The following is a 144,179-nucleotide window of genomic DNA, read 5'->3' on the forward strand; positions in this document are numbered from 1 at the left end:
TACCTCCTTGAATGTTGCAGTCATTTTGGTGCAGGCACACTCTCAATAATGTTGCGGAATGAAAGGCAGGATTTTCATCAAGTGCCACCCGTGGGAAAGAGACATATTTTCACAATCCGAATGGCTATTGTCTTTATGTGTATTTTACAGGGGGTGGTGTTCCATGTATCTTGCTGTTGCTATTCCAGATGGTCATGGCTTAGACAGTGCTGTCGAAGGAACATTGGTAAATTTCTGCAATGTATCTTGGAGCTAGGACACACTGCTTCTATTGAGATTTGATTGTGGATGCAGTGAATGTTTTCGATATGGTGGCGGTCAAGCTGGACTGCAAGTGTATAATTTCTTATGCGTGGTCATCATAGCTTTTCGAGCTATTTTTATTCATTTATTTTTGGCAATACGACTTCTTTTTTTTACAATAAGTGACTCAATGTAATTTAAGTTGACAATTATCTGTTGAACTGCGTTTGGAATTGGCTGCATAGTTGCTTTGTCATTGCAACACGGAATACAAGATTGCAGGAAGTAGGCGAGATATTTGAGTACCTTGCACCTGTTTCACAATTTAATGTGGTTGTGGCCGAGTTAATGACAAAGTCCGTATATTCATACATCTGATTCAGATCTGTGTAATTGTGCACATTTAGTCTGCCAAAACTTCCAATTCATCTTCACATTCTCCAAGCTATTCAAGCATCAGAATGTCACTCTCCCTTAATCCAGTAACTGCTTCACTCCACTTGACAACCCTGCTTCTGCTACCCCCTTAATCAGGATGCCTTCTCCTGCTTTAAACCTTCCCTCTCCACTTGGTCACCCTCTGGCGGCCTTGTACCCACCCTAGGCCTCTTCATTGCTGACTGCCAACATGACATCGGCCACCTCAATTTCCCGACAGCCGCACCCACTCGAAATTCATCCCCTCCAAACGTGCAGCACTCCACTTGCTCTGCACTAAACTCTCATTCAACATCAAACCCGCTTGCAAAGCCAGAGAAGTGTTAGTCTGGATTTTGGATCTCTGTATCGCACAGTTCAAGCACCAAATTGCTGAGACCGCATCCTACCTCCAGCCTTGCACACCATATCACTGTAACCCACCAGGTCAAAATCACCCGCTCGCTCCATTCCCTCAATGTCTCTGGTGATCTCCCCTCAACTGCCTCTCAACTTATATTCCGCCAGTCCCACACTTCCCGGTTCTACTTGCTTTACAAGATCCACAAGCCCAACTGTCCTGGCCGACCCATCGTCTCAACATGCATCTGTCTCACCAAACATATCTCATTCTACCTCGACTCCATCGTCTCCGCCTTCATTCAGGCACTTCCCACCTACATCCGCAACACCAACCATACCCTCCATTCTTTCGAAACTTCTAATTCCCTAGCTCCCAGCGTGCAGTCCTTTGATACATTCATAATTCGCAAGGATAGCCTCCAGACCCTCCACTTCATCCTCCCAACAGACAGAGACAATCTCCGTCCAGCTGTACCCTACTCCAAATTACACCCCGCTTTCAAATTCGGACATCTCCATCTCCTTTCCTAACGTTACCATTTTCATCTCTGGCAACAGTCGCCAGACGGACGTTTACTACAAACCCACAGACTCCCATATCAAACTGGATTACACCTCCTCCCACCGTGTATCATACAGGAATTTAATTCCATTCTAACAATTCATCCTCCTCCGCCACATCTGCGCAGATGATGACACATTTCACTTGCGAGCATCACCGACGTTCACTCATTTCGAACAATGAGCTTTTCACCCTCCGCCATCCAGGCAGCCCTCTGCTGCACCACCTCCATTCTCCATTCTACTGCTCTAAAAAACCCTCCCAATGCAATAAAGTTAGAGTCGCCCCTGGTCCTCACCTACCACACTCACAGTGTCCTCGTCCAATACATTGTTCTTAAACAGTTGCACCAAGTCCAACTAGACACCACCACGAGAATATTTTCCCCTCCACACTCGTCCCTGCCTTACACGAGAACTGTTCTCTTCAACCGTCCTTGGTTTGCACCACTTACCCCACCGACACCCCCAAAATCCCTTGAAACGAGAAGAAATACAAAATGTGCCAGCAAACAACACCTCCCTTACCAACATCCAGGACCAGAAAAAATCGTTCCATGTGAGGCAGATGTTCACCCACCTCTCCTCCAATCAAGTTTACTGATTATGTGCTTCTGATGTACTTTCCACACTGGGTGCCTGAACTTTGAACGTAAACTGAGGGAGCAGTTTGGCGAGCAATTGGGGCCAACTGAACCTCCCAGTGCCCACCCATCTTAATCCCCTTCCCACCCCCTTTCTGAAATGACTATCCTTGGCCTCCTCCATCGCCATAGTGAACTAAAACCGCAAATTGGATGAACAGCAACTCATCTTCTGCCTGGGCAGCCTACAACCCGGAGGACTCAACCTTGAATTCACCAATTTCAAATGACTTCCATTCCCATGGCTCAATTCCCTTCCCAGCATCTTTCACACTTCTCCCTCCTCCTTGCCACCAACTAGATTTATTCCTCTCATTGACCAACAAACTTATACCCTCTACTTGTCTTCACCTGTCCCTACTTCACCAACCTGACGCCGTCACCCCCATTAACAGCAGATCGTAGTGCATCCACTCCCAGTCCTGAAGAAGGGTTACACTGGAAACGTTAACTTCTCCACCTCCTGATGGTGCCTGTCTTGCTGTGTTCTTCCAGCCTCGTGCCCCTCTATTATCTCCAACGCGAAGACCGATATGAAGTGCCTGTTAATGCATTCTCTGGTTCCGTGCACAGTTTGCCTCTGTGTTCCCTAATAGTCTCCAATCTTTCCTTTGATATCCTCTTCCCCTTGATATACTGATAGATTATCTTGGGATTCTTACGAATCTTTGAGGAGAAAGTGAGGTCTGCAGATGCTGGAGATCAGAGCTGAAAATGTGTTGCTGGAAAAGCGCAGCAGGTCAGGCAGCATCCAGGGAACAGGAGAATCGACGTTTCGGGCAAATTCCCTTCTTCCTGAAGAAGGGCTTATACCCGAAACGTCGATTCTCCTGTTCCCTGGATGCTGCCTGACCTGCTGCGCTTTTCCAGCAACACATTTTCAGCTTCTTACGAATCTTACCTGCTAATGCTTTATCATGTCCCCTTTTTTACTCTTCTGCTGACTTTCTTAAATTTAGCCCTCCTTATGGCAGTAGTTAATTCTATAATTACTAAAACAACATCCCCTCCTCCTTATAGATCTTATACCTGAGTTGCCAATCCTTCATAAACGTTACCTTACTTTTCTTATGGCAGTCCTCGAAGAAAGAGATGCTCCAATTTCTGGGACTGAGCGAACTCTACTGGAAGATTCTTCCAAAGTTCAGCAACGTGGTGGTACCCTTAATAGATTTACAAAAGAAGAGCGCAAAATTTAGATCGACAAAACAATGCCAGGTTGGGTTTGAGAATTTAAGACTGTATTAACCACTGCACCACTTTTAGCCACTTTTTAAAAAACACTTTAAAGTTACAATCAATGCTCGTGTTATGAGGGTGAGAACCTTATTGATGCAGGAAGATGACAATGGAATTCAATGGCTAATTAGCTCCTTTCGAAGAATATCAATTTGTACCAGAAAAGACATTTTCCATCAAAATAGAATTCTAATGTTTGGTACTGGTCTTACAAAATTTTAGACTATATGTGTCAAACTATTTTTCTGAGACAGTTGTGTAACAGAAACACAACACTATAATATTTGTGCAAATATTTAAAACGAAAGTATGAGACTCTTTGATTGGAGTCTTATTTGCAGACCTTTAATTTACAAATTACACATATTGTGGGTGGTAGAAATGTGACAGCAGATGCGTTATTGCGGAATTATAATGAATAGTGCAGATGTAATTGGCCAATATCGAGTACAATATGACATATCATTGCAGGATTCACTGGGAAGGTGTAACGTATATTCATGACATATGTATTTCATAGAAATGGCTTTACGAATTAGAGAATAAAAACTATATTTTCATTATGATATTTCTTCTTTTTGTTTTGGGAGGCGTTGTTATGAGTTGAAAGCATGTATGTTCATTTATAACGAGAGCGTTTTGTTCCTGAAGGTTGAAGGCTCAGCTGCTCGAAAGTCAATCTGGGAGATGAGTCTATCCGAAATACATACAATGAACACTTGGGTGTTAAATGGATACTTGAATTTTGTTTGCTGATTTGAAAACAACTCGAATTTTAGAAATTAGTTTAAATCATGCATAGCATACTAAAACTCAATCGACTTTGAATTTATTGTTCTGACAACGTTGGATCAATGACAGGGAACGATGTTGGTGGAACAAACAATGCGGACGTTTTGAAAATTGGTTATAGCAACTGCCATAGTGCCGGTGTGCTAACTGCCCATGTAAAATCTTGCCCTCAAACAAATACTCTTTGTGAAGGGTACCTTTTCCTTTACAATAGCCTGTGTCCATATGGCAAGGATTCTATGATTCAATAATTTCGTCAGTGCCAGGGTCAAAGATGTCTCCGACATGCTCAGGGCTTTCTAAATTGGAAGGATGAACAGCCAGCAGTCGTGGTACACTCTGTTACCAATGACGTAGGTAGGAATTGTGACAAAATCCTGCAAGGAAAGTTCAGGGAGCTCTGCCTGAGTTTAAAAGCAGGATCTCGGGGATTGGAATCTTGGGTTTAGTCCCTATGCCAGGTGAAAGTGTGACAAAGAAGATGAAGATAGTGCAAATTAATTTGTGACTAAAGATGTGGTTCAGAAGGTGGTTTTTATATTTTGGATGATTGGGATCTCTTCCAGGACAGGTGGGATCTACACAAAAAAGGAATTGATAGTGCAACTCGGGTAGCTGTAAATTAGTAATACTTGAGGCTCAGAACGAAATCAGTAGGTCAAACAGAGAGCAAAAGCAGATGTTAAAGTAATAAACAGGCAGAGCCAGCCTAATGACCATGATGAGGGAAAGAATTGTAAAAGAAAACTAAAATATGTGAGTTTGTTTAAATTTGGAGTAATTTTTAGGCTCAGTGTTATCGATGATTAATACATAAGGATGCAGAGAGGGCAAATATAGGGCAAAAATATTAAAAGACAAAGACAAATACTGTAGAACGTATGTAAATACCTTGCACTCAATGCATGTAGTATTTCGAATAAAACTAATTGGAGATGCTGGTGTTGTACTGAGGTGGACAAAGTTGAAAAATCACACAAAACCAGGACATCGTGCACCACATTTATTTGGAAACACTAGCTTTCGCTGTGCAGGTTCTTCATCAGGTGGTTGTCTGAATAATGACTATCATTGTACATTTTACTCCCCAGTGCTGACATCTCTGTAACCACGTTTCAGTAATACACACCAGTCCACACCTATTTATCTCTGTTTGTTTTATCAGCTCATTCGTTTTATTACAAGGTACAAAAATCACAGAACAACAATGTATACTCCAACAGGTTTATTTGGATGTGCTAGCTTTCAGAGCGCCGCTCCTTCACCGGGTGTAGGGACAAACACCTGATGAAGGAGCGTCACTGTGGAAGCTAGCGATTTCAAATAAACCTGCCGGACTATAACTTGCTGTTGTATGACTTTTTACATTGAAATAAAATGACTGAGCTCACAGCACAAACAGAGATAAATATGTACGGCCTGGTGGTCCTTACTGAAGCGTCGTTACAGAAAGGTCAGGACTGGAGATTAAAATGTCCAATGATAATCAGTATTCAGACGAAAATATACAGCAGCTTGAGATGCTGTGTTGTTTCAGGATGATATCAGTGCTGTTCTAAGAAATGAAACAAGTCGAGAGACCAAAATGATCAATCAGTCTGGGTCAATATAAAATCCATGGAAAAATATCCATTGATAGGAGTAATTTCCAATCTACAAGTCCCTTTCTCCAAGTGTACTTTCAAAGTAGGGAAAAAACATAAACCACGGAATAACGATGCCCTGTGAAAAAAACACAAGATTAATTACAGGAATGTGAACATGCATGCTGATTGGATTAATCAGTTTGTCGAGTGCAGCCTGAAGGAACAATTCAGAATTTGTGTAAGGAATTGTTTCTGAGGGCAACATGTCAGAGAACCAACCAGAGAAGTGAAATTTTAGATTTGGTATCCTGTAATGAGGAAAGAGTGATAAATCAACTTATAGTACAAGATGGTCTTGGAGAGTGACCACATCATGCTGGAGTTTCACATGCAGGTTGCAAGCGTAAAGACAGAGTCAAATTCAAGAGTTTTACTGTTGGGAAAATATAATTAAGCAGGCCTGAGAAAGGAATTGACGTGAGTGGGCTTGGGAAAAAAGGTAGTAAAGAGCAAAATGGTTGAAGAAGAGAGGAACATACTTGGGGAGAAAGTTAAAATCCCGCAATTAAAGTACAGTCCAAGGCGGAAATGTAAAACGTTAAACGTCGTCCCTCTCTTAACAAGGAAGACTATGACAATTTTCAGTTTTCCAAGTATATAAAAAGGAAAAGAATGGTGAAAGTAAATGTCGGCCTTTACGAGGACAAAATTGGCGAAGTAATAATGGGTAACTCAGAAATGGCGAAGCAAAACGAACACTTCCCGTTTTCAGTGGAAGATAATTTCTTCACAAACTTACAGCAACTGCAAAGCATATTGTTGGAAGTACCATGCCAAAGAAGAAGGTATTGTGTAAATTGATGGAATTAAAGACAGGTAAGGCACTGGAGCCTAATGGCCTGCTCAGTACGGTATTAAAGGAGGTGACAGCAGAGACAGTGATGTATTAATTACGACATTCAAAAAAAACTTGGATTCTGGAACGGTGACGAATTGTTTGAAATGTGACACTCTCATTCAAAACAGGAGAGAGGCAAAAGGTTGGAAGGAATACACTACTGAGCATGACCTCTGCCTTGGGGAAGTTGCTTCAGTCAATCGTAACATCGGAAATAACTGAACACTTGGAGAAACAAAGATCAATTCACCAGTGTCAGCACGGTTTCATGAAAGGCAGGTTGTGTTTGACAAACCTGCTGGAGATCTTTGAGAATGTAATCAGCAAGGTTGATGTGGAGATCGAGCAGATGTGGTACATTTAAACTTCCAGAAGGCATTTGGAAAGATGTATAAAGGACTTATAAACAAGGTTATATCCCTGGCTGGCGGGCATGGGGGTGTTCGGGATAAGGGTAGAGTATTGAATTAGAGGAAGAATTGGCAGACAGACAGACAGCAGAACATTAGAATAAACGGTCGTTCTCTAGCCAGCTGAGCCTCGTGAAGTGCTGCAGGGTTCAGGTCTAAGACTTCAACTGTTTGCAATCTGCACAAATGACGTGCAAGGAGTGACAGAGTGTTGCAACAAAATTCGCAGCTGCTACTAATATAGGTGGTAATACAGGTTGCGAAGAGAAGATGAAGAGTTTACAGATGAATATTGATAGGCTTGGGACAGCACTGGCAGAAGAAGGTAAATGCCGCTAATTGCGATGTTGTCTGTTTTAGCGGGAAAAATTAAAGCGAAATGATTACTTAAATAGGAAACAGACATTAAAAGTGTGTCAACAATGAAGGATTGAGGCGTCTTTGTGCATGGCTCATGTAAAGTAATTATGCTGGTGCAACGTACATAAAGAAAGGAAATTTAAAGCCTGGCATTTATTGCAAAAAATATGGATTACAACAGAAGTGTTGTCGCAGTTCTTGATGTCTTGAGGCCTTGGTATCACATCTCATGTACTGCGACTAGTTTTGTTCTCCTTAATTGAGGAAGGATTTGGTGGCATTGGAGGCAGTTCTGAAGAGGTTCACCAAGTTTATTCCAGGAATGCAATGGCTGTGGTACGAGGGGCCTGTCCTCGTTGGCGTTCAGAAGACTGAGAGAATTTGATTGACATAAAGAAAACCTAAAAGGGATTGCGAATACGTCCCCTTTTTAGACAGTCTCGAACAAAAGAAAAGCATAGATATAGAGTGAAAGGAGGTGGACCTAAAACTGAACAAAGGAGAAAATACTTTTTGTAAATCGGTGGAACTCATTGATCCAGAGTGTAGAATAAATGGACAGTATCAAGAAATAAATAGATACGTTCCTGATGAAACTATGGATTAGGACTCTGGGCAAAGGCAGGAAACTACAACGATAGCTGACAACGGTATTAGATTGACCATGATTAAATTAAATGACGCCGTGAATCGAAGGGCTGAATTTCCCACTCTCACTCCTAATTCATTCATTCATATGTTGTTCAATTTGCAGTTCTTTTGGATCTTATTCACCTTTGGTTTTTGGGTTGACAGGAGACAGAAGGTTATTTTTCACGGAGAAGCAGGTTGCTCTGTGTGTAGGGAAGAAGACAGTAACGTGAAGAAAATACCACAATCAGGTTTTGTTGATTGCTGGAGCAGGCCTGCCAACCAGATGGGATTTCCCTATTTTTTACTTTCTGATGGTTAATTTCAGAGACTAAATCAAATCCAAATGCTACAGTCAAACAGACAGTCCATAATTGACATAACCATTTCATAGAGGTAAAAACAATGACTGTAGATGCTGGAAACCAGATTCTGGATCAGTGGTGCTGGAAGAGCACAGCAATTCAGGCAGCATCCGAGGACAGGCAAAATCGAAGGGCTTTTGCCCGAAACGTCGATTTTGCCTGTCCTCGGATGCTGCCTGAATTGCTGTGCTCTTCCAGCACCACTGATCCATAACCATTACATAACCGGTGCATATGGTGAACTAGTTAGGAAGTAAAGAGTTGGCCATTCTTTTGAGGTTTATTGATTATTTGCTGCAACTGCAACTGCAGGCTGGGAACTCAGTGATGGGAATGCAACACACTTTAGCATTGACACAACTTGTTAGTTTAGACTTCGAGTTTAAAAAAAAATCATTATTAATTCAATTGTAATGTGACCATAACCTGAAGCATCTGAAAAAATAGTTGGAAAAAATAATGGACGAAATAACATATAAAATGTCAGAAATGGTGGATATGAAGAGGACATGAGTCAACAAAGAGAGGGTCAATGGAACGGCAAATATTGGTCTTCGGATGACAGTTGGGAAACACATGCCTGAGTTTGCACAAGTTAACGAGTTGAATGGAAAAGCAATGTATTACTTTAATGGGCAGATTGCGAAGCTGAGGAATGTGGAATAGGGCACCTAGATTACAATAAACAAAACCTCTGCTTCAACATATTTTTTTGGGAGGCAATATAACAGTTTAAAAAATTAAAACCGTATATATACAGAAATAGGTGTTTATCTACAGTTTTACAGCTTAATAGTGAGACCACTTTCACTTTAAAAGTGTGTCTACTTGTTATTGATCCTCCGAGTAAAGGTAACAGCTGTTCTCTATTCAGCCTGTCAATACACATGGTGTTATACTCCTCGATAAGGAGCCCCATCTCAACCTTCGCTGCTTTGAAATAAAATCAAGTAAATCGAGCCTTCCGACAGAGTTGTGTGCTGTCCGGTCTTGTCACGTGTACCAGATAACTTTCATCAACTGTTGATGTGGCTACCTGAACAGCCCGTTCATGTCATCCTCTAAACTTACACTTTCCTACTCACTGTGAACCACCAAGCCAATCAATCTGTTATTCCCAGCATTAGAAAATAGAATATAGAAAATAGAACAATACAGCGCAGAATAGGCCTGTCGGGCCTTGATGTTGCGCCGAACTGTAAAGTATTCTAAACTCATCCCGCTACGCTAACCCATCATCATCGATGTGCCTACTAAAGACTGTTTAAATCTCCCTAATGTGGCTGAACTAACTGCATTGGCATTACACGCCCATTCCACTCTCTGAGGGAAGAACCTGCCTCTGACACCTGTCTTAAATCTATTACCACTCAATTTGTAGTTATGCCCCCAGTACAAGTTGACGTCATCATCCGAGGGATAAGACTTTCACTGTCTACCCTATCTAATCCTTTGATTATATTGTATGTCTTTATCAAATCCCCTCTTCGCCTTCTTCTTTCCCATGAGAATAGACCCAAGTCTCTCAGCGTTTCCTCATAAGAGCTTCCCTCCAGTCCAGGCAACATCTTAGTAAATCTCCTCTGCACCTATTCCAACGCTTCCACATCCTTCCGGTAATTCGGCGACCAGAACTGTACATAATATTCCAAGTGCGGCCGTGCTAGCATTTTCTATACTTGCAGCATGACATTGCGGCTCTGGAACTCAATCCCTCTACCAATAAAACCTAACACACACTGTATGCCTTCTTAACAGCACTAACAACACCCAGTTGCCCTGGGTGGCAACTTTCACGGATATATGTACATGGACTCAAAGATCCCTCTGCATCCACATTACCAATAAAGATTCCATCTTTCTCTGCCTTACTGTAATTTTTACCAAAGTGAATCACCTCACATTTAGATTGTTGGACTCCATTTACTGAAGGCCATGTTCATGACGTCAACTGCCCTACCCTCATCTACACGCTTGGTCACCTTCTCAAAAATCTCAGTGTGTTATGTGAGACATGACCTGCCCTTGCCGAAACCATGTTGATGATCTGAAATCAAATTGTTGCTTGTTGAATGATTATAAATGCTATCTCTTATAATCCTTTCCAAAACGTTTCCCACAACAGATGTAAGACTTACTGGTCTATAATTACCTGGGAAATCTCTCCTACAGTTTATGAACATGGGCAGAACATTTGCAATCCTCCAGTCCTGCGGTACTAAACCTGTAGAAAATGACGATTCTAATATCAAAGCCAAAGGCTCCACTATCTCCTCCCTAGCTTCCCAGAAAATCCTCTGATAAATCCCATTCTGCACAGGGGACTTGTCTACTTTCATTCCTTCTGGAATTGATAGCACCTCCTCGCAACTAACCTCGATCCTTTTGCGTCTAATATTTTGTATCTCATTCTTCTCCTCTGCAATATTCTCTTTTTTTTTCTAATTGAAAACCGATGAGTAATTTTCAGTTAGCACCTCTCCGATCTGAACAGGGTCCACACTCAACTTCCCACTTCTGCCTTCGACTGGCCCTATTCCTAACCTATTCATCATTTTATTTTTCACATACCTATTGCAAGCTATAGGGTTCTCTTTTATTCTACCTGCTAAAAAACTGTTCATGTCCTCTCTTTCTTCTTCTTAACTCTCTGTTTAAATCTTTCTGAGCTAATCTGTAGCTACCAATCGCGTCATCTGCACCACCTTTTCTCATCAACACTTAAGCTTCCTTCTGCTTAATAAGAGTTCAGTTCCCTTACGCGGTCTTGGAGGAGCGATGGTTGGGTGCACCTCCTGCAGATGCACTTACATGGGATACGACAGGCGTCCCTCATCTCAAACATAATGCAGGAGGAACATTTCGATCCCTGCACTTCCATCCCTGCTCGTCCCCTTATCAGAAAGTAAGAAAGAAGAGAAGCTTATTCGATGTGTACCTGCTGTTTCAGGTTAGAGGAGGTGTTTGGTTGGGAGGGCCCAGAAAGATAGGGTCTCGAGTGTAGGAAACACTCACTTATATAGCTGGACGAAATAAGCAAAGTCCCTACTTTCCCAGAAATCTCTGTTCTCCGATATCAAGTATAAAAGCTCAAATCACAGCTCCAGACAGGTCCAAGCTCCCGCTTCGATCTGCTGCTGATGCTGTTGAAAACCAGAACGTTATTTATTATTCAGCCCAAATACCATTCTTCAGAAATTGTTCACAGAGGAAAATAAAGGGGAATTCCAGTCTTTTGTTTTTCCTAATTTGGTCAATTTACAGCGTGATGCAGTTCAGGATTTTTTTTATGATGGAGCCACATATCATGTTTGTACATGGAGCAGATTTCTCCTTTTATACTGCGGCCCTCTGTATGTTTTATTCTTGGGGCTTGTACGTAAAACACATTGGGCCTGGTTTAGTTGCCTTTCAGTTTAACACTTGTATTTTATGTGGACGTGAATAATGTTCTTTGTAACATACCCTGCCATAGGCAGAGTTGAAGGAAAATCTCGTTTGCATGGCGGGAACAGACATATAATTATATTTGAAAGCGTGAGAGTAAGTGATCAATTAAATTCTGCATTCAGACACATATTACGAGATCCAATCTTATCATTTAGTCGACCTCGAATTGGAAGTAGATTAATAGTACATAAGCACACTGTTCTTCATATTGAAAAAAGAGTTTTCAAACATGTTCGTAGATCAGCATCGATATTGCAGCTCCTCCTGGATGGCAGGCACAGTTAAATATTCAAGGTAGTCTTTTTTCCAGTCAATATAATCATTATAGTTTATTAATGTAAGATTATTTTTCTTTTTCTGTTCTTAACATTACAAAACAAACCGAAAATAAACAAACAAAACAAACGTAAGTATTTTTAAATGAACCTTAAAAGGATTCTGTGTAATCCAAGATGGAGGACGGGAAAAATTCTGGCGATAACTGCTGCTTCCCTTCTGAGCTCCATTAGGGGCTGGAGGTGACTTCCTGGAATTCCAGGAACAGCAATTACTATTTCATATGCTGTTGCATTGTTTTGGAACTTTGGGGAAAAAAAAGTCAAAACAACTGTTCTTTTAAAAGGGAGAAGAACAGACAAAGGAAGCGCATGGTGAGGTAATTGTAGGAGACAGAGAGATAGAAAGAGAGAGAACCTACACAGTTACTGCCTTTGCTGTTTGAATTCATGCATCGTTGGGCATCGGAGTGCATCTGGGAAAATTAGCTAACAGTAAAATTCTCAACTGATCTTGGAGGAACTGTTGGGCGAAGTTCACAGCACAGAATCAGATAAGTAAATCGTTGTTTTAAGTGTGTCCTGCAGAGAATCTGTAGTAGTGTGTAGTGTGAGCTCTTTCTTGATTATATGTTTTTGGAGTTATGTCGGTTGATTAAATTTAAAATATCAGCAATAACTATTAATTTAACCTGGAGCAGTGTTTGAAGAGGAATGAGTCGTTGTTAATGTCTGGGTATGTAGATTGTGAAGTAGCAAAAATTGCCTTTAATAGAGTGATATGTCCTTCTTTTCAAATGTCGGAATTTTAAGAGAGTTTAAGGGCTACTGCGGATTATATCTGCTATAAATGCTGTTGGCTACGAATCTTATCAGATCGAATGGATCGGTTGGAGAGAAAGTTAGAAGCAATGAAAAATTGGCAACAGCCGCAGTATGTAATTGATGGTAGTTATAGGAAGGAGGGAAGTCTCAGATACAGTTACATAAATGGATTAACTCCATGAAAGGTAAGAAAGGTAGAAACTCGTGCAGGATTCTTTTGTGGATATACCTACTTGAAACAGGCGCGATGTTTTGAAAAATGTAGGTGGTGATAGATTCTCAGGCGAATGTAGCACGAACAGTCAAGCTTCTGGTATTGAGATTGGCTCTCGTGCAACGAGGGGTATGTCGGGTTTCAAGAGATCAGTTGTGTTAGTCACGAGATTCTCTCGTCAGTGGCACTGACAGACGTTTCTGTTGCCAGCAGCAAAAAAGCAGAATGGTGTGTTGCTTCCCTGGTGCCAGGATCAAGGATGTTTCAGAAAGAGTACAGAATGTTCTCACGGGGGAGAGAGGCCAGCAAGAGGTCATTGTCCACATTAGAACCAATGGCATTGGAAGGGAAAAGGTTGAGATTCTGAAGGGAGGTTACAGGGACTTAGGCAGAAATTTAATAAGGAGGTCCACGAGAGTAGTAAACTCTGGATTACTCCCTGTGCTACGAAATAGTGAGGGCAGGAATAGGAGGATAGAGCAGATGAATGCATGGCTGATGAGCAGGTGTATGGGAGAAGGATTCGCATTTTGGATCATTGGAATCTCTTTTGGGGTCGAAGTGACCTGTAACAACAAGGACGGATTGCACCTAAATTGGTAGTGGACTAATATACTGGCAGGGAGATTTGCTAGAGCTGCTCGGGAGGATTTATACTTGTATGGTTGGAGGAGGGCGGGGGGAGGTGGGACCCGGGGAGATAGTGAAGAAAGAGATCAATCTGAGACGGGTACAGTTGAGAACATAAGCGAATCAAACAGTCAGGTCAGGCACGGACAAGGTAGAACTGATTAATTAAACTATATTTATTTATTTCAATGCAAAGGTGCTACAGAGAAGACAGATGAACTTAGGGCATGGTTAGGAACATGGGAATGGAATATCATAGCAATTACAGAAACGTGGCTCAGGGATAGGCAAAACTGGCAGCTTAATGTTCCAGGATACAAATGCTACAGGAAGAATTGAAAGGAGGCAACAGAGGAGAGGTAGTAGCATTTTTGATAAGGGATAGCATTGCAGCTGTGCTGAGGGAGGATATTTTTGGAAATACATCCAGGGAAGTTATTTGGGTGGAACAGAGAAATAAGAACGGGATGATCACCTTATTGGGATTGTATTATAGTCCACATAATAGTCAGTGGGAAAATGACAAACAAACTTGTAAGGAGATCTTAGCTGACTTTACGAATAATAGGGTGGTTATGTTAGGGGATTTCAACTTTCCCACACATAGACTGAGACTGCCATAGTATCATGGGGTCAGATGGAGAGGAATTTGTTAAGTTTGTACAAGACAAGTTTTGTGGATACTCCTAGTAGACAAGGAGCAAAACTTGACCTACTCTTGGGAACTAAGGCAGGGCAGGTGACTGAGGTGTCAGTTGGGGAGCACTTTGGGGCCAGCGACCATAATTCTATTTTATTTAAAATAATGATGGAAAAGGATAAACCAGATCTAAAAGTTGAAACTCTAAATTAAAGAAAGGCCACTTTTGGCGCTATTAGGCAAGAACTTTCGAAAGCTGATTGGAGGTAGATGTTCGCAGATAAAGGAACGGCAGGAAAATTGGAAGCCTTCCGAAATGAGATTACGAGAATCTAGAGAAAGTATACTCCTGTTAGTAGAAAGGAAGGGATGGTAGGTACAACGAATGCTGGATGACTACAGAAATTGGTTGTTTGATTAGGAAAAAGAAAGAAGCATATATAAGTTATAGACAGGACAGATCGTGTGAATCCTTAGAAGTGTATAAAGGTGGTAAGAATATATTTAAGAGGGAAATCGGGAGGGCAAAAAGTGGACATGAGATAGCTTTGGCAAATAGAATTAAGGAGAATCCAAAGATTTTTTCCAAAGACATTATGGACAAAAGGGCAACTGGGGAGCCAATAGGGCTCCACAAAGATCAGCAAAGTGGCCTTTGTGTGTAGCAGCAGAAAATGGAGGAGATATTAAATGAGTATTTTGCATCAGGATTTACTGTGGAAACGGATATGGGAGATACAGACTGTCGGGAAATAGATGACGACATCATGCAGAATATACTTATTACAGTGGAGGAAGTGCTGGAAGTCTTGAAATGGGTAAACGTGGATAAATCCCCAGCACCTGATCTAGTGTACCCTAGAGCAGTGTGGGAAGCCGGAGAAGTGATTGCTGGGCTTCTTGCTGAAATATTTCTCACAGCAATAGTCATAGGTGAGCTGCCGGAAGACTGGAGCTTGGCTAACGTGGTGCCACTGTTTAAGAAGGGTGGTAAGGACAAGCCAGGGAACTATACGCCAGTGAGTGTGACGTCGGTGGTGGGCAATAATTTGTTGGATGGAATCCTGAGGGACAAGATTTACATGCATTTGGAAAGGCAAGGACTGATTACGGATAGTCAACATGGCTTTGTGCGTGGGAAATCATGTCTCACAAACTTGATTGAGGTTTCTGAAGAAGTAATAAATTGGATTGATGAGGGCAGAGCGGTAGATGTGATCTGTATGGACCTCTGTAATGTGTTCGACAAGGTTCCTCATGGGAGACTGATTAGCAAGGTTAGATCTCACGGAATACAGGGGGAACCAGCAATTTGGATACAGAGCTGGCTGAAAGATAGAGGACAGAGCATGGAGGTAGAGGTTTTTTTCAGACTGGCGGCCTGTGACCAGTTGAATGCCACAAGGATCGGTACTGGGTCGTCTCCTTTTTTGTCATTTACTTAAATGATTTGAATGCTAGCATAAGAGGTACAGTTAGTAAGTTTGCAGATGACACCAAAATTGGAGGTATACTGAAGACCGAAAAGAGTTACCTCAGATTACAATAGGATCGCGACCAGATGGGCCAAGGACTGAGAAGTGGCAGATGGAGTTTAATTCAGATAAATGTGGGGTGCTGCATTTTGGGAAAGCAAATCTTAGCAGGACTTATACACTTCATGTTACGTTCCGAGGGAGTGTTGCTGAACAAAGAGACCTTGGAAGTGCAGGGTCAGAGCTCCTTGAAAGTGGAGTTGCAGGTAGATTGTATAGTGAAGAAGGCGTTTGGTATGCTTTCCTTTATTGGTCAGAGTATTGAATACAGCTGTTGGGACGCCATGTTGCGGTTGTACAGGACATTTGTTCGGCCACTTTTGGAGTATTGCGTGCAATTCTAGTCTCGTTCATATCGGAATGATGTTGTGAAACTTGAAAGGGTTCAGAAGAAATTTGCAAGGATGTTGCCCGGGTTGGAGGATTTGAGCTATATGGAGAATCTGAACAAGCTGGGGCTGTTTTCCCTGCGGCGTCGGAGGCTGCGGTGTGACATTATAGACGTTTAAACAAAATGAGGGGCATGGATAGTGTAAATAAGCAAAGTGTTTTCCCTGGGGTCGGAGAGTCCAGAACTAGAGGGCATAAACTTCAGGTGCGAGGAGAAAGATATAATAGATACCTAGGGGGCAACATTTTCACACAGAGGATGGCACATGCATGGAATGAGCTGCCAGAGGAAGTGGTGGAAGGCAGGTACAATTGGAAAATTTAGGAGGTATTTGGATGGGTATATGAATAGGAAGGTTTTGGAGGGTAATGGGCCAAGTGCTGGCAGATGGGACTAGATTGGGTTGGGATACCTGTTTGGCATTCACGGGTTGGCCCAAAGGGTCTGTTTCCATGCTGTACAACTCTATGACGATGATTCTAACTTCTTTTTAAACAAATCTTTTAAGGGTGGTGTACGATTAAATATAAAAATGACTGCACAGGTTTTAAAAGGCTTTTTTTACACTTCAAAAAATTTTTGTCTTAAAAAATTGGTTTTAAATTTACAGAAAAGCTGTGCTGTCACTCTGGAGTGTCTGACATACGTTCAGCTCCCGAGAAGACATACACACACACAAACAGTTATGAAACATTCTGTCCTTAGACAAAATATTATTCAAGCCATATGTACGTTACAAAGAGAAATTACTAGACGATTTAAAAAAAGTCATGACCCAACACCATCAGTGAAATCTTGTGTCACTGTCAGGAAAGGTGAGAAGGTAGCTCAAAAGTCTCCACTGACCTCTTTCAAATGGACAATCAATTTATGGAACTGTTGGAGTGGATGGTCTCTCTGAGCAAAATAGTAGAGCCGTCAGTTATTGGACACTTGGAACGATTCTTATATTAGGCAACGTTTGGCAAGCGTTCGTAGAGTTATTACGACCGGATCTTTTATATCAGTGACGCAAACAGAAGATTCGGTGGCAGTGCATCAAAATTTTGGATGATGTGCTGCTATCACGGAGCGAGAATTAAGAACATCTCTAAACGTTTCAAGCATATTGGTATGTGTGAAATTCAGAGACCAGAAAATATGGTAAATATTGACAGGAATTACATTTTTAGTGGAAAGGTTAAAGCAGTAAAGAGTGAATTTAAGAGTTGACTAGGAAATTAAAAAATAAAATCTGAAATGCATTAATTTCTGCTTTATTCCCAATGCCAAACACTATCGGCGGAAGGAAAACAAAAGGTTAAAGTATAAAATTCAAAGACTCAAGAGCTGGTATGTTTTTCTGGGATTCAGTTTTTTTGGAACTTGGAATGCCTTTCGGAATAGCAAAGACCTGTTCAAAAACGATTAATCTAATCTAAACTGTGAAGCGACCAATATCTAAGCAGGGAGAATTGTTCACTCTAAAAAGGGATACTTAATATTGATTGAGAAGGCAATGAGGGTATTCTAAGTTGCAATGTAAATGGTAGAATGGATGGAGAAGGCTCCAAATGTGAGGACAACGCATTCATCAGAAAAGAAACACGAGTGAGTCAGACTATATTGTAATTCTTTAGAAATAAATTACATTTACTTCAATGCTTACAGGAAAAGCGGTTAACGTATCTCGTGGTTAGCACCATGGGATTGGGACAGCATAGCTATTACAGAAACTTGCCTGAATGATGTTCTCGAGTGGCAATTCAATGTCTTATGTTTTAAGTGCTAAAGAAAGAATTTAAAAAGAGACATGTGGTGGGGGCTGGCGTCCTTGGTTAAGGAACAAATTATTGCTGCAACTAGGAGATCTATTTCTGAAACGTTGTCCAGTGAAAATAGGACATAGAACATTACAGAATAGCACCGGCCCTTCAGCTTTCGTCTTGCGTCAATTTGTGAATTAAATCTGAAGCCCATCTAATCTATACTATTCCATTTCCGTCCATGTGTCTATCCAATGACCATTACATGCTCTCAAAGTTGGCGAGTGTACTACTTTGGCAGGCAGTGTGCTCCATGCACCTACTACTCTCTGTGTAAAGAAATTTCTTTTGACATTCCTCCGATATCACCCTCACCATCGAAGGAAATTGGCTTACTCACCACCCTATCCAACCCTCTGATTATCTTTTATGTCTCATTTAAGTCATTTCTGATCCTTCTTCTTAACAAGAAAAACAGCCTGACGTCCCGCAGCCTTTCCTTTCAAGGACTGCCCATTTAAAATATATGTGTAGAAATAAAATATAAAAACTGAAATAACAATAAAGATATTTTATGATATGCTCATTTCTGAAAAAAAGCATCGTCAGTGAAAATGTACATGTTGAAATTAAAAGTGAGAAAGGACATATCGCTTTGATAGGATTGTACAATATGCTCCTCAACAGTAAGAAAGAAGTTAATAAACAAATATGTAGCGAGATCTCTCAGACATATGTAAGCACAAGCTTGTAAAAAAGGGGCGTTATAATTTTGCAAACATTTACTGGGTCTATCAAAGTGTTAAAGTTTTGGATGGTGAAGAATTTGTCAAATATGTTCAAGAATTTTTTTATTTATCAATATATGAACACTCCTACTAGAGAAGGAACAAAACTAGATTTTCTGATGTGCAATAAGACAGAGGAGGCTACTGAAATAAAAGTGGGCGAATATTTTGAGTCGAGCGGTCATAACTCTATTACATTTAACATGGTAATGGAAAAGAACAAGCCTTCCTTAATAAAAAAACAAAAGTAATATTTTTAAATGGTGTACCAGAAATTTTAATGGTATGAGATGACGACTTTCAAATGTTGATTGGAGTAGACTGTTCGCAGGTAAAGGGCCGTTTGAGAAGTGAGGGACGTTCAGCACTGTGACGATGAGCTTTCAGAGACAACACGTTCCTGTCAGAGTGAAGTGTAAGTTTAATACTATTAATGAACAATGATTGAATACAGTTATTGAGATGCTAGTTGGGAATAAAATAGAGTCTTAGTTTCGACATAGAAAACTTTATTGAATTGCATCTGTTAATCAATATAAAGAGCGTGCGATATTCTTTAGAGAGAAATCAGGAAGGCAAAAATGGAATGTGAGATAGCGTTAGCAGATAAGGTTAAGGATAATGCAAAGATTCTACAAGTAAGTTTAGCGCAAAAAGGTAACTGGGGGCGGGTAAGGAATTTTAAAGAGCATGGAGGACATCTTTCTGTTGTCACGCTGGAGATGGGGAACAAAGTCATCCCATTCAAGCTGCATCAAACAGCGACAAACCCACACTGTTTTCTGTCCATTGCATTTATCAAAATTGTACTCTAAAAGTCATTTCTTAGCCCATTGACCAATTTGATCAAGATCCATTTGTGACCTTAGGAAAATTACTTCACTGCCCACTGTGCCACCAATTTTAATGTATCTGCAAACCTGCTAATCATTCCTTCTATGTTCTCAGGCAAATCAATTATATGAATGAGAACTAATGTTAACCCAGAACCAAGTTCTATGGAACAATGCTGTTCATAAGCATCCAGTCCGAAAAACAATCCTCCACCATTACTCTCTTTCTCCTTCCATTAAACCAATTGAAATTCTGCAGTTCTGGCAGCATCAGTTAAGAAAGTAACTGAATCAACTTTTTTGAGTTCAATACGACTTTTTGTCCAGAACAGGTTCATATCAGGCTCGATATGTTATCTGCGTAAATTTCGCATTTCTACTAGAAATCATGTCTACTGTTTTTGAACTTGTACTTCAGATTTCCATTATATGTAATGCTTTGATTTTCTTGATGGACATAGATCTTCAACTTGGTTGCATTTGGATAATATGTTCCATTCCTGTTTCCATTGTATTAGCCTGAAGTCTGTTTGTTCTTTAATTCCGAAAATAAACGTTTTGCCAATATTCTCTGCAATGTGTAACTCTCAGCAAATTGATTTTGCTTTAAAATACATTTTAGAGATAGCTGCGCTTTATGAAACAACAGGAATAGGTAATTGATGCTGACGTTGTCAGTGTACTTAAGGGATAAATTTGTCTCCTCAGGCTCCGAAACCTTTTAATACATTTCTTCGAGTAATTAGAGCAAAGTTGATGGTCATGCTGCCCATCATCTCTGTACCAGCTCGGAATGAGCAATGTTCGTACTATCCCATTTACTACCGTAATCTCCAGGTGACCCTACACATTGCGTCATCTGTGTCTGATTTTAATTCAGATCATCTTGTGGAGAAAGAAACAATCTTATAAACCTGCATAACCTGTGATTATGCAATACATGCATAAAATGCAATTCCCTACATCACATTTAAATTTGTCCTGATCTATTCACATTGTCGTTTGGCAGCCATCTATCAAATGTCATCTGAACCCTTGTTCTGTATTAGATTTAATTTCATCTGTCAGAAAGAGTGATCGTTGAATAATCGTGACTGAGAAATATTTCTGTACTCCCATAAAGTCTATACAGTCACCGACCCGATTCTTTTCTGTCTCCCAGCTAATATCACATTCATTCTGTCCTTGACGCATTAATCCATGGGTTTTAAAGAACAAAGTCATCGTACATTAAGCATTTGTCTTTCGGCTGAATTCAATAAACGTAAATTTTAATGCTTTAAACTGTATTGACGTATGTGTGAAATTTTATAGATATATTTATATAAAGCTGAAGATACAAAATTGCCTGATTAGATCAACAGGATGCATGTGCAGACAGATTTCCTGCATATTTTCAGGGCAAATATGCCCACTCAGAATCTGTTGGTTGGCGGCTATTCTCGTGGAGGAGAGATCAGTACAGTAACAACATCTTAATTGTGTTTTTGGTGAGGTGGTGGGGATTCTGGTGGTTACAGCATTGTGCATGGACAACACAGAAAAATCAGCTAGCCTGCAGTAAGCAAAAAAATCACCATCGACCCCCACAACAGAATTTGCTGGAGGAATTGGTGATGGCAGATGAGAACAAAAGACTGAGATGTCAACATTCAATCCAGTCCAGTTATTATTGTGAAATGAAGTTGCCAGACTGAAAAGGGTTAAATCGAACTGTTTGTTCAGTTGCTGTGACTGATTTCATTCTCCATGGATCTTCAAGGTTTCCCTGAAGGGTTTTTCTCTTCTTTTAGTAAGGGCTTCTTTCAATACTTTATCCAATTGTCGCAGCAGTTGCGTCACCTCCGACACAAACAGGTGCAGAGAGGAGGGAGGAGAGATCATCATCCGAGAATGGATTTGAATGTTAGAACGTCAGATCAGAATCTGAGAACATTTGACTGTAATGCCACAACAGCGTACAGGACATTGTCCGAGGGTCTTTTTTGGCTTTCCGCTACGTGGTCATCATTACCAGATCAGATATTTGGGGTACTGCTGATTATTCAGGTGGGTTATTATCCCATCCTCGCTATTGTTGGTGTTCCTGGTAAGTCTCTCTCTGTCTATGCGTATATTAATTTTATAAACCATGTTAAACTTCATTGCTATTTCTGTTATGTATATTTGGCAAAGATAGAAACTATTATTTTCAGTTTACATTGAGAACTCCATTCTGTACCAAAAAATATTAGATCGGTCACCACAACCCCACACCACCCCCATCCCCGCATACACACACACACACACACACACACACCACATCTGACAATAAAATTGTTCACAATCCCAAAGACCCGTTTTGCCCTGAATTCATTTATGTCTCGGTGTTCTCTCCTTCACCAAACCAATCCACGATCAGCTCCATCCACAGTTCCCATCTCGACGTCGGTGCTGTTACGAAATAAAATATTACCTATCACTTGTTAAAATGCACACTTTTACGATTCCAGCTCTGTTCTGAGCAATCTTCCAGTTCCAAATATTTCGTTCACAAATTTGTTCTTGCCTCTAACGTAATTTCACGATGGGAACTCGTCATTGGAGTAGTAACATCGCTGGAGATGTAATTCAGAGGCACAGGTTTTTACATTAAAAAACCTGGTTTAAACCCTACCACAGATGATCTGAAGGCTTAAATTCAAATTACAGGAATTGGAAATAAAAGTGAATTTCACAAATGCCAACTCGAACACCAACAGCATTTTGTCTATACGATTATCTATTTCACTGATGAACTTTGGTAAAGAAATGCAACATTATTACCTGGTATGGATTAAAAGTGACTTCAGACCCACAACAATGTGCTTGGCTCTAAACTGCCTTATGGAATGGTCTCACAGTAAAGAGCATTTAGTGAGGTCAACAAATGCTGCCTTTACCAGCAATGCAGATATCCCATTTAATAACAACGTTCACGGTTAAATAAAACGAAAAAAATGATACTGGAGATGGGAAATAAAAAAAATAACAAGAACGTGCCAGAGAAACTAAGCCGAGTTGGCATTTCGATTCGACTGATAAACCAACAGAACTGAACGCAGCTTGGAAATAATGTGCTTGATGTTGGAAATCATCAGAAATATAAACATAAACAAAGAAGAAACCATGGTCTCATTCGACGTAACGGCACTGTTCACCTCTATTGACAAAACCCTAGCCAGAGAAACAATAGCCAACCTACTGAACAGACATAACAGACAACAGGACGTTGAACCCATCAACAAAGACGGCATACTTAAACTACTAGACTTGTGCCTCACAACACACTTCACATTCAACAACCAGATATATGAACAAATCAACGGAACACCCATGGGCTCACCGATCTCGGGACTCATAGCAGAAGCAGTAATGCAAAGGTTAGAACAAACAGTCCTGCCACAAATTCGACCCAAACTCTGGGTCAGATACGAGGATGACACCTTTGTAATCATTACAACACGGAAATGGAGAAAACACAACGGATCATCAACTCCACACTCACAGGAATCCGATTCACGAGAGAAGAAGAAAAGGACAACCAACTCCCATTCCTAGACGTGATGGTACAGAGAACACCAAAAGGAGAATTCCCAACAAAGGTACACAGGAAAGCCACACACACAGACCAAGTCCTGAACTATGAAAGCAACCACCCCAACACACACAAACGAAGTTGCATCAAGACACTATTCAAAAGGGCCACAACACACTGCAGCACACCAGAACTGCAAAAAGAGGAAGAGGAACACCTATACAAGGTATTCGCCAAAAACGGATATCCTCGCAATTTCATCAACAGATGCCTAAGCGATAGATCACGGAACGAGGACCTGCCACAACCCAAAGGACTAGCCACACTACCATACATCAAGAACATCTCTGAATTGACAGCCAGACTACTGCGACCACAAGGACTCATAACAGCACACAAACCAACAGCCACAGTCAGACAACAACACACCAGATCGAAGGACCCGATACCCAACATGAGCAAAACTAATGTAGTGTACAAAATCCCATGCAAGGACTGCACAAAACACTATATAGGACAAACAGGAAGACAGCTAACGATTCGCATCCACGAACATCAACTAGCCAGGAAACGACACGACCAGCTATCCCTAGTAGCCACACACGCAGACGACAAGCAACATGAATTCGAATGGGACAACACTACCATTATAGGGCAAGCGAAACAAAGAACAGCCAGGGAATTCCTAGAAGCATGGCACTCATCCACAAACTCCATCAACAAACACATCGACCTGGACCCAATATACCGGCCACTACAGCGGAGAGCTGAAACTGACAACCGGAAGCGGCAGGGACAGGCCAATATAAATGCCGGAGGAAACATCACAGAAGCGCTTCACAGGCGGATCCCAAGCTCTGAGGATGTCATCTAGACAGGGGACGAAACGTTTTCAACAAAAACCTCCAGCTCGGCGAACAGAACCACAACAACGAGCACCCGAGCTACAAATCTTCACACAAACTTTGATCAGCTGAAATGGCAAAAAGTTACGAGATGAATCTTATTTATTTGTCTCCTCTTCCGATATTCCTGAACATCATGCTCATGTACAGTATGATATAGGGTACTGCTCCACATGAATAATACACATGAATAATCAGTGGTACATGAAATATGTTGGGAATGCATCAAAGTCCCTGTTTAAAATGAGTTATGTCCCTTTGCCTCTCTTCCCTGAGTGTGATTATACTGTTTAATCATTAATGGGATTCAGGGCCAGCATTTAATTTCATTTTACCGTTATCCTTGATAAGATTTTGATGAGTTGCCTTCCTGAATCACTGCAGTCAGTCATTTTTAAGTAGGCTGCGCGTGGCCAGTGTGGTTTCATTTCTTTGAAAGTTTAGAGTGATTGATATGACTGAGTGGCTGATTTGGCAATTTCAAAGGATACTTGAGAGTCAAGCACATTGCTGTGTGTCTGAAGACACATGTCAGCCCGGCCAGGTGAAGATGGTAGATTTCCTTCCCTGAAGGACATTAGAGTGCCAGGTCGGCCTTTTCTGACAATCAACAATGGTTTCGTCTGTTTATTTGAATTTTAATCCGTGATATTTTATTGAATTCAAATGCCACCGATTGTCATGGTGGGATTCGTGTCCAGGCTCTGGATCACTACGTGGCGCCTTGGATAATTGCCTGGAGATAATACTGTGAGGTAATCACCTCACCAGAATTTCCAAGCATCTCCAATGGCAATAGTTGTGTTGCTGTTGGTGTGAGTGCAAATGCGCGCAAGGCAAAATGACTGGGCAATAACATACCATCCTTCATACTTATTAGGTGAGAGGATGGGAAGTGCTCTTGGCTAGAAGAAGCTTTGTATCTTTGGTTATGAGCCACTAAGAGAATTCATGAAAAACAGCATGTAATTAGAACAGTAAATTTTATGCTCTCGCTGTTGCAAAATTGTTCAAGTATAATTGTGAAGAAACCTTTCTGTAGTTTAGAGTGATGTTGAGACAGCACTTTGGTCACTGTGTACAGATGTTATCTCCAGTACAAGGAATGATCGCCTTGCCACAGCGAGGCAGTAGGAAGACGTTTCACCACACTATTCCCAGGAATGATGGTACCATGATGAGTATGAAAGAAATGAGTATTTAATTTGCAACACTACAAAAGAATAAAAATGTTGATTGCATTAAAACTTGAGGGTTACGGACAAGCAATCATTATTTCAACAACAATACATTGATAGCTAGAAACTACATATTATCTCGCAATACGTTTTTTCACAGTTCAACAAATACCTGGATAGGAAATGTTTAGAAGGACATGGGCCAAATGCAGGGAAATGGGTTTAGATTTGATGGAATTTTTGGTCAGCATGGGCCAGGTTGTGCTGAAGTCCCACCCTCCGTGCTGGGAGACTCTAAGACTCTGTGGTAATTTACATACCTCCATGGAGTCCCTGTGTTGATTGAGAGAAAGTTCGAGGTTCTGAATGAACTCTCAATACCTCAGTATGCAGTTGGTGTGTGACTCTGCGCTGAAAGTCATCCTGTTCAGAAATCTATCAGCAGCTACAATGCCTTACTTTCGAAAGAGTTAGCCACTCCCAAAAAACTTTTGACTTCGACAGAGAATGCTAGCCTGTCTTCTCAGAATTGGAAGATGTCTACTTGTGACTTAGTGCAAACTATCCATTGCCCCTCCCCGCCATTAGCAAACCAAGTTCACATAACACAGATGTACTATTTGCAATTAAGCCAGGAGTAAAAACATGGATCAGTCTGTCTGTGCAGTCTCTGCTTCATTGGTTTCTCGTGTTGGAGCATCAATGACATCGTCCTATTTCTGTGCAAAATGTCTGGAGGGACCGAGTCATTTCCTCTGCTCATTTGTTCTGTCTCAAAAGGCTGAATGTCCTCCTACTGGTTCCAGCGAAGAGGGTGACATGTGGTTCCTGCTTACCTTGGTGATGTGCTGACTAGAATAATTGCCTTCCTGTGTAATATTAGACAAGCAGGGGGCTGGATGAACACAGCAAGACAGGCGGCTTCAGAAGGTGTAGAAGCCAACCTTTCAGGTATAACCATTCCTCACAAGTGAGATTGGGGGTCATGGAGTTGCAGATAAAGCGTGAAGGCTAGTGTAATTAAGATGGTGACTGGTCTATAAAAGTGGTGAGTCCAACCTGTTTGGTCGATGTGAGGGATGACTGTGGTTTGTAGATGGAAGGAATGCTCATTATCTGGAATGGAAGGGAGATATTATTTCAAATTGGAGATCTCAATGTGGAGTCCTCTGAGACGTTGGTTGCTCAGGCGGAAGATGAGGTGTTTTTCCTGATCTTTGCTGTCTGACTCACTGTGGCAATGAGGGGGGCCCAAGGATGTCCATGTCACCAATTCCTTTGATTATGCCATTCTCCCTAGCTACCGATCAAATCCAATTCATCCTTCCCCAACCCGGTTCTTCTTCAGCAACTGGGAAAATGCAATACCTATCAGTGCACCACTACTTCACCTCCATTAATATCGCCCAACAGTCGTTCAAGGTGAGACAGAGGTCCACCTGCGTCTCTTGCAACCGAGTTTAGTCTATCCCGTGCTCTCGATTTGGTCTTTTATACATCTGAGAGATCAAACTGAGGGTACATTTCACCGACTAGACCTTCCTGTCACGGTCCATTTTAATTCCTCTTCCCACCCCTGTTGCGATATGTCCATCCTTGGCTTCCTCCATTGTCACAACTAACCAAATCGCAAATTGGCGGAACAACACCATTTCTTTCGCCTGGGCAGTCTACAGCCCGAAGGACTCAACATTGAGTTCTCTAATTTCCAGTATCCACTATTCGAATAACGTGACTACCTCTCCAGTCCCCCTCCCTTACTTCCACTCATTTGATCAAGCCTTCTCTCAGCTCCCCATTGGAATCATTCCTCATATCAGCCAAACCTGTCGTACTCTCCAACTATTTCCCCCATTCCCAATTCACCACGCTGCTCCCAACTCCCACACATCCACTTCATCTGCATCACCCCCTACACACAGTCGGAGTCCTGAAGAAATGTTACATACAAAATGTTGACCTTCCCACCACCTGATGCTGTCCAGATTGCTGTGCTGTTCCAATCTCCTGCTTTTCTACTCTGGATTCCTACATTTAGCTTTCTTCTTTTAAATCGCTTCCTATGCAGTCGGCAGGAGAGTGGGATTAGATTGTTCCTCTTCTTACCCAATAGATTTGATGGGCCTAATGGCTTTCTCATATGTGAAACCAGCTTGAAATGCTTAATGAGCTCTTTCTTTGTTCATGTGGAACTGTGCAACTTTTTGCAGTGCTGTTACAGGAATGTTACCTGCACGTTAAACGCACAAGCTTGAATATTGTCCAGGTGTTGAAGCTTTAGCACCTGAGGGGATGACAAATTGATCTGAAAATTAAGTGATGTTCACTGAACATCCCCTCTTTTGACCATATGATGCAGGGAAAGACATTGATGATGCAGCTGATCATGCTTGTTCTGAGGAGGCTACCCTGAAGATCGCCCATAAAGATATTCATGGACTGAATTGATGTCCACCAGCTGCATTGTGTTCTGATTGGTGGAACCATGGGGTGTTTACAACTGATCCCGTTAAATTCAATTTTGTTCACGCACGTTGAAACCTTACTCAGTCAAATGTTATCGTCATATCAGCGTAAGTCATTCCTATTTTGTGTTCATACCTTTTATTTATGTGAGTAGGCCAAAGTTGATATGTGGGGGAGTTTTTCCTGCTGTTAGAGGCGAGTGACTGTTGAGGCCACTCCATCCCAGTCAGTTAGGGGAGCTACATCACTGATTCTTCTTGGGGACGTTTGTCAATCAATGTGGACATGTTGATGAGTTGAGGAATACAAGGAATTGGATATGAAAGAGAAATTGAGGCAGATCATCCCTGATCTTACAGAAGGGAACGACAGGCTTAGGGAGCTAAATAGCCTCCTGTTATTCCAGTATATCACAATCTCCGGTCGTTTTATGGCCTCTTTCATTTTGTGATTGCTTTTTAAAGCGGTTGAATGAACGGATCGTGTTGCTGTTCAACATGGTACCAATGCTGCATGATTTACTCTGTATCTAGTTTTGTAGATTCGAGAGGGTTTTATCCTTCTCCTGCACGTGTGTATCAGGCTCCAGGGTATGAGCAACATCATTTTGTTCAGGCGAAACCGGCATCCATGTTTAAATTAAATCTGCAACCCTACGTGAAAGTGAGGGCTGCAAATGCTGGAGATCAGTGTTCAAAAGTGTTCTTAGCCCCACCCAGACAGCCTCTCTGGATGATTCTTCAGTTACTTTTTCTCTGATTTCAGACATGCGACACCCCCTCTCCTCCATCCACCACTTTTGTCCTGCGTAAATCATCTGTACCCTGGCTCATTAAGCTACCAGTCCTGTCGCTTCCTCAAACATGTTTCTGTAATGGCTATCATGTTCCAATCTTACGTGGCTCTCCATGCTTGGAGTTCTTCAGCGTTAACTGCCAGCCTCATCTATCATTGACATTAATACAATTTAAGCAAATTCACATTTCTTCCAGTCTCGCACTTGCTTCCCTTCTGTTGACGAACTCACTCCACAACCCGCAAATTTATTTTAAACTCGTCATCGCAACACTAGCAATCTCACCGCCAAGAGATTCATCTCCCTTCAGTTCAGTTACATCCTGGCCCTCTTGAGCAGCTTACCTCTGCCACAGAAAAAAGTTTCAAGGATCTAAAAGTCTAAATCCATTCCCCTGCACCAATGTTTTTACGCAGATATTTATCTACTATATCATATTATTCTTTCCTTCACTGACAGTTGTCATGGAAATAGCCAGGGGATTACCACTGTCGAGACCCGAGCTTTTAACCTTTTTATCTACCTCTCCGTAATCAGCCTGCAGGACTTATCCCTATCTATGCCTATGTCATTTGCAAAAATGTACACAATGACCTCTGGCTGCTCACTTTCACCCTTTCCAACAGTCTGAAGTTGCTTGGAAATTTCCTGGACACTGGCACCTGGTAGTCAGCTCACCATGCTTGATTTCCGTTTCTGGCCACAGTCTATCGTGTCTACCCCTCTAACTATCAAGTCTATTATGACTGGGGCCATCGTTACCTTTGCCCGTACCCGCTGTGTCCCAGAGACAGGGGCATTGCCACCAAGCTAGCTAGTGCTGCTTCCCCTGAACAATCATTCCACACTGATGCACAAAACAGTATCCAAAATGGTATGCTTCTTTTCGAGAGGATTGGCTACTCTCTGCGTACTCCCTTTGCCTTCCTGGTCGTCATTCAGCTATTCTCTGTTTAGAACACGACAGGGAGCATGGAATGTCAGTTGAATTGAATTGCATTTATATCAATGCAAGAGAGCTGACAGGTAACACTGATGAATTCAGCGCCTGGATCGGTATATGGGATTGGAATATGATAGTCCTTACAGTAACATGGCTGAGGGAGAAACTCGGGTGTGACTACCTCACTAAGTCTTTTATCTATGAATTTCTTAGTTTCCCAGAATGATCCTGAATGCATCCAGCTCCAGCTCTCTAACACAGTCTCCCACGAATTGCAACGGGATTACCTCATTTCACATCAAGAACAATGGAAGTCACACTGAGCTCCCACATCCTGCCAGAAGAATATGCAATTGCTCGAAATGCCATCTGAACTGTTGGAAGACTAATGTAAATAGGCCTTTACCTGAGATTCCTTGTAGTTTTTGTTGAACAACAGCTTTCTGAATCATTTCAAGCTAAAGCCTTGCAATGGCACTATTCTATACCTTTCGACAATTAGTTTTGGTCAGGGAAAGAGGGATGTAATGATGTAATTTTCGGGCCATCAGCGTTCCGTGATGCCAGTACCATGACGACCTGGTCATCAGATGATTGCTTGTACTTGGAGGGTGTCTTCTGGTGGTCTTCGTTCTGGTAGAGATGACTGCGCCAATGCAAATCTTCATCACTACAACCAATCTGTGTTGTTGCAATCCTCTACCTGTCCTTTCTGTCTATTCGGACTGCATTTATGACCACCTTGAATCTTTCGATTGCATTCAACACTATGTAACACTCCAGAGGGAGCGTGCATGATGTTACAGCGAATACAAGGCTATTGGAAAAGGAATACCATGAAACATAGGTTCAGAAGTATGACCATCCACTCACTGGGTCTGCTTTTCTTTTCAATTAGATTATGTCTATTCTGAAAAAGCCCCATTCCACTTTCCTGAATTTTCCCTATAACCGTTTTTTAAAAATATCTGTCAGTCTCAGTTGTGATGATATCTAATGACTCAGCCTCAACAGCGTTCAGAATTTTCTACAATTGCTTCCCTCCCACTGAGTGAGACTTGGTTGCTCTTAAACATATATTTCATTGATAATACTGTGTGTGTAAATGTTGAACCTACATTAGATGATATCCTTTTCAATCACACCACGTATGTGCCAAGAGGGAAAATGAAAATTAAAAAAATGTTTCTGTGACTGTAATTTCCTCCCTTTCCTCCCAAATCATCCAAAGAAACAGCTCATCCAGACCTGCAGATTTGCCCACTCTTCATGCCACTTAAGGTTCCATAATCTTCCTCAGCTTCTGTATCAATCTGTTGAAGGTTCTCACTATCACTCTCCCGAATCCAGTTACAGATTCTCCAAAGTGAAGCTCGAAATATAGTATGTGTTAAATATATTCTACCGCTCAATGCATAGGTTACCTCCTTGGTCTCCAATAATTCCCATTCTTCCTCTTCATATCCACTGCTGCTTAATAAACCAATAAGATATTTTCAGAGTCATGCAAATATTACAGCTAATGTTTTATCACTCCTCTTTTAGCTTTCGATTTGCTTGCTTTAGTTTTGCCCGACACTTCCTACACTCTTCTCTTACGTCCATTGACCTGCTCACTGTATACCTGCTTTAAGATTACCTTTCCTTTTATATTCTAACTGTATATATGAAGACATCCAAGGTTTTCTGGAACTGTTTTCCAACATTTCATATTTGGCCTAACATGTTGGGCCGACTCTCATCAATTCCATTTTCATCATCTGCCCCCTCACAAAAACGTGCTCGACCCTGCCGCCACACCCTGTTTTTCTACAGTTTCGCCCAGAAATAACTGTATGTTGGCCAGATCCTGCCTAATTGTTAATAAAATCTGCCAGCCCAAATCGAAAAAAAAAATCAATTTTAGATCTTTCATTGTCTCTTCCATAACAAACTTAAATTGCATAATTTCGCTGTTACTGGTCGTATATGTTATGCCAATCCTGCCTTAAACAGCTGACTGCCTTCGTTCCCCACACAGAGACTCCAGCGTTTCACCGTCTCTTCTTGCATCTTCTACTTGTTAACATAATATACTCACAGGAATAAATTTAAAACTTTTTGTTCCACATTAAAACGCTATCACCGCCAAAAAAATTGGGAATTGAAATTTCTGAATATTGTTACCTAAATCAATGCCTATTATAGTTTTTATACGACACAGTTAATTGGTTATATATCTGCTCCTCTTTTTCCTTTACCTGGGGGTAGATAACATGTTCACAGCATTGTGTCTGCCATCGTTTTACTTCTAAGCTCTGACTACAAAACCTCATTTAAAGAGCCTTCCATGATATCGTCCCTATTTACTGAGGTAACTCACTCCATAATTTTAATCGAACTCCACCCTCTCCTGTCCTGCCTTTCTATACTGTGCCACAGCATATTGAGTTGCCAGCCCTGATTTCCGTCTAAAACATCTGTGACGGCAAAAATGTTACACTTCCACATGTCCACTCACTTTCTTACCACAGCTGTCTGTCCGATAATACTCCCAGCATTAAGGTAAAGGATATCCAGCCTGGAATATAACACATGGAATAAGAACATGGAGAACACATGGAGAATTTCGGTCATTCACAGTTTGGTATCAAAGAACACATAACAAAGAACAAAGATAATTTACAGCCCCGGAATAGGCACTTCAGCCCGCTAATCCTGAGCCGATCCAAATGCACTTTAAATCTATCTCCCAATTCCTAAGCATCTGTATCCCACTGCTACCAACCTACTCATGCAAGTGTCCAGACGCACCATAAATGAATACACCGTGCCTGCTTCTACGAGCTCTGCTGGCACCACGTTCCAGCCAACTTCCACCCTTTGTGTAAACTACTTTCCACATGTATTCCCCTTAAACTTTTCACCTCTCACATTGCACGATCGTTATTATATCCTTCAACCCGGGAAAAAAAAAGCTAGTTGTTTTCCACCCTGTCTAAATCCTTCATGAGTTTGTAGACCTCAATCAGACTCGCCACCATCTTCTTTGTTCTAATGAAAACAATTATAACATGTTCAACCTCTTTCCATAGCTTCCACCTTTCATAACAGGCAACATCATCGTAAATCTTCTCTCCACCCTCTCCAATGCGTTCACATCCTTTTGGTCGTGTAGCGACTAGAAACATTCACAGTATTAGAAATGAGGCTAAACCAGTCCTTTAAAGTTTTATCATGTCCTGCCAGCTCTTCTCCTCAATATCACGCCCAATGAACGCAACCTACCATATGTCTTCTTGACCACTCAATCCACCTGCGCAGACACCGTAAGGCACAATGTACCTGATCTCCCATATCTCTCTGCTCACCAACTTTATTCAAGGCTCTTCCGTCGACAGTATAGTTGGCTCGAGAATTAAACCTCCCAAAATGCAAAACCTCACACTTGCCTGGATTGAATTCCAACTGCCACTTATCTGCCCAACTCTCCAGTCTATCTCCATTCTCCTATATTTTTGGCAGCACCCTGTCCTTTATTCTCATCCATAAATCTTCGTGTCGTCTGCAAACTTCCTGATAAGACCATCAATGTCCTCTTCCATATCATTTAGGAATAACACAAACGCTAGAGGCCCCAACACTGATCCCTGTGGATCACCTTTGGTTATCTTTTTCCATTTCGATAAAATCCCTTCAACTACTAATCTCAGTCTCCTGTTGCTCAATCAGTTTTTTTTTATCCACCTCGCTGGAAATCCCCACGCACCATCTTACTTCACTTTCTCCACAGGTGTGCCATGGGTAAACTTATCAAACGCTTTCTAAAGTCCATGTTAATGATATATACAGCATTTCCTTCATCTATCAACATGGTCAATTCCTCAAAGAACTCTATTAATTTGGTAAGGCACGAGTTACCCTGCACAAAACCATGTTGCCTATCACGGATAAGTCTATTCCTTTCCAGATGTAACTAGACTTTAAACCGCAGTACCTTCTCCAGCAACTTTCCCACCACTGACGTCATGCTCACAGGTCTGCAGTTACCTGGAATATCCCTACTGCCCTTCTTCTACAGAAGGTACAACATTAGCAACCCTCCAGTCCTCTCGCACTTCACCTATATTTAAGGATGCTACAAAGATATCTGTCAGCGCCCCAGCTATTTCCTCTCTCTACTCACTCAGTAACCTGGGATAGATACCATCCGGTCCTGGGAATTTGTCCACTTTAATACATTTTAGACAACCCATCACATCTTCCCTTATATGTCGACGTGATCCAGAGCAAAATAACTTCTATCTCTAATCTCAGTATTCATCATCTCCCTCTCATCAGTATGCACTGATGCTAAATAATCATTGGGAATCTTACTTATTTTCTCAGGTTTGACATACAACCTTCCTTCCGAATCTTTTATTGTAACTATGCTTTCTCTCGTTACCATCTTACTTCTTATATATGAATAAAAGTCTTTGGGATTCAAATTCCAAATACACGAACCAAAACAGTGGGACAGAATGAATATTTGTTCAATTGTAATTTTTTTTAAAATGTGTTCATCAAAAGCAACTTTCCAAAATTGAACAATTACCTACAAATACGATGAGTTTCCGTAATTAATTTCCCTGCTCCGTGTGCAGAGGGGAGAACCGACAGTAATGGAGAAAGTGAGGACCACAGATGCTGACGTGTCAGATTCGAAAAGTGTGGCGCTGGAACAGTACAGTAGGTCAGGCAGCATTCGAGGAGCATGTGTGTCAACGTTCTGGGCATATTCCCTTCATCAGAAAGATATCAGTGCCTTTCCATTTTTTTACCATCCCATGATTCACAGAATATTGTGAACCATTGTTACTCAGGAAGGCAGAACTAAATGTAGAAGAGAAAGAAAAGCATTCAATCAGTTGGTTGGACAGTGCATTAGCGAGACAAATTTAGATCAAGCACAGAATGTTTGAAATATAATCACGAAGAGATATAAATCCCCTGGACCAAACAGCATATAACCTATGTTTTCACCGGAAGTGAAGGAAGCGATAGTTGTGCCTTTAGCGATGATCTTTGCCTCCGCACTTCCACTGGAGTATTTCCAGATGTTTGCAGAATGGCAAACGTTAATCCCTTGTTCAGGAAACGTAATAGAGACTACCCTGGAAATGACAGAACAGCCAGTCCTACGTCAGTGGTGGGCATTATATTGAAGAGTATTCTGAGGCATAGAATTTTTAATTATTTGGAAAACCATAGTTTACTTGCAGATAGTCAGCATTATTTTTTGTGGGGCGAGTCATGCCTCAAAACCTTTTTGTCTTCTTTGAGAATGTGACAAAACACGTTGATCATGGTAGAGCAGTTGCTGCAGTGTTCATGGATTTCAGCAACGCATTTGCTCAGCTTATCCATGATAGGCTTATTCAGAAAGTGAGGATGCATGGGATAAAGGGGAATCTAACTTTCTTGATGCAAAATTTGCTGGCCTATAGAATAAATAGTTTGGTTGGAGCTGGAGACGATTCAACCTTGAATTCGGTGAACTGTGATGTTCCATATGGACAGATATTAGGACCTCTGCTCTTCTGACTTTTATAAACGGCTTGGATGAGGAAGGAGAAAAGTGGATTAGTAAGTTTTCCAATGACACGAAGGTTGCATGTTGTGGAGCGCTTTTGGAGTTGCAAAGGGACATTTACAGATTGCAGAACTGATTGGTAAGTGGCAGATTGAATTCTGCTTCGAAAAGTGAGAAGTGCTTCACTTTGCAAGATCGAATTTGAATGCAGAAGAAAGGTTTAAAGGCAGTATTCTTGGCAATACGAAGGAACAGAGGATTCTTGTGGTCAACACCCATAACTCCCTCAAATATCGCCACACAAGTTGATAGGGTTATTAACAATGCGTGCAGTGTGCTAGTTTTCATTATCTGGTGAATTCAGTTGAAGAGCCAGGAGATTATGCTGCAACTCTGTCAACTTTTGGTGAGATCACACTTGAAATATTGTGTTCACTTATGGTCGTCTCATTATAGAAACGATTTCAAAGATTTAGAGAGTGCTCAGAGGAGAGTTACCAGAATACTGCTTGCAGTCGGCGGCATGTTTTACGAAGAAATTTGAGTAAGCTGTTTCTTTTCTGATTGGAGCAAAGAAGAATGGGAGGTGACTTAATAGAAATGCACAAATATTGAGCGGCATAGATAGAGTGGACATCCACAGAATATTTCCTATGCCTCAAATGGCTATCACGGGTGTGGTGGGTGCATAATTTTAAGGTGATTGGAAGGTGGTTGAGGAGAAATGTTCAAGATGTTCTTTACACAGAAAGTGGTGAGTGCACAGAATGCACTGATGGCAGTCGTAGTGATGTCAGATACGTGAGTGATACATAAGTGACTCTTGGATTGGCACATAGACGTTAGTAAAATGAAAGCTAATCTGAACTTAGAGTAGGATAAAAAGCGGGCACAGCAGCGAAGACCGAATGACCTGTACTGTACTGCAATGTTCTTTTTTCACTCATCTTGTGTTTATTATCCATTGGTGAATATGTGAGGTAGTGAGATGTGTGAAGTCGCGAAGCTCAGGAGGCATGTTCGGTCAAGACTTCTGGTTATGGTGCACTGATTGAAGATACATTTCTTGGCTGGATTTCCCCCCTGCCTGAGGTGCATTCGATGCAATTTAATGTGGAGGATTGCTTGAATTATTGGTTTGAAACAGCTTAGAAGCTGTCTGAACAGATTTAGGAGTAGGATAGTGTAACACTCAGTAAAGGGGCAATTGTACTTTCAGCAGCTCTTTAAATGAATTCATGTCTTTTGGAATACATTTTCAAACGGAGTTCATGATTGTAAGATGTTATGTTTCCTGACCTCAACAATAATCGGATGTTTGCTATGTTTAGCGAGTTGGGCACAAATAAGATATGAACAATAGTCAAGTCAACAAATACAAAAAAGAATCAATGAGCTAGAGTGGATTCTCAGTCCTAGAGCAAGTAGAATTGATATCTTTCATTTGTGACCCATTCCACGCGCTACGAGGCGAGGAGTAGGGAGAGACAGCAGTTGAACATGTGGCTACTGTGATGGCGCAGGAGAAAGAGATTCAGTAACCACGATATTTGAGGGTCACTCTTGGATCCGTGTGACCTCTCTAAAAGGGATTGTCTCCACCGATAGAGGAGATACCTATATCCTTGATCAAAATTTGCAAATGTAAACAAATTTAGCAGATGAATGGGAACTTGAATTGTCTTTCCAGTATGCATGTGCCTGAGAGTAGTGAGAGAGTATTGAGGTCATAAATAAGACATTAAAGTCGCAGGAGTGTAATGGCAGGCAGGAAGGTGGTGTGAAGTGCGTCTACTTCAATACCAGGAACAACAAGAAACAGATATGTAAACTTATGGCATTTGTTTCTATCTGTGTCATCGATGGCAAGGCCGTTTCGGAGACGTGTCTCAAGCAGGGACACGAATGATTTTTGCATGCTCTGGGATTTAGAAGTTTCACTAAGAACAGGAAGTTGGTAAAGTAGGGGGAGGTGTGGCATAATTTGTCAAGGACAGTATTACGATGGCAGGCGGACGTTTAATGAGGACACGTCGACAGACGTAGTGCGGAATGAAGTTAGAAATAAAAAAGGAGAGGTGACCCTAATGGTAGTTTTCGATAGGCCTCCGAAAATTTCCATGATGGAGAGGAAACGATTGCAATCACGATTCTGGACAGGAGTGAGAGCGACAGGTTATTCACTGAGGGAAACTTTAACTTCATATAATGAGTGGAAAAGCTCTAGCTCGACAACTTTACACCTGTCAGTTGTCCAAAGATGCGCAGAAGGGTTTCTTGATTCCTGATGAAGGGCTTTTGCCCGAAACGTCGATTTTGCCTGTCTTCGGATGCTGCCTGAATTGCTGTGCTCTTTCCAGCACCACTGATCCAGAATCTGGTTTCCAGCATCTGCAGTCATTGTTTTTACCTCAGTATGTCGACAGGCCTACAAGAATGGTTTTGGTTTTGGGGAAAAAGACAAAACCGGCCAGCTGGGAGTTTTTTTAGGTAGACTTAGGGGAGCACTTTGGTGACAGTCAGTACAATTCAGTTACGTTTATTTTAGCGATGGAAAGTGACATGTATATACCGCAGGACAAGAATTATAACTGGGGAAAAGGCAATTATGGCACGACCTGGCAAGAATAGGATGCAAGAAATTGGGAAATAAACTGCAGGAGGTATGCACAATGGAAATGTGGAGCTTGTTCAAGGAACAGCTACTGCGTGTCTTTCATAATTATGTTCCTGTCATCCATGGAGGAAGTGTTCGAGCGAGGCAACCATGGTTTACTAAACAATGTACAAATAGACGTTAAGATACAGTTAGGGTGCTTGAAACGTGCAAGTTAGCCACGAGGAAAATAAAGATCGAGCTGAGAAGTAGCTGGAGAAGACTTTGGCTGGCAGCATCAAGGAAAACCCGAAAGCTTTCTGTAAGTATATCAGGAATAAATCAATGACGATGATAAGATTAATTCCAGTCAAAGACAGTAGTGGGAAGTTGTGCGTAGCGACGGAATAGATAGGGGAGGCAATAGGTTTTCTCTTCGTCAGTAATTACACAGGAAAAATAAAATGTTATCAATGCAAATACCGAAGCACGTGCGTTTAGAGCAGCCGGGTTTCAGGTTCATAAGGAGAAGTTTTTAGTAAGTCTGACAAGTCCGAAAATAGTTAAGTCCCTTGCGCCTGTTGGAACATATCCAAGAATTCACTGGAGAGTTTGGGAGGAAATTGCAGAGTCATTGGCTTTTATCGTTATGTCGTCATTGTCTGCAGGAATACTGCCAGAAGACTGTTATGGACTGGGCCAGAGCACGCAAAACATTCTTAAGCAGGGAGCCTAGATCATAACTTAGCTATTTGTGTCGATAAGTGTACAGTGAAAATTAGCCGGGGTATATTAGCAAGATTGACTACAAGCTTTTAAAACAGGCAGAACATTCATAAAATTATGGAATGAATCACACAAAAAAACAGAATATAGAATACCCACGGAACTCAATCTATCCGAACAAAACTTAATTTTACTGTTCCAGAAATGTACAATAAAACCCAATAAATAAACCCAATATACAGATTAAAAATGAAATTCAGACTTGGTCGATATTAAAAGGGCAGAAGGTAGAGAGAACGTCTAGTCCTGACTGATTAATTTAGCAGCCTTTATTCACACACAGCTACACTGACTAAAACAAGAATTCCACTTTCAGGACTGACCACAAGCGTTTAATTGCACAGGATACTTCTAAAACATAATAGCTTCGGCCTGAAGATGCGTTATGTTATGTATTAAGAAAAGGAATCCCAATACCCTTTTCGTCTCTGTGTCACTTCAGCCGATTTGGAGCCTGGACTGTTTCACAACCCTCTGAAAAATAAAACCAAGGACGTAGTATCCTTGAAAAAAGAACAGCTTTGTGACACTCCAACTGTTAAAAGCAAAGAATCATCAATATCCAAAGTTGGCTTCATTTTTAAAACCCCTCAAAAAAGTCAGCATTCTAAAAAACGCATTGACTATACACATGCAAACATGCACAGCCACATTCAATTTCAGGCCGTGGCACACTGACCAAAAGAACACCTCTTTATCTCAATCGAGTCTCAATATCGTATCGGCAATCACATTTTCGCGACTGCCACGTGCACAATTGTCAAATTGCATGGCTGTCACTACACGCTCAATTAAATTGTCTGGAGATTTTGTTCTTAAATTTCTCCACAAATGTCAATGCGTTATGATCAGTGCATATGACTTCCTCAGATGACTTGCTGGTAATATAGACACTGGAATGTTCTAATGTTAACAAGCTCAAAGTCCGTTACTCCACTGTTGAATATTTCTGTTGATGAACTTACATCTTCTCTGAACGGTCTCTATTTCTATCGTTTTCCTGCTGCAGGAGCACCGAACCAACACCCACATCACTGGCATTATAGCCGGCTTGCAAAGCTTCATGTAAATAGGTGCGGCTAATAGCGGGCAATGTTAACATTGTTTTTAGGTTTCCAAATGCCTTTTGACAGTTCGCTGTCCACTGGAACTTCTTGCCCATTTTTAATAATTCAATGAGTAGACCAGTCATACCACTCAATTTCGGCACGAACTTTCGGTAAAATCCATTCAATCCCAGGAACTATTGCAGCGCTCTTTTCGTCGACAATGTGAGGCATTCCCCAATTACTTTCGTTTTCACACCCCGTCCTATCATTTTCCCATGTCCAATAACTGGTCCAGAATGTGACTTATGGTTTGGGGAGATCCCTTGAAGCTAGATTCATCCGCTGCCTTCTGAAGTCTATCGATCGTGTCTGACAGATGTTATTAATGTTCCTTCTATGAGTAACTAAAAATAATCATGTCATCAATATACCCTACACATTTTGGTAATCCAGCAATGACATAATTAGTTAATCAGTGAAATGCAGCTGGAGCATTTTTCATACGAAATGGCATGACTCTGTATTGATATAGATTCGTACAGTTCATTTTGCCAGACAAAAGGCGCAATTGCTTTTACTCTTTCTGGTAAAGTTACCTGCCAGTAGCCTCTGAACAAGTGCAACTAGGAAATTTAAGTTGATTGTCCTACCTTTTCGACACTGTCCTCCAAACGCAGAATTGAATATTCATCAGTATTTGTAATGGTATTGACTTGGCGATTCCCCACACATAACCATTGGGTAAAAGCTGACTTTGTCAGCATGACAATCGATGAGCTCCAGTTACTGCAATTGACTTGAATTATGCCATTTTGGAGCATGCATTCTATCGCCTTCTAAGTTTGTGCCAACATTGGAGAGTTATGCCTCGAAGGATGTTGCTTAATGGGAATAGCATCTCCTATGTCCACATCATGCACAACTTGATTTGTATTTCTTGGTTTATTTCCGCATACGTCCCCATGTGATAGTAATAACTTTTTCAGGACACTTCAATTTTTGTGTGGAAATAAACACAATAATTTATACCAATCGCTGACAAGTTCCTTATTGTTCAATTTGATTTCAGGAATGTCCATTTCAGAATCCTCTGAACTTGGTTCTTTCCTCTGGATTATAATCATTATCACCTTCTCGTCTTGTTTTCCTTCCCTGTCAAAATACATTTTGAGCATATTCACATGACACACACTGAGATTTCTTCCTGTCTGGAGTCGTTATCAAGTAGTTTAATTCACTCAATTTCCTCTCGAATTGTTAAGGCCTACGAAGCTTTGTTTTAAAAGGTTCACCCATTACTGGAAGTAACACCAATTCCTTATCCACAATGGCTATAATGCATTTTTTTTATTTCTTGTACTCTCTGTGTTTCATTGCCTGCAGCAATAATTCTAAATGCTTTCTTCTGCACACCCCAGCTACATTTTGTCGTTCTCTAAAACAGTTCAAATCTGCGATCTCTGAATTCTGACTTATTAATTTCTCTTCAATCAATTTTAACTGTCCTCTTGCTTCATGCTAAAGAACATAATTGACACGGATTGAATTTATACGATCATTTGGTGCTCTCTGATCGCGAAAAATCACAAACGGATCTCCCTTACCCCCATCACCTGGATAGGCGTAACCATAAGCCCTCACCATGGTCTCTATTGTTTGATGCCACCTTTCAAGCATTTCCTACGATTCTGGATGATATGCAACAGATTTGATTTTTTTATTCCGAAACTATCCGTAGTCATCTTGAATAGTTTGGTTGTGAAGTTTGACCTTTGATCTAACTGTATCTCTATTGGTAATACCTATCGCGTTTTAAAAAAAAAGAATAGTTCTTCTCCAACCCTTTTAGCTGTGATATTGTGTATTGGGACTGCCTCGGGAAATCAAGTCGACACATCCATTATTGTTAATAAATAAATATTAGGATTTTTGTTTTCTATGTAGTAGGTGTCCTACGCATCCTCTTGTCAAAGGTTCCTCCCATGTTGAGAGAGTTATTAAAGTTGCAGGTTATATTACTAACTTTGGTTTTCCGATTAGTTGAGACGTATGACACGTCTGGAAAAATTCAACTGCATCCTCGTGTAGTCAAGACCAGGAAATATGTCCTGTATTTTCTTCTGTGTTTTTCCTATTCCAAAATGACTTGCAAGGGGTAGCTCAAACACCACTCGCAGAGTCTACTTGCACACTGGGAAGAAAATTTGATGTACTTCTGCTCATTTTTTATGTCCTTGAATTGTGATGGTGTCATTTCCCCATTAAAACATCATTCTCCTTATATGTATTCGCCTTCTGATATAACTGCTTTAATTTCTCATCTTTCTGCTGTAACCAAATACGCTAAGCAGAGCTAACGATACTTGCATTTTTTTTCATTTGGCTCGTGCTCTGTCGCACTTACCTGAACAAAAGTTTTTTTTTTATATATAAGGCTACTTCAGCTTCCTTATCTGTGCCTTTTGATGTTTCGTGTTTCAGCTTGTGATTCTGAGAACGAGATTAGATATGGTCTGGGTAGATTCGTAGAAAAACATGCTGCAGTGCATCAGTTGCCTGCATCGCCAATGATTTTTCAGCTAAAGTAGACAGCACGCCTCCAGGTGAATCAGCTGCCTCACTTGCCAGGACACATTCTATTCCTGGAGCTGAGGGTTTGTCCTGTATTTCTGCCACAGATTCCCAGCCCTATTCTGTGCACTCTCGCCACACTTTACATAATTGAGTGCTTTTCGTCTCACCATAACTTATCGTTAGCAGTACTTTTTTTCCGGCAATAGTACTTCAGGAGTGCACATCTACTTATTCTTCAGCATCAAAGACTAAGAGATCCTGTGTCCCTTTATTTTGTAATTTCCTCACTTGCCAATCCTGGCCTATGTGAATAAACTTTACACTTGCATTCATATTTTTAAGCAGATCTACACTTCCTCCTAAATCAAAATCTGATGTTGCTTTCTAGCTTCCAATGAGCTTTTTGATACCATGTCAACAAAACTTCCAAGCTTGTCATGTTTCCTACATCTGGCTTTCTTCTAGCACATCAAAGATGGGATGTCACGTGGCCCACTTTATTTCAATGAAAACGACAGAGCTTTCAACCTGCTTTGTTCGCTACAAGTGTTTCCTTTTTACACTGTATCACGTTCTCTTTGTGATCTTCACTGAGATCTACATCCCCCTTTCCACATCAGGACATGTCTTTGCCCCACTTTCTATCCTTCATGGACTGAAATTTGATCTGGAAACCAAACTGTGTCTTATGGACCTGCTCATAATCATCAGCGATTTCAGCTGCTAACTTTTTAACTCACTGTTTTTCCAAATGAATTTGTGCTCCTTCATTCGTTGAATTTTTGAATGCCTTCAAACTAATAGCTTGATAATTCTCCCATCTTTGAGAATGACCATGTTGATTTCAGTTCTGTCATATTTAAATTCCAGAACATTTTTTAAAGTTGCATTCTCAAGTGAACTCTGAAAATAGGTACCATGTCGGTTCAAGATCACTTCAGAGTATAACTTTAAAAATCAGTTCTGGGATTTGCAAAAGAAAGAATTGAATAAAAAAAATGGTCATTATAAAAAATGAACGATTTAACAAATAAGCCAGTTTTATTTTTCAATATATAATTTCAGTTGTATCACCCTGTGAACTTTTGCTCTAAATTCTCTGTCTTACGATCTTATGCTCCACAGCAACCACCTGATGAAAGAGCAGCGCTCAGGAAGCTAGTGCTTCTAAATAAACCAGTTGGACTATAACCTGGTATTGTTTGATTTGTAACTTTATGCATCTCAGTCCAACACAGGCAACTCCAAATAATGTCTAAAATGATTACCTTTCCAAGGGCGTCGTGGGTTTGCTCTATTTATAATGCTCTTATCCAGCAATCGAAATGATTTTGATCATTTCAATCACAATACAGGTTTGAATCGGGACCCTCCTCAGATTCCTGAAACGTTGTCGATAGACTTCTGTTACAAGCTCATATGCACGTAAGATTTTTTTCAATTCTTCGTACTCCCCACATACGTCCTGTGATAGTGATGGGAAGACCTCGCTATCCCTACCTAGAAGTTATGTTTTGATCAACGAAACCCACAGGTCCACTGTCCACTGTCCACTCTATTTTTCAAATGAGATCAGAAAGGCTTCAACATCCTTCTCATCAAATTTAGGAAATACTTGAACAACCTAAACAGTTTCTTACTCGGTTGTGAACACCAGTGGCTTATTCATCCTCACTGTCTTTCTCACGAAGCCTACTTTCAACCTTCATCTTAGTCTTTTTTATATTTACTTCCGAATTTAAGTGTGAATTCATAAAGTTGCAACACTCTCTCCTTTTCAATATTTTCTGCTGCTGGTCTCTTTCCCGTCTGTTCTGCTTTTAATCGAATCTCAAACTGTTTCAATGTTGTCGCCAATTCCGTCCCTATTGCCTTGAACTCAAACAGCTTCACTTGCAATTGAATTGTTGCCATCTTTAAAATTTTTGATGGATTTTCCAGCGGGTTTAAATCCTAAGCTACTGCTGTGCTTTTCCCTCCTTTCTTCACAGAAGGAGGCAGCTCCAACCCCATCATGTCTGCTAATTCCAGTGTCTGGCCTAAACAACGTTTTATTAGACTACCAAGTTCACCACTTTCACGTCCAAAACTCTTTTGCGATTCAAAGAGCCTCTGATGTCCCAAGCTTCCTCTACCCAATCAAAGCAACTCACAGAATAAAAATACTAGCACCTACCATGCTGTTTACATCCCGCCCCCAGTCTGTTATGGACTAGGCCAAACCATTCAAAACAGTGTTAAGCAGGTAGCCCTGACTGCAACCTTCCTATTTGTTTAGGCAAGTTTACAGTGAAGATTACAAAGAAATAGTTAGCTAGGGTGACTACCAGATTTTAGAACATGCAAAAAATTATTCATAAAATTATGGTATCAAACGTAAAGAACAGAACATTGAATACCCACAGAAGTTAGTCTTTTCAAACAAACATAATTATACTGTTACAAAAATATACAACAATTCCAATAATCAATCCACTTCAACACAGAGAAATAACTCAATAGAAGCTTACAGATCGAGATTTGAATAGCAGTCGGAGAATGAGAAGGCCCAGTCCCAAATAACTGACGTCATCACACCACGACTGAACTGACCAAAACAAGAAATCAGCTTTCAGGACTGACTCGTTTCATTTCGTTAACAGATTCGTTCTAAAACATTAAAGATTTGGTCTGAAAACCCATTTGGTTACATAGAAATGTCCCCTAATATCCTTTTCATATGTGTACAACTTCAGTCAATTCGTAGCCTGGACTGTTTCCGGAACCCACTGAAAGAAAAATCAAGGAAACAATATCCTTGAGAAAAGGAATAGGTTTTGTTTTGCAAACAAAAGGATAAATTTTGTGACGACTGGAGAATAGCAAATGTATCCTTGATTAAAAAGTGAAGTAGAGGCAATCTTGGTAGTTGGTAGAGTCTTACTTGTGTTGTGGGCAAAATTTTGGAAAGGTTATTTTTCAAAGATGGGACTTATGTTCACCTGGATGGAAACAATTTGATTATAGTGCTCTTATCCTGCAATCAACAAGTTCAAATATGTCACACAAAAGTATTCATTTTTTTTCAGAAGGTAACCAAACAGATAGATGAGTGTAAAGCAGTTGAGGTGATTTAGATTGTTTGCAGTGTGAAAACAGGCCCTTCGGCCCAACAAGTCCACACCGACCTTCAGGAAGAGCAACCCACCCAGAGCCATTCTCTTACATTACCCCTTGGCCTAACACTACGGGCAATTTAGCATGGCCAATTCACCTAACCGGCACATTCTTGGACTGTGGGAGGAAACCAGAGCACTCGTATGAAATCCACGCAGATACGGGGAGGATGTGCAAACTCCACACAGACAGTTGCCTGAGGCAGGAATTGAACACACGTACTCTGATGTTGTGAGGCAGCAGTGCTAACCACTGTGCCACTGTGCCACCAAGCTGGTGGATATGTATTTTAGGAAAAAACTCGTTTGAAGTGGACTCCCCCACGGTAGGCTATTGCACAAAATACAGAAGAATGGGATTCTGGTAATTCAGCGCTTTAAATCAGTAATTGGCTAGCCGTAAAACGACAGAGAGTTGTCGTTCATGACGAATGTTCAACCTGGGGAACGGGCTGTGGTGGTGTCCCGTCAATGACCTGTTTTGCGGCCACTTCTGCCTGTCATTTTCATAAATGATCTGGATGACGACATGGAAGGAGGGGTTAGTAGAATTGCAAATGACACTAAAGTCCGTGGAGTTGCGAACAGTGAAGGACATGAAAGCATTGGAAAGGGTACAGAGGAGATTTACCAGGACGTTGCCTGGTATGGAGGGACGGTTTTATGAGGAAAGTCCGAGGGACTTGTCGCTGTGTTCGTTCGAGGGAAGACGGTTATGAGGTGGCTTAATAGAGACATACAAGATGATCAGACAATTAATTGGGATGGACAGTATGAATTTTTATCCACGGACAATGATGTTACACATGAGGGGACATAGCTTTCACGGGTTCGAAGGGGCTGTACTGTGCTGAAACGTTCTATTTTCTATGTTTATTCATCTGTTCAATAATTAGATCATCTCTGAAAACAATTAGGTCGATTCTACATTGATGGAACTAAAACATTTTATGAAAAAAACTGAACAGTTTCCATTTATTTTATATTGTGTAAAGAAATGTTATCAACAAAATGGTTATTGCCATTGCATTTTCAATGACAAGATTCAAATGAATACATTGTCGCACAAGCATGGTAATGTTGTTGGTCTTTAAATGATTTGACATTCAGAATGAGCAAACGATTCAACATTGAGATAAAGAAGCTCAATTTCGCTGTAATTCACTTAACTAAATCCTGCATTCCAGTTATCATCCCGAATATTTACAAGTTTAATGATATATTTCTCCACACTTATGTGGTGTCTTTGTGAAAGTGTGTGTGGGATAGAAAGTGAATAATCTCTGTAATCTTTTGATTACTCTCCATGTCACGTTGAAAATAGGTATGTATAAGGAAGAGAGTACCGTTTAACATGTGGTTAAAGAACTAGTTCAGGGGTGAAGATTACCGATGTTTGGATAATTGGGATCTCTTCCAGGACTCCTGGGACTTGTACAAAAAAGACTGTTTCATTCTTCACTGGAGGGACATCACTGTGGGAGGTTTGCTAGTGCAGATCCGGTGGGTTTAAACTAATAAACCAGTTGGCTGGCAATCAAAGCAGCAGGTCAATAACTGAGAAGAAGGTAAAGGTGGATACGACAACAGGCACGGTATAATGACACCGCTGAGGGAAGGGTCATGTCAGTTCAAGATGTGAGTCGAAGGCTGGAATAAATGATCGAGATCAGTCTCAGTTTTATCAGGGATTAACACATTAGGATGGGCCTTGTGAGGGATGTGTGAGAGTGATGTGTATGAGATCAGGAAGTGAGTGCACAAGGAAATATTAAAGTGGAAAGACAAATCAATAAAACCTATTTAAAACCCTTGGACCCCAAAACACGCAGTGTTGGGAATAAAATTGACGAGCTGACGGAACAAATAGAGAAAAACTAGATATAACACGATGGGGATTACTGACTCGTGGTTGCAGGAAGATCAGGATTGCGCAGTGAAATTTTCAAGGGCACTCAGCATTCCGAAAGGATAAACAAGAAGGAGCAGGTGGTGGAATGGATATATTGTTTAGGGATGATATCTAGGCTGTATGAAGAAATAATAATAGCACGTGGGAACAAAGATGAAAATCAGTCTAGTTGGAAATAAAAAGCAACCGAAGAACCATGTTGATAAGAGTAATCTTCAGCCAATGACTCTCTCTCCCCCCCCCCCCCCCCCCGCCCCCCCCCCCCCCCTAGTACTTCTGAGGTCGGAAATAATTGTTACAAGAGAACAACGGTGGGATGAACATGCATATTTACTCAATTAATCAACTTGGCAAGTATAGGCTCGGAGAACAATTCATAGAATGTATGAGGGATTGTTTCTGAGAACAACATTTCATGGAACCAACCAGAGAACGGGCTTCTTTAGATTCGAAATCATGTAACAAGAAAAGATTGATAAATGATCATATAGTTAAGGATCCTCTTGGAAGGAGAAACCACGAGTTTCAAATTCAGATTGAAAGATTCAGGACAGAGTCCCATACGAGTGCAGTTTTATTGTTGGGCAATGGAAATTATACTGGCTGAAGGAAGTGCCTGCCTGAACTGGGACAGATGGATAACACTGAGAAATACTTAGGAAGATACTATAGAGTCATCAATTAAAATACATTCGTGAAAGGAATAGGGATTGTGTAACGGAGAAAAATCATCCAGGTCTTGACAAGGAAGTCAATGACAGCATGAGGACAAAAACTAGGAGAAATGATAATGCACAAAGTACTCACACTCTGCAGAATTTGGCAAGGCAGTGGTATTGTGCGTTATCAGTGAACTATTAATCACGAGAAACATCTAATGCTCTGGTGACATGGGATTGCATCCTGCCATGGCAGATGGTGGAGTTTGAATTCATATCTGGAATTAAAAGAATGATGGTGAACATAAATCGATTGAGAGGGAAAAAAAGTCATTTGTTCACCAATGTGCTTTTGGGAAAGAAAATGCTACCCTTACCTGGTCTGGCTTTCAAGTGACTCAAGATCCACAGCAATATGTTGAAGTCTTAAATGCCATGCGCCCAATCAATGATGGGCAATAAATGATGGCCCACGCAATTACACCTTCATCCTGTGAATGAATAAAACAAAGCTTTAGACGTCAGCAAAAGGTTAGCAAACACAACTTGAAAAGAGGTTACGATAGGAAACAAACAGAAACATAAACACTGACGCTTCAAGCGTCTACATGAATGCAAAAATTGAGATAATAGTGAAATTAAGTGTTGGCCCATTGCAGGATGACATTAACAAGATTACAAATGAAACTCAAAAAGGGTGGAGGCACAAAACCAATGATTTCTGTTTTCACAGTGGGAGATAATTATCTCTCCCTCTTAAGTGTAGTTACTACAGAGGATCTTGTTGGGACTACAGTGACCAGGGAAAATATACTAAGTAAACTGATAGGATAAAAGGCAGATAAGTCACTGGGAACTGATGGCCTGCACCCAGGGTACTAAAAGACGTGGCAGCAGAGATAGTGGATATCATTGTTATGCTATTCAAAAAGTCCAGTATAGTGGAAACTTGCTAGTGTGACACCTAACTAAAAGGAAGTTAGGCAAAAAGTGTGACGCTATTCACCAGTGGGCTTGACGTCTGTAGTGGGAAATCTTTGGAGTGAATCATAAAGATGCAAATGAACGGACACTTGGAAAAACTAAGATGATGTCACCAGTATCAGCAGAGGTGGGTTATATCGTTTCTTACACTTCTTTATCAGATAACGAGGTGAGACGATCCTCTCTGTGTTATTATTAGATGTACGTCAAGTTTCGCTCAATAATAGTATAAAGAGTTCCAAGTGGGTTAAGTGAATGTACATATTGGAATATCGAGTACAGTCGGGAAGATATGTCTGTTTTCGAATACATTGACGGTTTGAAGTGAAAAGCAGTACATTATTTCGTTGGAGTTATTGCAATTCTGAGGCACAGAAGACCCAGGCACCTGGGTCACGAAATAAATTCTTCTGTGGGCATTGTTTTATTAAGGAGGCAACATAAATGCTGAAGAGTATTGAAACACCACACATTCAAAACTAGGAAATATTATCTACAGTTTTACAGGGTCATGGTAAGATCACATCAAGAGAACTGTGGGCATAAATATATGAAAAGTCCAGAAAAGAGTCACTTAACGGATTTTTGTCGGGAGATATTTCTCAGGGGGAAATCTTGTCCAGAATGGCCCTTAGTGTATTGGAGTTCAGAGAAATGAGATGAGATCTCTACTAAACCTATAATATTCTGAGAAACTTTTCATACTGAATGCTGAAACAATAATTCAATGTGTGCGAGAAATTTCCAGAAATGGATGTATAGAAAACTGAAGAATATCCCAATGAAGACGATAGCGATTGTTTTAATTCTCTTAAATGGTCGTTTGTGAAACTCTCTTGCCAGAGAGTGATGGAAGGTACGACTTTGAATATTTTTCAGGCAAAGGCAGACAGTTTCGTGACTAAGAATGACGTATTAACGTAAGAAGGCTTAGGCACGCCTTTATGTTGGATCATCCGTGACCTTATTGCATTGTAGATTTTTTCAAGTTGTCCAATCGCTTACTCGTCGTTTCTATGCCTTTAAGTACTGACAAGTAATGAACGTTTTCTCGTGGTCACAAAGGCTTTCCATTTCTGATTGATGAGCTTAACCCCCAAATGTGATTTTTAAACAGTACTGGGAAAACACTCACGGAAGTTCCTTAGTATTAGAGAAGGATCAAAGACTTAGGAGAAATTGAAAGCTTAATTGCAAATGCTTTAGCAATTACATCTGTTCGAATGGATATGTTTAATAATGCGGATTCCCTTCGTTTGTTCTTGTGAGGCAAATTCCGTTAGCAAGACCAGCATCTACTGCCTGTGTCTAATTTCCATTCAGAATATAGTGCTGAACCCCAGGAATCTTCGTTGTGCAAGGACACGAAGAGGCATGTTTTAAAGAGGGGTACAGGATTCGGAACAAGCGACAGTGAAGGGACAATAGTATAGATGAATGTCAGGATGCAACGTGACTATGGAAATTGCATTCCTTGCCATGTGAATGTCACACTGATGGAAATAGTCAGACTACTACTTTTGATTTCAAAAAATGTCAAGAGCAAGCAAACAGTTATTTCATGCCAACATGTCTATGCCAGCCAAAAGCTAACAAACTACATTAATGCCAGCTACATTAAAATCTAAAGCCTACTATACCATGCACGCTAAGTGCTTAATCAGCTGCTTCTTAATTGTTGTGTAATCTTGTATTATCTGTGATCTGAGTTGTCAGTCGGTCTTCACTTTCAATGTATGCAGTAAATGGTTTCTGCAAATACACTACACAACTTGAGAGAAAGCGCCATGTTCATCGGATAAATAAAACATATCTGCATTTTTAAACAATTATTAGATAGTAAATTTGGGATTTTAATAGAGCTAGATCAGCATTAATTGCCCTTGAGAAATTCTAGCCGTGTTGGTGTTGTTGCATGCAAAGCGTTGTTGGGACAAAGTCCCAGAAGTGCAGTTTGTGAGTCAGTATTTCTGGTGATGGGTGGAGTTTTAAAAAGCTATCTGTTTTCTCCTCGATATCAGTTTGTTGCAGTGGTACTCATCCAGGCACCAGAGGATTTTCATTTACAAACCTTTTCTGGTGCCATGTAGATAATAGACAGACTTGAGCGTTCTGAGGTGAATTACACACCACAGAATTACTAGCATTTGACATGTTGTCTTTACATGGTTGGTCCAGTTCCCTTTCTCATAAATTTTACAAGTTGGATATTGATTATAACAATGATATCAAGGGTACGCTTTTGGATTCTCTCCTGTTTAACATATTTTGCCGATTATTAAATAATTACTCTTGTTTGCCGCTCATCAGCTAATCTTAAATGGTGCCCATATATTTTGGAATAAGTACATAGACTGCTGCAGCACCTGAGGATTGTGAAATTGTGCTGAAGATTGGGATACTGGCATTTTACTCCTCTCTCAAGTGGTCTGTCTCGGATTCTAACATTTTATTTTGATCTACACTTTAAATTCAAAAAAAAGTGGAACTTTATCAAGGAAACAGTTGGGCGTTGGAGCTTGAGGGAGACTAATGTGGTGAATGATGTGAAGAAGAACTGGCAGGAAAACACAGGGAAGTTTTCTGCTTGTCAATGTGAATACCTGGGTAGGAATTCGCTATGTCAAAGGGAAGTAAGAAGCTTGCCGCAAAATGTATTATGATGTAGGAAAAACGTTATTCATGTTATTTGCTTCCAAGTCAAAGTACACATGATACTATAATTTGATCTCCCCCAGTTTGTCCTTAATGTAGAATTTGAATGTACTGGAATGGTTCCTGGCACTGGACGATGGTGAGTATCTCCAGCCATGATGGGTGGGAGAATCGGACTGGCACTGAATGAGAGTGCTACCATGGGGATGGGAGGGCGGATGGATAGTTAATGAGGTAAGTCTGATAAGATATCACCAGGAAATAAGCTCAACATCGTACAGACAATCCCTCTGTCACACTCAATGAAAATGGCACTGAAACAAATTATTTTTCGATTCAGCACAAGGAGTCGAAGACTCTTCTGACTCCACTCCCAGTTACAAAGCTGAAGAACAAATCTTCATGCATAAATCTCCGTCATCTGAACTCACACCGATATCCTGTTCACCCATCATTCCTGGGAATACCGGCTCACGTTGTAACATGCCGTTAAAATACTTTCACTTCAGCATTCTGAGCCCTCTGATCTTCCATGAAATTATCTCTCAATCTCCCTTTCTCGTTTTCCAAAACTCCTTTCAATTTTTGGTATTGTAACTGATTTCCCTACCATCTCTCTCTCTGGCAGTGAGTTTCACACCCACAGCACCCCTTGTCATGTCACAACGGAGATAGGGAGCTGTAAAAGTATGGGGGCTGCGCATCCTGTCACTTCTAGCATGGGCTGCAAGTTTCCCCACGCTGGGCAGCGATCTTACACAGTGTTACTGAGCAATGTACTGGGATGGTGTTTTCAGCTTTACATGCTGTGAGGGTAACTGATCCAGGTTTATAGATTAATTCACTGCTATTCACTGCGCAGCTCCCCATTCGAAACTGATACCTTGTCTACGTTTATAGAACAAGACACTGGTGTGCGCTGCATATTACCCCATGCTGGACAGACCGATTCGTCCAGGTTTCTGAATCAATGCACAGGTGTGGTCTGTACTGCTCCCCATGTTCGACCGATAGCTCGTGGATTAGTGAAAGCTGCACAGTATTCCAGTCTGGACAAATTGCTGAGTTGCACTGAGCCTGGTCTGCACAGTGCTCCGTGATGAACAGATATGTCATCTGGTCTTATACGTGTCTGGGCTAGATCTGTGAGGTGGATTGTGTGTCTGATATAATTCCTGACAGAGTTATCACTGGTCCACCACGGTGCATTCAGCTGTCAAACCCCGTGTTTCTGCAACTTATTGTCCATTAAGAAATTATCCAATTACAACATGAATACCTGTCCTTCTTGCTATGGAGCCGAGCAAACGCTCCTCAAAATATATGAATAAGGTAGTCTCGAATCAAACATTTTCTTATTTTAAAGGTAATTGGGAGGTGCTGTGTTTCAGATGCAATTCATTTGGTCAACATATTCGACATTAAGCAAAACACAATTTATTCAAACACTGTAGACAAAATACAACAAAAACAAAAGGTGCTTGAAATAACTTAATTTATTGGAAAACTTAACGGATTAATAGGCTATTAAATTACTAACCAGTAACTGCTCCAATATGGTAACATCCTTAATACACACGCTTGTCACAAAACAAATTCAGAAAACATATTGTCTCCCGTGCAGTTTTCCAATCCAGAAGGAATGAACATCAAAAGCCAATTCTGAGAGTTTGACCATCACTCCACAGGACCAGGCAGCGGCTGCAAGGACCACAAAAAATGGACTGTATCTACACCATTTATGTCACTGTAGGAGCCTTTCAAAAATGCCTAAGCCCAGCCAAGCCGCGCAAGGTTTGTAAAATAGATGTCGAAGTTAAATATAAATAAATAAAGCCAAAGGATGCAACAGGCCTGGTGATCAGACACAGACGACCTCGGGAGCCCAGCAATTCCTACCCTGACAAAACGCAGGAGAATCATCGAGCTTGTGAAGAGAAAGCATCATCTCTCTGCCTCACGTCAAACTTTACAATTGGAGATGTGCCATTAGACCAATAGTGAGCGATGTCAACAACTCAGGAAGACTAAGTATCATTGGCATATGTCAGGGTTGTTGTGAAAGGGGTTACCTGGAGCTGCTTGTACAGTGACTGTGATTGATGTCAGTCTCCATGGATCCTAAATGTGTCACTGGAGGGTTTCCTCTTCTATTAATAAGAGGCTTCCTTCAACCTGTTATCTCATATTATCAGCGGCAACGTCATCCTCAAGATGATTGGGATCAGCAGCTACAGAGAGAGGGAGAGGAAGAGAGTCTTAGAACAATAGACTGGAATGTTCCAACAATGGATCAGAATCTGGAATATTACACTGAAATGTTCCAACAATGAATAAGAATCTGAGAACAATAGACTGGAATGTTCCAACAAAGGACCGGAGTTTATCAGATGGTCTTTCCTATTTTCCACTGGATTGGGCATGGTTAGATTTGCGGATACAAGCCATACTGATGATTATTCAAGCTGGCTACTATCCCATTCTCGCTATAATTGGTGTTCCTGGTAAGCCTATCTCTGTCAATTCTATAAACGATGGTGAAGGTTATTGCTATTTCAGTTATTAATATATAACAAATGCATAAACTGTTATTTTTAGTTTCATTCACAAACTCCACTTCATTTCCATCAATTGCAGATTCCTCACTCGTAAACATCTACGAAGGAACAAAATTGTTCAGACCGTTATCTTCGTTTTACCCTCAACTGTTTCTCTATATTGTCTCTGTCATCAAACCTCAGTGCTGTTGTTGAATTAGCCGTCATCTGCCCGTCATTGTTAACTTCAGATTTTATGGCTACCGTTCTCTTCTGACCTCTCCTCGTATTGTAAATATTGTGAATACACACTTGTTCTTGCCTCTCCAGCTATTTCATAATAGGGACGCCACATCAGAATAATAATGTCACTGGACAGGTAATTGAGAGGCACAGGTTATGACCTTAAAGGCATTGTTTAAAATCTTATCACAGCCGATGACAGAACTTAAATTCGAATGACAAAAATTGGAATAACATCTCACTTTGCTAACGGCAACCATAACCCATGAGGATTTCTTTCATTATTTCACTTATCGCCTTTGGTAAAGAAACTAAGTGTGACTTCAGACCTACGACCACATGGTGGCTCCATATTGTCCGGACAAATGGCCTCACAGTCAAGGGCAGTTAGTGATGAACAACAAACGCTGCCATTGCTGGTGATGCTGACATCCTGTGAAACAACAACATTAAAGGTGAAATAAACCAAGGAACTGTGGATGCTGGAGATTTGAAGTCTGAAAATATTGGAGAATCTCAGCAAGTATGGCAGCCTCTGTCAGGAGAAAAAAAAAGTTGCAAGTTTAGTGACCTACATCAACACCGAAAGCAACCGAGAAATAATATTATTTCTATCAGGAATGGCTGGATGAGTGAAGGGGAGTTGAATGGATGGAGAAATTTCCAGCAAGAAAGAGAAAGAGAGAGAGAGAGAGAGAGAGGGAAAGAAATGAAAAGCACACAAAGGGATAGCTGATGATGAAGTAGAAGGAAAATATAAAGGGAGCTTCTTCTAACATAACACCTTTCCCCTTATTTCTCAATAAAACATCAATCTTGATATGCCCCTGTTTAAAGTGAATTATATTCCCTCTATCTCTGTTCTCTGAGTGACATGATCAACTCCATTGGCAATAGGGATGCTGTCCTTATAGTTGCTGAGATACAGAGAAACGTAATGATATATCGTCAACTACTTGTTCAGAGAAAGGGACTATTACTGTGGGACTGTGCAGAGATGTAACGTCTTTTTCAGCCAGGAAGAGAAACATTTCCAACACGGAATGGGTGCACTGTGTGTGAGAGAGTTTTTGACTTGCACCTGACATTAGACAGTAAGGGGAGGTTCAGTGGATGCTTTCCTCGGTTTTGTGTATTATCAGCTGCGGCATCCAGTCAGAGAGACCCGAGGGTCTGGTGACCCCACTCTGGACACTGCATTTATAGCATGTTTGGGTGCAGGGAAAACAAATGGAGCCGAGACTACACAGAGGGAAGCTCTGTTAACAGGGAGGGGCTGGACATTGTACTATCCGCCCTGGGATTTCCAGGAATATTTTTTCTAAGCTGAACCAATTCCAAACGTAAAATATGAACCTTTCAAAAATGATGTGGTCACTGAGCTGTGTCCCCTCCATCAGTATAACATGTAGCCTCACACCAGGGACAGGACTGTGCTGACACTCACCATGAAGTGAACTGGATTAATTCGGGAACTTTCCAGGCAGGAGTTGTTAACATTTTCATCATCTCCGAAGTGAAGTCCTCCGAAATATTCGCTGGCTGTCAGAAGCCATCTGCCAGCTAAGAGGAAGACATTGAGTCCATCTCCCTGACGAAAGTACAGAAGCAAACTCCCAGATATATTAGGGAACGGGGGACTGGTGAACATGCGGAACTGCACGAAACTAGAATTAATGATGAGTATATTTTTGAAAATCCATTCGAATTAAAGGTTGGTAAGGTGCTGCATCTGATGAGTTCCGCCCCAGTGTATTGAGGAGGTGGCAACAGAGCCAGTGAAAGAATTACTAATTATTCTTCAGAACTGGTTAGATTCTGGAAAGGATCCTGCAGCCTGGAAAACAGCTATTGCAAACATAAATATTTAAAACAGGACAGTGAGGGAAACAGATAACTAAATACCTTGATGCCAGCTGTGAGAAAAATAAAACACATTAAAGCCTTTTATAATAAATGTGAAAATTAGCCACTTGGAGAATAATGATATAATTTGATATATTTGACCTAGATTCAGTAAACAGAAATTATCTTTGCTAAACCTATTGGAGTTTGTGGACTCTGTCCGCTGTGTGATTGACAATTGAGTACCAGCGGGAGTGGAGTAATTGAATTTTCAGATTAAGTTTGACATGGTCGATTGCAATGGGGAGACGAATGTTAGAGCTCATGGGTAGATAAGGTTGGAATACACCGAATGGATTAAAAATTGGATAATGGGCAAAATGAAGAGTAGTGTTTTTTCTCTCTGAACGGAAGGCTTGTGGGGTATCAGAAGGATCAGCTCTTGTGCAATAGCTGTGTACAAGGTATAAAAATGATTCAGAAGTGAACAACAGATACCATAATTCACTTCTTAGTTTATTAAATAGTGAGAGGTTCGGAAGGGCTGTTGTTGAAAAGGACCTGGATGTCCTTGGTTATAAGTCACGGACAGAATTCATATGGGGCAGGAAGAAATTCTAACAGTAAAGGATATGTGGTCCATCATGGGAAATTATTAAAGTACAAGAGCAAATGTATATGACTCAATGGTGGTGTTTTGTTGAGCCAGTATTTAGGGTATTGTGTACAGACTGAGTCTGCTTTATAAATAATGATCTCCACGTCACCGAGACAGTGCAAAGTAGTTTCAAGGTTGAAACTTTATTGCTGGAACAGCACAGCAGGTCAGGCAGCATCCAGGGAACAGTAGATTCGACGTTTCGGGCACAGGCCCTTCTTCAGGAAGGGCCTGTGCCCGAAACGTCGAATCTCCTGTTCCCTGGATGCTGCCTGACCTGCTGTGCTGTTCCAGCAATAAAGTTTCAACTTTGATCTCCAGCATCTGCAGACCTCACTTTCTCCGCAAAGTAGTTTCACCAGACTGAACCATGGCATGGTGTTACCATAAAGGGAAAGTGCAGTAACTATTTGCTTAATCGGCAGTGCTGAGAGAGAATAAGAAGTTGAAACTAAACGGTTATGTATGGACCCTCATTATGTCTCAAGCAGCCATTGATAAGGTGAGAAATTCCATATTTTCCATAGGATGCTCGATTCCTGTGCATAGTCCTCATTTCGATTGACAGAAAGGTACAGGCTCTGAATTAGCTCTGAACAGTTTCATGCACGCATATTGTGTGGCCCTGCACTCAATGTTAGATTGTACACAATCCTTTCAGAAGCCATAATACCTTCAATCTGAAACAGTTAGCCATTCCCCACCAGCTTCTTACTTCCAGAGAGAACATGGGTCTGCTCTCTCAGCGATGGAAGGTGCCTTTGAAATTGGTTAAATATTGGCTTCGTTCCTATTCCCAGGATACCATGTTAAAGTAAAACGTATGGACAGTCATAATGAAGCCACGAGGAACAAGGTGGAGCAGTCTATTTGTGCAGTCCCTGCACCATTTGTTTGTGATGTTGGAGCATCTCTGACATCTTCCTGTGACTGGTTAGTGACTTGAGAAGCTGAATGACCTCTTCCTGTTCCTTTTTCATGACTCCAGGTGTGAAATGGTCTCTTTCTGATCCTGTGTAAGTGACGTGTAGGAGTGAGCAGACTCAATTTCTTCCTGCGTAACAGGTAGAAGGGACTGAATGGGCTATCCCTATTTTTGCACAATAGTTTTGATGGGCTGAATGACTTTCCCACATTCTTGTGTAGCCAGATTGAGGTGTAAATGAACTCCTTCGTTTACTGTGGAAATGTGCAGTGTCTAGCAGCGATGTTCCATGAATGTTGCCGACACATTAACTTGAATGCTGTCCAGGTCTTGTTGCAAATGGGCACAGAATACTTTAGGACTTGAGGATTGGCTTAATGTTCTGAATATTGTGTAACCTAGAATGAATATCCCCACTTCTGATCGGTGTGAACTCAATGGGCTGAATGGACTGCTTCCACACTGCATAGATTCCCCGCTGACAAACTGGAGATGCCTGGGCTGAAGGAGCTACCCTGAGGATCTCCTGCAGTGATATGCCGTGGCTGAGGTGATTGATGCCCACTGATGATAAACATTTTCCATTGTGCTGTGAATGACTCCAAACAGCAGAGAGTTTGCAATGGATTCTCATGAAGATCGATTTTGCTCAGGATCCTTGATGTCATCCTCAGTTAAAAACTACTTTGATATCAGGGCCAGTCGCTCTTAGCTAAGCCCTTGTATTCACCTCTATCGCTCATATCAATAGGTCATGGTGCATGAGCAGACATTGGTTTCTTCAAACAGAGTGTAATGAATGTCAGGAATTCTCTATTCCAGAGAGTCAGGGAAGCGAGATCACTGAAAGATCTCTGAATGGTCTTCCCTGTTTCTGTGCACTAGGTTATAGCAATAAGTGGCCTCCAGCTGCACCTGTCTGGCAGTTTGGAGGGGCTGAATGGAACAACGGAACATCGCACTCAGGAGCAGGATTAGGTCACTCGACACTATGAAACTGCTCCACCAGGCACGAACTTTGTGGATGATCTGGATGTGGTCTCAGCCCCATTTTCCTGTCTGAATGCCATTATCCATGACTCAATCTCTGTCAAATATTTAATGAACTCAGTTTGAATAAATGTGAACAATGAGGCACCACATACCTCTGGGGAAGAGAATTCCCACTCAAATCGCCCTTTTAGAATTACTCCTCACCTCCCTTACAGTGTCGTACAGCAGGGAACCATGTCCACGTAAATCAGACATCCCAATCTGATCTCAAACCATTTGCCAACATTAGGCCCATATCCTTCTAAATCCTTCCTATTAATATTCACATACAGATGCCTTTCAAATGTTGTAACTTTAGCAGCTTGCATCTCCAACACCGTGCCCACTAATCACATCCGGCTCACCGATCTAAATTTCAGGTCACTATTTCCTTTCCATGTTACACTGCACACTACAAATTTTAATGTAAACAGGTTGGTGATTTGATCAACAATATAGGTATCAGACTGCGTCAGGGTTAGGAACAAGTTAGGTAGTATTCTTTAATCTGCTAAAATTATCAAATTTATGACTCAAACAAAGTTACTCAAACTACGTTAGAAAGATGAATGACAGTTTACATTTTACAAATCTGAGCACCAATGTTTCTCTTTCTAAAGGTACTGACACATGCACACGTTTGATGGCCAACAGAACAACAACATCTCGGAAGAGCGTTAATTTGGAAGAACTGTGCCGAAATATTAATTTGAACTCATGATGAAAGGGAACATTAGTGATTGTTCCAAATATCATTCAGCTTATGGAACTATTCTGCTCTTAAAAGCTACTGGTAATGGGATCACTTCCTGGAAAACGTGAATTTAGCTGAATTGCGTTTACTTCAGGCAGTGGGGCGATTCCAGTGAATCCTGAACAGAAATCCTCCATGAGTGGCAAAGATGATTGAGGAGTTTTCAACTCACACACTTTGCTGAGAAGAGGAACACGGAGAGAGAGGGAGCAACAGGCTGTTCCTTCTCAGGAAGGTTGCATTTTCTCCCTCTCTGAGTTGAATCACACAATAACATTATCCAGCACCAAACATGACCAAATGAGGTCTCTTTGGACATTGTCTGAACGGTACGACTCCATTGCATTCCCTTCTCCAACTAGGTACATCATTGCTGCTGTCGTATGCAGAGCCAATATTTTCATAACAAACAGTCCCATTAGGTTTGAAGATGTGTTTACATGTTCCGTATACTTTTAAAGTACAACTTTTAATATCTTCACAATATCTGTATTTAAATGAATATATCTTCGTCGTAACTTACTTCCCCAGTCTTATTCTCCCATACAAGATTAAATATTCATCAGATATTCACCAGCTCAAAATCTTATATGGTCAATAAGAACATTTCTCATTGTCAGGCCTAAACATCTAATCGTACATAACATAATGCCTCCATCCCAAGAATGAGTAAAGAGAAACATCTTTGAAAAGTTTCAAAAGCAATTTGTTTTTCACTTCAGTGACTTATAACCTATACACAGTACATCAGATGTCGTCTCAGCAACGGCCTGTACAGATGCAGTAAAACATCCTTAAGATCAGAGCCAATACCCTTTGCAAGGAAAAGTATCATTGCATTTATTTTCCAAATCATGTGCTGCATCTACAGACTAACTACATGTGATTTATGTCCCAGGACACACGAATCCCTTTGTACCACCGAGTTCTGCATTCTGCTTCCAGTTACATAATTTACTGTTGTTTTATGCTTCCTCCAAAATTCAAACTCCCCATCACCCACATGGTGCATTTTTTTTTTTGCTGAAGGTTTGCTCACGACCGTCCCCTGTCTGTATCCCATTGCAGACACCGTGTCTCGACTTGACATCTTATTGAATAACTATTCTGCTGACTGAGCAAATTGAGCTCCAGTCCATTCTACTCATTCATCCAAATCAATAATCTGGATTGTAAACTGTTGATAACCTCACACTGATCCCTGAGGAATTCCACTAGTGACAGCTTTCCAACATGAAAATAAGTAATTATCTCAACTCTGCAATTCCTGCTAGCTAACCAGGGCTCCCTTGTTCCTGTGCACCTGCCCAGAAAGGTTGCATGGCCTCCTGTTATGCTATGTAGCTGAGTGTCGATTTGTTTCTGATCTCAGTGATCCTCCTTCCGGCCATTTGTTGTCAGATGATCACGTATAGTTCGTACCGTCAATGATCCTGATCCCTGAAAGTATAAAAGATGAGCACAGAATATAGACTAAGATTTGGGGGGATCACTACCCGGTCAAAAATGTGGTCTTTCAGATGCAGCAATAGAACCATTCTGCATTATCAGTCATGTGCTCAATTTTGACCTTCAGACACTGAGGAAGAGAGGAGATTTTCTATTAGCCTGATTAACATGCATCCCCGTAACAACACAACCAATAATCTTAATCTTTAATTTCATTTTTGGCTGTTGGTGCTTGATTGGAAAATTATCGCTGGCACTACACATTAAAATAACCTATTGTCTTTGAGAGGTGACCTTATAGATGTTTATAAAATCACGAGTGTAAATAGGCAAGATATTTTTTCCTTGGGTAAGGGAGTGCAGAACGAGGGGGCATATGTTTAAGGTGAGAGGGGAAAGATATCAAAGGGACCTAAGGAGCAAATTGTTCACACAGAGTATGGTATGTGCATGGAATGAGCTGCCAGAGGAAGTGATGGAGGCTGGTGTGATTACAATATTTCATGTCATCCAGATGGGTATATGGAAAGGAATGATTCAGAGGGATATGGGCGAAATGCTTGCAAATGAGACTAAATTACATCTGGTTGGCACGGATGAATTGGATCAAAGAGTCTGTTTCCCTGATGTATATCTCTATTACACGATGACTGAATCCTTCATTCTATTCCTGCGTATCTCTTTAGAGAGGCAGAATGGGCTCCTACTGCCTCATTGCAGTGATACTGTCTGGCTGAATGAGGTCTTCCTCTCCCTCTGTAACAGGCTCAACGGGTGCAGTGAGAAACGACATATGAGATAACAGCTCCAGCGGGTGTTCTGTTTATAAAGATCATGGCTGGTCTGTTTGCGGCTGAAAACTCTTTTCCTGTCTACTCCCAATAAACACTAACTCCCCTGTACAACAAAGGTCAGTCAAGGTCAGCTTGAATATCTTCAATGACCCAGTCTTCATTGTTCCCTGGGCTGGGAATACCACAGACAGTACAACCCTAAGGAACTGAGAACATCCTTATCTCAATCTTCAATGGGGGAACATCTAAATTAAAAAATTATGAACTTCACAGCCAGTTACCTTTTCTTTTTTTAGACATGCAGGCACAGCAAATAGGAAAGAAATGGACCATTCAGCCCCTCAAACCTGTCCCACATTTCCATTGTCTCTGTTCAGTAAAGTGTTTATCAAACTCAGTCTCACTGCTCTCTTGAGTAGATATTTCAGAAAGCGTAAACCATAGAGCGTAGAAAATTGATGCATAACTAGACTGAATGGTCCATCTAGTCTGATCAGATGTTGTAACATGGCTGACATGTTTTGCAACAAAATTCTCCCGCCTTCTCACTGTAATGCTTGATTCCCTTATCAATCAAAAAATATCTATGTCTGCCTGAAAGACATAACTGTTCTGTGTCTCTATATTCTGTGTATGTGTGTGTGTGTGTGTATGTGTTTCTGCTCATTGGCGGGAGACAGAGGGTAGTCGAGGAGGGTTGTCCTTTGGACTGCAGGCTTGTGACCAGTGGCGCTCCACAGGGATTGGTGCTGGATCCACTTCTGGTTGTCTTTTGTATCAATAACTTATATGTAAATAATAGAATGCATGGTGAGCAAGTTTTTTGGGTGACACCAAGATTTGTTATATTGTGGAAGGTGAAGATGGTTACATAAGATTATAAATAGATCATAATTAATAGGATCAATTAAGTCTAGAGTTGTACAGCACACCCTTTGGTCCAACTCATTCGTGCCAACCAGACGCCGTAAATTAGCTTTGTTTCATTTTCCAGCATTTGTTCCATATCTCTCTAAACCCTTCTAATTCATGTCCCTATCCAGATGCCTTTTAAATGTTGTAATTGTACCAGCCTCCACCACTTCCTCTGGCAGCTCATTGCATACATGCACCACCATCTGTCCATCTTATCTTAATTCTATGTCCTCTAGTTGTGGACTTCCCTACCCTGGGATAAAGGCACTGACTATTCACAGCATCCATGGTGTTCATGATTTTATCAACCACTAGAATTTGCAAATATGACTCCAATAAACACGAATGGCTGTGTTTTCAATCATCCCGGGCCTAAATTTTGAAATTCAATACTGACACCTCTTCCTTCTCCATCAAGTCACAATTCTAAAACTATTTTTATCAACTTGGTCAGCCACATTATGAAACACCTCTCTGGGATTTGAATCTAGATATTTGGGCTCAGAGGTAGGGACACTACAACAACTTGGCAACAATTCCTAAATCTGCAACTTTATTCTCCTGAGTGTTTTTTTCATCAGCATGTTTTAAAATACTGTGACATACCTCCATGACAGGCAGGACTTGAATCCAGACCTTCTGGTCCAGAGTGAGAGACACTACCACGCAAGTTCAAGTATTGAAAACTAACCCACAGCTCTGGATCAGAGGCATGGGCGTTACCCACAACACAAGAATTAAACCATGCCCAGATGTTGGGTAACATTTTAAATGTCAGCGTTCAACTCGGTGTGGATTCATCAAAATTTGGTTCACTTTTACTGAATTACACAGTTAAACGAATTACATTGTTCAACAGATGAAAGGTACTTACCTCAAATGTAGAATGTTGAGTTTATGTGCTCTGCCTTCGAGATAAACTATGAAGACCTTTAATTGTTTGGCTATGATTTCCACCTTAATCAGCTATTATCTTACATCTGCAATATGAGGGAAAGACATCCTGCATACACACTCAGCACTATAAAGGATCTGGAATAGATATTGATCACCGAACACCAGAGATGAAGAAAGAGCATACTTTCTGGATCAAAAACACCAATAACTCTTTCCCGCCTCTAACGTGTGACTGCCTTCTTGTTATAACCATAAAATCATCCAAGGTATCGGGCTACTTTCCAGCCTTTCTTCCCCAGTACTATTACTCACTGGGCTGAGGAGTGGCAGATGGAGTTTGGTTTCGATAAATACAAGGTATCAGAATTTGGTAGTTGAAACTTTATTGCTGGAACAGCACAGCAGGTCAGGCAGCATCCAGGGAACAGAAGGGCCTGTGCCCGAAACGTCGAATCTCCTGCTCCCTGGATGCTGCCTGACCTGCTGTGCTGTTCCAGCAATAAAGTTTCAACTTTGATCTCCAGCATCTGCAGACCTCACTTTCCCATCAGAATTTGGTAGAACAAACAACGAGAGGACATATACAATTCAATGTCGGCCCATTCGTAGTGTTGCAGAATAGAGAGATCTAGGGTTCTGGCATATTTCATTGAAGTTTGCATCATGTTTCGACATTATGGGTATGAAGGCGTTTGGTTTGCTGGCCTTCGTTGCTCAGACCATGGAGTACAGGAGCTGGAACATTATTTTCAGTTTGTACTGGACATTCATGAGGTCTATCCTAGAGTACTGTGTGCTGTTCTGGTCACCCAGTCACACTGAGGATATTATTAAACTGGAGACGGTTCAGAAAACATTTACCAGGATGTTGCTGGGAATGCAGTGTTTAAGTTATAAGGTGGTGGTGACGATTTGTTGTGAGCACACCCTCCTGCCCAACGAGACTGTGGGGATTCCCTTTCGATCAGCTCGGCACAAAAGAGGGATGGCATCAGGGCCACGGCTTCCAGGTTGTGCCGGGGGGAATACAACTGCCAGGGGATTTAAAGTGAGAATTGCCCTTCACTAAACAGTGCTCTTTACTCGGTCGGTGTGACGTGGATGTTTCAGAATATCCACTCGAGGTGTCCCAGTCATCTCCGGCTCGTACCAGGGTCCTCCCCGCATGGCGGGGTGAGGGGGGGGGGTGACGGAACGGAAATCCAGAACTCCACCAACCAGCTTGGAACTTTCTGTCCTATTTCAGGCTGTTTCTCCTGGACTGGGAGGACGGGCGGAAAGGAGTGAGAGTGGGAGTGGATGGCCTTGCTGTTAGTGCTGGTACAGGTGGGGAGGGTGGACATGGTAAGGTGTCCAGAGAGAGTCAGTCCACAGTGATGTGTCCATCCAATGCTGTTAGTGTAAGGTCTGGAGTGGAGGGAGAGAGAGAGAAAGAGAGAGAGGGGGAGCAGAGAAGCAATGCAGTGAGAGTGGTGGAGCATGAGCCTTGTTCGGTGGTCGGTGCTATAAGAGATATACAGTGAGTGTGAGGGAGCAGAGAGAATACAGTGACCCTTCTCCTGACAGAGCGGGGAAGGTTACTGATGCTTCTGCTGTATTGCTGAACATATCTTCAGACCGCAGAAACTGCACTGAGCTGGATGGTGTGCTCAGACCATGTTCAGTGGGTCTGGTGGTATGGCGCCCTCTGGGAAGAGAATAGTCCTCCTCTGTACTAGTCCATTAACCATGACCTCTTTGCCCTTGTCGGCAAACTGTCGTATATCTGCCCCTCATCTGCCATGGTCGGGGTAAACTGTGCAGGACAGCTCTGAACTGAGAAAGCTGAACTGTAAGCCCATTGACCTTTTAAACATGGCCCCAATGCCTGGGATCACGTATTATCCAGGGGCATCCGGGCAATGGTGAGTACCTCCAGCCAGAATGGGTGAGAGAAACAGACTGGCATTGAATGAGAGGTATACCATGGGTTGCGTGGGTAGTTAATGAGGTGAGTTCAATAAAATAGCACCAGGAAACTAAAACAACCTCGTGCAGAAAATCCCTCCGTCACACTCAATGAAAATGTCACTGAGAAAAGTTATTGTTAGATTCATCGCAATGAATCGAAGTATGTACTGACCCTTCTCCAAGTGGCAAAGCTGCAGAACAAATGTTCATCCAATACTTTCCATCATCTGACCTCACACCAATATCCCGTTCACCATCATTCCTTTGACTTATGTTGCAGGATACTGTTGAAATGTTTACATTTCAACATTCTGGAACCTAGGTAAACATCCATCCATGGCATTGCCTCTCAATTTCGCCCTCTCTGTCTATACCCCAAACCCCTCTCTTTTGTTGGTATTTAAACTGATTCGCAGGCGTTCGCTCTCTGGCAGTTATGTTCACACCCACAGTACCCCTGATAATGACACAGTGTAGATATGGACCTGTAAATGGATGGGAGCTGCACATTGTGTCACTACCCGCATGGCTGTAAGTTCCGCGCTGGCCAGTGATCTAACACAGTGTTACTGAACAATGCAGTGGGTTGGTGGACACTGTTCCACACCCTGGTCACATATCTTATCTGGGTTTATAGATCGGTGCACTGCTGTGGTCTGCATACCTTTCCACTCTGGATAGATTGTGGCTTTTATTGTACAGTACATCAGCCCGGTCAGTACAGTGTTGCATGCTGAAAGCATTTCTAATCTGAATTTATAGATCAATGCACTGCTGAGGTCTGCACAGTGTTCCACGCTGGAACAATTGCAGGGTTTGTGTTCAGCAGTACAAGAGCCTGGTCTGCACAGTGTTTTATGCTGAACAGATATCTCCTCCGGATTTATGGTGTCAGGGCTGGTTCTTTGAGGTGGATTGAGAATGTCATGTAACTAATCATTTCAGTCGATATGACAATGCCTTTATTTTTGTTCTCATTCTTGTGATTGGACTCGTCAAATTCTGAATCCTCCGACCAGTCTCATTCTTCAGTCTACTTGCATATTCCGGCAACTTGTCCCATGAGTAATTGTTCAATTATAATGTGAATAACTGTCCTGTCTATTTCCCTGGTCTTTGACGTTGCTCACCTTGGAGCATCGCGATTCACCGCGATGAACCTCAGTTAGGTCATTCCTCAGACTCAACGCTCCAGGGAATATAACCCCAACCTACACATACTCTCTGTGTCGGTCAACATCACCCGCTCCCCCAACAGCAGCAGCATACTTGTAAACTTTTACTGCACCCTTTCAAGTTTAACAACATAGTTTCTATAGCAGGGAGAATAGAATGCAAGGCAGTATTACAGAAGTGGCTGAACGTAGTGAGTAAGCGAAAGTGAGTACTGCAGATGCTGGAGATTAGAGTCGAGAGTGTGGTCTGGAAAAGCACAGCGGGTTAGTCAGCATCCGATGAGCAGGAAAGTCAATGTTTCGGGCAAACGTCCGATTCCTGCTAAAGTATTTTTGCTCAAAACATCGATTTTCCTGCTCCTCGGATGCTGTCTGATCTCGTCTCCTTTTCCAGCACCACACTCTGAATCCAGTGAATATCTCAGATGGTCTCCTTCTTCAAAAAACGCAATTTCCCCTCCCACATGGTCGACGATGCCCTGCAGCGTATCTTATCCACTTCCCACACCTGTGCCTTCGAATCCCATCCCTCAAATGCAACAGGAAAATAACATCCATTTTCCTCACCTCCACCCCACCAAACCTCCGGATACAATACATTTTCCTCCCCCTCGTACAAACAGATCCCATCACCAGAGGTATATTTCCCTCCCCACCCCTATTGTCATTCAATAAAGACCATTCCCTCCGTGACTAGCTCATCAGGTCAATACCACCTACCAAAGCACTCTCCCCTCGCAGCTCCTTCCCCTGCCACCACAGGAATTGCAAAACCTGCGACCTCATCTCCCCCCTCACCTCCGCCCAAGGCCCCAAGGGATCCTTCCATATCCAGCGTAATTTTACCTGCACTTGCAGACACACTACCTCCTCTATCTGTTGCACCCGATGTTGTCTTCTCCCTATTGGGAGACAGGACACTAACTTGCGGCATACTTCAGAGAACATCTCCAGGACACCCGCACCAACCAACCCCACTGCCCCATGACCAAACACTTCAGCACACCCTCCCATTCCACCAAGGTCCTTGGCCTCCTCCACCATCACCACCTAATCACCTGATGCCTGGAGGGAGGAAGCCTCATCTTCCACTTTGTGACCCTGCAACCACACGGGATCAATGTGGATTTCACTAGTTTCCTCATTTTCCTTTCCCACACGTTAACCTTTCAACTCAGCAACACCCCCATGACCTGTCCTATCTGCCCATCTTCCTTTGCATCTTTCTGCTCCACCCTCGTCTCCGACATATCACTTCCATCCCCAACTTTATCTACCTATCACATTCTCAGATAACTTGTCCCATTCCCATCCCCTCCCCATTTATCTCTCAGCACCTTTGGGCGACAAACCTCATTCCTGATGAAGGGCTGACACATGAAATGTGGATTCTTCTGCTCTTCGGATGCTGCCTGATGGGCGATGCTTTCCAATTCTGTTTGGTACCTTTCTATGATTGGTTGTCATCATCATGGTGGATCTATTATGCTCTTCGCATTATTCAATATATTTATTATCCTCTCCTGTCTATCGTTGGTGACCCTGGTAAGTCTCACAGTCCAGATTTTTTTTTCTATAAACCAGTTATGACTGCATTTCTGTTCTTTCATATACTCTGCACGTCTTGCCACCAAAAGTGTTCCTGCTGATACTTTGAATCCATTTCAATTCCTGTCTCCCTCCTTGCTCCTGACAGTGTTACCTATGCGCTCTATGTTGACCTACTCAGTTGCAGATGTGAACCATTGTCTCTCTGCCCTTGTTAATTAAATGTTCTGGGCGTGGAAGTCATTGTCATCTATTATGTTTACAAACTCCATTTCCTTCCTGGGATTCCATCCCATCCCTGTCCAATATATTTTGTTTTCATTCATTTGTGGGACTTGGGTGTTGCTGGCTGGCCAGCATTGATAGCCCATCTCTATTTGTCCTTGAGAAGGTGAGAGTGAGCTGCCTTCTTGAATCGCTGCAGTCCACTTGCTGTTGGTTGACCCACAATGCCAGTAGGGAGGGAATACCAAGATTTTGACCCAACAGCTGTCAAGGAACAGCAGAATATTTCCAAATCAACGTGGTGAGTGGCTTGGGGAGGGGAGGTGGGAGGTGAAACATACAGGCCTTGTTTGAAGCAGACGAATCACAACTTTGATGATCCCTTTGGCCATGAGCTGATTCCTGACACCATGCCCTGACCATTATTAACTTGAACTATTCACTGCTCCAGAATGTACTTCACTGGCTTAACCCATCTGCTGTTTGAACCTACAACTGTGAAATGCAGACTTAATGGTGACAACAATCTGCTGCTGAAACTCTCGGGTTAAAACCTGCAGAAACAAAGCTGATTCGGCCTCAGAACAAAATCCCATCCGTCTGACTTTCCTGTGAACGCTGATCTCTATCGCTATTGTGTCTGGCAATTCCTTTATTTTAATATTATTGAGCACTTTAACTCATCTGTCCATGCAACTTCCCTCAATCTCTGTGTCGATTATCCAAATCCCTGTCGTAGTTCATATTTAACCTGGTTTCCTACAACTGCATTTTCTCTCAAGCAATGATTTTCACACTCAACCACCCCAAATGCACCCCCCCCCCCACCCCACAACACACACACACCTCATGCTGGACAGGTAATCCAGTTCACTGAGCAATGCACTAGCATAGTCAACACAACTCTCCATGTTGGTCTGTCACATTGTCCCATTTTATGCTACTTGAAGGGTTCTGTGGAGCAGATTCAGAATTTGATGAAACAAACCATTTCAGCTGATCTACAAAAACCCTTATTTAATGTTCTCATGCTCGTAATTTTGCTCTCTAAGGGTTCAATCCTCCAGTTAGTCCCACTACCCAGTCTTTTTCTATATATTTCCACAACATGCTCTTAGTTAATTAACTGTCTGTTTCTGTCATTAATGTGAATCTTTCTATCCGTCTGTATCTTTCCCTGGCCTTGGTGTTTGGTTCCCGGGTGTACCGAGTGCTGGCATTGTGAAGCTCATAAACAATGAATTGGTGTGTGTCAGGTTGTTGCTCACTTCTCAATGTGTCCCATGTGGTACTCCATGTCGGGGGTGGGGACCTGTGTCAGTCTGTTGTTCACTTCTCGGTGTGATTCATGTGGTGTTCCATGTTCAGGGGAGTGTGTGTCGGGCTGTTGTTCATTTCCCGGTATGTCCCATACGGTGCTCCATGTTCGGGAGTGGGTGGGTGTGCCAGACTGTTGTTCACTTCCCGGTGTGTCCCATGTGGTGCTCCATGTTGGATAGGGGTTTCAGCAGCTTTGACTCACTTCTTTTAAGCTTGATCTGTGCATGTCCACTGAAGGTCTGACTTCTGTGTTTGTCCCTTTGAGCTGATCGTGTGGTCAGTAACACAAGGAAGCCCCTTGAGTATTATTGTAAAGGACCAGGAACCGAACATCTCTGACAATGCTGTTTTTTTAATAAATAGTGATAACAATGGTCAGTTCGCATAGACCAGGCTTTCCAGGTTTTCTGAGCTGTAACAATCACCAGGTGCCTGGGGTGGGAGCAGGGTTGGATACTTCAGTAAATGATCCCTAGCTGCTATTCTCTCTGAGATCTGTATTGATGCTGGAGAACTACATGCATGACTGATTGGCCTTGACTGTGTCTTTTTGCCAATGGAAGGGTTTATGGGATGATCGTACATTGGAATAGTTCATTAGTGGAAGATACTTCGTCTATTCTTCTGTTAAGCTTTCCAGTAGTTAAGCTATTCTACATTCCTCTCCTTTTTATTAGAAAGTTTAAATAAATTGTGTTTTGGTTTAAGTTGAGTTGTTTGAACAGCTACATCACATCTGGAACACCCATTTCACATCTACCTTTACTATAAGACAATGTTGATGTCCAGGCTGCCATCTTAAAGTATTTTAAGGCAGTCTGGTCTGCTCCATTGCAAAGTGGGGACTTTTGTCCATTTCGATATCGATAATTCTAAATTGGGTTCAGGTTCAGAATCCCAACAATGTGGAAACATTCCAATTGGCCCAACAAGTCTACACCAATCTACTTTTTCTCCGGGTATAACAAGGGGACATAAATTTAAGGTGAAGGGTGGAAGGTATTGGGGGATGTCAGGGGTAGGCTCTTTACCCAGGGAGTGGTGGGGGCATGGAATGCGCTGCCTGTGGGAGTGGCAGAGTCAGAATCATTGGCGACCTTTAAGCGGCAATTGGCTAGGTACATGGATGTGTGCTTTAGCTAGGACAAATGTTCGGCACAACATCGTGGGCCGAAGGGCCTGTTCTGTGCTGTATTGTTCTATGTTCTATGTTCTATGTTCAATCCACCGAAGAGTAACGCAACCAAGACCCATTCCCCTATCCTATTATTCCATATTTACCCCTGAATAATGCACCTAACTTACACATCCCTGAACAGTATGGACAATTTAACATGGCCAATTCACCTAACCTGCACATCTTTGGGCTGTGGGAGGAAAACTGAGCACCCAGGGGAAACACACGCAGGGAGGGGAAGAATGTAAACATGGGGGATTGTTGGGCTCAAAGCAGCGTTTGTTTGTGTCTTTTGTTCCGCGCATTGAATTCGGTTGGTTTGAACAGTGCTTTGTGAAGTAATGGTTCTTTCTGTTTATAAGAATTCTCTGTGTGTGGAAGAAGTGAAGTTGGAGAATTTACAAAAGGTGAGCAAGACAAAGTTTTTAGAATTGGCAGATAAACTGGATTTGGGTTTGTGTTTGTCTGTGAGAAAAGGAGATAATTACAGCTATAGCTTGGCATTTAAATTTTGGTGGAAACACCATCAGAATCTTTGGAAATGGCTGCAATTCAATTGCAGATGAGGCAGCTTGAACATGAAAAGCAATTAAAACAGTTTGAAATATGATTTTAAGTAGAATTAAAAGAAAAGGAGGAAGAAGAAAGACAGAAAAAGAAAGAAGAAAAGCAGGAGAAGAGAGAATTTCAACTTCAAAAGTGAGCAATTTGAGAGGAAAGTTGACTTAGCAGGGTGGAGATGAAGGTAGACGGTGGGCAGGATGGAGAGGAGAGTGAGGATGAGCAACTCTATGGTAACAAAGGCCTGATGTGGATCTGTTTAAGTACATCAAGGCATTGTCTAAATTTGATGAGAAGGATGCAGACATCTTTTTCATTTCATTTGAGAAAGTGGCTAGCCGAATGCAGTGGCCCTTGACCAAGTGGATTTAGTTGATCCAAACAAAGCGGGTCGGTATAGGGAGTGAGGTATTTGCATCCCTATCCGAAGAGGTATCTGGCCAGTATGAGGAAGTGAAGAAAGCCATCTGAAGTGCATATGAGCTTGTGCCAGAAGCCTATTGATTGCATTTTAGGAATCTAAAAAAAACCGCTCCAGCCTGCTCCACCACTGAATACAATCATGGCTGATCTAATCGTGGCCTCTGTTCCACTTTCCTGACGTTCGCCATCCTGAAACTCTGGTCCCTTGCTTTAGATTGCTGCACATGATAAAATATCCACTCAACATCTACACTGTCAATTACTTTTATCATTTTACAGACCTCAATGACATCTCCTTTCATTATAATAAGCTCTATAGACCTGAACTGCTCAGTCTCTCTTCATAAGACAAACCCCTCATCTCTGGAATCAATCTAATGAACCTCTTCTGAATTACCTCCAATGCAAATGCATCCGTCCGCAAGTCAGGGCACCCAATCTCTACTCCAGTTGCAACCTCACAAATGTCCTGCATAGCTACATCAACACTCCCTACCTTTCTACTCTATCCTTTTACAAATAAAACTGAAACTACGCTTGCTTTTCCCATTACTTGCAGTAGCCGCATGCAGGTTTTCTGTGAATTGCACTTGAACACATAGACCCCTCTGAACCTGTGCACTTTGAAGTTTCTCCCCATTTACATAATAATTTGTCTTTCTATTTCGCTGGCCAAATTGATAAGTCACATAGTTGTTCGCTTTAATTTTATTGCCAAATGTTAGCCCATTCACCCAACCTATCCATATTCCTTTCTGTACCTCTTACACCTTAATGCCGAAGTAATTTCCCACCGATGTTAGTGTCATCTGAAAAATTTGTTATAGTATTTTCTATCCTGTCAACTGAGTAATAGTATTAATGACAAAAAAGTAAAGGCATGAGAAATGAAATTTGTGGCACCCCACAAGATACATTTGCCAGAAGAAAATGACACAATTATTCCAGCTGACTCCATTTTGTGGTTAACCAATCCTCCATCTAAGTTAATAAATTACTCCTAAACCCATGTTGTCTGATCTTAATACTTACTCTTTGGAGAAGCAACATATGCAATGCCTTCTGGAAGACCAGATATATTCCATCTCCAGGATTCCCACTATCCACCTTGTTTGTGACATCTTCAACTAACTCAAGCAAACAATTCAAACACGATTTATCCTTTGTAAAACTATGTTGACTCTGACGGATTGTGGTTTAACTTTTTAAATGTCCTGAACAATGGACTCTAACAATTTTCCTTAAATTAAAATAGTTTATTGTTACACTTTAGTCCCTAATGTATACCATTATTACAAGTTCTTCCCTTTCGAAAACCTTTACGTTTTCTTTGAATTCCTGTTTAATGGGCACACGTTTTTAAGAGATCAATTGCTGTGTAAGAGCCATGTGTGGCTGAATGGATTCATCACCCTGCTGGTGTACAAACTCGATGGGCTGACGTCTTTCTGGTGTTCCCATGTTGTCGTTTCCAAAGACAGAATGACCTCCTCCTGTTGATGCTTTAGAGGGTTGGGGGTTTATGGAATCTTCCTGTTGCTGTGTAACAGCTCGAGGAGCTGGTGGGCCTTCTCATAATCCTACATCATAGGCTGGAGATACTGAAAAGTCTCCTCATGCATCCATGAAATGCGAAGGAAGGAGTGATTGGTCTTATGTTCCCTTACCTCCTCCTTTCTCATGGAAAATGGCTCCGATAGTTTATATCCTTATCCAATTCACTTGCAATATGCTCAGTGGGATTGAATGGCCTTCTGTTATCCCAGCATAACAATCTCCAGTCACTGAGTGGCCTTTTCGAGTTCCTGAGTAACAGACTTGACGGAACTGAATGGACTGATCGTGTTGCTGTGTAATACGATACTACTCCGTTATGGCCTACTCTGGGTCCAGGGTTATAGGCTCAAGATGTTGATTGGACTCCTCCTGTAACTGTATATCAGGGCCCAGGGGCTGAACAGCCTCGTTCTGTTCTGGTGTAACAGTGTTGATGGCCTGAATATCCTTCTGTTGTTCCTCTGTAATAGGCTGGAGAATGACATGGATTTCTCCATTATGTGTGTAATTGGCTTCTGTGGCTGACTCCTTCTGGTCATCTGGGTAGAAATATGATCATCTTTCATTCTTGTAAAGACCAAAGTGTATTGGATCAACCTGACCATCCTTTCCTTAACACTTTCATTATACGAATCAGTTGCGGGAACCGTCTCTGAGCTGCTTCCAATGTAACAATATCCTTTCTTCAGCGAGGAGATTAAATCTGCACACACTACTCCAGATGTGATCTCACTGAGATGCTGTACAGAAGCAGCAATGCTTCACCAGCCTGCCGTAAGGTTCCCACATAGGTTAGACCAGTCTCAGCTGTCGCAGGGATACGCATGGCAAAAGTGAGGACTGCAGATACTGGAAACCAGAGTTTAGATCAGAGTTGTGCTGGAAAAGCACAGCAGGTCAGCCAGCATATTAGTAGCATGATAATCGACGTTTTGCGCAGAGGCCTTTCATCAGGAATGAGGCTTGTGTGCCAAGGGGGCTGAGAGATAAATGGGTTCGTGTGTGGCGGGGGGACGTAGCCAGGAATGTGATAGATAGATAGATGAAGGAGGGGTTGAAAGTGATAGGTGATGAAGGGAGACAGAACGCCTTATAGACTGCATCCATTCAACCCGTTGTGGTCTCTTCAACATCGGCGAGACAGGACATCAACTTGTGGATTGTTTCAGAGACACACTCTGGTACAGTCACACAGACCAGCTTCGCCAACTTGTGGTTGAACACTTTAACACCCCTTTCCACTCCACCAAGGACATGCATGTCCTGGGCCTCCTCCATTGCCAAACCCTAACCACCTGACGCATGGAGGAAGTACGCCTCATCATCCGCAATGGGACCCTCCAAACATAGGGGATCAATGTGGATTTCACCAGTTTCCCCATTTCCCCATCTCCCAAATATCACAGTTCAATCTTCCAAATCGGCACCGTCCTCTTGAATGTTTCTGTATGTCCATCTTCCTTTCCAACTATTCACTCGACCCTCCTCCCCGACCTATCACTTTTACAAGCCCCTCCCCACCCCCACCCCCATTTACCTATTAGATCAAAGGAAGCAGTTTAGAAAAATGCCAAGTATTGTATTAAGCAGTGGATTAAGAGTAAGGATGAAGATGGAGAGTGGTGAACTACAGACCAGTAACTTGTCATCCGCAGTCGGCTGACTGTTATACTCGGTTACAAAGAACATGCGACTAGATATATAGAAGGTAATGGGAAAACTGGGGAGTATGATAATGCATTGATGAAAGGAAAACCATAAGTGGCAAACATTTCTTTGCAATGGTTTGAAGATGGTTCTTGTTGACATTAGCAATGAAGAACCAATGGATAACGTATAGTTCGATACTCAGGTGGAGTTTTTTTTAAAAACACACACTAATATCATAAGGAAAGTTAAAGCAAAAAGTATTGTGCAGGTGGGACAGTAGAAATTAGGTTTACATTCATGTGAAATAAATTGGAATGGAGAAGATGTCGTGCACCCGTTTCATAGCGTGTTGCTGAGACAAAACTGAGAGTATTGTGTACTGTTGTGCAGTCCCCATCTAAAAAAGGAACTGCAAAAGGCATTCTCCAGATTAATCCCTAAAATGGCAAGATTGTCTGATTGCGAAACTCAGCCTGTGATCTCGAATTTCAAATAATGAGAGGTGATCATAGCGAATCTTAGAAACGTAGCGGCATAGAGGTGACTGAATAACAGAGGACATGGAAAAGTGCAAGCAGACGAGATTAGGGAGAATCCCATGATATTCTACATGACAAGGGAAGGTGATGGCCTAATGGTAATGTCGCTCATCTATTAATTCAGTGACCCCAGTAATTTTGATGGCATGATGGCTCAGTGATTAGCACTACTGTGTCACTGCATCAGCGACCTAGGTTCGATTCCAGCATGAGGCAACCTTTTGTGGGCGGCACGGTGGCACAGTGGCACAGTGGTTAGCACTGCTGCCTCACAGCGCCAGAGACCTGAGTTCAATTCCCGCCTCAGGTGACCCATTGCGTGGCGTTTGCACGTCTTCCCCGTGTCTGCGTGGGTTTCCTCCGAGTGCGCCGGTTTCCTTCCACAGTCCAAAAAAATGTGCAGGTTAGGTGAATTGGCCATGCTAAATTTCCCGTAGTGCTCGGCGAAGGAGTAAATGCAGGGGAATGGGTCTGGGTGGGTGGCGGGTCGGTGTGGACTTATTGGGCCGAAGGGTGTAAGTAATCTCATCTAAAATTTCAGAGAAAACAGGTGGAACAGAATAATCAGTGAACAGTTCGTGTCCATTCGAAACCAAGGGGGCAATCTGTGTGTGAAGCTGGAGAACATTGAGAGATTGTGACATGAGAGCTTCACATCTGTTTTACTTGGGAGAAGGAGGAGGCAAGTACAGAATTCGAGAAAATGGATGAGGATGCTCTTGAACAGATTGGTGTAAAATGTGAGCAGGTATTTGAGGCTTTGGCTGATAGGAAACTGGGCTTATTGCCAGGTCTGACTGAGTTGTTCCACATTCCGTTGTGGGAGACAAGGGAGGAAAGAGCCTGACTGAAAAATTTAATTAAAATCTGACCAGAGGGGAGGTGCCAGAGGACTGGAGAACAGCTAATGCGATTCAATTTCACAGTAAGGATGGAAGAGATAGACCGGGAACGATAGACAAGCAAGTATTAGATCACTGTTCTGGCAACTACTGGAGAAAATAGGGAAGGAGAAAATTGAACCCCAATCAGAATGGCAAGGCTTGATCAGGGATAATAATCATAACTTTATCAGAGGGAATTCACACCTACCGAATGCGAATTATTTTGAGGAGGTCGCTGAATTAGTTTTGCAGCAAGGCCTTTGACAAAACTCCACATGGGAAAATGAAAAATAAAGTAAAATCTCATGGAATCAAGGATAACTTGACAAGTTACAACGAACATTGTCGCAGTGGCAGGGATCAGAGGGTGGTGGGAGAAGGGTGTTTTTGTGACTGGAAACCAGTGTCCCCTGGTGTACCACAGGGATCAGTGCGGTGTCCCTTATTGTTTGTGGTATTCATAAATGGTGCAGATGTGAATCTGCAGGGGAATGGGTGAAGGGGGTGGGTGTTGTGATAAGTTAGTTTGTGTTTGCCTGGTTCGTTGGTAGTGAGGAGGAAGGTCTTATGTTACAGAAAGATACACCTAGATTGGTCAGATGGGCAGATCAATTGCAGATGGAACGTAAACCTAATAAGTATGATGTGATACACTTTGGAAGAAGGAACCAGACGGGGAGGACTCAATAAACGGCAGCAGACTAGGAAGCTCAGAGGGTGCCTCTCCACACATCTCTGAATGTGACTTGACAAGGTAATACGTTAGTTAAGAAGTGGACCTTGGGTGTAGCAACTATTAATTGGGGTGTAGATTATAACAGCTATACATGGCTTTGGTGGGGCCAATATGGAGTATTGTGTGTAATTCCGGGAGCCATATTACATCAAGGACGTGATAGTACTGGAGGGTTTGCTGAGGAGATTCACCAGGATGTTCCCTGGGATGGAACATAGCAGATATGGTGAGAGGTTGGATAAGCTAGGGTTGCTCACTTTGGAGCAGAGGAGGCTGAGGGGGATGTGATTCAGAAGGATAGGGTGATGAGGGGAATGAAGAGGGTGGATAAACAGCAGCTGTTCATTTTCGACAGAGGGTCAAGAACAAGGGGGCACACTTTTGAAGTAAAGGGTTTGAGGATTAGTGAGGATTAAAATATAGTTATCTTTCACCCAGAAGGTGTTGGGGTCAGGACTTTAATTCCTGAGAGGAGAGTTAACACGGGTATCCTCACAGCCATTAGAAAGTGCTTGGACGAGCAATTGGGAGTGTCATAACATTCCAGGCTGTAGATCGTGCTGTATTTCTGACAGTACAGAGTATATACTCCTGTGACTGCAAGGTCAAACATTGAGCAACCTAATGCAGGAATTGACGGGTTTCTGAAGCGTATATTCACAAGGGTCATAACAGTGAACTGTAATAGCTTGTTAAATTATGTCAATGTGAGACGTGTGCGAAAACAATTGCAGCATCCTTACAACCTGAAACCAAAGAACAGGAATGGGGAACATGAAATGGCAGAACTATGAAGCCCCTACCTCAGTTCTGTCTTCACTGAACTTTCTAACAATACTAGGAAAACGAAGTCTGATATGGGAAAATGATACAATACATGGAACATAGAACATGGGGAGTAAATGGTTTTGGAGCAATTATTGGGAGGAGTGAATTAATGGTCATAGACAACACTAATATGGATTTGTGAAATGGGAGTTACGTTTGAGAAACAGACTGGGAGACAAATGAAACAGAAGAAATGGATGTAACACATTTGATTTTTCAGAAAAAATTGGTAATGCTTCAAGCCCAGTTAACAAAATTAAATCTTAGTGGTTTGGGGTGAATATATGGACATGCTTCTAGAATGGGACAGCTGACAGAAAACAGTGAATAGAAATAAACAGACCCGTCAAGCAACAGCCTGACATTGTCTGTAATGTATGATTCTGTGATTAAGACCATGTCCCAGGTACCCTATCATCTTCCCCCGATATCTCCCGTCTCACCAGCAGGACAGACACAGCAGAAGTGGTGGCACAGTCGGATATAGTTGGAAGGGAATTGCTCTGGGAATCCTCAACAATGACTCCGTATCCCATGATGTCTCATGGCTATAGTTTACACATGGGAAATGAAACCTCCTGCTGATTACCATGTACCAGCCTGTCTCAACTGATGAGTCAGTACTCCTCCTTGCTGATCAACACTTGGAGGAAAGACTGAGGGTGGAAAGGGCGCAAAATGTACTCTGGTGTGGGTTTTTAATGTCCACCACCAAGATTAGCTCAGCTGCAGCATTACTGATTGAGCTGGCCGGATAAAGCATATAACTGCTAGACTGTGTCTATGGCATGATGTGAAGGAACGAACAAGAGGAAAATACATACTTGAACACATCTTTACTAATCTGCCAGTTGCAGAAGTATCTGTCCATGACAGTATCAGTAAGAGTGACCACCGCATAGTCATTGTAGAGACAAAGTCCCACCTTCACATTGAGAATAATCTCCATACTTTTGAGTGGCACTATCACCATGCTAAATGGGACAGACTTCAAGCAGATCTAGCAGCTCAAGTCTGGGTGTCCATAAGGTGCTGTGGGTCAGCAATAGCAGCAGAATTGTACTCCAGCGCAACCTCAAGGTCTGGCATTTTCCCCTCACAACGATTACCATCAAGGTAGAGGATCAACTTTGGGTCAATGAAGTGTGCAGGAGGGCAGGAGAAGCACCAAGCTACCTGAAATGAGGTGTCAACCTGGTGAAGCCACCAAACAGGAGTACTTGTGCACAAAACAGCATAAGCAATAAATGATATACAGAGCTGAGTGATCCCACAAGGAACGGTTCAGATCTAAACTCTGCAGTCCTTCCACTTCTAGTTGAGAATAGTTATGGACAATTAACCAAGTCATTGGAGGAGGAGATTCCACAAATATCCCCATCATTAATGATGGAAGAGCCCAGCACTTCAGTGTATAAGAAAAGGCTGATGCATTCGCAACAAGCTTCAGTCAGAAATGCTGAGTGGATGATCCATCTCAGCCTCCTCCAGTGGTTATCAGCAATTCAGTTACCATTCATCAACCAATTCGATTCAGTCCACGCGATATCCAGATTCAGTTGGAGACACTGGATACTTCAAAGGGGACACATGCTGACAACATTCTGGCTATAGTACTGAACACCTGTGCTGTAGAACTTGTCACTGCCCTAACTAAGCTGCTCCAATAGCGTTACAACAACGATATTTCCCTTATTACGTGGAAGACTACCCAAGTATCTCCGAAACACAAAAAGCAGAACAATCCAATCCGGCCAATTACCAACCCGTCAGTCTACTCTCAATCATCAGTAAAGTGATGGAAGGTGTCAGTTCTTCCAAGCAGCACCTGCTCAGCAATAACCTGGTCAATGACGCTCAGTTTGGGTTCCACCAGGGCCAATCAGCTCCTGATCTAATTACCTTGGTTCAAACATGGACAAAAGAGCTGAATTCCAGAGGTGAAGTGAGCGTAACAGCCCTTTAAAACAAGGCTGCCTTCGACCAGGTGTGGCATCAAGGGGTGTTAGTAACACCGGAATCAATGGGTATCGGGTCAAACTCCCCGCTGGTTATTGTCATACCTGACACATAGTAAGATGGTCATTGCTGATAAAGGTCAGTCACCTCAGCTCCAGGACAAGTCTGTAGGAGTCTCTCCGGCAGTGGCCTCGGCTCAAACATCTTCAGGGCTGCTTTATCAATGATCTTCCCTCCATTTTAAGGTCAGAAGTGGGGATGTTCGCCAATGATTGCACAATGCTCAGCAACATTTGTGGCTCCTCAGATATTGAAGAAGTCTATGTCCAAATGCGACAAGATCTTGACAGTATCCAGGCTGACAAGTGGCAAGTAATATTCAGGCCACACAAATACCAGACCGTGACCATCACCACTAAAATACAATCTAACCACTGCCCCTTGGCATTCAATCGTGTTACTATCACTGAATCCACAGTGGACGGCAGCAGTTCAACAAGGCAGCTCACCATCTCCTTCTCAAGGGAAACTAGGGACAGGCAATAAATAGTGGCCCAGCCAGTCACACCTAGATTCAGGAAATAAATATTTTTTAAAAAACGTAACATAGGAAGGTTGCATAGGTATCATAGGGATCGGTGCTCAGGCCCCAGCTGTTCACAGTATCCATTAAACATTTGATTGCGGGAATGAAATGCAATATATCCCAGCCTGCTGACAGACTAAAGGATGTTGAATTGTGAGTGGGTGAGGAGGTTGCAAAAAAGTGTCAAGGTGACTAAGACAATTGGAGTGAATAGGCAAATACGTTATAGATGGAAAGCAAGGTGGGTTGAAGTGACGGTGTGCCCTTTGGTGGGAAAAAGTGATTGGCAGCCTATGTTAGAAACATGTTGATCTACAAAGGGACGTGTGCTCCTTTTTGTCGTTTCCTTCTGAGCAGCGCTGCGAGGTCGCTGCAGCGCAGTGAGTTCTCAACCCAGAGGTCAACACTTGGATGGTATTGTCACGCTGACCAGGGTACATAGACCCACCAAGTGGGGAGCTGTAACATTGAAAAGGATCTGTATCTCCTTGTACACCAGTCACTGAAAGCAATATTGAAGGAAAGAAAGCAGTTAGGAAGATGAATAGGTGTTGACCTTCATTTCAGGAGGATTTGAATCCAGGAGCAAGGGTGTCTTACTGCATCTGTGCAGGGCCTTGGTGAGACCCCATCTCGAACATTGTGCAGTATTAAGTGCAGTTTTGGTCTCTGTACCGAAAAAAGGACAAACCTGACAAAGAGAGAGAGCAGTGAAGAATGACCAGACCGATCTTTGTGATGACAGGCTTGTTGTGGGAGAAGAGTTTGGGGAGACTGGGCCTGTATTCCATGGGCTTTAGGAAAATGAGTGGTGATCTCACTGAGATATATAACACTCTGACAGGGTGAGACAGATCGGAAGCAGGGATGATAATTCCCCAGGCTGTGGTGTCTAAAACAAGAGGCCACAGTATTAGGTATAGACTGGCCACTCTGCATTGAGATGACAATAAATGTCTGCAGTCAGAGACTGGTGAACCTGGGCAAAGCGCTGGAACCTGGAAGCCAACACACTGAATATAAATGCGGATTTAGAGACAGTAAAGGGATGGTGGGAGAGCAGGAGAACAGTGTGGAAATAAATGGACAGCCATCATTATACTGAATTGGGTAGCAAACTCGATGGGCCAAAGGGACTACTGTGCTTCCGAGTTATAGCTTCCCAAGGTTAATCACATTAACGGATATATTCATTGTGGGGGATAAGTGCATTGAGGAGATGTTTGAACATGAACTGGAATGGGGGAGGCTCAATGTGTTGTATGACCTCCTCCTTTACTGGTGTTTCTGTGTAGTCTGTGGGAAAGTTGTCACAAACTCGCAGATGTTAGGAAGGAGATCTCTGCAGGGTCTACAGGATTGTATGTACTGTTCCCTATTCCGATACCGAGGCTGGTGCCAGGTGTTCGGTCTGGCTTTATGCTTTAAGACATCGGAATAGTTTGATACAATTGAGTGTCTTGCTTGGCCGATTCATAGACCATTGAAGAGTTTATCACATATCTGTGTGTCTGGAGTCACTTTTAGGCCACACCAGGAAAGCGCGGGAGATTCACTTCCTGAAAGTCCATTGGAGAACCAAACTGCTGTTGACAATCGACATTGGCTTCAAGGTCATATTACAGACACCAGATTTTGCTTGTTATTATTTTATAAATTGTTTTTAACTTCCAGCCGCTGCCAGAGCATTAGTCTGGTCTGGATGAGTAATCCAGTGAATATTCCACAACAGCATCATCTTCACATGGGGACCAATCAGAAACCAGATTGAGCAGGATATTTCTGTGCTGCCTGACAGCTCTGTCAAAAAGAACTCCCACCAATTTGACTATCGTGATTGTACTGAGGGAGAGGTAATTGGTCAGATTGTAATTATTCCTGTCTTAAGGGACTGGACATAGCTGAGTAATTTTGCACATTACCAGGGAGATGTCAGAGTTGGAGCTGGAATGAAACAGCTTCCCCAGGGGCACGGCTTGTTGTGCAGCTCAGGTCTTCAGTCCTATTGCAGGAATGGAGTCAGGGACGATTGCCTTTGTCGTATCTACTGTGCTCAGCTGTTTCTTCATATCACGTGCAGCGAATCGAATTGGTTGAAGACTGGCATCTGTGATTCTGTGGGCATCATGGCGATGGTGAGGTGGAATATCGATTCAACACTTCTGGTTCAGGATGGTACAGATATGACATCCTTGTCTTTTACTCTGATGTGTAAGCCTGTTCGATTCTTTATGATGGGGATGTTTATGGATCCTTTCCTCCAGTCCTTTGTTTAATCATCCATCACCATTTATGACTGAATGTGGCAGGACTGCGGAGTTTCAATCAGATCTGTTGCTCAAGTGCGGTAACCTGATGCGTTAGCATCAGGTTTAGGTTCACGTGGTTCTGACCCTGACATGTTCACCCACAGTCATTACAGAAACATAGATTGTGTTGATGGTAATGGCAGCAAATGAGGTTATCCAAAGGAAAATGTTCCAGGTGGTGATTGAATGCTGTTCTGCTCCTCCTGCTGCTGTGGTCTACAGCACTACATAAACAGGCAGTGTTGAGCTGCAATATCCGCAATGCAATTCTGCTGCCTGTCCCCTAGTTCACATCGAGACCCTTTCACCCATCAGCCCTGTACTCAGTGACCTACTCTGGTTTCTGATGTGGCAACACTTCCATTTTCATATTCTCATTCTGCAGAGGTCATGCTTCCAATCTGACACGTTCCATGAAAAAACATTTAACTGGTTTTAGTTCAATTTTTTAATTCATCTGAATCTTTTTCCTTGAGTAATACCATCTGCTGTGTTTAAACTGAATGTGTTTCCCTCTGTTTCTCTCCCTGACCATGATTAAGAGCTCTGTAGTGTCAGTGATGCCAGCCTTATGTAGTTTCTGAGCCAATTAATTCTCTGAATTCCCAATCTTCTTCACCACTTTGTATGTTTCCTCTTTTGGTTTGATGCCTTATCACACATGGCTGCCTTGTCCGCCCATGAGTATGTTTCATCTTTTTTGTGAGAATTTGCGATATCCTCCGAATTATCCACAGAAATTCCTGCCATGGCTGCTCCATGGTCTTCCCTGCTTGGCTTTCCTTCCAATTAACTCTGGCCAGCTCCTCCCGCGTGTCTTTGTAGTTACATTGCTCAATTATAATCACATTACATCAAGAAGACTGCAATAGAAATAAACGGAAAGAAGGAGTTTTGAGAGATGGGACATAAAGAATAATTGGCAGATTTCTTAACTAGATACAAAGAGAGAACTGGAGAGAGGATATAGATGAGGAAATGTGAAAAATGAGAAAACTAGATTATTGAAAGAAGTAGATGAACATCCCTCAATGTTTTGTCAGTTCCTTTTGTGTTGTGGTCCTTTGTATAATGCAGGTACAACAGAGTAGTGAATTCAAATGCTGTGTCTGATGCCAGAATTTTAATCTCCAATAATACGACAGACACTAGCTTTGAAAAGAACCCATCAGGCCAATATATTGAAGTCCCGGTAGAAAGGGGATTAACTGAAATAAGTTGGGATACCAGAAACAAGAGTTTATAACACACATCCTGATAAGAATGAGAGATTAGAGTATTCCAGAAAAGGAGGGAACATTGAGAGAAGGGAACATATCACTTTAGATGAGCATCAAACAATGTTTTATAAATTTTATACATCATGTGCATCATTTTTCGATAACTGTGTCTCCATTATTCATTTAGAATGCGTTGTGCACATATGGAAAATATCTGCACACACATATTGATAAAACAATGTATACAAAATCATTTGTCCGCCATTGAAATGTCCTGTTGTCGTGTTACCAGGGTACGGGAACACCAATTGGCCACCAAAAGGCATGACCCATTATCATTATGTTCCATAATACAGACAAAGAAGGACACCACTTTGACTGGAACAACACACACACATACGAAGACACACAAGGACGTTCTTAGAGGAATGGCATTCTAACGAGACGTCCATCAATAAACACATCAATGTACATCCTATCTACCTTCTCTTGGAACAGAAAAACCGGAAATGACATCACCTACCTTAAGTAACCAAGACATGTAAATAGAGAAGTGGGACATACCACCAACACTTCAGCAGAGACTCTCACTGATGATGTCATCTAGTCATGTTGACGAAACGTCTGACAACACACCTTTAAGTTCAGCGAGCTAACTTGCATACAAATAAATTGTTATTTTTCATTAATTAGTGGAATTTAGGAGTTCTGTGTCACCCACGTTTTAACAGATTATGATGTGAGGTGAGCTTTTCTGGGTGTGTGATTTTAATTAACAGAAGGGTTCGACATTGATGTCATAACAGTTTGGGGCCTTGCCGTATGGGATTTGGACAGATGTGAACAGATTTGGGGTATAAAAGGTCGCAGCAGATTCCAACATGTGGCAATTCGTGACCTAGACCTTCAAACAAAACCGGTGGGAAAATGCATTTACTTTTGTTAACATGTGGTTGGTTAAATTAAAAGTGAGAGAAATGGCTTTTAATATTACTAAACAGGTTCCCAAATTGGCCAAGGAAGTTTACAAAGACAGTAGAAGGAATATTTTTAGAATTAGCAAATAGGTTGGAATTGGTTTTAACCAGGGACAAAAGGAAAACAGAAATTGTAATGGAGATGGTCAAGCACTTTAGTGTGTCAGAGAAACAGGCAACTGCAGTAGAGTTAGAAAAAAACTTAAATTGCAAATATGGCAACTGGAGTTAGAAGATGAGAAAAGGGACGGAAACAGAGAGAGAGAACAAAGATAAAGGCAAAGAAAGGAAAAAGAGAGAGAAAATTTGAAATTCAGAAGTTGGGAATGAGGCAAGAAAGTTAAATTAACAGGAGAGAGATGAAGGGAGAACGTCGGGATGTATACAGCTATGTTAATACTTTGGAATATTTCGGTGAGAAAAATGTCAAAATCTGTTTTAATTTCATTTGAAAAAAATGGCTCAGCAGATGGCGTGTCCAATGTACTTGTGGGTAATGCTCGTTCAGACTAAGCTTGTGGGCACAGCTAGTGAGGTATGTGCAGCGCTGTCAGATGAAGGGTCAAGAGATTATGCAGATGTCAAACGGGCTATCTTGAGTGGTTATGCATTAGTACTAGAAGCATGTAGACAGAGGTTCCGGAATATAGAGACGAAACCAGGTCAGACTTATGTTGCATTTGAAAGAGTTAACCACAGTCACTTTGATAGATGGGTGCTGGCCTTATAAATGGATAAACCCTGCGAGCCTCGAAGGGAGATTATTCGGCTGGAGGAGTTTAAAGACTCACTTCCAGAGAAGGTAGGAATTCATGTGAATGAATACAAAGTTCAAGAAGTGAGAAGCGCGGTAGAAATGGCAGGTACATATGCATTGGTGTATGAGATGAAATTTATTTTCTGCAAGGATTTTCATGCGGTGAGGGATAGAAATTGGGAGAAGGTGAGATCCTACACCACAAAGCGAACAGTAGAGCACACTGACAATAGTTTAGCACATGTGAAAAAAGAAGCCCAAGGGGATTGAAAGGAGGAGAAAGGCCTCAGGTGTTCTCACTATAAGGGAGTGGAACACATAAAATTACAGTGCCATGGTTTAAGAAGGGCACTGGGAAAAAAAGGTGTTTTCACTGCAGTAAGCTGGAACACACAGTGCTGGGCATTGAAGGGATATACTTTAGGAAAAGATGTGGGAAAAGAGGCTAAGCCAGTGGCATTAGTGAAACTGGTAAAGGAGACCCCAAATGGAGCCGAGGAGCTGCAGGAGAGTGAACAGCCGAGGCAAGGGCTAGGTATGGCGTTAGTACCTGATCTCTGTAAAACACTTGCCTCTGTGGATAAACTTTACTCAGAAAGGGCGGGGGGCGGGGGTTAAGGGGGAAGGATAAGAAATTAAAATTTTGTGAGATACGAGATCTGCTCCGTCTCTAATAGTTGAGAAGTGGGGTGCTGGGAAAGCACAACAGATCAGCCAGCATATGAAGAGCAGGACAATCGACATATCAGGCATAAACCCATCGTTAGGAATTTGGCTTGGGGACAAAGGGGCTGAAAGATAAATAGAAGGGTAGGAGCTGGGCTGGCGGTAGGGTCACTGGGAGGGCTATAGGAAGATGTAGGTGGGAGCGATAGTGATATGTCGGAGGGGAGGGTGTAGTCGATAGGTGGGAAGGAAGAGGGGCAATTAAGACAGTTCAAGAGGGCGGTGCTAATTTGTACGGTTGGATCTGGGGTGAGGTTGGGGGAGGGGAGATTTGGGAATTGGTGAAGTCGATGTTGATGTTGTATAGTTTGAGGGGTCCAGGTGTTCTACCACCTATCCACTTCACACTCCTCTCCGACATATCACCACCACACCCTACCTACATATACCTATCACCTTCCAAGCTGCCTTCCACCCAGCTCCAACCCCACCCTCCTATTTATTTCTCAGCCCCCTTCCCCCTCCCTTACCCCCCACTTTCGTGATGAAGGACTTGTGGCTGAAACGTCAACTCTCCTGCCTCCCGGACACTGCCTGATATAGTGTGCTTTTCCAGCTCCACAATTTTTAACTCGGATCCCCAGCATCTGCAGTCCTCACTTTCTCTCAGCCCCTAATAGTAAGAGATGGAAGTATTTTCACTCTTTCTGACATGTTACTCAACAGCGTGATAATTTGTGGAATGGGGACACAAATTAAGGTTGGGGGACCGAAACATCAGGTTGGAGTGCAAAATCAAGATTGGGGAAATAAAAGTGAGAGTGAGTGACAGAGTGTCTGTTCCAGGAATCCATTTATTCTTGGGAACAGTTTAGCAGGAATCAAGGTGGGAGAGACACCCCTTGTGCTGGAGATGTCAAATGAAAACTAGGGAACTGAGTAGTTAAAAGAAATATACCCAGGAATTTTTACACACAGTGTGCTAACAAGATCCCACCGTCATAGGTTACAGCAGGAAGGTAAAACAAAAGAAAAAGACAACGGAGTTGATGTTCAGTTAACTGACACTCTGTTTGATGAAATGGTGCAGGGAAATACCTGAACGTGGAGAGAAACGATAGGTTAGTTCAGAAGCGAAATGGGCTGAAGTGCATGAGAACGTGTTACTGGTAGCATACTGTGTTATGGTTAGCACACAAATTAACTGCCGGTGGTCACCTAAGTGTACGGAAGAATCATGCTAAGGGACAGAAGCATTTCGAGTGCCCTGAAATGCACATGGACAAGGTTAATTTTTGTTGTACGTATCATACATGCCAAATGGTAGGTAATTCACAGGCAGTAATAAAACCAGCACCTTTGTTGCAAATTCCTGCATTCGAAGAACCTTTCACGTGGGTTATGTTTAGTTATGTAGCTCCCCTTTCCAAACTAAATGTGGAAACCGATATTTTCTGACCATAATGGATGGGTCTCCCAGATTTCCAGAGGCAATTCCATTACTGAGTGTTAAAGCAAAACGGGAGGTGGAAGGATTGCTAGCTTTCTTTACTCGCTGTTGCCTACCCAGAGAGAGTCAGTCAGACCAAGGCTCTCATTTTACCCCTCAGCTGTTTAAGGAATTCATGGACAGCTTAGGCATACAGCACTTCAAATCAAGTGCGCGCCATCCTGAATCCCAGAGAGCATTGAAACGTTAGCATCAGACACTGAAGACCATGTTAACAGTGTACTGTCATGATTGGCTAAATGATTGGGATAAAGATATCCCATTAAATTGCTTATCATCGAAGATGCCACAAATAAATCTACTGCATTTACTTCCTTTTAGTTAATATTCGCACATGAAGTGAGAGGTCCCTTGAAATGTATTAAATATAAATTGACAGTAAAGAAGTCGGAGATCTCACACTTGGATTATGTATGTGAGATCAGGGAGAGATTAAATGGAGTAGTGAGTTAGCTCAACAGCACCTGAAGTGGGCACCGTATAGAGTAAAGCAGGTGGGGATGATGTATTAGTATTGCCAGCAGTGGCAGGAAATCCCTTCAAAGCCAGGTTTAGTGGCCCCTTTCAACTAAGAAAAAACGTTGAATCAATTAAACTATGTGGTAAAGATACCAGATATGACAAAAACGTTATTGAGTATGTCATGTGAATGAATAATGCTCCAGCCACATTTAAAACTCAGGAACAAAGTTTCGGCCAAATGAACAAATTGTGCAGGCTATCTGTACGATGTAGTGATGTTTAGCAAGTGATTGAAAGCTCCCATGTTACAGCTGGCAGAGCATGTTGAACGATTACAAGAAGCAAACTTGGTAAAAATCTTAAAGAAAACAGAATTCGCGAAGGCAGAGGCGATGTTCTTGGGGCATTACATTGGACAGGGGAGGTTGACCCCATGGAACAGAAAGATGAAGGGCTTGAGCAATTTCCAAGACCATCCTAGAAGAAAGAGGTGCTTCAGTTTTTCGAACTGTGTGGATTCTATCGGAGGTTTGTTGCAAACTTCAGCAGCGTATTGGCACCACTACTGCATTTACTAAAACAGAGCACAGAATTGTGGTGGACAGAACAATGCCAGGAGGCATTTGAGAATTTCAAAGCAGGTTTAATCACCGCACCAGTTTTATCTGCACCAAATATTTTGAAACCCTTTGAAAATTGTGTCTGATGCTAAGGATATAGGGGTCGGAAACGTATTAATGCAGAAAGGTAATGATGAAATTGACTGGCCAATTGTCGACTTGTCGAAAAAGCTCAATATCCAACAGAAATAAATACAACATCTCCATTATTGAAAAAGAATGATTGAGTTTCGTACTGGCCTGACAGTATTTTAAAGTTTACGTGACAAACAAGTTGTCGGAGACAGTTCTGGACAACAACGACAATCCTCTCGCATTTTTCTTTTGGATATTTAAAGACTAAAATATGAGACTATTTCATTGGAGTCTTATATTACCGACTTTAAACTTACAAAATGGGGATGCTGTGGGTCGTAAAAATGTTATAGCAGATGTGTTATCGTGAATTGAAAGAAGAAGTGTAGATAAAGTTTGAATGATTCCAGTGTATATATGCGTGCAGAATTAATATGAATGGTATAACTGAGATTATACTTTCATATTTCATAAAAATAGGATTAAGAATTAGAGGAAAAAGAAATGAAGCCAACGTTTCATTCTGATGGTTCATTTCTTTTCCTGAAGGGGGGAGATCTTATGAAGCTGAAAACATGTCTGGTCACTTTAAGACAGAACGGGTTTTGCTGAATAGAAAGTACAGCCACAGATGCCAGCTAAAGGTTAGAATGTTCCAAATGTAACAAATAACTGGGACATGGATACCTGAGTTTTGGTTGCTGTTTTGACAGCATTTGAAATGCAATCAAGAAGTTTAAATAACGCTTAGGATACCAGAAGCCAACGGAGTTTGAATATTTTTGTTTGGACACCTGGAAGCAATCAAATTGTGAGAATTATTGTATCATGGGAATTATATAAACCCCGCAATTTGAACACTAGAGGGAGACCCATTGCCATCCAACAGCAGAGTAACTGCTGTAGAGCAGGAGTGCTAACTGGCCATCACAGACACTCTCTATGAAAGATACATGTTCAAGTCAAACCTACTTGCAGTAAACAAAACATGACCCAAGGAGATCTGCGGCTGGAAGAGTGAACACAGCGGGGAAGATGGAGACTGTGTGGTCCTGAGATTGTAATGTTTAATATGTGGGTTGTTGGAACAGCATATATTTACAGAGTTTGAGTCAAATAGTAAGTAGTTAAGAAAAGAGGGGCTTGGATTTGTGAATAGTTGTCGTTTAGTGTTCACTGTTTAAGTTAAGAAACTAACTTGTTAATTTTTGTTTAAATTGTGTAATATAAGATATCTGTGTCGCTCATATTTTAATAGATTACAAGGTGAGGCGAGCTTTTCTGGGTGTTTTTAATTTTCTGGGGATTTTAATTAACAGAGGGGCTTGACTCCACCTTGTAAATATCCATCCACGCTAAACCCATTTCCCTGCAGCTGGCCCATATCCTTCCAGTCCTTTCCTATCCACATATTTATCCAAATGGTTTTGAAATGCTGTTAATGTACCCCCTTCAACCTCATCTGCTGGCAGCTCATCTATGTACCATCCTCTGTGTAAAGAAATGACCCCTCAGGTTTCCTTTTATTCCTTCCCATCTGACCTTAAACTGATCCCCACAAGTCCTCAATTCTCTACACCTTGAAAAAAGACTCAGAGCATTAACCCTACCCATACCCCTCATGACCTTAGACACCTCTATAAGGTCCCCGCTCAGTCTTCTAAACTCTAAAGAAAAGGTCCTAGCTTATCTAACCACTCCCTATATCTCAAACCATTGGATCCCGGCAACGTCCTTGTAAATTTCTTCTGCACTCTTTCTAATTTAATAACATCCTCCCTATAACAAAGGTGACAAAACTGAACACAATACTCCAAGTGCGGCCTTACCAAAGACCTCTGTAACTGCAACATAAATTCTCAACTTCTGTACTCATTGTCCTGATTGACGAAGGTCAGTGTGCCAAAAGCCTTTTTCACTGCCCTGTCCACCTGTGGCTCCACTCTCAGAACCGTGCACCTGAACGCCAAGGTCGTTTTTGCTCACTACACCCCTGAAGGCCCTAATATTTACCATGAAACTCCTCCCTTGATTTGAGTTTCCAAAATGGAAGATCGCACACATCTACATTCCATTCCATTTGCCATTTCTCAACCCACTTGCCCACCTGATTAAGATCCTGCTGCAATTTCTGATAAACTTCCTCATAGATCACGCTACCACTTATTTTAGTGTCATCTGCAAACTGACTAATCATGCCTTGTACATTATCAACCAAATCACAGATAACAAACAGCTATTTACCCAGCCTCCAGTCTGACAAGCATCCTTCCACTAAACCCTCTGCTTCCTACCATCAGGCCGACTGTGTATCCCAGCATTCCACGTGATGTAACCTTCCAGAGCAGCCTGCCATGTGGAACCTTGTCAAAGGCGTTAATGAAATCCATAGAGACTACGTCTACCGTTCTGTCCTCATCAACTTTCTTGGTCACTTCATCAAAGAACTCTAACACATTTGGGAAGGATAATCTCCCATTCATAAGTTTATGCTGAGTGCTCTGAATCAAACACTGTGTAAGTAATGGGTGCAGTCAATGGTTTGCTGTCCTTCATTGTAAGATGATTCGAGTACATAAGTAAAGCCATCTTCCTGCTGTTGTAGAGCCTTGCTGAGAGAGCATTTGGGGCACTCTGTACAGGTTTAATCTCCTTTGTAAGGAATGATTTCCTTCCCACAGACACAGATGATGGTAACATGATGATAGAGTAAAGAAGCTGAGTGTTTAACCTGTAGTGCTGTCAGAGATTAAGAAATGGTGATGCTGAAACACGAAGAGTGGCAGCTATCACTGATTTCCAAAAGAGACATTGATAGGGTGAGAAATTTCATTCTTTAACCAGGATTAATTAGTTTGATTTATTGTCACGTGTACCTCAGTACAGGGAAACACTTTATTTATGAGCCGTGGAGGCAGATCATAGTAAGCATGGCCAGACAGATCATAGGGTGGAAATAAGATTGGACAAAGTAAGACATATAGGTTACACTGCACAAGACAAACACTAAACAGACCAACATGAATACGATTAGCATTATTTGAACGTAGACAGTCCATTCATCCGTCTAACGTGGCTCTCCTAATAGTTTATGTGCGTTAATTAACTCTCCCCACGTTATTGGGCAGTCTGTGTGTGAACCCGTACTGAACGCCATGTTGTTCACAATCCCCAAGAACAGCCACAATACCTTCCATCTGAAACAGGTAGCCGTTCCCACCCACTTCCGTCCTACATAGAAACACCAGGTTGCCTTCTCGGAGGTTGACGGTGCCTTCTTGAGGTTTCACGCATGACATATGCCTTCCCTGTTCACCATTAGAAAACCACGTTAAGGTCCCACGTATTTATCATGAGCAACGGAGCTAGGAGGAACAACGTGGAACAGTCTGTCTGTGCAGCTTCTGCTCCACTTGTTCATCATGTTAGAGCATCTATTAGGAGACAGTGAGAACTGACAATGCGGGAGATCAGAGTAGAGAGTGGATTGCGAGAAATGCAGAGCAGTTCAGGCAGCATCCGAGAAGCAGGAGAATCGATATTTCGGGCATCAGCCATTCATCAGGAATCAGCATCAATTACCTCACTCTGCCCTTGTGTAAGTGCATTGAGGAGGGAATGACCTCGTACTGTTCCTGCCTGAGTGGGTCAAGGGACTCAATAGCCTCCTCTTGTTCCTGTGTAAGTGACTCAAGAGGCTGAATGGCCTCCTCCTGTTCCTGCGTAATTGACTCAAGGGGCTGAGTGGTCTCAACCTGTTCATGTGTAAGTGACTCAAGGGGCTGAATGGCCTCATTCTGTTCCTGTGTAAGCGACTGAAGGGTCTGAGTGGCCTCATCCTGTTCCTGTGTAAGACACTCAAGGGACTGAATGGTTTTTTACTCGTCGGATTGGGCAGGGCCAAGGTCCTGATTAGGTTACCTTTGGTTCCTGTTTAACAGCACAGGTGTGACAATGCTGCAGTTTTAAGAGGTTATTTTGTCCTGGTTTCTTTTAAGAGCGAGATTAAACGACCGTTACCAAGCTGGCTAGTTAAGACCGCTTGAGTAAACAGCGAGGGAAGCCTTGGGTTTATTTAATGCAGCCTGAATGGGTGTGGCCAGCTCTCACAGATTAGTATCTCTGGGTTTTGGTTTTTCAGTAACATCAGACACTATTGGCGTCTCAGTGGATGTTTCCTTGCTGCTACTCTCTCTGAAATTCTTTTGATGGTGTTCCTAATTCCTGGATTGGAGAAATGTATGTGGCATTCTGTGCCTGGATATTCACTTTTGCCAGGGGCTGTGTTTATGGGAGTTTCCAATATTGGAACAGTTCATTAGTAATACTTCCTAGATCTATTATTCTGTTAACTTGCCCAATAGAATCAAGGTATTCTAAATTCCTCTTTCATTGGTTTCATTTTATCTTTCGTGTTTAAGTAAACAGTGTTTTGCTTCTCACCAAGTAGTTTGACCAGTCACATTGAGTCTGGAACAGACATTTTTCATTTCCTTTAAAGTAAGAAAACATTAGAATCTTGGCTACCGCGTTCAAATATTTTCGAGGGGTTCTGGTGTGGTCCATCACACTAGACTACTTCCCTTCCTGAGTAATAGGCTGGAGGCACTGAATGGGCTATCCCTGTTCTTCTCCAATAGTGTCAATGGGCCGAATGACTTTCTCATATTCCTGTGAAACCAGCGTGAGGTGATGAATTAACTCTTCATTTCACCTTGGCAATGTGAACAATCTAGCAGTACTGTTACAAGATTGTTACGGACCCTTTAACGGCACAAGTCTCGATAGAATCCGGGTCTTGCTGCAATTGGACACAGACGAGTTCAGGAGCTGACGGGGGGACAAAATGCTCTGAACATTGTCGAATCTTCAGTGACCATCCTCACATTCTGATCTTATGGTGGGGAGGGTGGGGGCGGGGAGACATTGATGAAGCAGCTGAAGATGTTTGTAAAGAGGAAACTAAGCTAAGAAACTCCCACAGAGATGACCCAGGACTGAGATGATGAACATCTTCCTTTGTGCCATGTTGACTCCAAACACTGGAGAGTTTACTCTGATTCCCATTAAGTCTAGTTTTGTTCAGCTCCTTGATGTCAACAAAAGTCAACCACTGCCTTGATATCAGGGCCAGTCATTTTTACCTGAACCCTTGTTTCAACATATTTTGTTCCTATCAATAAGCCGTGATATCGGAGCAGCAAGGGTCTTCAAACAGGTGGTATTCAATGTCAGGATTTCTCTTCTCAAAGGTGTTCGGGGAGCCAGATGACTGAAAGTATTTGAAGAGGAGGTAGATGGATATTGACCTGTAGGAGAGTTGAGGGCTATGGAGAATTGGGTATGAGAAAGGATTTGAGACCAACAGCAGATCAGTCATGATCTTAGTGAAGGGCAAGGCAGGTTGGGGAGTGAACGACCTGACCCAGTTTCAGATGTTCTCGCATTCTGTTATTGGAAAGTTAGTGGGTGTTATTTTCATGAATGTTCTGTTATTGAATATTGCAGTCAGGGAGACCATAGAATTTTGTGAGCTATCACTGGGTGAGGTATGGGGGCTGTATTCACAGTGAATCTGGGTCTACAACATGACCAACAAATGGAGCACAAGTTACAGAGAGGGGAAGCTCTGTAAAGAGAGATGAGGGGCCTCTTTAATACCCAGCCTGGGTTTTCCAATTACATTTCCCAAATCACCTCAAAGCGTGTGGGACAGTCTTGAAGGGCTGAATGGTCTCCTCTGTTTCTGTGCAACAGGTTATAGGAGTAATTAGCCTCCAACCGCTCCTGTCTAGCAGGTATGAGGGGCTGAATGGAATTCAGAAACATAGGACTGAGAAACAGAAGTAGGTCATTAGATACTTTAAACCTTCCCCACCAGACACTAAGATTGTGGCTGATCAGGCTGTCTCCGCCCCACTTTCCTGTCTGTATCCCATTTTCTGTGACTCACTTTTCTGTCGAATATTTAACTAATGCAGCTTTCAATCAATGTGAACATAGAGGGATGATAAACTTCCAGTGAAGAGAATTCTGACATGAAATGTCCTTTCAAAATTCTTCTAGAATCAGAGTGTCATGCAGAACGGAAACAGACCTGTTGGTCAAATCTGTTCACTCCGATCAGATATCAAATCTGATCCAGTCCCATTTGCCAGCATTTGGCCAGTATCCCTCCTCTTGCAGATATATTTTAAATGTGCGATTGTAACCGCCTTCACCACTTCCTCTGACAGCACTTTCTGTACACACACCCCTCTCTGAGTGAAACATTTATCTTCAGGTCCATTTCTAAATCATTCCCCCTCTCGCCTTCAGCCTATGCCCTCTTGTTCTGGACTCCCCTACCCTGGGGAGCAGAGCATGACTGTTCAGAATGTCCATGCCCCTGCTGGTTTTATAAATCTCTATAATGTCACCCTTTAACCTCTGACACTCCAGGGGAAACACCTAATAAACCTCTTCCCCGAAACTCAAACCTCCAATCCTGCAACCGAGTTGTACGCAGTTTTCTTAAAGTGGCCTCACTAACATCCTGTACAGATGCAACATACCACCACAACTCCTATACACAATGCTCTGACTGATTAAGGCAAATGTGCCAAATGTGTTCTGCACCACTCTGTCTACCTGCGACTCCACTTCCAAGGAACTATGTACCGACAGCCCTATGTCCCTTTGTTCCACAACACTCCCCAGGACCTTCCCATTAATATCTGCCCTGATTTGCCTACTCAAAATGCAAAACCTCGTATTTATCTAAATTAAGTGTCATCTGTCACTCCTTGCCCCTTTGTCCCATCCAATTGTAGTGTCGTTGTACTCTGAGATAATCTACGACACTACATTACTGATGCAATCTGTAAACTTACTAACTATGGCCCCAATACTCACATCCAAGTACTTTACATAAATGATGAAATGCAGTGAAGTCAGTACTGAAACTTACAGCACACTGCTACTCACAAGCCTTCAGTCTCAAAAATACCCTTCTTCCTTCAAGCCAATTGTGATTAGCTTCCTATGTGTCCCATGTGACCGAATCTTACTAATCTGTCTACCAATTGGAATGTTATTAACACCTTGCTGAGGTCCATATAGACAATGTTTAGCAAACTGCCTTCATCAATCTTCTTTTTTCACTTCTTCGTGAAAATCACTCAAATTAATGAGACATGCAGATGGCCACGTTGACTACCCCAATCCGCCCTGACCTTCCCAAATGTATGTAAATCCTCTCACTGAGAATCCCCTCCAACAACTTACCCACCACTGACATTAGGCTCACCGGTCTATATTCCCCGGCTTTTTGGGTCACTGTTTCCTTTTCTCGTCCCACTGCTCCACAGCTCACAACAAATGTTAAATGTGACCAGGTTGGTGATATGGTCGATGATGTCGTTCTCAGACTGGGTCAGGGTTAGTTTTAGCAACAAGTCAGGATAGTTTCTTTAATCTGCTAAAATAGCACGTTTATGATCCAGAGCAATGTTACTCAAACTATGGTGGAAAGGTGAATGGCAACCTATTTGGATATTGCAAATAAAGAATCGATATTTCCCTTTCTAAAAATACTGGCACACACACACACACACACACACACACACACACACGCACACACACACAAACACACATGGGAAGATGTGTTGAGTAGGCTAGAGGTTATTAAGGTGGACAAATCCTCAAGACCTGGTGGGACCTATCCCAGGTTGTGAGGGAGACGAGAGAGGAAATAACTGTGACCCTGACAGATACCTTTGTGGCATTCGTAAATACAGCTGAGGTGCCAGAGGACTGGAGGGTAGCCTATGTTGTCCCCCTGTACAAGAAGGGTAGTAGGGATATTCTGGGTAACCAAAAACCAGTCAGCCTGACGACAGTGGTGGGGAAATTGCTGGAGAAAGTACTGAGAGATAGGATCTATTTATATTTAGAAATGAATGAGCCTATCAGAGACAGGCAACATGGTTTGGTGCAGGCGAGATTGCGCCTTACCAACTTAATAGGGTTGTTCGAGGAAGTGACCAAATTGATAGATGAAGGAAGGGCTGTTGATGTCATATACATGGTCTTTAGTTAGACGTTTGATAAGGTTCCCCATGGGAGACTAATGGAGAAATTGAAGTTATATGGTGTGCAGAGTATTCTAGCGAGGTGGATAAAGAACTCGTTGAAAAACAGGAGACAGAGAGTAGTAATCGAAGGGAGTTTCTCAAAATGGAGAAAGGTGACCCTTGGTGTTCAACAAGGGTCAGTGTTCGGGCCACTGTTGTCTGTAATATATATAAATGACCTGGAAGAGGGCAAGTCATTTTATCATTGAACAAGACATTAGTCCGGCCGTAATTAGAATACTTTGTACATATCTGGTCGCCACATTATCGAAACGATGCGGATTCTTTGGAGAGGGTGCAAAGTAGCTTTACGAGGACGTTGCCTGGAATGGAAGGTACTAGCTATGAATAAAAGTTGCGTAGGTTAGAAAAAAGGATATTGAGAGAGAACCTGATTGAGGTTTATAAAATCATGAAGGGTTTAGACAGGGTGCATGGAGACAAGCTTTTTTCCCAGTGTGAAGAATTCAATAACGAGGGGTCACGGTTTCAAGGTGAGAGGTGGAAAGTTCATGGGAGATACACACGGCAAGTACTTCTCCCAGAGGTTGGTGGGCATTTGGAACGCGTTGCCATCAGAGGTGGCAGAGGCAGGCACGGTAGATTCATTTAAGATGCATCTGAATAAATACATGAGTAGGTGGAGAGCAGAGGGATACAGATGCTTAGGAATTGACCAACAGTTTTCGACAGGAGATTTGGAGGACTGAAGGGTCTGGAGGCTTGGAGGACTGAAGGGCCTGTTCTTGAGCTGTAAGTATTCTTTGTTCTTTGCACTCGCGCACACACACACACACAAACGTGCACACACACACACAAACGCGCACACAAAGCACACACACAGACAGACACACACACACGCGCGCACACACACCCAATAAACAACATTTCTACAATTTCAAGTTGAGAGAACTGCCCAGATATCAATGTAACTCATGACAAAAGTAAAATTTTAGAGATTGTCCAAAATGTTATTATGCTACTTAAGATATTCTACTCACACAAGCTGCTAACAATGGGATTTCAACCTGGAACAGTTGGATTTGTCTGAATTCTCTTTGCATGAGGCAGCGAGGAGGTTCCAATGAATTCTGGTCCGGGATTGCCCAGTGTAGTACGGTGGCTCAGTGGTTAGCACCGCACCTTCAGAGCAGCAGGGGCTTGGGTTCGATTCCAGCCTTTAGCGACTATCTGTGTGGAGTTTGCACATTATCCCCTCATCTGTATGAGTTTCTAATAGGTGCTCCAGTTTCCTCCCACAGTCCAAAGTTGTGCAGGCTCGGTGGACTAGTCATGCTAAATTGTCAACAGCGTTCAGGGTTTTTTAGGTTAGTTACATTAGTCAGAGTTAAATGTTAGGGAACAAGTCTGGGAAGATTACTCTTTGGAAGGTTGGTATGGACTTGTTGGGCCGAAGGTCCTGTTTCCACACGACAGGAAATCTATAAAAACACGAATGGTAATGATGACGTTAGAGTTTCTTTTTAGCTCTCTCTGAGTTGAATCACACAATAACGTCATCCTCTCGCAAACTGGACCATGTGAGGACTCCTTGTACATTGTCCAAACTATGTCTCCATCACATTCCCTGTTCCATGTAGGTGCAACACTACTGCTGTCATACACAGAACCTTAGCAGAAAATGGTCTCGGTTGATTTGAAGATATATTAATATGTCCCTGCGTCATTAAAAAATAAAATGTTTAATGTATTCAGAATATTGTGTTAATGAATGCATTTTTTTAAACAAATACAGAAATTGCTGGAAAAGCTCGGCAGATTCAACAGCATCCAGATGCCTTTTACATGCTGTATTTGCACGAGCGTCCACCACTTCCTCTGGCAGCTCATTCCATATGCACACTAACTTCTGTGTGAAAAGGTGACCCTAAGACCTCACCAAAACCCTTCCCCTTTCACTTTCAACCAATGCCCTCTAATTTTGGACCCTCACCTGGGGAAAATCCTGGCTACTCACCCTATCCATGACCATTCTGATTTTACAAACCTCTACTGCTGTGAAATGTGACTCCAATCAACACGAATGGCTGTACTTTCAGACATCCTGAGCCTAAATTCTGAAATGCAATACTGACACCTCTTCATTCTCCACCAAGTCACAATTCTAAATCCATTTTAATCAGTTTGTTCAGATGTATCACGAGACACTTGTGTGGGATTTACACCTAGACCTTTGTGCCCAGAGGTAGGGACACGAGCACCACTTGGCAATACCCATCAAGCTGTAACATTATTCTCCTGTGTGTTTGTTCAACAGCCTGTTATGACATGCTGTGACATATCTCTGCAACAGGCAGGACTTGAATCCAGATCTTCTTGTCCAGAGCTATGAACACTACCACACGAATTCAGAAATTAGAATCAAATCCAGAGTTCTGACTCAGAGGCAGGGACACTACCCACTACACTACCATACCCAGATTTTGGGTCATATTTTAAGTGTCAGCTTTCAGCTCAGTGTGGATTTATTATTATCAGGTTACCATTACTGAACTACACAAAACACTTTGCATTGTTAAACAAAGGTAAGATATTTGTCTCAACTGTAGGATATTGAGTGCGCGTGCTGTGCATTGAAGTTAACTATGAACGTCTTTAATTGCTATTATGTGTAGTCTGCAATATTAGGGAAAGAAATCCTGCAGACACACTCTGAACAATGAAGGGTCTCAAACGGATATTTATCACTGAACAGCAGAGACGGAGAAAGACCATAGTTTCTGGTCCCAAAACACCGATCAGTATTACCCAACGCTCACGTCTGACTACCCTCTTCCTAAAATCATGAAATGACACCAGGCCGCTGATTACTGTCCAGCCTCTCCTCCCCACTGACTGTGTCTGCAATCTATCCCTCCTCCCCTAACCACACAAGGCAAACAAGCTCAGGGTCTCTGTGAAAATCAAGGCTGGAGTGTGCAGGGATCCTGCAGAGGGGGAGGGTATTTTGAATTGAAAGGGGAGGGTGAGGAGGCAGTAGTATCACTCACTAGGCTGAGGAGTGGCAGATGGATTTTAGTTTGGATTAATGCGAGGTATTGGATTTGGTAAATCAAACAAGAGCTGGACCTATACAATTAATAGTAGTGTGTTTGGCAGTGCTGCATAACAGAGACCGAGGCCGTCAGGTATAGTTGTTTAAACTTTCAATCTCGTATGGATAGTGTGGTTTCGAAGGTGTTTCACACACTTGTCTTTGAGTATCGGAAGTGGGACATCATTGGTGAGACCTCTTCTGGAATACTGTGTCCAGTCTGGTCATCCTGCCCGCTCATTCCATAGGCACACCACCCTCTGGGTGAAATAGCTGCCCCTTAGGTTGCTTTTAAATGTTTCCCTCTCACCATAAGCTTATGTCCTCTAGTTTTGGACTCCCTGTACCCTTAGAAAATACCTTGACTATTCACTTTGATATTATTGACCTTGATATTATTAAACCGGAGTAGGTTCAGAAGAGATTAACCTGAATGTTGCTGGGAATGGAGGGATTGAGGTATAAGGAGAGGCTGAATAGGCTGGGACTTTTTTCACTGGAGACTATGAGATTAAGGGATAACTTTACAGGGGTATATAAAATCATGAGGGGTACAGATAAGCCGAAGGGCTGAGTCTTTTCCCTAGAGTTGAGGATTCAAAACTGAGGGACATTTTAAGGTGCGAGGAAAAAGATTTACAAAAGTCATGAGAGGTAATTATTTTAGACAGAATCTGGCTTGTGTGTGGAATGAACTTCCAGAGAAGTGGTGAAAGCAGGGGCAGTTACAACATTTAAAGGACATTTAGATCCGTACATGGATAAGACATCAGTTTGGATGGTGCTGTGAGCAGCTGCCCTCTCCCTGCCCCTCTCTGAATGAATCCCTGTTGTTTTTCATCCTCTGCCAATGCCTGTGCAGTGGCATATGGAGGCCAGCAGAGGGTGGAATTGCATCACTTTAAGCACCACAGAGACTGCCAGACCTGCACCACTCAGAGACACACAGATACACACACAGCAATTGTCAGGACACGACGTGAAGCTCATATGATAACTTAAATGATACATAAAGAAATGCACAATCCGCCTCGTAAACTGTTAAAATATGAGTGACAGATTTGCCAAATTCCACTGTTTAAAAAAAAAATCAACTTTTTTTTCACTGTGAAAGTGAACATTTTACATCAACTATTCACAACTCTGAGATCCCCTTTCTGTTAACCGCTTATTACCCGACTCCAGCTCTATAGCAATACACTATTTCTGTGCCTGCCATCCTCTCATATACACAGGTGCTTGTAAGCTCTCAGTTCAGAACAGCACTCACCCTCTCTTAAAGGTACAGTACACACATTCAACTTCATCACATTATACCCTGATGAATATAGATAAGTGGAACCTATCCAGATTTCTCTTGCTCTGTGGTTTGTCAAAATTTCATCTACTCCGTCTGGTATGTGTCAGGATTTTTGTTGCTCCATTGACAGCATGTCATTATTCGATTCTGTCCGTGTGAATATAGCAGTATTTCCCTTGCTCACACTCGTATGTGTGGGGCAGGATTTCAGTTGTTTCTTGGCGACTGTGAAGCTATAACAATCTCAATGTTTGAAGCTGGCACCGAAACGGGAAGAACTCTGAAGTCTATGGAGGACAGTGTGGAACTCTAACAGGACAATCACACGTTGGTGTAGTGTTCAAGTTTATGGCAGATGGGATCAGTGCAGAGCAATGTGAGGTGATGCACTTTGGTAGGAAAGACAATGAAAGACAGTTTAAAACAGGCTCCACCATTATAAAGGGTCTACAGGAAAAGAGAGCGCTGAGTGTATATGAGCACAGATTGTTGAAGATGTCAGGTCAAGTGGGGAGAGCAGTAAGTATCACAGATTAGTTTCAGTATCTGAGCTGTTTACAGGGGGAGGTTTAGGAGGGAGCCTCCGTGCTCCCTTCCTGGGAGGTGGTGGTGACGATGTGTTGTGAGCCCACCCTCCTCCCCAGCAGACCGTGGGGATTCCATTTGTACCAGCTGCACACAAAAGGGAGATGGCATCAGGGCCACGGCTTCTTAGTTGTGCCGGGGGGAAACGGAGCTGCCACTGGGTTTAAAGTGAGAATTGCCCTTCACTGAACATTGCTCCTTACTCGGTGGGTGGGACGTGGATGTTGCAGAATCTCCAAACGAGGCGTCCTGGTCCATTCCGGCTCCTACCAGGGTCCTCCCCATATGGCGGGGGGAGGGGGTGAGGGAATGGATACCGGGCACTCCTCACCCGGCTTGGCCCTTTCTGTCCTATTCCAGGCTGTTTCTCCTGCAATGGGAGAAGGGGAGGGAGGGTGGGAATGGGTGGCCCTGCAGTTAGTGCTTTTGTAGGTGGGGGACAGGTTCGTTGAGGTAGTCTGGAGGGAGTCAGACCACAGTGTTGTATCCATGCAGTGTTATTAGTAGAGGGGGATAAAGTGGAGGGGGAGAGACAGAGCGAGAGACAGAGTGAGAGAGAGAGAGCGCAAGAGAGAGCGCGCGCGAGAGAGAGCGAGATGGAGACAGAGAGAGAGAGAGAAGGTGCTGCTTGCAGCAGTCAGAGTGTTGGAGCATAAACCTTGTTCAGGGATAGGTGCTATAACAGATATACAGTGAGTGTGGGAGAGGCAGAAAGAATACAGTGACCCTTATCCTGACAGAGTGGGGAAGGTTATTGCTGCTTGTCCTGTATTGCTGGACATTTCTTCAGACCGCAGATATTGCACTGAGCTGGGTGGTGAGCTCAGACGATGCTCGGTGGGTCTGGTGGTGTGGCCCCCTCTAGGAAGCGAATGGTCCCCTCTGTACTAGCCAATCCACCAGGATCTTCGTGCCCCTGTTGACAAACCGTGGTGTAATTGCCCCTTATATGCCATGCTCGGGGTAAACTCTGCAGGGCAGCTTCAAACGGAGAAAGCTCAAAATTGTGCCCATTTGGCCTTTTAACGATGGCACAAGTGCCAGGGATCAGGGAATATCCAAGGGCACACGGAAGGTGGTGAGTACCTCGAGCCATGATGGGTGGGAGAATCGGGCTGGTATTGAATGAGAGGGACACCATGGGGTGGGGTAGGTAGTTAATGAGGTGAGTTCGATAAGATAGCACCAGGAAACTAGCTCAACCTCGTGCGGACGATCCCTCTGTCACATTCAAGGAAAATCAAACAAAGATACATTATTGTTCGAGTCTGCACAATGAGTCATAGCTTTGATTAAAACTAATTCCAGTTACAAAGATGCAGAACAAATGCTCATCGGCCTTCACAACGATATCCCTTTTGCTCATCTTTCCTGGGAAAACAAGCTCATGTCACAGGATGCTATCAAAGTGTCTACATTTCAGCATTCGGAAACCTGGGAACACATCCTTCCATGACACTGTCTCTCAGTCGCCCCCTCTCTGTCTTTTCAGCAAACACCTCCCATGTGGTAATATTTAAACTGATTCCCCTGCCATCTCTCTCTGGCAGTAATGTTCACACCCACGGCATCGCCTCATCATGGCACAACGGAGATTATGGAGCTGGAAATGGGTGTGAGCTGCACATCTTGTCAATTCCAGCATGGACTGCAAGTTTCCCACGCTGAGCAATGCACTGGGGTGAGGTACACATTCCTACATGCTGGGAGGGTAACCGCTCCTGGTTTACTAATGAATTCACAGTGATCATTGCACAGGTCGCTGTGCTGGTCAGACGATCTGGTTGAAGGGTAGAGATAATGCAGTGATGTGGTTTGTTTAGTTCCTTATGTTTGATGGATATTTGTTTCAGGTTCACACTTCTCCCCGTGCTAGACAGATATCTAGTCAGGGTTTATAGGTCAATACACTGTTGTGGTCTGCACAGCTCCCCGTGCTGGATACATATTTAGTCCGTATTTATAGATCAATGCATTGCTGTGGTCTGCACAGCTCCCGGTGCTGGACAGATATCTAATCAGCGGTTATAGATCAATGCACTGCTGTGGTCTGCACAGCTCCCCGTGCTGGACAGATATATGGTCTGAGTTTATAGGTCAATGCTCTGATCTGATCTGTGCAGTGTTCCACTCTGGACAGATTGCTGGATTGTATTGACCAATGCAATGGATGAATCTGGACAGATTGCTGGGTTGTACTGAGCAGTACACTAGCCTAGTCTACACAGTGTTCCTCGGTGAACAGATATCTCCTCTGGGAGTATGGTCTCTGGGCTGGTTGTGTGAAGTGGATTGAGAATGTGGTATATCTAACCATTTCAGCTGATGCCATTAGTTCCCATTCCTGTGATTGGACCCTCTGTCTCTCACCCCATTAATGTTACAGTGTTCCCAGGCACAGTACATCATGTTGGTGGGGTGGGTAGGGGGAAAGCTGATGGACAGGTCAAGGCGTTCCCCGGAACGTTCTGTCCCCAACATTCCATAACTGCCATTCCCCGAAACGTTCTGTCCCTGACATTCTGTAACTGCCATTCCGCAGAATGTTCTATTGCCATTATTCTATAACTGCCATTCCGCGGGACGTTCTGTCCCCGACATTCTATGACTGCCATTCCCCGGAACGTTCTCTCCCCGACATTCTATAACTGCCATTCTGCGGAATGTTCTGTTCCCAACATTCTATAATTGACATTGTTCGTTAACGAGGAGAAAGTGAGGACTGCAAATGCTGGAGATCAGAGCGGAAAAATGTGTTACTGGAAAAGTGCAGCAGGTCAGGCAGCATCCAAGGAGCAGGAGAATCGACGTTTCGGGCATGACCCCTTCTTCAGGAATGAGAAGAGTGTGCCAAGCAGGCTAAGATAAAAGGTAGGGAGGAGGGACTAGGGGGAGGGGCATTGGAAATGCAATAGGTGGAAGGAGGATAAGGTGAGGGAGCTAAGGTGAGGGTGATAGGCCGGAGTGGGGGTGGAGGCGGAAAGGTCAGGAAGAAAAATGCAGGTTACGAAGTTGGTGCTGAGTTCTAGGGTTGGGACTGAGACAACGTGGGGGAGGGGACATGAGGAAGCTGGAGAAATCTGAGTTCATCACTTGTGGTTGGAGTGTTCCGAGGCGGAACATGAGGCGCTCTTCCTCCAGGTGCCGTGTTGCTATGGTCTGGCGATGGAGGAATCCAAGGACCTGCATGTCCTTGGTGGAGTGGGAGGGGGAGTTGAGGTGTTGAGCCACAGGGCGGTTGGGTTGGTTGGTCCGGGTGACCCAGAGGTGTTCTCTGAAGCGTTCCACAAGTAGGCAGCCTTTCTCCCCAATATAGAGGAGGCCACATCGTGTTCAGCGGATGCAGTAAATGAAGTGTGTGGAGGTGCAGGTGAATTTGTGGCGGATATGGAAGGATCCCTTGGGGCCTTGAAGGGAAGTGATGGGGGAGGTTGTGGGCGCAGGTTTTGCATTTCTTGCGGTTGCAGGGGAAGTTGCCGGGAGTGGACGTTGGGTTGGTGGGGGGTGTGGAACTGACGAGGGAGTCACGGAGGGACTGGTCTTTTCGGAACGCTGATAGAGGAGGGGAGGGAAATATATCCTTGGTGGTGGGGTCCGTTTGGAGTTGGCGGAAATGACGACGGATGATTTGATGTATATGGAGGTTGGTGGGGTGGTAGGTGAGGACCAGTGGGGTTCTGTCCTGGTGGCGATTGGAGGGGCCGGGTTCATCTGTGGAGGAGATGCGGTGGAGACCATCGTCAAACACGTCTGAGTGGAAATTGCAGTCTTTGAAGAAGGAGGCCATCTTGGTTGTTTAGTATTGGAATTGGTCCTCCTGGGAGCAGATGCAGCAGAGTCGAAGGAATTGGGAATATGGGATGGCGTTTTACAGTGGGCAGGGTGAGAGGTGATGTAATCTAGGTAGCTGTGGGAGTCAATCAGTTTATAGTAAACGTCCATGTTGAGCCGGTCGTCCGAGATAGAGATGGAGAGGTCTAGGAAGGGGAGGGAGGAGACGTTCCAAGTAAATTTGAGGTCGAGGTGGAAGGTGTTAGTAAAGTGGATGAACTGTTCAACCACCTCGTGGGAGCACGAGGTAGCGCCGATACAGTCATCGATGTAACGGAGGAAAAGGTGGGGGTTGTGCCAGTGTACTGCGGAAGATGGACTGTTCCATATATCCTACGAAGAAGCAGCCATAGCTGGGGCCCATGCGGGTGCCCATGGCTACTCCTTTGGTTTGGAGGAAGTGAGAGGATTGGAAAGAGAATTTGTTCAGAGTGAGGACCAGTTCAGTCAGTCGAAGGAAGGTGTCAGTGGAAGGGTACTGGTTGGTACGGCGGGAAAGGAAGAAGCAGAGGGCTTTGAGTCCTTCGTGATGGGGCATGGAGGTGTACAGGGACTGGATGTTCATGGTGAAGATAAGGCGTTGTTAACAAGGGAAGCGAAAATCATGGAGGAGGTGGAGGGCGTGGGTGGTGTCCCGAGCGTAGGTGGGGAGTTCTTGGACTAAGGAGGACAGACGTCAGTGAATTGAACAAACGATAAGATCCCGAGGGAAGAGATCCTGTTTCAGGGAGAAAGAGACACTGTTCCGAAGTCCCCTCAGGCAATTAAACGGGAGAATGCGTTTTCCCTGCGTTTACATTTCTTCACGAAACAGGATCATCCACAATTTAGACCAAAATACAGAAATTCCCAAACTCCGTTTGTCATCAGGAAACTAGGAGAGAATCCTTCCGGACAACAACGTTTCCACCCTCCGTATTTGGAACTTGGAAGGAGTGACATGTGTCTGCTCTCGAGTGATCGAGTGTGTGGGAATGTTCTAGAAACCATCTGTCCTTATGGATGTGTCTCTGTGTGTTTGGGGAGGGAGGGTTTCTTTTGGTTTATGTCACATTTTTGTCAGTAATTCCGTCCGTCCCAATGGTTATTTCAGCTCCAATTATTTTAGTAAATCCCTGAATCCAGGGACACATTTGAAAATCTCACTGGGTCCCCGATCAAACGGGTCCCTTTGCCTCAAGGCTGATGGATAATGGGTTTGTTTTCTTTCCTCACAGTTAACGTAGTGACCATCTACGTCCTTCTTTATAAAGATTGTGGATTGTCTCCATGTGTCAGACGTTACCTGGGGGCCATGGCAGCGGCGGATCTCCTGGTCATTATTCTCGACCTGATCCTGAGACACATTCCCATTGTTTATGAGGAACAGTTTTATTTCCTGAGGTACTCCATCCGCGTGTGTAATATCCACGCCGTCCTGCTTTATGCAGCCACTGACTGCTCGGTCTGGTTCACTGTCACTTTCACCTTTGATCGGTTTGTGGCCATTTGTTGCCAGAAGCTGAAAAGTAAATATTGCAGTGAGAAAACGGCGGCTGTAGTTCTGGGAGCAGTGACTGTGCTGAGCTGTTTAAAGAACATTTCCTGGTATTTTATGTTCACGGCTCGGTATTGGCTGGTGAACCGCCCCTGGTTTTGTGTTGTAACAGGCGCTGTTCAATTCTCCAGAGTCTGGATCACAATCGGGTCCCTGCACTACATCCTAACCCCGTGTGTCCCATTTCCCCTGATTCTGCTGCTCAATGTTCTCACCGTCAGACACATTTTAGTGACCAGCAGAGCCCGCAGGAGACTCCGCGCTCATACCAATGGGGATGCTCAGTCTGACATTGAAATGAAAAACCGAAATAAATCCATCATTTTACTGTTTATGATTTCAGCCAATTTCATCCTGTTATGGTCAATGATAATGGTGTATTCTATATGGAGACGGATGTATTGGATTGGGTATTACTCTATGTATCTCGATGACTTTGTGCAGGAATTGGGCTTCATGCTGCAGCTCCTCAGTTGCTGCACAAACACGGCGATTTATGCCGTGACCCAGACTAAGTTCAGGGAACAGCTGAAGAATGTGCTGAAATATCCCTTTACCCAAATCCATACATCCATCAAATTCCCTCATTAATCAATCCATCCGGGATTTTCTCATTTCAGTTCAGTGTTTCAGCGATGGAGCAGCCTGTCGCTATGGTAACAGACTGAGGGTAGCGCTGGTTTGTCCATCCTTATCCCTCAGGGCGTTACAGGGAAACATGTCAATGTTTCTCACAACTCATAGGCCAGTGGGAAAAGGCACCATCCCACTGACTGTATCCATCACATCCATTTGTAAACAATAAAAATGTTCATTAAAGCGTGCCGAGCAGCAGAGTGACCGATGTTGTTGTGTGTCTTTGTGTTGGAGAAGCTGAGCTGGAGAGAGACAGACTCATAACCAAGTCCTGGTCCTCAGGGAGGGGAAGGGCAGCGGGCTGGCTTTAATTCATTCTGTTACTGGTTTGATGTGGGCGGTACGGTGGCACAGTGGTTAGCACTGCTGCCTCACAGTGCCAGAGACCCGGGTTCAATTCCCGCCTCAGGCGACTGACTGTGTGGAGTTTGCACGTTCTCCCCGTGTCTGCTTGGGTTTCCTCCGGGTGCTCCGGTTTCCTCCCACAGTCCAAAGATGTGCAGGTCAGGTGAATTGGCCATGCTAAATTCCCCGTAGTGTTAGGTAAGGGGTAAATGTAGGGGTATGGGTGGGTTGCGCTTCAGCGGGTCGGTGTGGACTTTTGGGCCGAAGGGCCTGTTTCCACACTGTAAGTAAACTAATCTAAAACTGATGTCTATGTACACCACCACACCACCTCCCCGCCCCCCCCTCCCCCCCCCCCCGCCCACCACCACAACCATCAGCCATTCCAATGTTCGCTTCGGCAGAATTCATCGCACTGCCTTTGTCCCGCCACCTCCATGCATCCTGCCAACTATCTCTGCAGCCCTCTGCTTCTCTCTCTCTATGATCCCGCCATTTGCGCAGTCTATTGAGAGAGTGATGGTGGGGGAGTGTGCGGGGGAGTGAGGGTGATGGAATGGGAGTGTGTAGGAGAGTGATCGTGATGGTGTGGGAATGTGTAGGAGAGTGAGTGTGACGGAGGAGGTGTGTGAAGGAGAGTGAGCGAAACGGTGTGGGAGTGTATCGGAGAGTGAGGGTGATGGTGTGGGCTAGTGTAGTACAATCAGCGTGACGGTGTGGGATTGTGAAGGAGAGTGAGCATTATGGTGTGGGATTGTGTAGGAGAGTGAGTTTGACGGTGTGGGAGTGTATCTGAGAGTGAGGGTGATGGTGGGGTAAGGTGTACGACAGTGAGAGTGACGGTGTGGGAGTGTAACGGAGTGGGAGCATGATGATGTGTGAGTTTGTAGAAGAATGAGTGTGAGGTTGTGGGAGAGTGCAGGAGAGTCAGTGTGACAGTGCAGGAGTGTGCAAGAGCGTTAGGGTTACGGTGTGGGAGTGTGTAGGAGAGTGAGTGTGATGGTATGGGAGTATGTAGGAGAGTGAGCGTGACGGTGTGCAATTGTGTTGGAGAGTGAGTGCGATGGTTGGGTAGCGTGTGTAGGAGAGTGTGTGTGACTGTGGGGGAGTGTGTAGGAGAGAGAGTTAGGACACTGTAGGAGTGTGCAAGAGCGCGAGGGCCACGGTTAGGGAGTGTGTAGGACCGTGAGTTAGAGTGCGTAGGAGTGTGTAGGAGAGTGAGGGTGATGGTGTGGGAGTGTGGAGGCGATTGAGGGTGACGGTGTGGGAGTGTATAGGAGAGTGAGGTTGACGGTGTGGGCTTGAGTAGGAGAGTGAGCGTGACGGTGAGGGAGTGTGTAGGAGAGGGAATGTGACGTGTGGGAGAGTGTATTGATGTGAGTGTGACGGTGAGGGAGTGTGTAGGAGAGTGAGTACGACGGTGGGGTTGTGTGTAGGAGACTGAGTGTGCAGGTGAGGAAGTGTGCAGGATTGTGAGCGTGACGGTGAGGAAATGTGTAGGAGAGTGAGTGTGACAGTGTGGGAGTGTGTAGGAGAGTGAATGTGATGGTGAGGGAGCGAGTACGAGAGTGAGTGTGACGGTGTGGGACAGTGTAGGAGAGTGAACGTGACGGTGAGACACTGTGTAGGACAGTGAGTATGGCGGTGTGGGAGTGTGCAGGAAAGTGAGTGTGACGGTGTGGGCGTGCGTAAGAGAGTGAGTGTGACGTCGTAGCAGTGTGTAGCAAAGTGAGAGTGGCGGTGTGTGAGTGTGTAGGAGAGAGTGTGACGGTGTGGGAGGGTGTCGTAAAGTCAGCGTGACAGTGTGTGAGTTTGCAGGAGAGTGACCGTGACGGTGAGGGATTCTGTAGGAGAGTGAGAGTGTGTCGGTGAGTGAGTGTGTAGGATAGTGAGCGTAATGGTGGAGGAGTGTGGGGGAGAGTGAGCGTGACGGTGTGAGAGTGTATCAGAGAGTGAGGGTGATAGTGGGGGAACGTGTAGTACAGTGAGACTGACGGTGTGGAAGTGTAATGGAGAGGGACCGTGACGGTGTGAGAGATTGTAGGAGAGCGAGTGTGAAGGTGTGGGAGTGTGTAGGACTGTGAGTATGACAGTGAAGGAGTGTGCAAGAGCGAGAGGGTCACGGGTGCAGGACTGTAGAGGAGAGTGCGGGTGACGGTGTGGGAGTGTGTAGGAGAGTGAGCGTGACGCTGAGGGAGTGGTTAGGAAAGGGAGCGTGACGGTGAGAGAGTGTGCAGGAGAGTGAGTGTGACGGTGGGGAAGTGTTTGGGAGAGGGTGATGTCAATGTGGGAGTGTGTATTCAGGTGAGTGTGACAGTGGGGGAGGGTGTAGGAGAGAGGGGGGTGACGGTGTGAGGATACGTAGGAGAGTGAGTGTGACGGTGGGGGAGTGTGCAGGCGAGTGAGTGTGGCGGTGTGGGCTGTGTAAGAGAGTGAGTATGACTTTGTGAGAGTGGTGGTCTCGGAGTGTGTAGGAGAGTGAGAGTGAGGGTGGATGAGTGCGTAGTAGAGTGCACGTTATGATGTGTGAGGGTGTAGGAGAGTGAGCGTGATGGTGGGGGAGTGTGTAGGAAAGAGGGGGTGACGGTGTGAGGATACGTAGTAGAGTGTGTGTGAAGGTGAGGGAGTGTGTAGGAGAGTGAGCGTGATGGTGAGGGAAGGTGTAGGAGAGAGAAGGTAAAAGTGAGGGAATGTGTAGGTCAGTGAGCGTAATGGTAAGGGAATGTGTAGGAGAGTCAGTGTAACTGTCTGGGAGTGTGGAGAGCGAGTGTTACGGTGTGGGAGTGTGTAGGAGAGGGAGTGTGACGGTGAAGCAGTGTGCAGGAGCGGGAGTGTGACGGTGTGGGCGTGTGTAGTAGAGTGAGCGTGAAGTTGTGGGAGTATGTAGGAGAGTGAGCGTGAAGGTGAGGGGAGAGTGCAGGAGACGGAGTATGACGTTGGGTTAGTGTGTAGGAGGGAGAGTGTGAAGGTGAGGGAGTGTGTAGGAGAGTGGGTGTGACTGTGGGAGTGTGTACAGGGTGAGCGTGATGGTTGGGGAGTGTGTAGGATAGTGAGTGTGATGCTGAGGGAGTGAGTAGGAGAGTGCGTGTAACGGAGCAGTCGTGTGTTGGAGGGAGAGTGTGAAGGTGGTGGAGAGTGTATGAGAGTGAGCGTGACAGTGAGGGAGAGGGTAGGAGAGTGACTGTAACTGTGGGAGTGAGTACGAGGGTGAACGTGATGGTGAGGGAGTGTGTAGGATAGTAAGCATGACGGTGTGCACGTGTGTAGGTGAGTGAGTGTAACGGTGGGGGATTGTGTAGGAAAGTGAGCGTGATGGAGAGGGAATGGGTAGGAAGGTCAGTGTGATGGTGTGGGGTCGTGTAGTAGAGTGAGTGAAACCATGGGGAAGTGTGTTGGAAAGAGAATATGATGGTGTGGAAGTATGTAGGGGAGTGAGTGTGACGTGGAGGTGTGTAGGAGAGTGGGTTTGACGTTGAGGGAGTGTGTAGGCGAGGGTGCGTGACAGAGGGGGAGTGTGTAGGAGAGGGAGCATGACAGTGAAGGACTGTGTAGGAGAGTTTGCGAGTGTGTAGGAGAGTGATCGTGACGGTGGGGAGAGAGTGCAGGAGAGCGGGTGTGACGGTGTGAGAGAATGTAGGAGAGAGTGTGTGACGGTTTGGGAGTGTGTCAGAGAGTGCGCATGACGTGAGAGTGTGTATGAGAGTGAGTGTGATGGTGTGGGAGTGTGTAGGAGAGTGAGCGTGACGGTGAGGGAGTGTGTAGGAGAGTGAGTGTGACGTTATGGGAGTGTGTAGGAAAGTAAGCGTGATGGTGGGTGAGTGCGTAGTAGAGTGAGTGTGATGGTGTGTGAGGGTGTAGGAGAGTGCGTGTGACGGTGAGGGTGTGTGGAGGAGGGTAAGTGTGACGGTGTGGGAGTATGTAGGGCAGTGAGTGTGACGGTGTGGGAGTGTGTAGGAGAGTGAGTATGACGTTATGGGAGTGTGTAGGAGCGTGAGCGTGACGGTGAGGGAGTGTGCAGGAGAGTGAGAGTAATGGTGTTTGACTGTGTTAGATACTGATCGTGACAGTGTGGGAGTGTGTAGCAGTGTGAGTGTGCCGGCGTGGGAGTGTGTATGAACGTGACTATGACGGTGGAGGAGTGTGTAGGAGATTGAGTGTGACGGCGGGGGAGTGTTAAGGAGATTGGGTGTGACGGTGTGGGAGTGTGAGGGTAAAGGTTTGGGAGTGTGTAGGAAGTGGGTGTGACAGTTTAGGAGTGAGAATGAGATTCAGTGTGACGGTGTGGGTGTCTGTATGAGAGTGAGCAATATGGTGGAGAAGTGTGTATGAGACTGAGTGTGACGGTGTGGGAGTGTGTAGGAGAGTGAGGGTATTGATGGCGAATGTGTGGGCGAGAGTGCGCGATGATGTGGGAGTGTGTAGGTGAGTGAGTATGACGTTATGGGAGTATGTAGGAGAGTGAGCGGGACTCTGTGTGAGAGTGTAGGAGAGTGAACGTGACGTTGTGGAAGTGTGTGAGAGAGTGTGCGTGAAAATCGGGGACTGTGCAAGACAGTGAGTGTGTCGGTGGGGGTGTGTAGGAGAATGAGTGTGACGGTGTTAAAATGTGTAGGACAGTGAGGGTGACGGTGGGGGTGTGTGTAGGACAGAGGGTGTGACGGTTGGAGAGTGTGGAGGAGAGTAGGCGTGACAATCGTGGAGTGTGTAGGGGAGTGAGTGTGACAGTGTCGAAGTGTGTAGGATAGTGAGCGTGATGGTGAGGGAGTGTGCAGGAGAGTGAGCGTGACGTTGAGGGATTGGGTAGGAGAGTGAGTGTGACGGTGAAGCAGTGTGTAGGAAAGGGAGTGTGACGGTGTGGGAATGTGCAGGAGAGTGAGTGTGATAGTGTGGGCATGTGTAGTAGAGTGAGTGTGAAATTGTGGGAGTGTGTAGGAGAGTGAGCATGATGGTGAAGGAGTGGGTAGGAGAGTGTGAGACTGTGGGAGTGTGTACGAGCGTGAGCATGACGGAGAGTGAGTAGGACGTTGTGGGAGTGTATAGGAGAGTTAGCGTGACGGTGAGAGAGTGTGTTGGATATTGAGTGTGACGGTGTGGGAGTGTGTAAGAGAGTGAGTGTGACGGCGGGTGAGTGTTTAGGAGAGAGTGTGATGGTGGGGAAGTGTGTAGGAGAGTGATTGTGATGGTGGGAGATTGTGTAGGAGAGTGAGTGTGCCGGTGTAGGAGTGTGTAGGAGAGAGTGTGTGACGGTTTGGGAGTGTGTCAGAGAGTGCGCATGACGTGCGAGTGTGTATGAGAGTGAGTGTGACGGTGTGGGAGTGTGTAGGAGCGTGAGTGTGACGATGTGGGAGTGTGTAGAGAGTGAGTGTGATGGTGTGGGAGTGTGTACGAAAGTGAGTGTGCCAGTGTGAGAGTGTGTAGGAGCGTGAGTGTGACGATGTGGGAGTGTGTAGGCGAGTGAGTGTGGGAGTGTGTAGGAGAGAGAATACGACAGTGAGAGACTGTATAGGAGAAGGCGAGTAACGGTTTGGGAATGTTTAGGAGAGTGAGTGTGATGGTGGAGGAATTTGTAGGAGACTGAGTGCAACGGTGTGGAGTTGTGTGGGAGAGTGAGAATCTGACGGTTTGGGTGTGTGTATGAGAGTGAATGTGTCAGTGGAGGAGTGTGTAGAGGCGTGAGATTGATGGTTTGGGCGTGTGTAGCAGAGTGAGTGTGATGGTGTGGGAGTGCGTAGGATAGTGAGTTTGACTGTGTGGGAGTGTTTAGGAGAATGAGCGTGATGGTGAGGGAGTGTGTAGTACAGTGAGTGTGATGGTGTGGGAGCGTGTAGGAGAGTTGGCGTTAAGGTACCGGAGTGTGTAGGGGAGTGAGTGTGATGGTGTGGGTTCGTGTAGTAGAGTGAGCGAGACGGTGGGGGAGTGTGTAGGAGAATGAGTGTGACAGTGGGAGACTGATTAGGAGAGTGAGCGGGAGCGTGTGTGAGTGTGAAGTAGAGTGAGCGTGAGGGTGTGGTGTTGTATAGGAGAGTGAGCGTGACGGTGAGGGTGTCCGTAGGAGAGTGAGTGTGACATTGTGGGCGTGTGTAGGAGAGTGAGCTTGACAGTGGGCGAGTGTATCGCAGAGAGAGTGTGACGGTGTGTGAGTGTGCATGAGAGTGCGTGTGACATTGGGTGAGTGAGTAGTAGAGTGGGTGTGACGGTGAGGGAGTGTGTAGGATAGTGAGCGTTACAGTAAGGGAATGTGTGGGAGTGAGCCTGACGGTGTGCGGGTGTGTAGCAGAGTGAGAGTAATAATCGGGGACTGTGTAGGAGAGTAAGTGTGTCGGTGTGGAAGTGTGTAGGAGAGTGAGCGTGATGGTGTGGGAGTGCAGGAGAGTGAGTATAATGGTGTGGGAGTGTGTGGGAGTGTGAGCGTGACGTCAAGGAAGTGTGTAGGTGAGTGAGTGTGACTGTTTAGGAATGTGTAGGAGAGTGAGCGTGACGCAATGTAAGTGTGTTGGATAGTGAGTGGGAGTGTGTAGGACAGTGAATGTGACGGTGTAGGAGTGTGTAGGCGAGTGAGAGAGTCAGTGGGTGAGTGTGTAGGAGAGTAAGTGACGGTGTGTGAGTGTGTAGCAGAGTGAGGGTGACTTTGTGGGAGTGTGTAGGACAGTGCAAGTCACGGTGTGTGAGTGCATAGGAGAGTGAGCAGGACAGTGGGTGAGTGTATTGGAGAGTGAGAGTGACGGTGGGGGAGTATGTAGGAGTGTTTGCATGACGGTGGAGGAATGTGTAGGTGAGTGAGTGTGACGGTGTTGGAGTGCGTAGGAGAGTGAAGGTTATGGTGTGGCCATGCGTATGACAGCGAGCGTGACAGTGAGGGAGTGTGTAGGAGAGTGAGTGTGTTGGTGTGGGAATGTGTAGGAGAGTGGGATTGACGGTTTGGGAGTGTGTAGGAGAGTGAGATTGACGGTATGGCAGTGTATAGGAGAGTGAGTGTGACGGTCTGGGAGTGTATAGGCGAGTAAGTGTGACGGTGTGGGAGTGTGCAGGAGAGTAAGGTTGACGGTTTGGGAGTGTGTAGGACAGTAAGCGAACCGGTTTGGGAGTGTGTCGGAGAGTGAGCGTGACGATGTGGCAGTGTATAGGAGAGTGAGCCTGACGTTTTGGGATTGTGTAGGGGAGAGAATGTGACGGTGAGCGAGTGTGTAGGAGAAGGACAGTAACGGTTTGGGAATGTTTAGGAGAGAGAGTGTGATGTTGTGGGAATTTGTAGAAGACTGAGTGTGACGGTGTGGAGTTGTGTAGGAGAGTGAGAGTGTGACTGTTTGGGTGTGTGTATGAGAGTGATTGTGTCAGTGGAGGAGTGTGTAGGTGAATGAGTTTGATGGTGTAGGCGTGTGTAGCAGAGTCAGTGTGATGGTGTGGGAGTGCGTAGGATAGTGAGTGTGATTGTGTGGGACTGGGAGTGACGGTGTGGGAGTGTGTAGGAGAGGAAGGGTGACGGCGTGGGAGTGTGTAGGAGAGTGGGTGTGATGGTGTGAGAGTGTGTCGGAGAGTGGGATTGACGGTTTGGGAGTGTGTAGGAGAGTGAGATTGACGGTATGGCAGTGTAAAGGAGAGTGAGCGTGACGGTGACGTAGTGTGTAGTAGAGTGAGCATGATGGTGAGGGAGTGTGTAGAAGAGTGAGTGTGACGGTGGGGGAGTGTGTAGGATAGTGAGTGTGATGGTGTGGGAGTGTGTAGGAGAGAGCGTGACGTTGAGGGAGAGGGTAGGAGAGTGAGTGTGAGGGTGAAGCAGTGTGTAGGAAAGGGAGTGTGACGGTGTGGGAGTGTGCAGGAAAGTGAGCATGATAGTGTGGGAGTGTGTAGGAGAGTGGGATTGACGGTTTGGGAGTGAGTAGGAGAGTGGGTGTGACGGTGTGGGAGTGTATAGGCGAGTAAGTGTGACGATGTGGGAGTGTGTAGGAGAATAAGGTTGACGGTTTGGGAGTGTGTAGGTCAGGAAGCATGCCGGTTTGGGAGTGTGTCGGAGAGTGAGCGTGACGATGTGGCAGTGGAAAGGAGAGTGACCCCGACGTTTTGGGATTGTTTAGGAGTGGGAATGCGGCGGTGAGCGAGTGTGTAGGAGAAGGACAGTAACGGTTTGGTAATGTTTAGGAGAGATAGTGTGATGTTGGGGGAATTTGTAGAAGACTGAGTGTGACGGTGTGGAGTTGTGTAGGAGAGTGAGAGTGTGACGGTTTGGGTGTGTGTACGAGAGTGATTGTGTCAGTGGAGGAGTGTGTAGGTGAATGAGTTTGATGGCGTGGGCGTGTGTAGCAGAGTGAGTGTGATGGTGTGGGAGTGCGTAGGATAGTGAGTGTGACTGTGTGGGACTGGGTGTGACGGTGTGGGAGTGTGTAGGAGAGGGAGGGTGACGGTGTGGGAGTGTGTAGGAGATAGAGTGTGATGGTGTGAGAGTGTGGAGGGGAGTGAGATTGATGGTATTGCAGTGTATAGGAGAGTGAGTGTTACGGTAAGGGAGTGTGTAGGAGAGTGAGTGTGACATTGTGGAAGAGTGTAGGAGATTGAGAGTGACGGTGGTGTGTATGTAGGAGTGATTGCATGATGATGGGGGATATATATGAGAGTGAGTGTGTCGGTGTGGGAGCGTGTAGGACAGTGAGCGTTACGGTAAGGGAGTGTGTAGGAGAGTGAGTGTGACGCTGTGCGAGTGTGTACGAGAGTCAGCGTGACGGTTTGGGAGTGAGTAGAAGAGTGAGTGCGACGGTGGGGGAGTGTGTAGGAGTGAGAGTTTGACGTTGGTGGTGTGTGTAGGAGAGTGGGTATGACGGTTTGGGAATGTGTAGGAGAGTGAGTGTGACAGTGTAGGAGTGTGTAGGATAGTGAGCGTGATGGTGAGGGAGTGTGTAGGAGCGTGAGCGTGACGTTGAGGGAGTGGGTAGGAGAGTGAGTGTGACGGTGAAGCAGTGTGTAGGAAAGGGAGTGTGACGGTGTGGGAGTGCGCAGGAGAGTGAGCATGATAGTGTGGGCATGTGTAGTAGAGTGAGTGTGAAATTGTGGGAGTGTGTAGGAGAGTGAGCATGATGGTGAAGGAGTGGGTAGGAGAGTGTGAGACTGTAGGAGTGTGTACGAGCGTGAGCGTGACGGAGAGTGAGTAGGACGTTGTGGGAGTGTATAGGAGAGTGAGCGTGACGGTGAGAGAGTGTGTTGGATATTGAGTGTGACGGTGTGGGAGTGTGTAAGAGAGTGAGTGTGACGGCGGGTGAGTGTTTAGGAGAGAGTGTGATGGTGGGGAAGTGTGTAGGAGAGTGATTGTGATGGTGGGAGATTGTGTAGGAGAGTGAGTGTGCCGGTGTAGGAGTGTGTATTAGAGAGTGTGTGACGGTTTGGGAGTGTGTGAGAGAGTGCGCATGACGTGAGAGTGTGTATGAGAGTGAGTGTGACGGTGTGGGAGTGTGTAGGAGCGTGAGTGTGACGATGTGGGAGTGTGTAGAGAGTGCGTGTTACGGTGTGGGAGTGTATACTAGAGTGAGTGTGCCTGTGGGTGAGTGTGTAGGAGCGTGAGTGTGACGGTGTGGGAGTGTGTAGGAGAGTGAGTGTGACGGTGGGGGAGTGTGTAGGATAGTGAGTGTGATGGTGTGGGAGTGTGTAGGAGGATGTGCGTGACATTGAGGGAGTGGGTAGGAGAGTGAGTGTGACGGTGAAGCCGTGTGTAGGAAAGGGAGTGTGACGGTCTGGGAGTGTGTAGGAGAGTAAATGTGACGGTGCAGGAGTGTGTACGGGGGTGAGAGAGTTAGTGGGTGAGTGTGTAGGAGGGTAAGTGACGGTGTGTGAGTGTGTAGCAGAGTGAGGGTGACTTTGTGGGAGTGTGTAGGACAGTGCAAGTGATGGTGGGGGTGTGTGTAGGAGATGAGTGTGACGGTGTGTGAGTGCATAAGAGAGTGAGCAGGACAGTGGGTGAGTGTATTGGAGAGTGAGAGTGACAGTGGGGGAGTATGTAGGGTTGTTTGCATGATGGTGGAGGAATGTGTAGGTGAGTGAGTGTGACGGTGTGGGAGCGTGTAGGAGAGTGAGTGTTACGGTAAGGGTGTGTGTAGGAGAGTGAGTGTGACATTGTGGAAGAGTGTAGGAGATTGAGAGTTACGGTGGTGTGTATGTAGGAGTGTTTGCATGATGATCGGGGATATATAGGAGAGTGAGTGTGTCGGTGTGGGAGCGTGTAGCACAGTGAGCGTTACGGTAAGGGAGTGTGTAGGAGAGTGAGTGTGACGCTGTGCGAGTGTGTACGAGAGTCAGCGTGACGGTTTGGGAGTGAGTAGATGAGTGAATGTGACGGTGGGGGAGTGTGTAGGAGTGAGAGTTTGACGTGGGAGAGTGAGTGTGACGGTTTGGGAGTGTGTAGGAGACAGAGAGCATGAGTTTTGGAGAGTGTGTAGAAGAGTGAGCATGACGGTGGGGTAGTGTGGTGGTTGGAGAGTGAGTGTGACGTTGTGGATGTATGTCGTCGAGTGAATGTGAAGGTGTGCGGTTATGTAGGAGAGTGACTGTGACGGTAGGGGAGTGTGTGTGAGCGTGAGTGTGATGGTGGGGAAGTGTGTAGGCGAGTGAGTGTGCCGGTGTGAGACTGTGTTGGAGAGTGGGATTGAAAAGCGGGGAGTGTGTCGGAGAGTGCGAATGTGGGTAGGGGAGTGTGTTGCAGACAGCGTGTGTAGAAGAGAGTGTGTAGAAGAGTGAGCGTGACGGTGAGGGAGTCTGTAGGAGAGTGAGCGTGACGGTGTGGGAGTGCGTATCAGAGTGTGTGTGACGGTGTGTGAGTGTGTAGGTAACTGCGAGTGACTGTGTGGGAGTGCGTAGGACAGTTAGTGTGACAGTAGGGGAGCGTGTAGGAGCGTATGGGTGACGGTGTGGGAGTGTATAGTAGAGTGAGGATGACGGTGTGGGAGTGTGTAGGAGAGTGAGCGTGACTGTATGGGAGTAGTTGGGAGATTGAGTGTGACGGTGGGGTTGTGTGTAGGAGAGAGAGTGGGTGTGACGTTGTGGAAGTGTTTCGTAGAGTGAGTGTGATGGTGTGGAGTTGTGTACATGAGTGAATGTGACAGTGGGGGATTGTGTAGGAGAGTGAGTGTGACTGTATGGGAATGCGTGTGAGCGTGAGTGTAATGGTGGGGGAGTATACAGTAGAGTGAGTGTGACTGGTTGCGAGAGCGTTGGAGAGTAATCTTGATGGTGTCAGACTGTGTATGAGAGTGAGTGTGACGGTGTTGGTGTATGTAGGAGAATGAGCGTGATGGTTAGGGAGTCTGTCGGAGAGTGAGTGTGACGGTTTGAGAGTGTGTAGCAGAGTGAGTGAGACGGTTTGGGGGGGTGTAGGAGAGTGAGGCTGACGGTGCGGGAGTATGTAGGAGAGTGAGCGTGGCAGTTTGTGAATGTGTAGGAGAGAGAATGTGACGGTAAGAGGGTATGTAGGAGAAGGAGTGTAAAGGTTTGGGAGTGTGTAGGAAAGTGAGCGTGACATTTTGTGAGTTTGTTGGAGAGTGAGCGTGACAGTTTGGGAGTCTGTAGGAGACAGAATGTGAAAGTAAGAGAGTGTGTAGGAGAAGGAGTGTAACGGTTTGGTAGTGTTGAGGACAGTGAGCGTGATCGTGGGTGATTTGTAGGAGAGTGAGTGTGACTGTATGGGACTGTGTAGGAGGGTGAGAGTGTGACGGTTTGGGTGTGTGTATGAGGGTGATTGTGTCAGTGGAGGAGTGTGTAGAGTAGTGAGTTTGACGGTGTGAGCGTGTGTAGCAGAGTAGGTGTGATGGTGTGGAAGTGTAGGAGAGTGTTCGTGACGGTTTGCGAGGGTGTGGGAGAGTGAGGGTGACAGTGGGAGAGCGGGTAGGAAAGTGAGCGAGACGGTGTGGGAGTGTGTAGGAGAGTGAGCGTGGGGGGTGTAGGAGAGAGAATTTGTGACGGAGAGCGAGTGTATAGGAGAGTGAGCGAGATGGTTTGTTAGTTTTTTGCAGAGTCAGCTGGACGTTTTGGGAATGTGTAGGAGAGAGAATGTGACGGTGAGGAAGTGTGTAGGAGAAGGAGTGTAACAGTTTGGCAGTGTTTAGGAGAGTGAGTGTGATGGTGGGGTAATTTGAAGGTGAGTGAGTGTGATGGTGTGGAGTTGTGTAGGAAAGTGAGTATGACGGTTTGGCTGCATGTGTATGAGAGCGATTGTGTCAGTGGAAGAGTGTGTAGGTTAGTGAGTTTGACGGTGGGCATGTGTAGTAGAGTGAGTGTGACGGTGAGGGAATGTGTAGGAGAGTGAGTGGGACAGTGTGGGAGTGCGTAGGAGAGCGAGCGTGATGTTAAGGGAGTGTGTGGGAGTGAGCGGTTTGGCTGCGTGTGTATGAGAGTGATTGTGTCAGTGGAGGAGTGTGTAGGTTAGTGAGTTTGACGGTGTGAGCGTGTGTGGCAGAAGGAGTGTGACGGAGTGGGTGTGTGTAGAGGAATGAGTGTGGGAGTGTTGAGGGGAGTTATAGTGACGATGGGGGAGTGTACAGGAGAGTGAGTGTGATGGCGGGGGCGTGTGTAGTAGAAAGAGCGTGACGGAGTGTGTATGTGTAGCAGGTGAGTGTAATGGTGTGGGAGTGTGTAAGACAGTGAGAGTGACGGTGGAGGAGTGTGTAGTAGAGTGAGCGTGACTGTTTCGGATTGCGTAGAGAGTGAGCGTGACGGTTTGGCTGTGTGTAGAAGAGTGAGCGTGACGGTTTGTGAGTTTGTTGGAGAGTTAGCGTGACGGTTTGGGAATGTGGAGGAGAGAGAATGTGACGGTAAGAAAGTGTGTAGGAGAAGGAGTGTAACGGTTTGGGAGCGTTTAAGAGAGTGAGTGTGATGGTAGGTGAATTTGTAGGAGAGTGAGTGCGACGGTGTGGAGTTGTGTAGGAGAGTGAGTGTTACTGTATGGGACTGTGTAGGAGAGTGAGATTGTGACGGTTTGGGTGTGAGTATGAGAGTGATTGTGTCAGTGGAGGAATGTGTAGGTTAGTGTGTTTGACGGTGTGAGCGTGTGTAGCAAAGTGAGTGTGATGGTGTGGAAGTGTAGGAGAGTGTGCATGACGGTTTTGAGGGTGTAGGAGAGTGAGGGTGACGGTGTGGGAGTGTGTAGGAGAGTGAGCGTGATGGTTTGCGAGTGTGTAGTAGAGTGAGTGTGACTGTGTGAGAGTGTGTAGCACAGTGGTCGTGACGGTGTTGGAGTGTGCAGGAGGTGGAACTTGACGGTGTGGGAGTATATAGGCGAGTGAGCGTAACGGTGTGGGCATGTGTTGCAGAGTGAGTGTGATGGTATTTTAGTGTGTAGGAGAATGAGCGTGAAGGTGTGGGAATGGATAAGAGAGTGAGCGTGACGGTGGGGGAGTGTATCGCAGAGTGAGTGTGATGGTGTGTGAGTGTGAAGGAGAGTGCATGTGACGGTGTGGGAGTATGTAGGAGAGTGAGATTGACAATCGAGGAGTGTGTCGGAGAGTGAGCGTGTGGGTGGGGGAGTGTGTATGAGAGAGCATGACCTATGGAGAGAGTGTAGAAGAGTGAGCGTGATGGTGTGGGAATGAGTAGGAGAGTGACCGTGATGGTATGGCAGTGCACATTAGAGTGAGTGTGACGGTGGTCGAGCATGTAGGAGAGTGAGTATGTCAGTATGGGAGTGTGTAGCTGAGTGCGTGTGACGGTTTGGGAGTGTGTAGGAGAGTGAGTGCGACGGTGGGGGTGTGTCTGTGAGAGTGAATGTGACGGAGGGAGAGTATATAGTAGAGTGAGGGTGACTGGATGCGAGTGCGTCGGAGAGTAATCTTGATGGTGTCCCACTGTGTATGAGAGTGAGTGTGACGGTGTTGGTGTGTGTCAGAGAGAGAGAGAGTGACGGTGGGGGAGTATGTAGGAGGGTGAGTATAACGGTGGGGGAGTTTGTAGGCGAGTTAATGTGACGGTGTTGGAGTGTGTAGGAGAGTGTGCGTGACGGTTAGGGATTGTGTAGAAGAGTGAGTGTGACAGTTTGGGAGTGTGTAGGCGAGAGGGTGTGACGGTGTCGGAGTATGTAGGAGAGTGAGGGGGACAGTGTCGGACTGTGTATGAGAATGAGCTTGACGGTGGTGGAGTGTGTAGGTGAGTGAGTGTGACGGTGTGGGAGTGCATAGGAGAGTGAGGGTGACGGTGGGTGAGCGTGTAGGACAGCGAGTGTGACAGTTCGGGAGTGTGTAGGAGAGGGAGCGTGACGGTTTGGAATTGTGTAGGAGAATGTGATGGTGAGGGATTCTGCAGGAGAAGGAGTGCAAAGGTTTGGGAAAGTTTAGGAGAGTGAGTATGATGATGGGGTAATTTGTAGGAGAGCGAGTGTGACGATTTGGAGTTGTGGAGGAGAGTGAGTATGACTGTGTATGAGAGTGAGAGTGTGATGGTTTGGGTGTGTGTAAGAGAGTGATTGCGTCAGTGGAGGAGTGTGTATGGGAGTGAGTTTGGCGATGTGAGCGTGTGTAGCAGAGTGAGTTTGACGGTGTGGGAGTGTGTGGGAGAGTGAACGTGACTGTGTGTTTGTGTGTAGAGAGTGAGAGTGACTACGTGGCAGTGTGTAGCAGAGTAAGTGTGATGGTGGGCGAGTGTGTCGTAGAGGGAGTGTGAATGTGTGTGAGTGTGTAGCACAGTGGTTGTGACGGCGTTAGAGTGTGTATGAGGGCGATATTGACGGTGTGGGAATTTGTAGGTGAGTGAGCGTGACGGTGGGCGAATGCATCGGAGAGTGAGTGTGATGGTGTGTAAGTGTGAAGGAGAGTGCATGTGACGGTGTGGGAGTGTGTAGGAGAGTGAGATTGACAATCGGGGAGTGTCTCGGAGAATGAGCGTGTGGGTGGGGGAGTGTGTATGAGAGCGAGCATGAGCGAGGTAGAGAGTGTTGATGAGTGAGCGTGATGGTGAGGGAGTGAGCAGGAGAGTGAGCGTGATGGTATGGGAGTGCGTATTAGAGTGAGTGTGATGGTGGTCGAGTATGTAGGAGAGTGAGTATGTCAGTATGGGAGTGTGTAGCTGAGTGAGTGTGACGGTTTGGGAGTGTGTAGGAGAGTGAGTGCGACGGTGGGGGTGTGTCTGTGAGTGTGAATGTGACGGTGGGGAAGTATATAGTAGAGTGAGTGTGACTGGATGCGAGTGCGTCAGAGAGTAATTTGATGGTGTCCCACTGTGTATGAGAGTGAGTGTGACAATGTTGGTGTGTGTAGGAGAGAGAGTGACGGTGGGGGAGCGTGTAGGAGAGTGAGTATGACGGTGGGGGAATTTGTAGACGAGTGAATGTGACGGTGTGGCAATGTGTAGGAGAGTGTGCGTGCTGATTAGGGATTGTGTAGGCGAGTGAGTATGAGTGCATCAGAGTGTGTAGGACAGTGAGTGTGACGGTGTCGGAGTGTGTAGGAGAGTAAGGGTGACGTTGTGGGAGAGTGTTGGAGAGTGAGGGTGACGCTGTGGGAGTGTGTATGAGAATGTGCTTGACTGTGGGGGAGTGTGTAGGAGAGTGAGTGTGACGGTGTGGGAGTGCATAGAAGAGTGAGTGTGACGGTGGTTGAGCGTGTAGGAGAGAGAGTGTGACAGTTCGGGATTGTGTAGGAGAATGTGATGGTGTGGGAGTGCTCAGGAGAAGGAGTGCAAAGGTTTGGGAAAAATTAGGAGAGTAAGTGTGATGATGAGGTAATTTGTTGTTGTGGTTCTGTTCGCCGAACTAGGAATTTGTCTTGCAAACGTTTCGTCCCCTGTCTAGGTGACATCCTCAGTGCTTGGGAGCCTCCTGTGAAGCGCTTCTGTGATGTTTCCTCCGGCATTTATAGTGGCCTGTCTCTGCCGCTTCCGGTTGTCAGTTCCAGCTGTCCGTTGTAGTGGCCGGTATATTGGGTCCAGGTCGATGTGGACCCCCTATACCGGCCACTACAGCGGACAGCTGAAACTGACAACCGGAAGCGGCAGAGACAGGCCACTATAAATGCCGGAGGAAACATCACAGAAGCGCTTCACAGGAGGCTCCCAAACACTAAGGATCTCACCTAGACAGGGGACGAAACGTTTGCAAGACAAATTCCCAGCTCGGCGAACAGAAACACAACAACGAGCACCCGAGCTACAAATCTTCTCCCAAACTTTGAGGTAATTTGTAGGAGAGTGAGTGTGACGGTGTGGAGTTGTGGAGGAGAGTGAATGTGACTTTATGGGAGAGTGCAGGAGAGTGAGAGTGTGACGGTTTGGGTGTGTGGATGAGAGTGATTGTGTCAGTAGAGGAGTGTGTATGGGAGTGAGTTTGGCGATGTGAGCGTGTGTAGCAGAGTGAGTGTGACGGTGTGGGAGTGTGTAGGAGAATGAGTGTGACGGTGTGGGAGTGTTTAGGAGAGTGAGTGTGACGGTGGGGGAGTGTGTAGGAGAGTGAGTGTGACGGTGTGGGAGTGTGTAGGAGAGTCAGTGTGACAGTGTGGGAGTGTGTCGGAGAATGAGCGTGATGGTGTGGGAGCGTGTAGGAGAGTGAGCGTGACGGTTTGGGATTGTGTAGTAGAGTGAGTGTGACGGTTTGGGAGAGCGTACGAGGGAGAGCGCGACGGTGTTGGAGTGTGTAGAAGAGTGAGTGTGACGGATTGAGACTGTGTAAGAGAATGAGGGTGCCAGTGCGGGAGGGTGCAGGACAGTGAGTGTGACGGAATGGAAGTGTGTAGCAGAGTGAGCGTGACGGTTTGGGATGTGTAGGAGAGTGAGAGTGACGGTGGGGGAGTGTGTAGGAGAGTGAGCGTGACGGATTGGGAATGTGTAGGAGAGACAATGTGACAGTAAGTGATTGTGTAGGAGAAGGAGTGTAACGGTTTGGGAGTGTTAGGAAGAGTGAGTGTGATGGTGGGTGAATTTGTAGGAGAGTGAGTGCGACGGTGTGGAGTTGTGTAGGAGAGTGAGTGTGACTGTATGGGACTGTGCAGTAGAGTGAGAGTGTGACGGATTGGGTGTGTGTATGAGAGTGATTGTGTCAGTGGAGGAGTGTGGAGGTTAGTGAGTTTGACAGTGTGAGCGTGTGTAGCAGAGTGAGTGTGACGGTATCGAAGTGTCGGAGAGTGTGCGTGATGGTTTGGGAATATGTAGGAGAGAGAATGTGACGGTGTGGGAGTGTGTAGGAGAAGAAGAGTAACGATTTGGGAGTGTTTAGGAGAGTGAGCGTGATGGTGTGGGAGTGCATATCAGTGTGAGTGTGACGGTAGTCGAGTGTGTAGTAGAGTGAGCATGTCAGTGTGGGAGTGTGTAGGAGAGTGAGTGAGACGGTGAGGGAATTTGTATGCGAGTGAATGTGACGGTGTGGGAGCGTGTAGGAGAGTGAGCGTGACGGTTTGGAAATGTGTAGGAGAGTGTGTGTGACGGTTTGGAACTGTGTAGGAGAGTGAACATGACGGTGTCGGAGTGTGTAGGAGAGTGAGTGTGACGGTTTGGGCGTGTGCAGGAGAGTGAGGGTGACGGTCAGAGAGTGTGTAGAAGAGTGAGCGTGACGCTTTGTGAGTTTGTTGGAGAGTGAGCGTGATGGTTTGGAAATGTGTATGGGAGCGAATGTGATGGTAAGAGAGTGTGTAGGAGAAGGAGTGTAACGATTTGGGAGTATTTAGGAGAGTGAGTGTGATGATGGGTGAATTTGTCGGACAGTGAGTGCGACGGTGTGGAGCTGTATAGGAGAGTGAGTGTGACTGTATGGGACTGTGTAGGAGAGTGAGAGTGTGACGGTTTGGATATGTGTATCAGAGAGATTGTGTCAGTGGAGGAGTGTGTACGTTAGTGAGTTTGAAGTTGTGAGCGTGTGTGGCAGAGAGAGTGTGATGGTGTGGAAATGTAGGAGAGTGTGCGTGACGGTTTGCGAGGTTGTAGGAGAGTGAGGGTGACGGTGTGGGAGTGTGTAGGAGAGTGAGTGCGATGGTGTGGGAGTTGGTAGTGAGCGAGTGTGACGGTGTGGGAGTGTGCAGGAGATTGAGCGTGACAGTGTTGGAGTGTGTAGGAGAGAGAATATGTGACGGTTAGCGAGTATGGAGGAGAGTGAGCGTGACGGTTTGTGAGGTTGAAGGAGAGTGAGGGTGACGTTGGGAGGATGTGTAGGAGAGTGAGCATGACGGTGAGACAGTGTGTAGAAGACTGAGTGTGATGGTGGGAGAGTGTGTAGGAGATTGAGCGTGACAGTGTAGGAGTGTGTAGGAGAGAGAATATGTGACGGTTAGCGAGTATGTCGGAGAGTGAGAGTGACGGTTTGGGAGTGTGTAGTAGAGTGAGTGTGACTGTGTGTGAGTGTGTAGCACAGTGGTCGAGACGGTGTTGGAGTGTGTAGGAGGTGGAACTTGATGGTATGGGAGTGTGTAGGCGAGTGAGCGTGACGGTGTGGGCATGAGTAGCAGAGTGAGTGTGATGCTATTTTAGTGTGTAGGAGAATGAGCGTGACGTGTGGGAATGTATAGGAGAGTGAGCGTGACGGTTGGCGAGTGTATCGGAGAGTGAGTGTGATGGTGGGAGAGTATGAAGGAGAGTGCATGTGACGGTGTGCGTTTGAGTAGGAGAGTGAGATTGTCAATGGGGAGTGTGTCGGAGAGTGAGCGTGTGGGTGGGGGAGTGTGTATGAGAGAGAGCATGAGCTTCGGAGAGAGTGTAGAAGAGTGGGCGTGATGGTGAGGGAATGAGCAGAAGAGTGAGCGTGATGGTGTGAGAGTACATATCAGAGTGAGTGTGACGGTGGTCGATTGTGTAGGAGAGTAAGCATGTCAGTGTGGGAGTGTGTAGCAGAGTGAATGTGACGGTTTGGGAGTGAGTAGGAGAGTGAGTGTGACGGTGGGGGAGTGTGTGTGTGAATGTGACAGTGGGGGAGTATATAATAGAGTGAGTGTGACTGTATGCGAGTGCATAGTAGAGTGATCATGATGGTGTCTGACTGTGTATGAGAGTGAGTGTGACGGTGGGGGAGTGTGTGTGTGAATGTGACAGTGGGGGAGTATATAATAAAGTGAGTGTGACTGTATGCGAGTGCGTAGTAGAGTGATCATGATGGTGTCTGACTGTGTATGAGAGTGAGCGTGACGGTGGGGGAGTGTTAGGAGAGTAAGTGTGATGGTTTGGAAGTGTGTCGCAGAGTGAGTGTGATGGTTTGGGAGGTTGTAGGAGAGTGAGGGCGACGGTGGGGGCGTGTGTATGAGAGTGAGCGTGATGGTTTGAGAGCGTGTAGAAGAGTGAGCATGACGGTTTGTGAGTTTGTTGGAGAATGAGCGTGAAGGTTTGGGAATGTGACGGTGAGGGAATGTGTAGGAGAAGAAGTGTAACAGTTTGGGAGTTTTTAGGAGAGTGAGTGTGATAGTGGGTCAACTTGAAGGAGAGTGAGTGTGACGCTGTGAAGTTGTGTAGGAGAGTGAGAGTATGACGGTTTGGATGTGTGTATGAGAGTGATTGTGTCAGTGGAGGACTGTGTAGGTTAGTGAGTTTGACGGTGTGAGCGCGTGTAGCAGAGGGATTGTGACTGTGTGTGTGTGTGTAGAGGGGTGAGTGTGATGGTGTGGGAGTGTGTTGGAGAGTGAGTGTGAGGGTGAGGGAGCGTGTAGGAGAGTGAGCGTGAGGGTGGGGGAGTGTGTAGGAGAGTGATCGTGACAGTGTCAGAGTGTGTAGGACAGTGAACGTGACGTGTTATGGATGTGTAGGAGAGTGAGGGTAATGGTGAGGGAGTGTGTTGGCAAGTGGGTGTGACGGTTTGGGAGTGTGTAGGTGAGTGAGTGTTTTGGTGTGGGATTGCGTAGAAGAGTGAGGGTGACAGTGTGGCAGTGTATATGAGAATGAGCGTGACGATTTGGGAGTGTGTAGGAGAATGAGTGTGACGGTATGGGAGTATGTATGAGAGTGAGGGTAACGGGGCAGTGTATGGGTGAGTGAGTGTGACGGTGGGTCATTGTGTAACAGAGTGAGTGTGACGAAGTGAAGTTGTGTAGGCGAATGAGTGTGACTGTATGGGAGTGTGAAGGAGAGTGAGAGTGTGACGGTGTGGGAGTATGTAGGAGAGTGAGCGTGACGGTTTGGGAGTTTGTTGGAGAGTGAGCGTGACGGTTTGGCAATGTGTAAGAGAGAGAATGTGACGGTAAGAGAGTGTGTAGGATTAGGAGTGTAACGGTTTGGGAAAGTTTAGGAGAGTGAGTGTGATGGTGGGTGAATTTGTAGGACAGTGAGTGCGACGGTGTGGAGCTGTATCGGAGAGTGAGTGTGACTGTATGTGACTGTGTAGGAGAGTGAGAGTGTGAAGGTTTGGATATGTGTATCAAAGAGATTGTGTCAGTGGAGGAGTGTGTAGGTTAGTGAGTTTGAAGTTGTGAAAATGTGTGGTAGAGAGAGTGTGATGGTGTGGACGTGTAGGAGAGTGTGCGTGACGGTTTGGGAGGTTGTAGGAGAGTGAGGGTGACGGTGTGAGAGTGTGTAGGAGAGTGAGTGTGACGGTGTGGGAGTGTGAAGGAGAGTGAGAGTCTGACGGTGTGGGAGTATGTAGGAGAGTGAGCGTGACGGTTTGGGAGTTTGTTGGAGAGTGAGCGTGACGGTTTGGCAATGTATAAGAGAGAGAATGTGACGGTAAGAGAGTGTGTAGGATAAGGAGTGTAACGGTTTGGAAGTGTTTAGGAGAGTGAGTGTAATGGTGGGGAACTTGAAGGAGAGTGAGTGTGGCAGTGTGGAGTTCTGTAGGAAAGTGAGTGTGATGGTTTGGATGTGTGTATGAGAGTGATTGTGTCATTGGAGGAGTGTGTAGGTTAGTAAGTATGACGGTGTGAGCGTGTGTAGCAGAGGGAGTGTGACGGTGTGGTTGTGTGTATAGGAGTGTGTGTGACGGTGTGGGAGAGAATAGGAGAGTGAGGGGCAGTGTGCAGGAGAGTGAGTGTGATGGCGAGGGCGTGTGTAGTAGAGTGAGCGTAATGGTGTGGGCGTGTATAGCAGGTGAGTGTAATGGTGAGGCAGTGTGTAGGACAGTGAACGTAAGCGTGGGGGAGTGTGTAGAAGAGTGAGTGTGACGGTGAGGGAGTGTGTAGGAGAGTGATCGTGACAGTGTCGGAGTGTGTAGGATAGTGAACGTGATGGGTTGTGGGTGTGTAGGAGAGTGAGGGTGATGATGAGGGATGTGTTGGCAATTAAGTGTGATGGTGTGGGAGTGAGTAGGCGAGTGATTGTTTTGGTGTGGGAGTGTGTAGGAGAGTGAATGTGACAGTGTGGGGGTGTGTACGAGAATGAGCGTGAGGGTTTGGTGTACGTAGCAGAATGCGTGTGACGGTGTGGGAGTGTGTAGGAGAGTGATAGTAACGGGGGAGTGTATAGGTGAGAGAGTGTGACGGTGGGTCATGGTGTAGGCGAGTGAGTGTGAAGGTGTGGAGCTGTGTAGGAGAATGAGTGTGATGGTTTGTGAGTTTGTTGGAGAGTGAGCATGACGGTTTGGGAATGTGTAGGAGAGAGAATGTGACGGTAAGAGAGTGTGCAGGATTAGGAGTGTAACGATTTGGGAGTGTTTAGGAGAGTGAGTGTGATGGTGGGTGAATTTGTAGGAGAGTGAGTGCGACGGTGTGGAGTTGTGTAGGAGAGTGAGTGTGACGGTGAGGGTGCGTGTAGGAGAGTGAGAGTGACGGTGTGGGAGTGTGTAGGAGAGTGAACGTGATGGTGTGGGAGTGTGCAGGAGAGTGAGCGCGACGGTTTGAAAGTTTGTTAGAGAGTGAGTGTGAAGGTTTGGGAATGTGCAGGAGAGAGAACGTGACGGTAAGAGAGTGTGTAGGAGAAGGAGTGTAACAGTTTGGGAGTGTTTCGGAGAGTGAGTGTGACGGAGGGGAATTTGAAGGAGAGTGAGTGTGACGGTGTGGAGTTATGTAGGAGAGTGAGAGTGCGACGGTGTGTGTATGAGAGTGATTGTGTCAGTGGAGGAGTGTATAGGTTAGTGAGTTTGACGGTGTGAGCATGTGTAGCAGAGTGAGTGTGATGGTGTGGAAGTGTCGGAGAGTGTGCGTGACGGTTTGAGTGGTTGTAGGAGAGTGAGGGCAACGGTGAGGGAGTGCGTGGGTAAGTGAGTGTGACCGTGTGGGAGTGTGTAGGAGAGTGAGTGTGACGGTTTGGGAGGGTGTAGCAGAGAGAATATGTGACGGTGAGCGAGTGTGTAGGAGAGTGAGCGTGACGGTTTGAGAGTGTGTAGAACAGTGAGTGTGACGGTTTGTGAGTTTGTTGGGAGTGAAGGTGAAGGTTTGGGAGTGAGAATGTGACGGTGATGGAGTGTGTAGGAGAGAGAATGTGACGGTGAGGGAGTGTGCAGGAGAAGAGGTGCAACAGTTTGGGAGTGTTTAGGAAAGTGAGTGTGATGGAGGGGAATTTGAAGGAGAGTGAGTGTGACAGTGTGGAGTTGTGTAGGAGAGTGAGAGTATGACGGTTTGGGTGTGTGTATGAGAGTGATTGTGTCAGTGGAGGAATGTGTAGGTTAATTAATATATACAGTGTGCGCGTGTGTAGCAGAGTGAGTGTGACGGTATGGGAGTGTGTAGGAGAGTGAGTGTGACGATGTGGGAGTGTCTAGTAGAGTGAGCGTGACGGTGTTTGCGTGTGTAGCAGGTGGGTTTAATGGTGCGGGAATGTGTAAGACAGTGAGCGTGAGGGTGGGGGAGTGTGTAGGCGAGTGAGTGTTTTGCTGCGGGAGTGTGCAGGAGAGTGAGGGTGACAGTATGGGTGTGTGTATGAGAATGAGCGTGACGGTTTGGGAGTGTGTAGGAGAATGAGTGTGACGGTGTGGGAGTGTGTATGAGAGTGAGGGTAACGGGGGAGTGTATGGGTTAATGAGTGTGACAGTGGGTCATTGTGTAGGAGAGTGCGTGTGACGGTGTGGAGTTGTGTAGGAGAATGAGTGTGACTGTATGGTAGTGTGTAGGAGAGTGAGAGTGTGACGGTGTGGGAGTGTGTAGGAGAATGAGTGTAACGGTTTGGGAGTGTTGAGGAGAGTGAGTGTGATGGTGGGGGAATTTGTAGGAGAGTAAGTGCGATGGTGTGGAGTTGTGCAAGAGAGTGAGTGTGACTGTATGGGACTATGCAGGAGAGTGAAAGTGTAACGGTTTGGGTGTGTGTATGAGAGTGATTGTGTCAGTGGAGGAGTGTGTAGGTTAGTGAGTTTGACGGTGTGAGCATGTGTAGCAGAGTGCGTGTGATGGTGTGGAACTGTAGGAGAGTGAGGGTGACGGTGGGAGAGTGTGTAGGAGAGTGAGCGTGACGGTGAGGGAGTGTTTAGGAGAGTGAGTGTGTCGGTGTGGGAGTGTGTAGAAGAGTGAGCGTGACGGTGTGGGAGTGTGTAGGAGAGAGAATATATGACGGTGAGCGAGTGTGTAGGAAAGTGCGCGTGACGGTTTGGGAGTGTGTAGGAGAGAGAATATGTGATGGTGAGCGAGTGTGGAGGAGAGTGAGCGAGACGGTTTGAGAGTGTGTAGAAAAGTGAGCGTTGCGGTGTGTGAGTTTGTTGGAGAGTAAGCGTGATGGTGAGGGAGGCTATAGGAGAGTGAGTGTGACGGTGTGGGAATGTATAGGAGAGTGAGCGTGACGGTGTGGGAGTGTGTAGGAGAGAGAATATGTGACGGTGAGCAAGTGTGTTGGAGAATGAGCGTGACGGTTTGGGAGTGTGTAGTAGAGTGAGTGTGACTGTGTGTGAGTGTGTGGCACAGTGGTCGCGAAGGTGTTGGAGTGTGTACTAGGGGGTTCTTGATGGTATGGGAGTGCATAGGCGAGTGAGCGTGACGGTGTGGGCATGAGTAGCAGAGTGAGTGTGATGGTATTTTAGTGTTTAGGAGAATGAGCGTGACAGTGTGGGAATGTGTAGGACAGTGAGCGTGACGGTGGGTGAGTGTATCGGAGTGTGAGTGTGATGGTGTGTGAGTGTGAAGGAGAGTGCATGTGACGGTGTAGGAGTGTGCAGGAGAGTGAGATTGACAATCGAAGAGTGTGTCAGAGAGTGAGCATGTGTGTTGGGGAGTGTGTAGAAGAGTGGGCGTGATGGTGAGGTAGTGAGCAGGAGAGTGAGCGTGATGGTGTGGGAGTGCTAATCAGAGTGAGTGTGACGGTGGTCAGGTGCGTAGGAGAGTGAGTGTGACGGTGTACGAGTGTGTAGGAGAGTGAGCATGACGGTGTGGGATTGTGTAGGAGAAGGAGTGTAACGGCTTGGGAGTGTTTAGGAGAGTGAGCGTGGTGGTGCGGGAATTTGTAGGAGAATGAGAGTGACGGTGTGGGCGTGTGTAGTAGAGTGAGTGTGATGGTGTGCGCGTGTGTAGCAGAGTGAGTGTGATGGTGTCGGAGTGTGTAGGCGAATGAGCGTAATGGTGAGGGAGTGTGTAGTAGAGTGAGTGTGACGGTGTGGGAGTGTGTTGCAGAGTGAGTGTGATGTAGTGGGGGTGTGTAGGAGAGTGAGTGTTACGTTAAGGGAGTGTGTAGGAGAGTAAGTGTGATGGTTTGGGGTCATGTAGTAGAGTGAGCGAGACAGTGGGTGAGTGCGTAGGAGAGTGAGTGTGACGGTGGGGGAGTGATTAGTAGAGCGAGCGGGAGCATGTGTGAGTGTGATCCTCTGTCGCTCTCTGACATTGTTTGTCACTCTGTGTCTCACTGGGTTACACTGACATTCAGTCACTCTCTGGCACTCTCTCGGACTTTTTTCTGAGTCTCTTGCCCTCTCTGTGAAGCTCTACACTCTCTGTGACACTCAGTGATTTTCTTGCACAGTAAATCTGTGACATTGTGAATCTGTCTGACTCCCTCCGACTCAATCTCCAACCCTCTCTCTGTGACATTTTGAATCTGTCCGATTTTGTGATTCTCTTACCTTCCCTCTGACTCCCTGTGATTATCTGACTCTCTGTGATTCTCTTACCTTGTCTGAGACTCTCTGTAACATTTTGAATATGTCTGACTCTCTGTAATTCTCTCTGACTCCCTCTGACCCTCTGCGATTCGATTACTCTCTCAGACTGCGTGATTTGCGTACCTTCTCTGTGACTCTGACTCCCTTCGTCCCTGAGACCCCTGTGTGAGACAACCGTGTGTGACCCGTGTTTGATTCTCTGTCAATCACTGACTGCCTCTGACTCTGTGACTCTGTGACTCTCTGTAACATTGTGAATCTGTCTGACTCTCTGTGACTCCCTGACGCTTGGTGACTCTCTGTGATTCTGTGAAACTCTGTGAATCTGTGTGAGAGTCTGTGACTCTCTGTGTCTCGCTGCCACTCTCTGTGACACACTGTGATGCTCTGATCCTCATTACACAAGTACAAAAGAGCAACTGGAGAGACAAAATTTCCTTCAAAGATCAATGAGCCCATCCATGTGTGGAAACACAGGATATGTACGAGATCCTAAATGAATATTTCATGTCAGACCGTACTGTGGACAAAGACTAGGAAATAAAGGGAACGCAACAATGATTTCTTGTAAGGAGTCCTCATTAAAGAAGAGGGGGTGCTGGAGGTCTTAATACACAAAGGTAGAGGAAGCTCTAGGTCCTGAACAAGTGTATCACAGAATATTGTGGTAAAGTAGTGGTAGGGACACAAGCAGAGATATTTATATCATTGTCCTTCGTATTTCCATTGGGCATAGGTGGCTGAGGGATGACCTTATAAAGGTTTATAAAACCATAGGGGGTACAGGTAAATACATTAAACAACGTCTTTACCCCAGGGGAGTGCAGTCCATAACTAGATGAAATTGAACTGCAGAAGGAGGAGGTTTTAGCAATTCTGGAAAGTGTCAAAATAGGTAAGTCCACTGGGCCTGATGAGAATTATCTTTGGATTCTCTGAGAAGCCAGGAAGGAGATTGCTGAGCCTTTGGCTTTGATCTTAATGTCGTCATTGTCTACAGGAATAGTGTCAGAAGGCTGGAGGAGAGCAAATGCTGTCCCCTTGTACAAGAAGGAAAGTACAGACAAGCCTGGGTAATTATAGAGCTGTGAGCCTCACTCCGATTCTGGGTGACGTGTTGGAAAGGCTTGTAAGGGATAGGATTTATAATCATCTAGAGATGAATAAGTTGATGAGGAATAGTCAGCACGGTTTTGTGAAGGGTAGGTCGTACCTCACAAACCTTATTGAGTTCTTTAAGAAGGTGAACATAGAGCTGGATGAGGGTAAAGCAATTGATGTGGTGTATATGTATTTCAGTAAGGCGTTTGTAAAGGTTCACCACGGTAGGCTATTGCAGACAACACGGACGCATGGGATTGAGGGTGATTTAGCTATTTGGATCAGAAATTGGTTCACTGAAAGAAGACAGAAAGTAGTGTTTGATGGGAAAGAACTCATGGGAGTTCAGTTACTAGTGGGTACTGCCAGGATGTGTTTTGGGTCCACTGTTGCTTGTCATTTATTTAAATGACCTGAATGAGGACATTGAAAGATGGGTTAGGAAATTTGCGGGTAAAACGAAAGTCGGTAGAGTTGTGGATAGTGACGAGGTATGTTGTCGGTTTCAGAGAGGCATAGATAAGCTGCAGAGCTGGACTGAACGTTCACAAATTGAGTCTAATGCGGAAAAATGTGAGGTGACTCACTTTGGAAGGAGTAACAGGAATACACAGTACTGGGCTAGTGGTAAGCTTCTTGGTCGTGTAGATGAACAGAGTGATCTCTGTGCCCATGTACATAGATCCATGAAATTTGCCACCCAGTTTCAGAAGCTTGTTAAGAAGGTATTCAGTTCGTTAGCTTTTATTCGTAAAGAGATTGAGTTTCAGAACCGTGAGATCATGGGGCGGCTGTACAAAGCGCTGGTGCGGCCACATTTGGAAGGTTGTGCACAGTTCAGGTCACTGCATTACAGGAAGGATGTGTAAGCTTTGGAAAACGTTCAGAGGAGATTTACTAGGATGTTACGTGGGATGGAGGGAAAGTCTCATGTAGAAGGCTGAGGGAACAGAGGAGGCATTTGAGTCGAATTAATTGAGACATATAAGATAATCAGAGGGTTAGATCGGTTATACAGTGAGAACCTTTTCCCGCGGATGGTGATACCTAGCACGAGGGGAGATAGCTTTAAATTGAGGGGTGATAATTATAGGGTAGATGCCAGAGGGAGTTTCTTTACTCAGAGTAGTAGGGGCTCGGAATGCTTGGCCTGCAACACTAGTGGACGCGCCAAATTTAAGGGCATTTAAATGGTCATTGGATAGATATATGGACAAGAATGGAATAGTGTATGATAGATGGGCTTCAGATTTGTTCCACTGGTTGGCGCAGCATTGAGGGCCGAAGGACCTGTACTGCACTACCATGTTCTGTGTTCTGGAGGGCATAAATATGAGATGGGAGAGGAAAGACTTAAAAGGGATAGAGAACATTTTCCACACAGAAGATGGTGCAGGTATGGAATGAGCTTCCAGGGGAAGTGGTAGAAAAATGTTCAATGACAACCTGCAAAAAAAATTTGGTCAGGTACATGGAGAGAGAAGGTTTGAAGGGATATGGGGCAAATGCAGGTAAACGCGACTCGTTCAGGGACTCTGGCCAGCATGGAATAGTTGGACCAAAAGTTCTGTTTCTGTGCTGCATGACTCTGTCTCCAGTTATTGGAGGAGGAGACTACTGAGATAAGGAATGTTGTCGACACTGCAGCAAGTTACAGCCATAGGGATAGTAGTCTGGAATGCAGTACATTTCAAATATGTGGAGGGACTAAAAGGAAGGGAGGAGATAACAGGTATAGGAATTTTTCTAGGAGTTCCAAATTATTTAAGACCCTGGTCCATATTATATGTCATAGATACAGTGTTGCAAAGTAATAAGTCTTAGTACAACAGAACTTACAGTAGACGTGGTGATTGAGCCTGGGGTGTGTCTGCACTGTGCTCACCCTCCAGCACTGTTTCTATGTCATGTTTTGTTAGCCGATGTTTGGAGTCCACTCATTACTCTCTGCTCTGTGCACTGTGAGTAATCTTACCTCACTGCAGGATTTATTGAAGGCTCCAGATCTCTCTTACCCTTGTCTCTCTGGCTGACCAACAATCTTCAATGTGGTAATGAACGAGACACTCAGCAGCTGGGAAATCTATTGGGTCAGGACCTTCCTGAGTACCTACAGGTGACAGAGAGATAGACAGATTGGGAAATTAGACTGATATAGTGAGGGTTACACATGGAGAATGGCACGGAGTCCCACAGAGATCTGGAAAATCCCAGTGTCCATCCCTGACCTGTGCTGCCTTGTCTCTCTGAGGTGGAGAATTCAGTTAGCTCAGAAACTGGAGTAGCTGCAATACAGAGCGAGAGAGAGAACAATAGAGAGGGCTGAGGGTGTGTGAGAGAGATAAAAGGTGAGGGAGCGAGAGACGGTGAGATGGAGTGAGAGGGTGAGAGACAGAGACTGATAGAGGCAACAATTACACCCACACAGGGCTGGAAGATGTCAGGATTACACAACTGTGTCAGAAGAACGGGTTTTGCTTCGTGATGCACTGGTATAACTGGTAACGAATTAGCAACCAGTGAGCAGGCAAAGTGATAGCCTCATGGTATTATTGCTAGAGCATTATCTGAAACCTCACCAAATGTTCAGGGGAGACAGGTTTGAACACCACCGTCTGAAATGGTGCAATTTCAATTCAATAATTTTAAAAATAGTAATTAACAACCCATAACTAAGTATGAAACCATTGTTTATGGTCAAAAACACCCAAACACTTGACCTTTCTTGAAGGACATCTGCCGTTCTCACATGGTCTGCACGACATACCCACAGCAACGTGTTTGCCTCTCAATTACCGTCTAAAATGGCTCAAGGGCTGCTAGGGCTGGGAACGAAAGGCTGGTCAGCCTGAGACACCCATATCCTGTACCTGACTTAATAAATAATCTATTAGGATGGTCCCATTGGAACCATGTTGGGACCAGTGTCCTGGCCAGTCATGTCGGTAGGTTAATGGACAGGGCTTTAAACTGACAGAGAGGATTCAGGGACAGGGTTCAGGTGAAAGGAGCTTTCCAAATCCAAAGGGAAAAGGTGACGCATTGGAACAGAATGGGGATGTGACTGAAGACAAGCAGAAAGGAACAGGAAGGGACAGAGTTTAACTAAAATTATACATCAGTGAATCGGTTTGCGACAGGAAATTGTGGGAAAGAGTAAATTATGTTTTCATTTGAATGGACAAAGTCTCTGCAATAAGGTAGATGGATTTGTGACACAGTTGTAAGAGATTTAGACACCAGAGAGACGTGGTTACAAGGCGAACAAAAATATTCAATGGTTCACAACCTTGTGGAAACTCAGGCAAAATGGGCAATGCTAACAATAATGGATAACAAAGACATTACAGGGAAAGCATTTGGCCTCAGGTCATGAAGTAGAGTCAGTCTGAATGTAAATTCTGGCTAATACTTGCCAAGGACACAAGCAGCAGAACAGTTTTCTAGCCACCGAACAGCATTTCATTGCTCATCACTGCATTAAACAGCAATTCATTGGATTTTTTAATAAATTCATTGAGGTAATTTAGTGAAACTTCAATATTCGTATCACGTTGATATTCCCACTGACAACAGTGATATTGGAAGAGGAGTTCGGAGATTTCTTTTTTCTTCAGTATTTATTTGCATGATACACAGTACCACCCATAACCTCAATCTCAGGTCAATCGTTGTGTGATGAGACTTACTGAATGGATAATGTCCCTTAGAGAGATTCTCCAGAAACTTTTGATAAAGTGCAATTTAAAGAAATATAAAGTTTTAAAGTTAATCACAGAACCGAGAAACAAAAATAACCAATTACATGAGTTTGACAGGAGAACTGACCAAGGTAAACAGGTTAATCAGACTGAAACATATGTCTGTAAATGAACAGTGGAAACATTTGAAGGAACAGTGTAAAACACTCAACAAAAGGGCATTCCGTTGAAACAGAAAAAAAACCTCAACAAGAAATCCCCACTGGTCCCTCGCTCATATTAGATTATCGGCATTAGAAGATCACCAAAGAGGACTTAAAACCCTGAAGTGAGAGAGTGTTCAAGGGATTGCAATGGGTCTGCTAGCAGAAGGAGGACAGTGGAAAGGGGAATCATTGTCAGGGTCTGATGTCACAATAGGAACAGGGAGAGGTGAAGGTGCTGGAGGTGGTGAGAGTGTTACAGAGAGTGGTCAGGGCCTGAACGGTGTTACAAAGCCAGTATGGATTTCTGCAGCTGCAGGGGTTTACAGAGGTAGAGAGGGACATATGCATTTTTATTTATTCATTCATGGGATGTGGGTCTCACTGCCTGGACCAGCATTACTTGCCCCCACTGCAGAGGACAGCTCAGAGTCAGCCATATTTCTGTTGGTCTGGAGTCACAAGTGATCCAGACCAGGTTAGAATGTCAGATGCCCTTCCTTAAAGATGGTAAGTGAACCACTGATCAACAATGCGTTTATGGTGGCGTCACCAATGTCTTGTACAGAAACAACATACCATCCAACTCCTACTCTCAATGCTCTGCCCAATGAAGGTGAGCATCCCAAACGCCTGCTTCACAAGCCTGTCTACTTGTGACACCACTTTCAAAGAACTGTTTACCTGCATCCCTGGTCACTGACTGAGGGCCCGAACATTAACTGTACAAGTCCCACCCTGGTTTGTTTCACCAAAATGGAACACCTCCCATTTATCTAATTAAACTCCATCTGCTATTCTTCAGCCCACTATCCCAGCAGTACTGTTCATCCTGTTGTATCATAGATAACCTTCTTCACTGTCCACTTTACCAACAATGTCAGTGTCACCCAGGAAGCTTACTTACCAGGAAACCAATACTCCCCTCCAAAACATTTATCCAATTGACAATCATCAGTGGACCCACTACACTGCTGATCACATGCCTCCAGTCAGAAAAACAACATGTATCTCATCACCCTCTGTCTCCTACCATCAAGCCAATATTGTATCCAGTTGACTAGCTCCTCCTGCATGCCAGATGATTTTCCATTTAACTGAGCTCATTACCCAGTTTACCACACAAAACGTAGAACACAGAACAGTACAGCACAAGACCCTTGGGCCATGTTGCCATGCCAACATTTTATCTGACTCGAAGATCAAACTAACCTGCATACCCTTCATTTTATTATCCAAGTGCTTATCTAAGAGTCTATTAAATGTTCCTCATATATCAAATTTTACTACCACCACTGGATGTGCATTCCAACAATCTATCATTCTCTGTGTAAAGAACCAAAATCTGAAGTCTCCCCTTAACCATCAACTTAAAATTTTGCCCTCTTGTAATAGCCATTTATGCCATAATAAAAAATGTCTCTCACTATCACTCTGTCTATGCCTCTCATCATCTTTTCACTTCTACCAAGTCACCCCTCACCCTTCTTCACTCCAATGAGAAAAACCATAGCTCTCTCAACCTTTATCATAAGACATGGTCTCCAGCCCAGACAGCATCCTGGTAAATCCCCTCTGTACCCTCTCTAAAGCTTCCACATCCTTCCTGTAATGAGGGGACCAGACCTGAACACAATATTCCAAATGGGGTCTAACCAGGACTCTGTGGAGCTGCAGTATACCCTCGCTGCTTTGAAACTCAATTCCCCAGTTAAAGAAAACCAACGCAACATATTCCTTCTTAGTAACCCTCTCAACTTGCGTGGCAATTCAAGGGATCTATGGAAATGGAACCCAAGGTCCCTTTGTTCCTCCACATCGACAAGAATCCTGCTTTAACCCTGCATTCAAATTCGACCTTCCAAAATGGATCACTTCACACTTTTCCAGACTGAACTCCATCTTCTCGGCCCAGCTCTGCATCCTGTCAATGTGCCGTTGCAACCTACAACAGCCCTCCACACTATCCACCATTCCACCAAACTTCGTGTCATTGGCAAACTAACTAACCCACATCCAAGTCATTTATAAAAAATCACAAAGCACAGAGGTCACGGAACCGATCCCTGCAGTACATCACTGCTCACCGAGCGCCAGGCGGAAATCTTTAGAACTATCATCACCCTCTGTCTTCTGTGGGCCAGGAATTCTGTATCCACGCAGGCAGATTTCTCTGTATCCCATGCCTCCGTGCTTTCTGAACGAGGCATCAATGTGTTTTGTCACATTCTCAAAGCATTCAATCAGATTTGTAAGGTATGACCTGACCCTTAAAAATCCATGCTGACTATCTCGAATGAAACTATGGTTCTCCAAGGAATCACAAATATTGTCTCTCATAAATCCTCTCCAACAATCTGCACACCACAGACACAAGACTGACATGATTATCCCTATTCCCTTTATTAAACAAGGGAATAACATTTGCCACCCTCCAATCATCTGGCGTGACTCCAGTGGACAGTAAGATCCACCAGTAAAGGTCATCACCAAAAGCGCAACAATCCCTTCCCTCGTTCCATGCAGTAACTTTGGGCATATTCCGTCTGGGCCAACAGAGATATCTATCCTTATGTTTTACAAAATGTTCAGCACATCTTCCTTCTTAACATCAACATGTTCACATTTCACGCTGTCCTCACAAGTGATAAGGTCCCTCTCAGTAGTGAATACTGAGGCACTGTATGCATTAAGGACTTCTCTACCTTCTCCCACTCCAGACACAAGTTCGCTCCACTATCCCTGACCGGCCCTATCCTCACTCTAGGAGAAAGTGAGGACTGCAGATGCTGGAGATCAGAGCTTAAAAATGTGTTGCTGGAAAAGCGCAACAGGTCAGGCAGCATCAAAGGAGAAGGAGAATCGACGTTTCGGGCATAAGCCCTTCTTTAGGAATGAGGAGGGTGTGCCAAGCAGGCTAAGATAAAAGGATGAGATGAGGGACTTAGGGGAGGGGCGTTCGGAATGCGATAGTTTGAAGGAGGTTAAGGTGAGGGTGATAGGCCGGAGAGGGTGTGGGGGCGGAGAGGTCGGGAAGAAGATTGCAGATCAAGAAGGCGGTGCCGAGTCTGAGGGCTGGGACTATGAAAAGGTGGGGGAGGGGAAATGAGGAAGCTGGAGAAATCCGCATTCATCCCCTGTGGCTGGAGGGTTCCTAGGCGGAAGATTAGTCCCTCTTCCGCCAGGCGTCATGTTGCCATGGTCTGGCGATGGAGGAGGCGATAGGAGGACCTGCATGTCCTTGGCGGAGTGGGAGAGGGACTTAAAGTGTTCAGCCTCGGGGCTTTTGGGTTGGTTGGTGCAGGTGTCCCAGAGGTGTTCTCTGAAACGTTCCGCAAGTAGGCGGCCTGTCTCCCCTACCCTCACTATGGCCATCCTCTTGTGCCTCACATAAGTGGAGAATGCCTTATGGTTTTCCTTAATCCTTCGCAACAAAGCTTTTTCATGCCCCCTTCGAGCTGTACGAAGCCCATTCTTCAGTTCCTTCCTGGCTACCTTCAGAAAATCCCTGCAGTGTGGAAACAGATGATTTGGTCCAACAACTCCATACTAACCCTCCGACGATTATCCCCATCAGGACCATCCCCCCACCGTATCACTCGACATTTGCCCGAACTAATGCACCAAACCTACACATCCGTGAACACTATGAGTAATTTAGCATGGCTGAGTCACTCAACCTGCACATCTTTGGGCTGTGGGTGGAAATCTGGAGTACCTGGACGAAACCCACGCTGACATGGGGAGAATGCGCAAACTCCAGACAGACAATCGTCCGGGGCTGGAATCGAATTCGGATCCCTGGTGCTATGAGGCAGCAGTGCGAACCACTGAGTCACCGTGCCACCCCCATATAACCCTCCAGAAGTCTATCTGATCTTTGCATCCTCAATCTTAAGTAAGCTTTCTTCTTCCTCTTGATTAGATGTTCTATATGCCTTAGAAACTTACAAAATGCTTTGCTGAAGTCAATGTGGACAATATTCACTGCTCTGCCTTCATCTATCTCTTGGCCACTTCCTCAAAGAGTCAATCCGGTTTGTGATACATGACTTTCCACTCACCAAGCCATGCTGACTATCTCTAATAAGCCCTTGCCTTTTGAAATATATGTAGCTACTTTGTCTCAGAATCTCCCCCAACAACTTCCCCATCACTGGGCTCACTGGGCTGTAATTTCCAGGCTTTTCCCTGCAGCCCTTAAGTGATGGAACAGTATTATCCTCCCTCCAGTCTTCCGATACCTTCCTGCGTCAGGTGATAATATAAATATCTCTGTTAGAGACACTGCACTCTCTTCCCTAGCTTTCCACAATATTCTAGGACATACCTAATAAGCTACAGGATTGATCTACCTTTATTTGTTTTAAGATTCCAGCACTTTCTCTTCTCTGTTGAGGATTCTTTCCAAGACATCACTATTTATTTCCCCAAGTTCCCGAGCTTCCATGTCTTTCTCCACAACAAATACTGACAAGACTATTTTGTCTAATATCTCATCCACCTCCTCTGGTTCCACACATAGGCGACCTTACTGATCTTTAAGAGGTCCTATTCTCTACCAAGTTACTCTTTAGTACTTATTGAAACTTGCATAATGCCTTCAGAAATTTTAAATACACTATATCCCCTGTACCACCGCATTCTCCCATACCCTTATCTACTCTGCCATTTATATTCACACCAATAAACAAAATCCAACAGACATTCAAAATCCAAAAACACATTCTCTTAGATAAAATGTGTTTCAAAGGATCCAGTTATTGTATATTGACATATCCTTTCTAACATTTCAATATGCTCTCAACTTAATGTCAGGCTAATCCTATTTGGTTTCAGAATGGCAGCAGAAAGGATTGTGGGAGTTCTTGTGTATCAATCTGAAAAAGGTAGCTCACAGGGTCAGCAGGCAATAGAGAATGCAAATCAAATTGCTGCCATTTATTACAAAGGGAATGGAGTCTAAAGATAGGGACGTCTAGCTAAAACAATACAACTTACGAGTCAGACCACACCCAGAATATTATGAATTAGTATGAGTGCTCTAAGGAAAGGTATTCTTATATTGGTGGCAGGTCACAGAAGGGTCACTCGGCTGATTTTGGGAACGGAGGGATTTTCTAATGAGAAGAGGTGGAGTAGATTGAGGTTGAAGTTTAGAAAACTTAGAGCAAAATGGAATGTTACATCCAATATTCTGAAGGACTTGGATCGGGTAAATGCTGGGAAGTTAGAAAACAGAACAGTTGTTCTGTGCTGTTCATGATGCTATCCTAACTCATCCCATCTTTATGGATGTGGTCCACATCTCTCTATTCTCTGCCTGTTCATGGATCTGTCTAAATGCTACTTCAAAACTTTGCTCACATTTCCGCTTCCAGGATCTCCTTCTTTCACTCTCTATGGCGGGAACGAGGGTGGAATTTAAATCAATTACGTTCGAAGAATTGGACAAGGAAAAGGAGATTAAAGATGGATTTCAATACTGTATGAGCTGGCATTGAAATTGTGTCTTATAGAAACAGGAGCGTCACA

General features: G+C 44.3%; 1 protein-coding gene across 1 annotated transcript; it reads left to right on the forward strand.

The window, feature by feature from the left end:
- Positions 1-21,727: 21,727 nt before the first annotated feature.
- LOC148139505 (putative G protein-coupled receptor 139) lies at positions 21,728-108,378 on the forward strand. The gene is made up of 2 exons (XM_087980955.1): positions 21,728-21,923; positions 107,468-108,378. The coding sequence occupies exons 1-2, from the start codon at positions 21,728-21,730 to the stop codon at positions 108,376-108,378; spliced, it is 1,107 nt and encodes a 368-aa protein (XP_087837081.1).
- Positions 108,379-144,179: the final 35,801 nt, after the last annotated feature.

The sequence above is a fragment of the Chiloscyllium plagiosum genome, unplaced genomic scaffold (assembly GCF_037043375.1).
Source record: "Chiloscyllium plagiosum isolate Xiang-an unplaced genomic scaffold, Cpla_swu_hap1 HiC_scaffold_38, whole genome shotgun sequence".
Taxonomy (NCBI): domain Eukaryota; kingdom Metazoa; phylum Chordata; class Chondrichthyes; order Orectolobiformes; family Hemiscylliidae; genus Chiloscyllium; species Chiloscyllium plagiosum.

Excerpts from the sequence above, each read along its gene's own strand:
- LOC148139505 (XM_087980955.1), top strand. The coding sequence starts at position 21,728 with ATGGATTTGAATGTTAGAACGTCAGATCAGAATCTGAGAACATTTGAC. Across the intron at positions 21,924-107,467 it reads CGCTATTGTTGGTGTTCCTG|TTAACGTAGTGACCATCTAC; the intron begins GTAAGTCTCTCT and ends CTTTCCTCACAG.